The 137,548-nt window shown below is 48.0% G+C and overlaps 1 protein-coding gene across 8 annotated transcripts; it reads left to right on the plus strand.

Annotated features, from left to right (window-relative positions):
• Nucleotides 1-12,461: 12,461 nt before the first annotated feature.
• On the plus strand, nucleotides 12,462-121,385 carry Phc2 (polyhomeotic homolog 2). Of its 8 annotated transcripts, none has more exons than XM_028855851.2 (15): nucleotides 12,462-12,576; nucleotides 69,732-69,968; nucleotides 72,891-73,052; nucleotides 73,941-74,018; nucleotides 74,415-74,579; nucleotides 76,088-76,174; nucleotides 77,268-77,580; nucleotides 90,271-90,674; nucleotides 90,929-91,094; nucleotides 108,056-108,258; nucleotides 109,742-109,871; nucleotides 110,519-110,633; nucleotides 112,054-112,195; nucleotides 113,023-113,299; nucleotides 119,989-121,385. In XM_028855851.2, the coding sequence occupies exons 2-15, from the start codon at nucleotides 69,786-69,788 to the stop codon at nucleotides 120,141-120,143; spliced, it is 2,580 nt and encodes an 859-aa protein (XP_028711684.1). In that variant the 5' UTR covers nucleotides 12,462-12,576; nucleotides 69,732-69,785; the 3' UTR covers nucleotides 120,144-121,385. The 8 variants fall into 8 exon arrangements, with proteins under 8 accessions (XP_028711684.1, XP_028711681.1, XP_028711682.1 ...); XM_028855848.2 differs by having other exon boundaries at nucleotides 12,503-12,576; nucleotides 74,412-74,579; XM_028855849.2 differs by lacking the exon at nucleotides 12,462-12,576 and adding an exon at nucleotides 16,317-16,832 and having other exon boundaries at nucleotides 74,412-74,579.
• The last annotated feature ends 16,163 nt before the right edge of the window (nucleotides 121,386-137,548 follow it).

Raw genomic sequence — 137,548 nt, forward strand, 5'->3', positions numbered from 1 at the left:
CCTTGGATACAAAGATTCGGGTTTTCCTCGCACACTGTGACTGCTAGCTCCAGGGCGTTTTCCTCATCTCCACTGTGTGTGATACCCTTGTCAACTTCACTGGATTTGGAACCATCTAGAAAATGGGTATGTCTTTGAGGATGTTTCCATAGAGACTAAACTAAGGAGAAAGAATCACCCTGAATGTAGATGGTACCATCCAGTGGTCTGATATCCCTGACTCAATAAGAAAGAGAACAAAGGGAGGCATCTGAATCCTGGTGCTCATTTCTCTCTGTGTCCTGACTGTGGACATGGTGTGACCAGCCACTGACACATTTGCCTTCATACCTACATGACAGACTGCATCCCCTCAAACCACAAACCAAAGTCAGCTCTTCCTTCTCTGGGCTGTTTTTTATCAGCTGTTTTGTCCACAATAAGGACAATGAACCATGTTTGTAGTCTGGCCTTCAGGAAAGAGGGAAAGAGAAGGTAGGATTGATCAGGAGCTCTTTCAAAGCTGTGAGAAGGAAGTAACCCCATCAAGGCTGTCCACAGCCCACAGTCAGATTTTACTCAAACGGCCATACCTAAGAGGCAGAAAATGTCACTTATAACCAGGTGGCCACCTGCCCTGAGAAAGCTCAGAGCGGGTTCCTAAGGATGAAAACAAGGACGCAGTGACCCAGTGGTGTCCTGGAGCCAGCCCTCACAGGCTCTGGAGGGCCAACTGCAGGAATCCCTGCCTCCCATCCAGTGCTCCACTCACTGACATCAGGCCTGAAGTTGGCCCTGATGGGAAACTTTATACCACCCAAATCACCAAACATTCCCAACCTGGACTGGGACCCTTCCACACTTCCCAAGCAGCAAGAGATGCTAAATACTTGTCAGCAGAGAGAGCAAAGCACACTGGGAAGCACTTATACTCCCCAGTATAATACGTGCCATAGCCAGGCCGTGTGTTCTTGGAATCTCTGCGGCCTTTGCCTCTCCCTCCTCGGTGGTGGCTTCCTCAGTTTCTGCCCTGCAAGCCTCCTTCACTGTCTCACATTCACGAGGTTAGGTCCTCCAGTCTTTGCATCTCTTTTGCCTAATAGATTGCCTGAGGGCAGGTATCCATTCTTGAACTACTCAGCTTGGGCCACAGGTGGAGTAGCTGCATCGTGATCGTGCATGAAGTTGAGTTCAGAGGAGCTGAGTGCCAGACCGTGCAGCAGAGGGAAAGCTATTTCTCCCATCCCTGCCAAGGGCTTAGCTACTGGGATGCTCTTCTGGTGCACGTCTTAGTCGAAGACATACTTATACTGGTTGAGGAGACAGGGGGCCTCTGGCTATGTCTTATAGTGTGAGAATATTTGTTTATGGTCTGGACAGGCCAGCAGTGATTTGCAGGAGATCTGAGCCCATCCATAAGAATCTAGGTAAGGTGGCTGAATGAGATGGCAAGATAATCCAAAAGGGGAAAAATGAATCCACATTTCATAGTCGTACAGACCTTGGCCCCAAGCCCAGACTTGTTCCTTCTGAGCAAGATGACCTCAGCTGGTTTATTTGACACCAGGTTTTTCCTATGTGCCATGGGTCTGGGCCTAAAGATCTCTTCCCTAGAGTCCCCCAGAGGCCTCCCACCTAAAGCACACTGTCCAAGTTCCCTCACCTCTCCCTCCCTCCTCTTTCCCTTGGTTGCACTATCAGAGTTTGAGAGAGCAGTGAGTGTCCTTTAGTTGAAATGCTTAAGACTAAAAGTGTCACCAGGCAGTGGTGGTGCACGTCTTTAATCCCAGCACTCGGGAGGCAGAGGCAGGTGGATCTCTGTGAGTTTGAGGCCAGCCTGGTCTACAGAGCAAGACCTAGGACATCCAGGGCTATACAGAGAAACCCCTGTCTCAAAAAAACAAAACAAACCCAAGTGTTTCTGGTTTAGTATTTTTCCAGTTGGGGGAATATCTTAGCTAGGGTTTCTATTCCTGTGAATAGACACCATGACCATGGCAACTCTTATAAAGGAAACTGTTTAATTGGGGCTGGCTTACAGTTCAGATGTTTAGTCCATTACTATCATGGTGGGAAGCATGGCAGCATGCAGGCAGACATGGTGCTGGAGAAGGAGCTGAGAGTTCTTCATCCAATTGAGGCAGCAGGAAGAGAGAAAGAGCTGCTGGGCCTGACTTGAGTTTCTGAAATCTCAAAGCCTACCCCACAGTGACACACTTCCTCCTACAAGGCCTCATGTACTCCAACAAGGCCACACCTCCAATAATGCCACTCTCTGTGAATCTATGGGGGCCATTTTCATTTGAATCAACACAGTGAATATTTGCATACACAGGCTCTCTTGAGAATGGGACCCAAGTCCAAAGATAAGAATCATTTCTATTTTGTGTACAGTATATACAAATAAACTAAAGCTTATTTAGCCAATGTTTTTAGCGTAACTGGGCTTTAAAAAATACATTTATTTTTATTTTATTTTATGTGTATGAGTGCTTTGTCTTAATGTATGTCTATGTACCACTTGTATGCCAGCTCCCTGTGGAGACCAGAACAGAGTGTTAGACCACCTGGAACTGGAGTTACAGAGAGTTGTGAGGCACTATGTAGGTGATGGGAATCAGAGCTGGGTAGAATAGCCAATGCTCATGCTCTTAACCACTAAGTCATCTGTCCAGCCCCGAGAACTGATTTTGACTATATTCATCTTCATGAGACCCAATGTGATTTGTTTTCAACCTCTGTCATCATATCTACTCCATGTAGTAAGCTTTCTTGTGGGACTTTCTTTGGATTGCCAGCCCCCAGACAACAACAGAGAGACTTATTATTATTTATGGAAGCTTGACTTTAGCTTAGGATTTTTCCAACAATAATTAACTCATATTTTTTATCTACATTCTGCCACATGGCTGTTACCTCTCCTCAGTACACATTGAAGTCTGCTGGCAAAATCGGTGTACCTAGATTCCTCCTCCCCTTCCTCTCTCTCCCCGGAAATCCCACCTGTCCTCTCCTGCCTACCTATTGGCCAGTCAGCTCTTTATTAAACCAATCACAGCAATTCATCCTCACACAGTGTACAAATATCCCACAACAACTCGATGCTCCAGACCTTTTAGATCTTGGAGCATTTGAGGTTTGGGATTGAGGATATCCAAACTGTATATATTTATTTGCTTCCTTTTTAATTTTTTTCATCTGTCTCTGTACTATTATGTACTCTCCATATTGGTTTTCTTTAACATATATCCTCAACACTTAGCTCAGGGCTAGTCCAAAGCTACCATATAAAACCTTGTTAGAATGAGTGAAAGAAGGAATGAAGTTAATTAACTTCTCTAAACATTATCTGTAAATAAGAAAACACTTAAAATAAGCAGGGTCAGAAACAAATTGAAGCGCATGCCAGTGTCCAAGCTATTGAAGAGTATACTGGCTATTCCAGGTAGATTTTAATCCGTTAGTCACTGGAGAAACAGAGATCTGAGGGATTCTGGGGGGAAACTGAGGATGTCAGAAAAGGATGCATTAGGGCACCTAAGGAGACTAGAAGCAGCCTTCAATGGAAGTGTACTTCAATGGCTTCACAATTTGAGCTAAATGTCGGCCCCATCTGTATCGGGGCGCGGGGGGCGGAGGGCAGGGGGCGACAGATCTATGTAGCTGACTAAGAGAGATGCTGAAAGAGTTAACACACATCAGCTCCATGGCATGGGAGAGAAGCAGGTCTAAGGGAAGGGATGCTCTGGGAACATACTCCACATTGGTGCTTGTCACCCCCTCCCTAACCTCAAGAGGGACAGACCAATATTCACCATTGGGTTAGTGACTTTGGTCATTTCTGTGGCAAAACCTCATGGCAATAAGGGAGGGCGGGAGGGAGGGAGGGAGGGTTCACTTTAGCCTCCTGTCTAGAGGATACAGTCCGTCATGGGCAGTGGTAGAAAAGTGTGATGACAGATGCCAGAGGCTGTTGGTCACACGGCATCTGTAGTCAGGAAGCAGAGAGTGAACAGGAAGTGAGGCTGGACTACAAAGCCTCAAGACCTCAGCCCTCCACCTCCTCCAGTGAGGTCCCCCCTCCTAACAGTTCCACAACTTTCCAAACAGTACACCACCAAGTGTTCAAAAGCATAAGCCTGTGGGGGGTACAATCCACATTTAAGCCACAGACCAATCCAAGTGTGCAGAGAATGATGTCAGTGTGTGGAGAATGGTGAGCACCGGGGACAGACGGAGCAGCACCGAGCATGACATCGACGGGATCCGCTCTCTTGGAGATTTCTTTTTAACTAAAGAGCATTGTGTAGTAACAATCCCTCCCAGGAAACCCGGGCCAGCCATACAACTATCTCAAGACCCCAGGCCTTTCCTCCTCTCCATATTCTTGAAGCTCCTAGACTGCATTCTTTACTCTTTCTTCTTGTCCCTGCGACCAAATATCTGTCAGAAATAGCCTGAGGGAGGAAGTATTTATTTTGGCTCATGGTTTTGGTGAGTTTAGTTGGTCCAGGGTTACTTGGTCCCACGTAACACCGACTATTCTTCCCCTCTCCATAGACAGGAGACAGTGGATAAAACATAAGCTTCAAGCACATCCTCCATCTGTAACCCTCTTTCTCCAACAACTGTTACCTTTCCCCACCTTCCAGTAATGTTATCATGTTATAACTCTATCAAGGGACTGACATATTTGTTGTGTGAGAGCCCTAATAATCTAGTGATCGCTCTCTGTGTCTCTCTGTCTCTGTCTTTCACACACACACACACACACACACACACACACACACACACAAGTGTGGTCACTAATCTTCTGTGCAACTCTTCATACAGTCAACTTTACAGTGAGTATTAGTCATCACAGCAACACAAAAGCTCATTTAAAGTTGAGACAGGCTCTGAGCTGGGTAAGGACTTTTTGGTCTCAAGATTCCAGACCAAGACCCTTGAATATGCTTCTTTCTTGAACAATTCTTGGGACCCTGAGGGCCAGCTATGGGGCCAGGGAAGCCTACCTTTCAGGCACCAGGCAGATAAATAGTACCCTCTACATTCTCTTCCATGGGATTTACACAAAAGGAGGGATTACTATGAGGGTAAAATATCCACCCTAGGACTCATGGCTGAAGATGATGATGGGCCCCAGGATAGGTCATCTGGACCTTTAGTGCCCTGAGAGTCTGCACATTGGCTTTTCTTTATCCCTGACTGGCTCTTTCCTTTCTCTGATGTGCATTATGAGGAACCCAGTAGAAGCAGGAAGGCCAAGGCCACTTCTAGAGATAACAGGCAGGCAGTAGACAGAGGTACCTTCTCCATGTGTCTTGCCCAATGTCACACAACAAGAAAATGAACCACCGAGTGCAAATGACTCCATTTGTTTGATTTTCTTCATTTTAATATAATGACAGTTATGGAACGAAGGTCGTCATCATCGTCATGTCCCAGTGGCACCAGAGCTAAAGCCCAAGGACTCTGAATCCAATAAGGGTTCAGAGAGCTGAAGACCGAGAGAGAACAATGCCTCCAGCACCAGCTCCCTGCTGCAGTGTAAACTGGACAAATTAGTGAAGGAAGGATGATCAGATGGATGAGTAAACAAACAGCTGCGCTTCCAAACCTCTTCCAGAGCTTCATAAAAAGACCATGGTGAACATCATCATCGTCACTATTATTACTGATCTTGGATATCTGTATTAGTCAAGCACAGCACTGCTGTGACTTCACATAGGACTCAAACAACTTAAGGGAAGAAAGGCTCATTAGCCCATGGCTTTAATCTGTAGTTCTTGGCTCTACTGATCTGGGGCCTAATTGTGATACAGAACATCTTTATGGCAGCGAGGGGAAGAGACCAGTGACCAGGCATAACCATCCCCCAGGGACCTACTTCATCTACACCCCACTTCCTAACATTTCCCCTATCCCCCAAAATGATGTCACTATCCAACAGCCAAGTATTCTGTACCAAAGTTTATGTAATTATATGAACATAGAGCCTGGTGGATAACATTGACTGCCTGTGTCCCCTTTATAAGTAGGGGACTCGAATCCAGATCAATTACAAAGAACCTCTGGGGACCTGTGAGCCAAAGGCCTAACTCAGAGGACCTGATGATCAGTCTTCCCAAGGGGCTCCAGCTAACAAGCCGACATCCTCAGGAGAGTCACAGTGACCACACCTGCCCTCATTCCTGGGCTTTGATCTCACATCTGACCTCCCTCTCACCCCTGCTCTCAACTGACAACTCCTGCTGGTTGACCCCATCTCTGACCCCTGCCTGGCCTAGTTTTCAGCCTCACTGCTCCAAGCTGATCTCTCATCTCTTGACAGCTCTAGGCAGGACCAGATTCACACCAGCCACAAATATTAGTGTCAAAACATCATCCTTTCGTATGATGAAATGCCAAGGGGAATATTCAGATTAATAGAACCCTGGCAATGGGATTCAAGCAACTTAAGCCAACCTGAGTCTGCTTCTGTCTGTGGGATGTAGACCACTAACCTACAGAGAGCTTTTGGCACCATCTGGAGCCACATGAGCTCATTGACAGAACAAATAATTTGCATGTGTGTGTGGGAGGGTATGCATGTATATGTGCATGTGTGTACAGGTGCAGGTGCATGTGAAGGCCATAATTTGACATCAGTGTCTTCTTCAATCATGTTTCCACTTATCCTTTGAGACAGTGTCTCTTAGTGAACCTGGAACTCCCCATTAAAGCCAGGTTGGCTGGCCAGCAAGTCAATGGGGGTTCACCTGTCTCCATGTCCCTCCAGTGCTGGGTCACAAATGCATGGCCATGCTGGAGAGCCTTAGATCTTCATACTTACCCAGCAAGCACTTTAACCCCTGAGCTATCTCCCCAGCCCACTGAACAAATCGTTTTTCCAGGTACATTCCATGACAGTTTCTATATTAACACTGGGACCAAAAAACAAAACAAACAAAAACAAAAAACCCAACAGATAAACAAGTTATTGTCTCTACCCATAGAGAGTTCCCTTGTGCCCAATTTAGCCCTTGCGTACAGAGACAATGTTTTCAGGATTAGGTGATTAATTGGGTAAAAGCAAAGGCAGGATGGCAGATCACACTTAGAGCTGGGATGTTTCTAGCTTTGTGCATGTCTCCAAAGCCCTTCAGATAATGGATCAGCTGATGGAGCTTAGGGAACTTGGGGAACAACAGTTTTTAATAACTCCAATTTATCTAGAGCTAGATACTCGAGTCCAGGGTGATGGGTAGATTTCCTAGTAGGCATCAACAGGGCTTGGGATTAAGGTTTGGGATATTTTGTTCTGCTCCTAGCCAGACTTAATGGGTGATCCTAGACAATCCATACCCACTCCCTGGACCAAATTTTCCCCGGGTTAAGTTTCCTCTCTGACCATTCAGCTCCTTGGCAGAGTTTGATGAGCGTGTGGAGTAAATAAACAAATCTCAGCTGGGAGGTGGTGGTGGCGCACGCCTTTAACCCCAGCACTCGAAGGCAGAGGCAGGCAGTCTCTGAGTTCAAGGTCAGCCTGGTCTACTAAGTGAGTTCTAGGATGTCCAGGACTATACACAGAAACCCTATCTTGAAAAACCAAAACCAAAACCAAAACAAAGCAGAGAAAAAAAAAACAAAACTCTGCAATCCCTCCTGTGTCTGCTGTTTGGAGACTTTTATGGAGAAAGAATGGAATTGGCCAAGGAGGAAAAAGTTGGTCCCATTTCTGAGGGACCCTGGTAATACTCCTTATTGCTACCACCGTGAAGACAGACTACCATCACCCCTTTCTTTCTCTTCATTCCTTTCCTTTCTTAATTTTTTTTTTTTTTTTTTGATTTTCTCCAACTTATTCCAAACATACTATGGGGAGTTTTAACTGCATCTCCAAAACAAGACAATAGTTTCCCGGTGCCTGTGACCAAGACGGTGTCTGGTCATCTAGTTACAACAAAGCTGCACTGTGTTAAGGTGACTGGAGGAAAAATTGGGACACAAATACACAGAGAGAATGCCACAAGAAAACAGAAACAGAAATTGCAGCAAAGCATTCATAGACCAAGGAATGTCAGGAATTGCTGGCAGGCGCAGGAAACTAGAAGAGACGCAGGACAGATGTCCCACTGAGAATCCAGGTCTAAGACACTGTGATTTCAGATTGTAGGCTCCTGGATTGTCAGAAAACACACCTGTATCATTTAAACCACCCAATCTGTGGTATCTTATTACAGTTAGACGTTAAGGCTCCTGTGGAATCACCCTACTGATGTGTATTAACAGAGCCCCCAGAGGGCTCCAGGGGGGCCCCTGACATCTCTCAGAGTGTGTGCTGAAGATGAGTCATCTTTGGATCCATGGCAGACCTCTGAAACCTAGAAGCCAAGTCCCTCCATAAAGAAAGGGGGAACCTTTCCACAGGACTGATTAGCAGGCAGGGGTTCAGTAGGTGTGAAGTCTTCCTCCTGGGACAGCCCAAGGTAAGCAGTTTCCGTCACTATCCAAGAATGTAGGCTCCAAACCAGTTCTCATCTCAAAGGGAATAAGAGTTTATTCTGGAACCAAATACAAGTGATCACGGTCCATGCACATGGATTTGGGTTTCCCCAAATGCTAAGTTCTGGTGTGGAAGTGGCTACACGAAATTTTATAGCTGCAGAATGAAGACAGCCATAAATCAAAGCGTGTGCCAAATGCACTGGGGGTAGGCTTGGGTGAGGGTGGGAGGTTACAGCAAATGTGAGAAATTCTGCTGTGGTTTCAGATGCTGACGACATGCTTAGCATTTAGACTCATGAAAGCTAGTGGTCTGCAATGGATACATTGTAAGGTTTTGATCATTACACGGATATTAGGTTAGACACATGGCAATGGGTAGCTTTCAAAGAGACAATGTAACTAAAAATAGCTCAGGATAATTTGGCTCTCGTCCGTAACATGTTAACTTTCCATGACCTCAAAGTTTACTCATTTGACTTTGTAGACCCCTTAATACAAGTGAAGCGCTTCTCTTTTTCCTTCCTCTTCCCCATGGAACCTGAGTTCATAAGAATGTCACCCTCATTTCTTTATACCCACTCTGTAAACACCTATGTACATACAGAGTTTTTACTATGCTGAGCTCCTGTGGGACACTGGAGAGAGTGGACAGACAGACACACACACACACACACACACACACACACACACACACACACACACACGAGTTTTAACAGTCGGGCTGAAGTTGAAAGCCTGTGAGCAGCATGATGAGTTCTTAGCATGAACTTGGGAATCTGATCATCTCAGCAGGATTCTAGCTCTGCCACAGACTCTGGTGGAGATCTTGGACAAGCTACTGCCTCTCAGCCTAGTGTAAGGATTAAGAAGAATGATGTGCCGGGCGGTGGTGGCGCACGCCTTTAATCCCAGCACTCGGGAGGCAGAGCCAGGCAGATCTCTGTGAGTTTGAGGCCAGCCTGGTCTACAGAGCAAGATCCAGGACAGGCTCCAAAACTACACAGAGAAACCCTGTCTCAAAAAACAAACAAAGAAACAAAACCAAAAAAAAAAATAATAAATAAGAAAAGAATAAAGAAAAATAATGTATATAACAGAAGGCCAAGGTAAGTCTGCCATAGTCTTTAGTTATTTTCATGACTGGAGAGCTAAGTAAAAATGGAGGATGACTTTGATTAAACAGAACCTCTGTTCTATTCAGGCCTTTACTATCTCCTGCCAGACCCCCATCTGACTGAATGCTCAGAACTGAGTAGGGAATTAACCTCACTTCACAAATGAGGGCCCTGAGGCTTAGATATGTAAAAGCACTTGACTTCACACTTAGAGCAAGGAGTGTGGTGGATCCAGGGTACAAACTGAAGCTCTCTAGAATAGAGTCTTCCTTTCCTGGACAATCTATATACACAGCTTAGAAGGGGCTGGCAGGGAGGGGGCAGGGGGTTGTAACATGACTTGGAGAGAGGGTCGAAGGCACTCTGTTCAAGGCTGCAGGTACATCTACAGAATCTATTGGACTTAAGCGTTTTTACGCTCGATGATCTAATACATCAGCAATGTTTACCAGAGGGTGCCCTGCATGTTTCTACCTCTTAGTAACTCATTTAATCCCAGCAAGAACCTGTGACAGTGACCGATTTGTCCCATTTTACAGATAAGGAAGTTGAGGTGCAAGGGGGTTAAGGAATTTCCCCACTGACACTTGGGTGGAGGGAACAGGATTCATACCCAGTCCAGCTACTCCAGGAACTCGGCCATTCACCTCTGTTCTATGCTGTGGTGTCTTGGGCGGGAGGGTGTGTGTGTGTGGGGGTGCTGGGGAGTTAGGGGTGACAGCCTGTGCACATAGTAGGAGGCAGAGGAGGTTGACACCTACAGCCACACTCCACCCTTTGGTGCAATTGCTGCCATAAGAGCATGAGTAATTTGACCTTCTAGGGAGAATAGCAGGATGGAGGTTGTTTAGGCCTGGGGCTGTCTGAGTGAACAACATCTAGTCCCTAGCCCACTTCCTGAACACTCCTTGTGCCTGGGCTCTGAGACCCTTTGAGCACAAAGAGCTCATTTCCTGTGGCCAGGAAAGACGGCCCTGGTTCCTGAGGACAGCTCATCTCCCTCATTACGGCGCTCATAAAACTGCTTCGAGGAGCCTGACTTATGGCTGCCCGGCTTGCCAAGCTCCTCCTTGACAAGGAGCCACTTCGGTAATTTGGTGCTAGGAGATGTGCAAGAGAAACCAGGTCCTTTGAGTCCAGGAATTATTTATGGTCCCAAGAAGAGAGAATGTCATTCGGAGAGATAACAAGCCTCCACCAGCACAACAGGCTGTTTAATGTGCCACAGGGGATGACAGGCAGCTTCAGTGTCCCAGTGCCAGGAAGGGAGGAGAGATCTGAACACATGGGTTGTCTGTCCCATGGGAGATCCTGTGCCAGATGTAGAAATGACCGTAGCTATCAAGGATGGAGTCTTACCCACTGGACCAGGTCTGTATTACATGTCATTATACATTAATTCTTTAATGCTTCCAACATCCCCATCCTGTCTTGTTAGTGAGGAAACTGAGCCACAGATAGGTTATATAGCTTGCTGTAGAACACACAGCTGATGAGTGGCCAAGCAGGATGTTAATCCAAGTAGGTCTGCCTCTGTGTTTGGGCCCATAAGCACCACAGAGTCACAGTTTACAAGGAAATTGAACTTTAAGTCAGTTTGGTGAGATGAAATGTTCATATGTTTTAAATGACCTTGAATAAGCCCTTAAAGTGCCTAGACAGTTCATTTAAACCATAGGGTCTGATCTATTAATCCACACATGCTGCATTCACATCAGTGAGCCACCAGGCTAAACAAGTCCATATGGGAATGTTGGTGCTTTTAGGTGAATTATATGATCCACAGAGTTGAAGGCAGAGAGACAGGGTTCTAGAGTCCCCTACCAACTTGGTGACTCTAATATTTATCTTCTGTGACCTTAATACATGCCACTTGTCACAGAATATATTCCAATCTTGAGTGATTAGGGATGGCATTCTTATGCCTAAATCCAAATTCACTGAGCCTGGTACAACGAGATCCTATTAGAATATAGCTTTGGAGCCAGATAAGCCAGGATTAGAATCTATTGTCTGAGGTACTGGAGGTATAAATGTGGACAATTTGCTTGCCCTTTCAAAAGTTCAGTGTCTGGATTTCTAAAGTGGCTATAGCCATACCGCGATTTAGTCCATGTAAAATTTCCTACAGCTACACAGATCCGAGTAATTAACTGTCGCCTCCTAATAGCTCTTTGGCCCAAGCCAGGTCCCATCATCTCCAGGCTTCATTTCTGTCATCTGTAATATGGGTGTAAGGCTTCTGCCTCAGAATGTCATTGTACGGCAGTGCAAAGGCACTCTGCGGGTGATGTATGATGATTCTCTAACTGTTTGTATACAGTCTTTTTCTTGACTCTTTGGAATTGTGAGGGGAGAAAAACGCAGGAGGGCCCTAACCCTGAAGTTCTCATGTCTCCACTTTTTCTACGAAGTGTGGTTGTATGACTTTGGGTGAGTGACTGAGCCTCTGTGAGCATAATAAGCTTGCCCCACTATCAAGTTAAGTTTATGATATGTACTTCCTGAGGTTACCCGGAGAGTTTTCTGCAGAAAAGTGTTAGGCTCGTGGTTTAAGTGCTCAGAGCGTTTCCGGAATCTGAATTTCCCCAGCGAGGTCAATTTGAGGTGCTCTTCATACACAGAGTAGGAAAAGTACGCAGTGGTCGCGGTGCCGAGCTCAGGTAGCTGAGATGCTCCCAGGGGACCACAAGGCTCCAGCGCCTCCCCCCTCCTTCGCCCTCCCCTCCGTTGCCATGGCCACCGGTTCAGGCCCGGAGCAGGACCAAGGCGTGTTCAGTGCAATCTCCGCCTTTCCAGAGTGGCCATTGGCTGGGGCAGCCACGTGACCCGCTCCGGTATGCTAATACATGGTAATCGCCCCCAGGCCCCTCCTCCGCGGGCCGCGGCGGGGCAGCCAGCAGGGTGCGCGGCGGAGAGCCGAGGGGGCGGGCTGAGGGGCGGCCCCGGGAGAGCGCGGCCAGGTGGAGGAGGAGCGCGGAGGCCACCGCAGGTAACGGGCGGGCGCGTGCGCGCTGGGGCCGGCTGGCGGCGGCGGGGCGGCGCGCGGGGGACACCCGGCGCGGCGCGGCGGGCTTAACCCTTTGGGCACCCAGCTGTCACGGTGCGGCGAGCGGGCCGGGCCGCGTGAGGCTGGGCAGCGCGGTGGACACCGGCTCACCGCGGACCCGGACCCGGCCGCAGTGAGGACCGCGGCGATCCTGCGGGCCCGGGGCTCGCGGGCGACTGTGAGAGAGCCGCCGAAGTCCCCGCAGTCGCGCGATCTCGGGGGCGCGTGGCCTCCTTACGTGGAGAGGCCCGCCCCCTGTGGCCCGTGTCCTCGCGGGGACAGCGGGGGGGACACCAGGGTCTGGCCTGCCCACTGCGCTGCCTGCTCTGCAGCGGCCTGACAGCCCAGCTACTAGCACTTTTGATCCCTAGTTAAGCCTGGTTGGGGTTGCTGGAGGACGAAGGCGAGATCGAGCCAGTGTTGGGGGGGAGCAAACTGTGGCGGTGGTTGTTACTGGAAGGAGAAAACAAGAGCTATCTCGTTAAGCAAAAGCAGGTCCCAAGGTACGAGAAGGAGGGGTATCCAAGGCAGGCACTACCCCCAACCCCCCACCCCGTCCTGTTTTCTGACCTGACACCGGTAGGGAATGATTCTTGCAGGACACCAGGGTTTGTTGTCATGTCCAGAGGAAGCTCCTGCTTGGCTTGAGTTTCTAGCGAATTTCTTACAATGCTAGGTTTAAATCAACTTCCTCCTCCCTCTCCGCTCCTAGGTCTGCTACAGAAATGTTGTCTTCTAATTACCCCCTCCCCCAATTCACTAAGACGGGTGGCCTCTTTAGGCTCGTGGTGTAATTTAGCCTTGGCCACAATAGAAATGCTAGCGCGGAGATGTGCTGCTAAGATCAAGGCGGCCCCGAGAGGTTTAGCGTGGAGGGGAAATGCTCGCGTCTCCAGGGTATGAAGAACAGCCTAATGTGCCGTTGTGGATGGAGCTTACTTTATGAGTCTCGAATCGTTTGTTCCCAACAAGGGGAAACGTGCTTCCAAGTGAAGAGCCGCAGCAACCTAACCGAGTTCTGCAAATGATGTGCAAATTGTACTTGCAGGCTGCTCTTGGTGTGTTTATCCACGCAAGGAGGAACACTTGGTATATGCCAGGCACTCTGCTGTGTCTCGAGGAGGCAACACTGAGGTAGATAATTAGCCCTTGTCCTCAGAGAGGTGGTGGGAGAGACAAAATTGTTAGCCAAAGTGATAACAGAACACCAGATGGGGAAGCAAGAACGAATCTGTTAAATGTGCCTAAGGTCAGAGAAGGCTTCCCAGAGAGCCTACTTCAGCAAGGTGTTGAAGGGTGAATAGGAGTTTGTCACAAAGATTAGAAAGGACACCAAAACAAAGTTCAGTGAGGGCTCCCAATAAGGAAAATTGTATCTCACAGGAATAGCGCCCCCCCCTTTATATTTGGGAAGTGGCTTTATATTGCAATCATGTCTCCTTTCCTTTATCATGTAAGTTTTAAAAAGCTGGCTTATATATCTCATTGCTATCACAATTTTCCAGTGATATTTTCCCATGTATTCCCCCCATGGGCTATTTTGAGCCTCACTCCTGGCCTTTGTCACCCACGGCTTCTGAGGAAAGGTTCAACAAGTGGAAATGGAAAATGGTGGTCCTCCACAACCTCAGGGTAGAGAGCCTGAACCCTGGGCCCAATGCTCCGCACTCAAAGCAGCATCGTAGGAGGGCAAACGTAAACCACGTCCCAAAAAGCCACTGTCGGGGAAGCAATGGTGAGCCTCGAAACTGTGACTCCCAGAGAAGTAAGATCAAATGCTAGAGAGTGAGTCAAGGAAGGATGGTAGCCAGGATGGTTGTACACTCCTGTATTCCCAGCACTTAAGCAACCGAGTGAGGCAGGAAGATCTCAAGTTCCAAGCCGGCCTGGGCTACATACAGAGTTCTAGGTCAGTCTAAACAACATAGTGAGTTCCGGGCAGGTCGTAAATCGTGTAAATAGACCGGAACCTGCTGTTAATGCTGCCAGCCATGTACAACAGCGGTGAGTCTGACAGCTTGAAACAGCTGTGCAGAACGGGACCGGCCCATCCCCTGCATAGACTATTTCCTGTGCCACCTCCTTCCTGTTCTCTCTCCCTCCTTACTGCTATCCTTCCCTCCCCTTAGCGCCGTTTCCACCTACGATTCACCTCTGTAGTTTCTTAAACTGAGATTTTTAACTATTGGAGCCGATTTCCAGAACTGCAGTCAGCTGACCAGCCTGTTTTCACTTCCTGGTCATTTGGAAGCAGAGCAAGGACAGGCCCAGAATGTAAGATGGAGCTCATCCCCAGAATTCAATACATGTTTGAATCAGATAAAGACCCGTTAGCTTTACTTAACCCAAAATTTCTATGTGTGTGTGTGCGCGTGTGTGTGGCGGGGGAGGGTATGCATGTACAATGCCCATGTATATGTGATGTATGTGTGATGTGTGTGTATGTGTGTGCAGGCATGCACATGCCACAGCATATATGGAGGTCAGAGGACAACCTCAGCTGTCAGTCCTCACCTTCCACCTCTTTGAGGGTCTCTTTGCTGCTGCTGCTGCTGCTGCTGCTGCTGCTGCACCTGCACCGTGTGGGCCAGGCTAGCTGAATTGTGAGCTGCTCGGGGTTCTCCTGTCTCCATTTCCCACCCCGACACAAAAGTACTGAGATTATGACACTCAGGTCCGCACATTGCATGACAAATATTATACCCACTGAACCATCTCCACATACACACACCCAAATTTCTTTTGAGAATGAATCACACTAAGTCTTCGAAGCCAAAGGTTAAGCCAAGTAAAAGGAGGTGGCTCGGATGGTCCCAGCTGTGCTCTGGCCTAGCAAATTCTGTCAGTGAGCATGAGCTAGCCTTCCAGCAGCCTTCTCCATCAACCCAGTGACTGAACGCCTACTTGTGTGCAAACCCTGTGCAGCATTTGTGCCTTGGAGGAGACAGGAAATGAGGGAGGTGGCGTGGGTTGGGGTATTCACAGTTTAGACGGATCTGAATCCTATTTCTACTGTACTAGCCACATGGCTTAGGGTAAACTCCTTGACTTTGGTTTCTTCATCTGTAATAATGCCACTGGCTGTGTGTGTGTGTGTGTGTGTGTGTGTGTGTGTGTGTGTGTGTGTGAAGGAAACAGATCCCAAATGTAAGGCAGCAGTCAGCACCACTTTGAGCTGTAAAGTATTACACTGATTTAGAAAGGAAAATCATCCAGCACTGTGATTCCCAAGGAAGAGTTGTTCAGAGCCATGGGAGAGCCAGGTGTGCCAGCACGTGCCTATAATCTCAGCATGTGGGAGGTAGAGGGAGGAGGATTAGGAGTTCAAGGTCATCCTCAGCTACATAGTGACTTTGAAGCCAGTTTGGACTACAGGGACCCCTCTCTCAAAATGCAAATCAAGAGAGCTGGCTTAGTGGATCAAAGCTCTTGCCTTGCAAGCCTGACAGACGGTTCCCTGGAGCTCACTTAATAGCTGGATGTAAGCCAGGCATAGTGGCGCACACCTTTAATCCCAGCACTGGGGAGGCAGAGGCAGGCGGATCTCTGTGAGTTTGAGGCCAGCCTGGTCTACAAAGTGAGTTCCAGGACAGCCAGAGCTACACAGTGAGACCCTGTCCAAAAAAAAAAAAAAAAAAAAATGCTGGATGGGAAACATCGTGTTTGTAATCCCCTCTTTTCCTCAACTGGGAAGTGGGAGGTGGACTCTGGAGAATGACCTGGAAACCCATTGGGCCAACCGGAAGTATAGCACTGCAGGGGAAGTAAGAGCCCCTGCCCTGCTGAGATGGAAGATGAGAGCCAACTTCCTACAGTTGTCCTATGACGTCCACACGCAAGCCGCAGCATGTGCCTGCCCCACCCCTCCCTCTCACACACATGCACACACAAATAACAACAACAACAATAATAGTAATCGCATTAAACAATGAAAGCAGCAGAATGAACCCAGAGCCATGATGGATTCTTCTGGAAGGAAGATGGGAGGAATTCCTGGACAGAAAACACAGTGCTCATAAAATGTGAAGCCAGCATGTTTTGAGAGTTTCGGGGATCAGCTGACAGGGCTGACCAGTCCAGCAAGCTCAAGATCAAGTAGACAGATTGTAGGATCAGAGGAGCCGGTTGGAGGCATGGATCAGCAATCTGAAAAGTTGAGGTTCTATCCTACAGTTGGGAAGCGGAAGATTTGGGCTTGGGTAAGTGTGGTGTCGCGGAAATAATATTTGAGAAGATTCTCCACGGTAGGGTGGAGACCGGAGTTTGGAGAAAATGGACAGCAGAGTCAGCAAGTTCCTTACCCGGTGTGGCTGGGACAGGGTAAGGAACAGGGGTGCTGTGATGAAAAGAGGTGAGTCCAGCCAGCAATGGGCAAGACTGTGACTGGAGAGCAAAGACAAAATGACACCAGTGTAGTCTTGACCCTGGGTGGAGAGTTAGCAAAATGAGCCAGACCACACGGAAGACTGATTTAGGGAGAAGAAGAGGTAAGTGCTTAAGTATCTCGAAGCAATACTCAAACTTCTCAGGGGAAAAACCGTGTTCTTGGGAGCAGGAGATGACTGGTGTTCCAGAGAGAGAGAGAGGTCAGGGAGTCTAATACGGAGACAGTAACAGTGGAAGCCATGAGGTTAGCAGAGCTCACTGAGGTAACAACATAAAAATACTAGTGTCGAGATCTGAAGATGGAGCCCAGAGATTGCCTCCCTTAAGGAGCCAGAGAGAGGGGATAGAGTCCACATGGCAGAGAACAAGTAGCATCCGAGAAATAAAAGCACTGTTCGGCTTAGTTCTGTGACGCAGGCATCCCACCCATCATCATGTGTGGTGTCTCTGATGGACACATGCCCAGACAGACATGCTGGTGGCCAGGGGTGTGTAGTATCACATGAGTCGAGGGAAGGAAAGGGTTGAGGTGGAGAAATTAACTGCAGTGTGAAACTGCATGGAGCTGGTGAGGAATGTGTGTTTTATTTAATAACTAGGAGGCCATCTATAACTTTTTTAAATGATAACATCAGTTAGGTGGGGGATCAGGCATAGGAACACTAGGGAGCCGGAGAGGAGGAGGTGTGTAGCACGAGGCACAGATTAGAAATGGCAACAGTGTGTAGACTATCCTTGCACGTTTGCCACTGAAGGAAGGAAAGCGATTAGACTTAGCCTTTCCTATCTGCCTCATAATTTTGTTCTAAAACATTCTGTTTCTTTTGTACCTTTTCCTGGCGGTTTATTTCTGTGTGTGTGCGTGCATGTGGTGGCTAGAGGACAGCATTCCTTGTCATTCCGCAGCTGCTGCTGATTTTGAGGTTTTTATTGTTATTGTTTGTTGTTGTTGAGACAGAGTCTCTTGCTGGCCTGAAACTCACTGGCTTAGACGAGGCTGGCCGAATCCCAGCAAGCGAAGGGATCCACCTGTCTCCACCTCCCAGCTCTGGGATTACAACAGCACATGCTGACATTTCCAAAGCAAAACAAAAATATAAACAAACAAACAAACAAACAACCCGTGGGTTCTGTGATGACCCAGGGCTTCATGTCTGTATGGCAAGCATGTTACCAACTAGTCAGCTTCCCCCCGCCGGCAATTCACTTCTTGAACTTTAAAAATTGCTATCTGCACATTGCTTCAAACAATAACCATAGAGTTTCCATTTATTGAGTGCTTGCTGTGGACTGGGAATTTTGTTCTTCACCGCATTAAATTCCTCACAATCGTGGAAGAAATTGCTTTGAAATTCACTTAGCAAATGAGTGTCAGGATAGGGTCTGTGACTCAGGGATGGCCAGCTCTGACTCAGGCTTTACACATGACCGCACTGTACTGTTTTTGGAAGCAGGACTGGCTCTGTGAGGCTGCAGCCTACGTCTTGAGCTCAGAGGGCCGTATGCTTGCCTTAATGCCGTGTGGCCGCTGCCTTGTGATCTTGACTGTTAGGACAGGGAATGCTCACACCAGGCCTTATGTGTGGAGGCCAAAGGACAACCTTTGGTATTGGTTTTTGCTTTCTGCCTTGTCTATGTTTGAATAACTGGCACATGAGCTTCTGGGAATCCTCCTGTCTCCACGTCCCATGCTTACTAGTGCTGGGAAGACAGCCATGTACTAACACATCCAGCTTTATGTGGGGTGTAAGGATCTTAACTCGGGTCTTCATGCTTGCACAGCAAGCAGGCTGGCCTACTAAGCCACCTCCCCAACACTTGAAAACTTTATAATTTGTAACAAGAGGCCCAGAGTGTTCATCTTGTGATAGGCCTCATAGATTATGTAACCGGTTCTGGCTGAAGGCATCAGCAAGATGCCTCCTGAAGCTGGAAAAGCTTTCTCTTTCTTTTTTTCTTTTCTGTGGCCCTTATTTTGGGTAGGTGGTTTGGTGGCCCAAAGTCCTTACTGTGCTGTGGCAACCAATCATATTTCATTTGGTCCTCACATTTTGGAGACTCTTTGGGTCTAGAATGGTGGTGTAGAGGACAATAGGAAAGTATTTTGAACTTTAACTTGATACCAGCCAGTGTGAGAGAACAGAGAACTAGGAAAGCCTTACTGGATGGAACTGCAGCCCTGGGGATACCTTCTGCGCCCACATAAAACTACATGTGAGTTCACTTCTATTCGCCTTTGTGGTCCTTTGCAAGCCATTCATTTGCGGGAGGTCGAGGAGACTTTTTCATCCGCTGAGAGAGAAATGGGCTGGACAGGCGTGCTGTGATTGTCTGCCCCATCTGGAAGCCCTAGCCAGGCAGGGCTCCTCTTCCCCCTCAAGCCATGGACTTCCTGTAGGGTGGAACCACAGGCCAGTTCCCACAGCTGTCTGCACTGCTCATGGCACACTCTTGCCTTTGTTCCATCCATGCTCTTCTGGTCTACACACAGGGGCTCTTTCTCCTTTGTGCGTTCATTCATAGTCACCTGGTACTGACAAGTTAAGTTTCTGTGTTCATGGTTATTGCTGCCTCAAAACCATTTTTACTTCACCCTCTTGTTCCCCCACTCCTTCATGTAATAATTTAACCAAATCCTGATGTAGCTTGAGACTAACCAACCCATTGGTCGAGTCCTGTCAGCCTCGTGGAGGAAGCCAGACAGGGTTCAGCCTCCTTTCATTGTCTGCCTCTTTCCTATTAATCATATGTGTTCTTCTCTTCCACTTCCAACACAGGCCAAGTAAATCTAAGAATGTGTGAGAATGGGAACCTGAAAAGATTTTGGAGTACATCTATAGCACATGTCTTGAAACAAACCTTCAGTGGCTTTCTGCGGGCTCCTTCTGGGCAAATGGCGGTCTTGCTACAGTAGGTGAAGTGGTGGTCTGCTACAGTAGGTGAAGTGGTGGTCTCCTACAGTAGATGAAGTGGTGGTCTCCTACAGTAGATGAAGTGGTGGTCTCCTACAGTAGGTGAAGTGGTGGTCTGCTACAGTAGATGAAGTGGTGGTCTGCTACAGTAGGTGAAGTGGTTTACAGAGGTGAGTGTGGTCTCCTACAGTAGGTGAAGTGGTGGTCTCCTACAGTAGATGAAGTGGTGGTCTCCTACAGTAGATGAAGTGGTGGTCTGCTACAGTAGATGAAGTGGTGGTCTCCTACAGTAGATGAAGTGGTGGTCTGCTACAGTAGGTGAAGTGGTGGTCTCCTACAGTAGATGAAGTGGTGGTCTCTACAGTAGATGAAGTGGTGGTCTGCTACAGTAGATGAAGTGGTGGTCTCCTACAGTAGATGAAGTGTGGCTGAAGTGGTGGTGGTCTCCTACAGTAGATGAAGTGGTGGTCTCCTACAGTAGATGAAGTGGTGGTCTGCTACAGTAGATGAAGTGGTGGTCTCCTACAGTAGATGAAGTGGTGGTCTCCTACAGTAGATGAAGTGGTGGTCTCCTACAGTAGATGAAGTGGTGGTCTGCTACAGTAGATGAAGTGGTGGTCTGCTACAGTAGATGAAGTGGTGGTCTCCTACAGTAGATGAAGTGGTGGTCTCCTACAGTAGGTGAAGTGGTGGTCTCCTACAGTAGATGAAGTGGTGGTCTCCTACAGTAGGTGAAGTGGTGGTCTGCTACAGTAGATGAAGTGGTGGTCTCCTACAGTAGAGTGAAGTGGTTGGTCTCCTACAGTAGGTGAAGTGGTGGTCTGCTACAGTAGATGAAGTGGTGGTCTGCTACAGTAGATGAAGTGGTGGTCTGCTACAGTAGATGAAGTGGTGGTCTCCTACAGTAGGTGAAGTGGTGGTCTCCTACAGTAGGTGAAGTGGTGGTCTCCTACAGTAGATGAAGTGGTAGTCTCCTACAGTAGGTGAAGTGGTGGTCTGCTACAGTAGGTGAAGTGGTGGTCTGCTACAGTAGATGAAGTGGTGGTCTGCTACAGTAGATGAAGTGGTGGTCTGCTACAGTAGGTGAGTGTGGTGGTCTGCTACAGTAGATGAAGTGGTGGTCTCCTACAGTAGATGAAGTGGTGGTCTGCTACAGTAGAAGAAGTGGTGGTCTGCTACAGTAGGTGAAGTGGTGGTCTCCTACAGTAGGTGAAGTGGTCTGCTACAGTAGTAGGTCCTTAGTACCTGTTGTTATGGAACACCCCTCCCAAGCATATCTACTTCCAACCACCAGGCTCTCTTTTTCTGTGAAGATTCATCCCCAGTATCATTTCTCAGGGGCCTTTTCGAGCTCGCTTTCTCTCCCATCATCCTTTCTACCCTGCCACCTCATCATCGCACCCGCCACACTGTTGGAATTTCTAGGGACTGTATTTTCCACCCCTATGACTCTGTTCCTAATGCTGTTCTTTGAAAGTAATAGATGCTTCATAAATGGCTGTTGAATGAACTACATACTTTCGCTATCCTCTAGAAAATAGCAGTCTCCAGGCTTGTTCCCTGTGATAAAAACATTCTTCTTTGTTCCCCTTTCTGTAGACTCAAGTGTCATTGATATTAAAGGAAAAAACTGTAAAGAAACTTCTACATATGCAAAGAACGCTTGACCTGGCGACTCACCTGCTCTGGGGAGGACTGCTTAACCTTGTTGCGGTCTGTAGGCCCCTGTGCTATCCCAGCTCTGGAGCCAGCTCTGTCCCTCCTAAATAACCACGCATGCTGAAGTCAGCGTTGGTTCATTGTTAATGGCAGGGTCTGTTTGCAGCTTACTGCTGTATTCCCAACACCAAGCTGTCTGATAAATACTTGTCAAATGAATGAATGAAACTCCATGCTTGATAGCACATGCTCCCTTCCTGCCACCCAGGTCCTTAATCTCTGTCATCCAGAGCCTCCGGTTTGCTTCCTTATTCCATGGGACCTAGACTTGTCTGTCACCTAAGCTCTTGACTCTCCCCCTGCTTACTCAGAACTAAAGTTCCTATTTATCTCTTGATCATTGTAACCTATTACACCCCAGATGCCCATAGGAAAAGATCCCTCTTTCTACCTGCAACCAAAAATATCCAGAATTCATGTGTTGTTCATATCTAGAATTATGTTCAACTCTCTAAAGAAAGTGAGCAGGAAAATGCATTGGAGAGGGTAGGCAGATTCTGGCAATGCAGGGAATGCTCTGCTGCAGGTATCAGATGCTGTCTGATGGAGGCAGGATGGGAAGACACAGGAAAAGAGAAAATATAGGAAAGAGAAGCCCCTCACCCCAGAGTCTCCTTAAAGCCTCTCACCAGCTAGGAAAATCCCCACCTAGTTAACTTCTGCTGTGAGGAATGTGTTCTTTTCACATAGCGAGAGATAGCAATGACCCACGCTAAGGCCTGACTGTCTGTGTCCTCACATAGGGCCCCACTCCCCTTCCACACGTTTTCTAGGACTCAAAAACAAGACTACATTTACAGTGACGATACCGTGCTTCTTGTCTCTCGGTGACCTTACCATTAGTCCTGTCAGGTGCCCCCTCAGGAACCACCCTGAGGTCCCCTTCAAGTTCCTTGGCAACCAGTTGCCAATGATAGCTTTAAACCTAACAAAAGTAGTGTCTGTAACTACTGTAAAGGCAATGGATTGTGGGAGCTGGAGATGGCTCAGTGGGTAAGAGCGCTCGTCCCTCCAGCGACCATATCAGGCAGCTCACAGCCACCTCTAACAGTCAGTTTTTCTTCTGGCCACCACAGCACACATGTAGACACGCAAGCGCACACGAGCATTAAAAAAACGAAAAAGATGGTGATTCCTTAGAGAAACCCACATCCTTGCCTCTGAGTGTGACTTACTGTCTTTGGACTCTCTCTCTCTCTCTCTCTCTCTCTCTCTCTCTCTCTCTCTCTCTCTCTCTCTCTCTTCCTCTCCCTCTCCCTCTCCCTCTCTCCCTCTCTCCCTCTAGAGTCTCTCCCTCTCTCCCTCTCCCTCCCTCCCCCTCCCCTCCCCCTCTCTCTCCTCTCTCCTCTCTCTCAACACTCATATTTAACGTCCATACTAAAATGTCTTTAATAAATCTCAACTCTGCTTCAAAAAGAAAAAGTCGGCAAATCCTTTTTTGGGTAGAAACCGAGGTCTGCAATTTTGTGAGCTTCCTCAAGTCCCCAACATTCGTTTGTAAACTAATCAGTGAATCGAAGGGAAAGAGAAGCCAGTGTGTAAATACAGTTGCTGGCCAAGGGATTTCCCTGACAGATGTGTGAGTGTCACAAGGATGTACACAGGACAGATGACGCTGTGGGACCCAATAGTCCTGTCCTTTCTCATGGGATCAGTGAGGCTCCAGGCTTTTTCAGGGGCTCGAGGAGGAAGCTCTCCAGGGCAGGGCAGCTCTCCAGGACAGATGATGGCTGTCATGGGGCACCTGTTTCTTTGGGTTACTATCTGGAAGTGAAAAGTTCCTGTGAACTCATTTACGAAATAGGATTGTTTTATTTCACAATTGTTTATTCGGCACTTTTTCAAACGGTCCATTGCACGCAAGAGATGATGGTGGTAAAAGCGTGGCCGTAGTTTGAAGGCTGGAGTGTTCCCACTTAGATGCTTTGCAAACTTGACCCTAAGTTACTTTTTTAAGTATAAGAAGATCTGAGCATTTTAAAAATGTTTTGAAGCTTTCGTAGAAATGGTGTTAACACTGGGGGCATAATGGTGCATGCCTGTGATTCCAACACTTGGAAGTCTGAGGCAGGAGGATACGGAGTTCAAGGCCAATCTGGGCTACATAGTGAAAACCTATCTTCAAAGAAAATTTGGGAAAATGGATCAAGGAGATGGTTGGACGGGATAAGTAAAGGCACTCAATACCCAAGCCTGACAATCGTAGATGTCTGAAACTGACAAGGTGGAAGGAGAGAATTGACTCTCGCAAGCTGTCCTCTGACTCCATGTGTTCCGTGGCCTGTGTGGGTCTACATACATATGCACGCATACCCACACACACAAATAAATAATGTAAAAGAAAATAAGTGGAAAGAGTGTGAGCAGTTTATCTCCTGCTGCTTCTTTTGTTTGTTTGTTTGTTTTTTCGAGACAGGATTTCTCTGTGTAGCTTTGAAGCCTGTCCTGGAACTCACTCTGTAGACCAGGCTGGCCTTGAACTTACAGAGATCTGCCTGGCTCTGCCTTCCAAGTGCTGGGATTAAAGGCGTGCGGTACTCCTGCCTGGCTTCCTGCTGCTTCTTACCTTTGATTCTCAGTAAAATCCTCTTTCTGACTCATAAAGTAGAGTCTCGAGGTAGGTTTCTGTCTAGGGACGGAGTCATTTTTGCTGCAAATAAGGGACCGGGGAAGGACACATCTGTCTCCATTGTGGCTGAGATCACAAAAGCCCCATTTCTTACCCCTTTTCTCTTATGCTTTGTTTGAAAGTGTGATTTTCAAGCCTGTTGTGCTTTAATGCGTGGATGGTTTGCTCCGTGAGTGCCTGTCACTGTCACAGTGACTCCTGTCACCGGCCTGTGTGGAGCAGGAGATGGAGGCCAATCAGAGGGACACTTAGGTTCCAGCCTTGTCTCTGCCACTCAGCTATGACCGGCATTCTTCCTCCAGTCCCACTCTGCCCATGTCTTCTTCTGTTTGATGGGAATCCCCATAGCCAGTACCTTTAAGAATTAATGAAATGAACTAATGAGACGGTCTAAGGTATTTGCTGCACAGTGAGGCTGTGTTTGTTAGCTGTGACCTCCTATTTAATTCCATTTGAAATGGGGAAGCTGAGATGTGCAGAGGTACAGAGCCTTCCTGGAAGTTGTAGTAATGAATCTGGACTCCAAGAATTCTCCTCCTTAATTGAGCACTGATGTTCTTCCATGCCAGTTAGCAAGAGGGAGAAAGGCAGAATTCAGGTAAAAGGGAAGACTATTAAAATAGAAGCTATTTAATCCCAGCACTCAGGAGGCAGAGGCAGGCGGATCTCCGTGAGTTCAAGGCCAGCCTGGTCTACAGAGTGAGTTCCAGGACAGGCACCAAACCACACAGAGAAACCCTGTCTTGAAAAACAACAAAAATTAAAATTAAAATTAAAAAGTGAAATAGAAGTTCCTTACAGAAGATAAAGTATATGAACATGGTATCACGTTTGTCTCCAGTGCATGTAACCTGTGGCCTGTATATATCCAGGATGAATATTAATGGCTATGAATTTGACCCAACACATTTCTGTATTTGTAGATGTCAAGGTCATGTACACCCTTGCTAAGTGTTATTTCTTTCATATTTCTATTAATAACTCAAAGTGTTTGTTTGAGAAGTAGAGTTTTTGTTGATTGTATCATCCATACCCTGACTCTGTTACTTAGGAATAATGCAAGTATAAACTTTTTCATTACAACTTGGTCTGTGACAATGTGCTCCCATCCCCCAAGGAAAAAAGCAATTAGGCTTTTATTAAATTTTACAGCAAGGGCTTAATTTTTCACAGCATTGCTGGCTATGATTATTTGTCCCTTATAGAAAATACTTAGAATCAAACCATTTTTATGAACTGTTCTTGTTCTTTTTTAAAATAATTTTTTGAGAATTTCATACTTGAACACAGCTAGGTGTTCTTAATCCAATCCAGTTGAAAATCAGAATTAACTATTGGCAGAGAGTGGCTGCATTCACTCCCAGTTGGGGAGGCATGCCAGGCCCTGGCTGGAGGCTGGCTGTATTAACTGGTCTTGTGGGTCAACTTGATACCGGTAAAGTCATCAGAGAGGAAGGAGCCTCAGTTGAGGAAATACCTCCATGAGATCCAGCTATAAGACATTTTCTCAATTAGTGATCAACAGGAGAGAGAGCTCAGCCCATGGTGGTTGGTGCCATCTCTGGGCTGGTGGTCCTGGGTTCTGTAAGAAAACAGGCTGAGCAAGCCATGGGAAGCAAACCAGTAAGCAGCTCCCCTCCATGGCCTCTACATCAGCTCCTGCCTCTAGGATCCTGCCCTGTTTGAGTTCTTGTCCTGACTTCCTTCAGTGATCAGCAGCAAAGCCAAAGCATGTAGTTGTTTTTGTTTTTGTTTTTGTTTTTTTAACTCTTTGAGGGTCTACCAACCAGCTTCCAAATAAATACACGGAGACTTATTTTTACTTATAAATGTCCAGCCTTAGCTTGGCTTGTTTCTAGCCAACTTTTCTAACTTAAATTATCCTGTTATTCTTTAACTACATTTTGCCTCTGAGCTTTTTACCTTTCTTTATTTTATATATCTTTTTTTCCTTCTTACTCTGTGGCTGGCCCCTGACATCCTTCTCTCTCCTCCTTTTCTCACTCCTCTTCCTTAGATTTCTCCTCCTTTTTGTTCTTTCCGCATGCCAGCTCCACCTATTTCTCCTGCCTAGCTATTGGCTGTTCAGCTCTTTATTAGACCAATCAGGTGTTCTAGACAAAGTAATACAGCTTTACAGAGTTAAACAAATGCAGCATAAAAGAATGCAACACATCTTTACATCATTAAACAAACATTCCACAGCATAAACGAATGTAACACATCTTCAACTAATATTTCACAACAGAAGTGTAAGCCAAATAAACCCGTTTCTCCCCAACTTGTGCTTTGGTCATGGTGTTTGGTCGCAGCAATAGAAACCCTAAGACACTGGCCATTTCCAGAGGAGCAGCATCATGGCTTGGAGCTGTGAGGTCCTCTTTGCCCAGAGCAGGAGCTGCCTTGAGTTTCAGCCATACATGTCTCCCCCTTGCTTCCTGTCGCCATTCAGTATATTCGAACAGAGAATGAGTCTCTTGGCTCCCTTGAAACTTCACTGTTCCTCTTCTTCTTCTGAGCCTCCAGTACTGTCAGCCTCCTGAGATGGACATGAGACTCTCTGGACCCTGCTTGTCATCCCTCGTTCACTTAGGAAGTCCTGTCTCAACCCCTCCTTTCCTGTTTCTCAAGGACACACATCTCAGAATTGTAATTGCTCTTTCCACATTTTCAGCAGTGCCCTGCCTATGACATCACTGTCCCAAAGGAGTAACTTCCCTGCTCCTACATAGAAGGAAATCAAAGATGAGATGGTATTTCTACTTTATTAGAAGTTGGGGCGGTGTGCAGCATGGGCTTTATTACATACTGATGATTGAGAGTACCGTTGGTTGAGCATTTACACTGTAATTACGTAAAGTCCTTATTTCATGCTCTCAACAGTTCTACAAAGGGAGGCAGGCAAATTGCCGCCATTAAATATACTTTCTCCCAGTTTTCTTGACTCTTATTGGTGGTCTTAGAAAGAAAGCTGTTTTAGGGCCAGAGAGATGACTCTGTGTGTAAAAACTGTGCAAACGCCTGAGGACCAGAACTCAATCCCTGAAACCCATGGAAAGGGACGAGAAGAGATCTGACTCCACAAAACCGCCCTCTGACTCCACATGTGTGAATGAGTACACACGCGCATATTCTTATAATAGTAATGACAATAACATTATGTATTTTTTTAAATGTTTTATTTGAACCACAAGAAGGCCCAGTGTATTTCCAGGAACCCCCTGCTAAGTCTGTGATGAGTATCATAGGTGTATAGATTTGAGGCTGTGTGTTAACATCATTCAGCTGCTCAGTCCTTGGGGAGATTCTGCTGTAGTTTGGGACTAATCTCAGGCGACTATGACTGGAATATGGCTTCTGGGCACTGGTAATTTTATTGTAGAGAGAGCCAAATATCCTTTACAAATAAGTGGTAAGTTGTAATTGCCACACAACACAATTTATGATGTAGACTGGATAACAACTTCTCAAATCTGGATCCCAGATCTCTGGGATCTGCAAACATTGCCTCAAAAGGAAAAGGCTCTTTGATGATGTGATTAAGATAAAGATCTTGACCAGAGAGAGTGTCTTGAACTGTCCAATCACGGACATCCTGGTAAGAGGGAGGCACAGATAGGAGGCGGCAGCCTGGGCTTAGAGACAGAGATTGGACTGATAAGGCTGTGAGCCATAAGGAGTGCTGGAAGTTCCCGGAAGCTGGAAGACTCGGAACAGTCCCTCCTTGGTCATCACGGGGGTGCAGCCTCGCTGGCTGCTTTGGTTTTAGCCCAATGAAGCTAATATTGTACTTCTGGCCTCCAGAACGTTGAGGAGTTACATTTTGTTATTTCAAGGCACTGAATTTGTAGTAATTTGTTATGGCGGGAGCCTGGCTAACACAGTGAGGACAGTCACTTACTTGCTCCATCATTCGCCTTGAGGGCGGATATATGAAGACAGCCATCAACTGGCACATGGATAATTTCACCAGACATGTATGTAGTGTTTTCTGCATACTAGGCTGTGGATGAGCGTTGGCCATGTTTCTACTTTACTCTGTGTGTGTGTGTGTGTTTGTGATGTGTGTGTCTGTGGTGTGATGTGTTTGTAGTGTGTGTGTGCGATGGGAGATGGGGGATGAGGTGTGTGTGTATGGTACTGTGGTATATTCGTGGTATGTGTATGTGGTGTGTTTGTAGTGGGATGGTGTGAGGGATGTGTATATATGTGTGGTATGGTGTGTGTGTGTGTGTGTGTAGTGGTGTTTGTGTGTGCACACTTGCACACATAGCTGTGGAGACCAGAGATCAACCTCAGATGTCATTCTTCAAGAGGTACCATTTTGTTTTTGGAAGCAGGGTCTCACCTATCGGGCCCCAGCCATCTGCCTGTCTGTCTCTAGGATTACAAGCGCGTGCCACTGTGATCAGCTTTTTGCTTGGATACTTGGGTTCTGGGGATCAACCCAGGACCTCATGGTTGCATGGCAAGTACTTTACCCACTGATCTCCCCGACACCCTCGTGTGTGTGTGTGTGTGTGTGTGTGTGTGTGTGTGTGTGTGTACACCTTTAATCTTCATAACAGCTGTATAAAGGGTGTGCTGTTATCGTCTCCAGGTGTAGATGAGGAGGAGATTGAGGCACAGAAAAGTTGAGTAACTTGGCTGAAGTCAGGCAGCTGTGTGCAGTGAGATTTATACCCGCACCCGAGGGAGCCGGCCTGGGAGTCCATGCTGCTCAGCACAGGGTCCTCGTCCTTAGGGGACAGAGTGGGTGTGACAATGTCTGCAAGCTCCCTGTCCTCCAGCTCCGTGTTGTCTGTGGCTTGTCTGCACTTGTCCTCCTTGTTAAGGACCCTTCATCTTTGACACTTTCAGGATATTCCCTGTGGTGCTGGTTTCTGAGGGATTTGGGCATCATAGGGTGGATAGATGGCTTCCCTCTTCGGTTTTCTAGACATATTCATATAATATTGACATTATATCTTCCCTGAATATTTAGTGGAATTCACAAGTAAAGTCATCTTGTCTTTGTAGGAAGGTTTCAAACCATTTAATTATATTTATTTTTGTAGACAGGGTTTCTCAGTGTAGCCCAGACTGTCCTGCTGGAACTCACTTTGTAGACCAGGATGGCATGGAACTCACAGAGATCTGCCTGACTCTGCCTCCCATGTGCTGGAATTTAAGGTGTGCCCCACCACACAAGTTTTTTTTTTTTTTTTAAAGATTTACTTATTACATATACAGTGTTCTATCTGCATGTATGCCTGCAGACCAGAAGAGGGCACAGATCAGATCTCATTATAGATGGTTGTGAGCTATCATGTGGTTGCTAGGAATTGAACTCAGGACCTCAGTGCTCTTAACCTCTGAACCATCTCTCTAGCTCCACACAAATTATTTTTAATAGATACAGTGTAACACATACTTATATGTATATTATAAGTATGTGCTACCATATACTTATATGGTAGCACATACTTATAATCCCAGATACTTTGTAATAAATAAATAAATAAACAAACAAATAAATAAATAAGAGTGTGGGTGAGAGAACTCTTCAGCTTGTCTGTTCTTCATGTGTGGACTCTGATAGTTTGTGTCTTTCCAGGAAATGGTCCGTTTCACCTGAGCTATGTAATGTATTGGCATAAAGTAATTCCTAGTGCTGCTCCGTTGTCCTTTTAACGTCTGTGAGATTTCTGTCATCTCGGGTTTTCCCCTTCCCATCACCGGCTGGAAGTCTGCAGTTTTACTGCTAGTTACGAAGAACCAGCTTTTCGTTTGGACGATCTTCCCGCCGCTTTCCCACTCTGTCTGGTTGTTTTGCCCCCCTAGTTCATACTTCTTTACGCCTCGTATCTCATTTGCTCTTTTCTTACTTCTTAAGATAGAAGCTGAGGTTAAAATTCCAGAGCTTTCTCTTCTCAATGGGTAGTTTAAGGCTAGAAAACCCTGAGTACCACTTCTCTGTCTCTCATGAGGATTTTGTATGGAATGCTCTTTCATTTCATTACATTCAAAATATTTACTAATTTCCCCTGTGATTTATTCCTTGACTCATGAATTATTTTAAAGTACGTTCTTTCTCAAATATCTGGGACTTTCCTAATGGCTCTCTCTTACTGACTTCAAATGTCATTCCACTGTGTGCTCCTGTGGTCTCACTGTGTAGTCCTGGCTAGCTTTGAACTCACAGAAGTCTGAGTGCTGGGATTAAAGGCATACACCACCGAGCCCAGCCTTTAAAGTTTTCAATAGTACAGTTATTCTAGAGTTCATTTATTTAGTATTTATCTGTCTGAAAAGCTCAATTTTACCCTCATTTTGAGAGCTGTTTCCTGGGTGTGGAATTTGAGGCTGAGTGTTAATTTCTTTTTCATTTTTCTTCTTCAGTTTCTTTAAAGATGCCTGTCCACTGACTGCTGCGTACATCACATATGAAAAGTCCCGGATCCTCCCTTTGCTTCTACGTAATGTGTCCTTTTTTCCTGCGTGTTTTCAGGATCTTCCTGTCATCAGCTCAGCAGTTTGACTGTTCCTTGGAGTCATTTTCTTTCCATGGATTCTGCTTGGATGCGCTTCTTGGATCTGTGAATTCATGGCTTTCATTGAGTCTGGAAAACTTGACTGTTTCTGTTCCCTTCCGCCCAGGTCCCTCTCCTTCTGGAACTCTGGTCTCAAGAACATTAGATTGCTGATGAGGCCAATCATGACAGCTTGCTTCTCTTTACTTCTGTCTTTCTTTCCTGCTGGGTCGTTCCTGATGCGGTGTCTTCTAATCCGTTGTTACTCCGGTCTGGTCCGCTTTGTTCTCAGATGCTGTCTCTCCAGTGACTGGAAGCTGGATTTGGGGTTTCTTACATTCCCCTTAGCCTTGTCCTCATTCTCGCGTGTCTTCTGCCTCATGAGCATGTGGGGTGCAGTTACTAACGTCACGTTAATGCCGTGCCTGCCAGTCCTTCCACTCCTGCTGGGCTCTGGACTCTGTCTAGCTTCTCTGTCTGTCTTGTCGTTTTCACGGATACTAGTCATTGTGAATTTGATACTCCCATTGCTGAAGTTCATTCCATTCCTTTAATTCATTTTGAAATACAGCTGAATACCTGAATATAAATTACCCCTGTCCTGTGTGAGCATGGAACTGTTCCATCTACTCCTTTGAGGTGGTCTGGAGTAGTTCTCAGATATGTTGACATGTCCATCAGAACTAAGCCAAATGCTCCAGGGAGGTCTGTGTGGAGAACAGAATCCAGAGTTTTCCTCCTCTCCTCTCTCATCCCCTCCTCTTTCCTCTCTTTGCTCATCTCTCCTTGCAGGTAGTTCAGCCATCAGCCCTAGATCCCTCAGTCTTTTCCACCCAGGGAGCTCTCTACACAGGGCCCCCCCCCAGTGTTCCTGGAACTGCCCCAGGAAGCAGGCTGGAACTCTCTAGGGTTCACTTTGTATCTTTTTGTTCAGATATCACAGGCCTGTGTTTTCTGTCAGCTAATGTCTGAAAAACAGTGTTTTCTGTGTTTTGTCCAGTTTTTTAGTTGATTATGAAGGAAGGATAAATCATGTCCCCTCTATTCTACCCTCTTGGTAAATCTCTGATATTCCCAAGAGGCCTTATATTTAGATCTAGCATTCACAGGGCCCTGGATTTGATAGCCATTACCACACGAACACACATGTGCGCACACACACACATTTCCACTCAATACATGGTTTTTGGATAATTCATAACGTATATATTTATATAAATCTAAATTGAATATATTAGGTGAATTAAGATTTAGGAGATTTGTTGCCAGACAGTGGTCATGCATGCCTTTAACCCCAGCACTCAGGAGGCAGAGGCAGGCAGGTCTCTTTGAGTTCAAGGCCTGCCTGGTCTATAGAGTAAGTCCCAGGACAGCCAGGGCTACATACTGAGAAACCCTGTCTCAAAAAAAAAAAAAAAAAAAAAAAACTAAGACCAACCAACCAACCAACAAAACAAACAAAAATGTAGGAGATATGTGTGTGTGTGTGTGTTTCTTACACAGCTTCTATCATGCGATTAGAGACTAAATCATTGGTACAGATTTTCCCAGGTTTAAAGAGTGAGTTCAGACTAGGCTCAGGCAGATCTGGCTGTGCTTCGCTGTGTCCGTGATTGTCTATTTAAACTGTCAGTGTCTTGGGTGTTTTCAGTGTCTTATTTTAGGCATTTCATCCCAATACCGAACCAGGAATAAAGTGTTTCAGATCACAGAGATAAAGACCAAAAGCAGATGAGGAGGTCATGTTCAATGCTGACGCTCTTTTTGACTACGTCAGTTTCCCGTCTACCTACATGTGACGTCAGGATTCATGTTCTTCTCCATGTTCTTGCTGAGCAGGTTGAAAATAAATGAAACTAATTATTACAGTCTGCCTTTGGACGATGTTATGTAGGGCAATAAATCAACCTCAACTATTAACCTTTGGTGTGTATGACACACGATGGGGGGTGTACACATGTAAGTGTTTTAGTATCTCACATGTGTGAGGCATCTCAGTCTCCATCTCAGCCTAAATTCCGTTCTTAGGTACGCAATGAACTGAGATGTAGTGGCATTAATGATGCATTCATGAGTTCCTCTCCACCACGCTCCCTTTTCCATGGCAGCATAGCCCACAGGAGTCCCATAATTCAGCTGCCAACAGACCACAAATGCAACATTGGACTTTTGCACTCGGTCATGTACTCTGGAGCCACGGGAGGCCTAGTAAGACGAAGCTGGATGAATGGTGATTGTTTCTTTCATCAGGAAAATAATTAGAAGCTCATGATTTGCATACAGTGGGCCAAAACAATGAAAGAGCTGCAGGGACAGCACACTGTTATCTAGATATATAGCCGAATTTAACTCAACACTGTTAGTGGGATTTGCTCCGCCCATGACCTTGGGCTATACGCCTGAAGGAGGAGGTGCTTCTTGCCATGACCTCTTAAAAGGAAAGGGAGAGGGATCACGAGGTCCCTTCTCCCTGCTTCCTGCTTCCTGGTGGGATCGATCTGCCAGGTGGATTTGCTCTGGTCAGATCAGAGGATGGCTTCAGCTGTCTACTCAGTTCTGTATTCATGGGTGTATTTCCTCCATTTATACTCTAATAAATTCCCTAATACTCCTTAAGCAGACTCCCGTGGATTTCTCACTTTACCACACCACACCACATGTTAGGCCTTCGAGTATGTGGTTGTTGTGCTGTTGGCCAAGTCTGCTTGTCCTGAGAATTCTGTGTTTTATACCTAACAATTTTTTTTAAATCTCTATTTTTTTTAATTTATTTTACAACACCATTCAGTTCAACATAATAGCCACAGATTCCCCTGTTCTCCCCCTCTCTCCCCCCTCCCCCTAGCTCACCCCCATTCCCACCTCCTCCAGATCAAGGTCTCCCCCGAGGACCGGGATCGACCTGGTAGACTCAGTCCAGGCAGGTCCAGTCCCCCCCTCCCAGACCGAGCCAAGCGTCTCTGCATAAGTCCCAGGATTCAAACAGCCAACTCATGCAACGAGCCCAGGACCCGGCACCAACGCACAGCTGCCTCCCAAACAGATCAAGCCAAATGACTGTCGCACCCATTCAGGGGCCTGATCCAGTTGGGGCCCCTCAGCCTTTGGTTCATAGATCCTGTGCTTCCATTCATTTGGTTATTTGTCCCTGTGCTTTATCCAACCTTGGCTTCAACAATTCTCGCTCATATAAACCCTCTTCTTTCTCACTAATTAGACTCCAGTGCTCCACCAGGGGCCCAGCCGTGGATTTCTGCATCCAGATTCCTCAGTCCTTGGATGGGGTTTATGGCACAACTATCAGGGTGTCTGGCCATCCCATCACCAGAGTAGGTCAGTTCCTGCCGTCTCTCGACCATTGCCAGCAGTCTTTTGCGGGGTATCTTTGTGGATCTCCGTGGGCCTCCCTAGCTCTCTGCTTCCTCCCCTTCTCATGTGGTCTTCATTTACCATGGCCTCCTATTCCTTGTTCTCCCTCTCTTTTCTTGATCCAGCTAGGATCTCCCACTCTCTTTCCCTCGACCGTCGCCCTTCATTGTTCCCACTCATGACCAGGCTGTTCATGTAGATCTCATCCATTTCTCCGTGTCTTTTTTGGGGTGCCGTTTTCCAGGTAGCCTCACTGGTGATGTGAGTAGCAGTCCAGTCATCCTTGTTCCACATCTAGCATCTTCCTATGAGTGAGTACATACCATATTTGTCTTTCTGAGTCTGGGTTACCTCACTCAGGATGATTTTTTCTAGATCGATCCATTTGCCTGCAAACTGTATGATGTCATTGTTTTTCTCTGCTGAGTAGTATTCCATTGTGTATATGTGCCACAATTTATTTATCTATTCTTCAGTTGAAGGGCATCTAGGTTGTTTCCAGGTTTTGGCTATTACAAACAATGCTGATATGAACATAACTGAGCAAGTGCTCTTGTGGTATGATTGAGCATTTCTTGGGTATATGCCCAGGAGTGGTATAGCTGGATCTTGGGGAGATTGATTCCCAATTTTCTAAGAAAGCGCCATATTGATTTCCAAAGTGGTTGTACAAGCTTGCATTCCCACCAGCAGTGGAGGAGAGTTCCCCTAGTTCCACATCCTCTCCAGCATAAAGTGTCTTCAGTGTTTTTGATCTTAGCCACTCTGACAGGCATAAGGTGGTATCTCAGAGTTGTTTTGATTTGCATTTCCCTGATGATTAGGGATGTTGAGCAATTCCTTAAATGTCTTTCAGTCATTTGGGTTTCCTCTGTTGAGAATTCTCTGTTTAGTTCTAAAGCCCATTTCTCAATTGGACTGTTGGTCGTTTTGATGTCTAATTTCTTGAGTTCCTTATATATTCTGGATATCAGTCCTCTGTCACATGTGGGGTTGGTGAAGATCTTTTCCCATTCTGTAGGCTGTCGCTTTGCCTTGTTGACCGTATCCGTATACCTAACAATTTTTAAAGACAAACTTCACATTTGAGGTTGCTATCATGGGATTAAAAAAAAAAAAAAAAAAAAAACAAACAAAAAAACGTTCCTCAGTGCATTCATTTTCTACTAAAAGTTAAAAGAATGCAAGATTTCCTCTTATGAGATTCTGGAAAAAAATTCCAAACAGTCTAGTTATCTGCCCAAGTTATTACATTCTAACCAAAAAACCCAATATTCTTTTTGTACCTTTCAAGCTATTGTATTTTTGCCTAGACTTGAGGCTCCTAATAACACAGGACTACCCGAAACTCATTGGTTCTTCTTTAGGTCAAATCAAAGCCTGAAAGCATAAGGAAGTTCTTCGTATGTCTTTACACTGGTGACAGGTTTGGAAGAGGTCCCAGCACTGGACCTTTCAAGCAGAGAACTGCATGGCAGAGGCTACATGACCACATATAGTCTGTCCCCGCAGAGTGGCGCTCTCTTCCGCTCTGTGATGAGCAAGCAGGAAGGAACAGTGTAAGAGTTGAGCCTCACGCACTCTTGGGTGCCATCATTCCCTATTCTGACATTCTCAGGATCCCATCTGTGATCTCCACAGACACTGCAGGGCATGATTGGCTCCTTTTTGCTAGTCTCTGATCTCCCTTAACACGAGGTCTCTTAGTTCTCTTGCAAGCCAAGAACATCTTCTTTATCTGTCTATTTTTCTGCTTTTCTCTCTACATGGCTAATAATGTCTGGATCCCTTTCCAGTTGGCAGGAAAGCCACTCTAATCTCCCACAAGATATTTTTGCTTCTGGCCTGGGCCTGGAGTGGACTTTGTGGCAGAGGGAAGAGAGTCTGCTGGGGTTGCTGGTCAAGCGCTGGAGGACCTTTACTAACATTGCTGGCTGAGCCCAGGGAATCTTCAAGGGAATTTTCTTCATAGAACATGTGAAACGACCCAAGAGTCGCAGCTGTGGAAAGCATTTGTGATGTCACCATTGGCAACAGGCCAAAGCCTCAAAGCCTAGCTCCCAAACAGCTTGGGAAGCACTGTTTAGTCCCGGAAGGGACTGAAACCCCGAACCTGAACAGGCAGTGTGAAATAAGCCAGGCTCTTCCTACAGTTAATCTCTAGCTGGACCCACAACAACCACAAGGTAAGCATCCCTTTCCTGAAAGGCTGGGATTAGAAACATTTTAGAGTACAGCTTTTTAAAATTTTGAAATATTTGCTTCTAAATAATGAGATATTTTGGAGATGGGACCCAACTCTAAACATAAAGTTTGTGTTTTGTGTATACGTTATGTACAGAGGCTGACTGTTAACTATATTGCTTTTGAAATAACTTTTTCATGAAGCAATGAATTTCATGATAGAATTTTCCACAGAGGTATCTTGTCAATGCTTGAAAGGTCTCAGATTCAGGAGGATTGGGGATTTTTGGATGGAAGATGCTTAGCCTGTACTTTGCAACTGCCCTGACGCTGCTCTCGAGGTGAAGCGCTTAGGCTGTAGTTTCTCTCAGCCTCTTCTTGGTGTCTGGTGTTGATTGACAGCTCCAGTATTAGACAGTGGGTTCACTCAATGCTTGTTAATTTAGCAATGGTCATTACCTCCTGGGTCCCCCATGAGTCTTGAGTGTAGCTACTTTAAAAGCCCATATCTAAAGTCCTTGATGACAGCCCCTAAAAAGATGTAAGTGCCAGCAGCCTTTACTTTGGTTTGTGGCTAATTGGGCATTTAGCACCTTGCTTTCAAACACCATGCCAGGCTTTCAAATTCTGCCCTCCTTCAGACCTGAGGGTGATGTCCCAAATGCACCTTCAGCGCCCAGATTTTGTCTTTTATAATTAGAAACATGTCTTACCAAATTCAAATGTTTACCATTTGGGGATAAGGGCTAAGTGGGGTACATATATATGGTACTGTATTGGGGAGGGCATTTTTAGTGTGGCATATGCAGGCCTGTGTGATGATCATATCTATAAGTTCTGTTATTAGCCAGTCAGCTGAGTAGTGATGCTTCTCATATACAGAATAAGGATTCAGGATTTATGTCTTGTTTTTCTTATTCATCTCCAACAAAATCTGAGTGAAGCTCAGAGACATTGGTGAGGAGGCATGATGTTTAGTATTTGCATTTAGCATTTAGGTTTTATTTCTTTTGTCTTTTTTTCTGCATATACTGAGAATTGAACCTAGAACCTCACACACACAAGGCAATCACTATACCACTGAGCTACACTCCCTACCCTTCTTTTTACTCTTTATTTTGAGGCAGAGCTTCACTCTCTTTCTAATAAAAAAATTATACATATTCATAATTCAATACATGTATACAATGGGTAATGATCAGATTGAGTTAGTAGCATTCCATCTTATGTCTTTGTGTTTGGGGCCTGTGGTAGTTTTAATGAGAATGTCCCCACGGGCTCACACATTTGAGTACTTAGTCCCCAGTTGATGGAACTGTTTGGGAAGAATTAGGAGGTGTGGCCTTCTTGGATAAGGTGTGTCTCTTGCAGGGAGGGCTTTGCAGTTTCAAAACACTCCCACCATTCCCAGTGTTCCTCTCTCTCTGCCTCCTGCTTGTGGATCAAGATGTGAGCTCTCAGCTGTTCCTGCCACCATGCCTTTGCTCCGCCATCATGGACACTAATCCTTTGAAACTCTATGCCCAATTAAATACTTTCTTTTATAAGTTTTCTTGGTCGTGGTGTTTTGTCACAGCAATAAAAAAGTAATTTAGACAGAGCCACCAAACTCCCCTTCTCTAATTCTTCGTAAAATACATCATAAGTTGTTGTAAAATGTAGTCATGCAACTGTGTGTAGAACACTATAACTTAGTGCCTCCTACTTGTGTTTTAGAATCATGATCCCAATTCTATGTCTCCTACTACAACCCTTCCCAGCCTCAGGTAATCTGTTCTACCTTCTTACTTGACATTAAGTTTTAGCTTTTCATAAGGGTGAAAATGTAGCATTCATCTTTCTGGCTTATTTCACTTAACACAATGACCTGTGGTTTTTGTCTATTTTTCAGTGAGTGACAAGATTTCATCTACTGTGAATAATAGCATCTTGGTCTTTGAGTTACATATATGTGTTGGTTAAGAGGTGGTATCTAGGCCAGGTTTCTTTAGACACTTCCTGGACGTGAACTCTGACTTTTCCAATTACTAATTGTAAATGGAACTTTGGTCAAGTTATTTGACTTCTCCATGTTAATGAATTCACTGTGGCTGTAATAAGGGTTGGCAGGTTTCTTGTGCTTTTCTGTAAATATGATGATGTTTGCATGCAAAGACAGTTTCATGTCTTCCTTTCCAATCTTTACACCTTTCTTAAAACCTGCCTTATTGCATTGGCTAGCATTGCCAGTGAAATGTTGAACTACATTGTTATTCCCAGTCTCAGGGGAAAGCATTTAGTCTTTCACTGAATAAACACGTTAGCTGTAGGTTTTATCACATGGCCTTTTAAAGTTGAGAACATTTTTTGTTGTTGTTTCTACTTTGCTTAGAGTTGTTATGAGACTGGGTATTAAATTTTACAAATAACTTTCCTTGAGCTATAGCAGTGGTTCTCAACCTGTGGGTCACTACCCCTTTGGCTGTTGAATGACCTTTTCACAGGGGTTGCCTATGACCATCCTGCATATCAGATATTTACATTATGATTCATACAGAAGCAAAATTACAGTTATTAAGTAGCAATGAAAATAATTTATGTTTGGGGGTCACCACACATGAGGAACTATATTAAAAGGTCACAGCATTAGGAAAGTTGAGAACCACTAAGCTATAGGGATAATAATGTGTTCATCTTTATTAGTATGACATATAATGAATAATTTTTCCAATGTTAAGCCACTTCCTGAATATAACAAAAAAATATTTTTTATAGATTTGTTGGGAAGTAGTAGTTTTCTAGGCTTCCTCTCTAGTCATCTTAACTATAAAGATACTATGTTAAAGATATAATAATTAACAATCATGCATGTTGGGAGTAAGAAACAAATGATTATATTCAGACATCCTAGCTAGTAATTTAAATGCATTTTAGTGATATATAAACCAATACCACAAGAATAAAATATCATGCTAATCCCCTGTTCATTTGCTTATCCCATAATTCCCAGTTTAAAAAAAATCTAAATTCTTTCTAAATCTTCCTTTTTAAAGTACTGGGACCTGGAGAGATGGTTCAGTCATTAAGTGTTTGCCACATACTCACAAGGACCTGAGTTCAGATCCCCAGCACCCAAGTGAAAAAGCCAAGCACCACAATAGAAGGCATCTGTAGGAAGAGACAGGAGTATCCTGAGAGCTCACTGGTCAGCCAGCCAACCAGCCAGACAATATGCGAGCTCCAGGTTCAGTGAGAGACCCTGCCTCAAAAAGTCAGGTGGAGAGCAGCAGAAAGGTCTTTGATCTACACACACATACACCTGCGCACACACACACACACACACACACACACACACACACACACACACACACACACACGCTCACACACACCCCTGAGGGATTATGCATACACTACACACACAAAAGAATTTAATAAAAGAAAGAAATGAGCATACTGAGCCGTGGTGCTGGCTATTGAAATCTAATTCATTCCGCACCTAGAGGTCTTTTAGAATAGTGATAAGAACCATGAGTGCCCGGATGAGGAAAGGACCCCATGCTTGGTGCCCTAGTTTACTGTACTTTCTTTTCCACGGTGACCGTGACTCTTCTCTTTATAGGGGTATTTTTGTTGTTTGTCCCTAGGTGTCAACCGGCCTCTTTTATTGTTGTGACTGCTATTTTTGCAAAGAGGCATTTTAAAGTTAGTGTGAATGTGGTAAGAAGTATCCAGTCCCCCTGGTTTACACCTGCAGTCCTACAAATGGAGAGAGCCAAAGGGGCCATCGGCTGAGGGAGCCTCCATTAGGTTTGTGTGCAGAGCCTGGGTCCCCGACGGCACAGTCTGCACACCACCTTTCGTACAGAGTGAATCAGGCAGAAGAGTAGGTACATGTGACTGGAGCCGCCCTGGAATCTCACTGCTCTCTCCTGTGAAGCTGCCTTGCACACCCTTCTCTGGGCGCCTGCAGCCTGCAGGATCACCCCAAGAAGGCACCCTCAACTCTTACTGCACATGGCAGCTTCCAGAAGCAGCATGACCCTGCCCCATCCCACTGCTGCTCTCAGCCCATTCCTGACTCCGTTTCTTGTGGTCCCATGGAGTGACACTCTGGACCCACTGCACATGCTCCCTGAGAGTCATTCCCAAAGATGCCTGCTCTGGGGGAAGCAGCTAAGTCAGCCGAGGAAGATGAGGAATCACACCAGTCAGAGGGGAAGAGTCGGACATATTGAAAATGACATCAGTGCAGTGATCCCATGGGGATTAATACAAATTAAGCCCATATGTTTTTCCTGGAAATTCCACTCATTGCAGGCATCCATTTTTCTCTGTAATGGAGTGGGGGCAGGTGTTTCTCAGTCCATTCAGCAGCAGAGACAATTAAGCCTGGTTGGTCAGAGTGTCACAAAACCACCAAGTAGGCAGCAGACCTTCCAGGATATCCCCCACGTATGAAGGGATTATCGTGAGTTTTCCCTTTGAGCAGTCTTTCAAAATATTTTCATTTAGTTTGGGGGTGAGGTAATATAAAGATATGAGGACAGTGTGAAAATGGAGATTATTTCGTAGAAAACTGTCACTTGTTACGTATTCTACCGTTTCTGTTTCCTAGCAATCAGTTCAGCTCATTTACTGTGTGCCACGTATGTGTTCATGGGCGGACGCTCCTCTTCGTTCTGGGTGGTCAGAAGTTATGTACAAACCGAGTAGGACTGAGGGTGAGATCACAAGCATATAAACATGCCTGGTAACCAGTGAGGGTGGGGGAAGGGCGATCATAGCTAGTAGATAGAAAATTACTCTAGACTATTATTTTAATAACTTACGTTGGGTTTTTTCTTATTATAAAAACATGTTTTCAATTACAGAAGATTCAAAGGTTTAAAAAAGGCAAAGAAAACTTATCTCAGGACCCCTAGCATAGTGATATTAATTTTTATATCCTTCCAAACTTTTATCAGTACAAAATAAAAATCTTGTTTTATACTCCTTTATAGGCTGCATTTGTAACTTTCTGTGAACATTTTTGTGTCACTAACTGTCATAATACTCTATTTTGTAAAAGTACAGTCATGAATTTCCTAATGGTTAAGATGTAAACTTTAACATTTCTTCTCTTACAATAACTGTAAGGTACCTAATGTTTGTGAAAATCATGACTTTTTTTTTAAAGACAGAGTTTCTCTGTAGTCCTGGCTGTCCTGGAACTTGCTTTGTAGACCAGGCTGGCCTTGCCTCTGCCTCCCGAGTGCTGGGATTAAAGGCGTGCGCCACCACTGCCTGTCTTGATTTTTTTGGAGGGGGAGGCCTTCTCATCACCCAGTCTGAACTGGCCGCCCTGCTGCAGTGCCCTACGTAGTGATTGGTACTGTCTGACTTTTTCACTGCTCCCTGTCAGATGTAAAACACGCAGGAGCCTCCTCCTGCTCACCACTCTGTCCTGAAGTGCGCACAGTACGTTCTCAGTAAGTATCCAGGACTGAGATGCCCAGTCCTGCTTCAGTTACGGAGAGAAGGGCCCCAGAAATAGAGGAAAAAGTCAAAACAAAGTGAAGAAAAGCCAGGAACTACTTAAGGATCTATTATATTAAAATAGGAAGTGAAAAGAAGAGACAAGAAATGTGTGGAAATGGGCTCAAAAAGAGAAGGAAATACTTCAGTTATAAGTACTACTGTTATTTTGGGAAAACTCTTAATTAAAGGGAAGGAACTAATTGTATTGCTCCTTCTCTGTAGGGTACCTGAATTGCCAGATGTGAGTTTTTTTTCTAGTTTTTAGTTTTGTTGTTATGGTGGTTCTGGGTGTTTTGTTGTTTGTTGTTGTTGTTGTTGTTGTTGTTTTTGAGACAGGGTCTCACTTTGTAGCCCTGCCTAGCCTGGCTGGTCTTGAACTCACAGACATCCACGTGCTTTTCCCTTCCAAATGCTGAGAGCAAAGGCATGCTATTTTTTTTTTCCTTTTTTGAAACAAGAACGTTTTACATTTGCTTCTTCCTGTTTTTAAGTTTAAAGTTTATTTGCTCTCATTGTGTGTGAGTGGGGATGTCAGGGAACTGCTGACTCCATTCTGAGTCCTGCGGCCTTGGCTCTGCATTTTCTACATCTGCGCTGGTGAGTGAGGTTACAGGCCACCTGTCCTCCCTGCCCCCGCCCTGCCCCCACCCTGCCCCCACCCTGCCCTGCTCTACTTTTCTCTAAACTTTAGTGTCTAAAGCATGTGCTCTCACCTGATGTTCCTTTTCCATCTCCCCAACTAGAAATACAAGCTGCATAGGAAGGACCCCCGTTTTGTTCACCACCTCACCCCTCAGGACCTTGATGGATGAATGAACAGCAGGGTAGAGGGTTGTGACTGTCACCCCAAGGTGCGGGGACCCTCACGGTCTGTAGAGGAATGAGGTGTTCTGGAAAGAGTGATGTAGGGCTAACTGGGCATGGTGAGCTGGGGAAGTGGCTAGGACGGGAGCCTTGTGCAGTCCGTGTAGATCCTTGTGGTGAGGCCTGGAATAGTACAGCAGCAGAAGGAAGATGGATGGTGCCGTGGCGGGCCTTAAATCCTTCAGATGGGCTGCACTCAGTTGCTCCACACCCCCAATCCTCAACCTGCCACCCTGCCAGGCTGTGACATCGGACTCACATTAGTGGATCTTCCCCTCAGCCCCGTCTGTTTCTGCATTCTTGTTCTTCCCATGCGTGCTCTTGACCAGCATCTTTCTCATAACAAAATGCCATGTCCGCTCCTCACTTCTCAAGTAAACCACCAGTGGCCCATGGTGTTGTTTTCCCTTATTTGGTTTGGTATTTGAGACAAGATCTTGTAGTCTACCTGGCTTAGTATTCTCTATGCCCAGGTCAGCTCTGAACTCACAATAATACTCTTGCCTCAGCTTCCTAAGGGCAGGGATTACAGGCATGTACCATGCACCCAGCCCAGCCCTGGGTTATACTTTAAATCCAGACTTTGGTTTGTCGTTTAAATCTGGGCATGGTGCTACCTGCCTGTAACCCTACAACCAGGAAGCAGAGGCCGGAGGTCTGCCTGAAGTCTGAGGCCAGCCTGTGCTACACAGCAAGGTCCTGTCTCCAGAGAATCCTCAACCCTCCCCCACCAAAAAAGTAAAAATGAAAAAGATGTGATGCCAGTTCTCTTCTCATCCTCCCTCTTCTCCCACTCCCATTCCCCCCATGCTGAGGGAAAGTTCAGAAAAACCCACTTTTCAAATGTATACACCACTCTAACCAACACACAACTAAAATTGTTATTTTTACACTATAAAATGATTAATATTTGGACTTGAGTCTTTAGACAGTTTCCCTAAGAATATTACTTATCTACTATTTTTTTTTTTGTTTTTTAACTTTTTTTTTTTTTTTTTTTTTTTTTTTTTTTTTTTTGGTTTTTGTTTTCTAACTCACTTGTACCAGCTGCCTCCTGAACTCACAGAGATCATGTTGCTGTTGATTAAGCGTGCACACCGCTTTTTAACCACTTTTTTAATATAGAGAACAATGGAGTGATAATTCATTGAATCTTCTAATATCAGCAAGGATAGGCATCCTGAAGCACATTATTGTAGTGGATAGCTGTTTGAGCCATGCCCTGAAGCACCACCCCTAGTGAGGTAGCAGGTGGTTGTTATACCTGCCTATGACCTTGAGGTACATGGCCCTGGGGCATGGCCACTGGGGACCCTTGAGACCTGGGATGCATGTACACACACACTCTCTCTCTTTGCTACCTTATGGTGGGGCAAACTCCAAAGGCCCTGGTGGCCTCCACCCTCAGCCTCCATGGCTGCTGTAGCACACTTCCCATGCTTCCCTGCCTCTTTTATTTATTTATTTTTTTTTCGTTTTTTTGAGACAGGTTTTCTCTGTGTAGCTTTGTGCCTTTCCTGGATCTTGCTCTGTAGACCAGGCTGACCTCGAACTCACAAAGATCCACCTGGCTCTGCTTCCCGAGTGCTGGGATTAAAGGCGTGCACCACCACCATCCCGCTGTTCTTTTAAAATTCTCACCCTGCTCTCAGAGCCTGCTCCCTGCCACCCCACAGCTTTTTCCCCTCCAGACCTGCTAGCTCAGTCAGGAGAGCATGTGACTCTTAATCTCAGGGTTGTGCGTTTGTGCCCCATATTGGGTGCCAAGTTTTGGGATAAAATTGCTAGCTATCCATGGAGCCTGCTTAATGAGCAAAGGAATTTATTTGGGGGTTAACTCACAAGACAGAATAAAGGAATTTGTTGCAGGATCGTGGAAGAGTGAGGCATGTTCCAACACGGTTCTCTGGCAAGTTCTGCCCTGGTCCGTACCAGCATCCAAAACCACAAGGTAGCAGAGAGAGTGTGTGTACATGCATCCAAGGTGTTAAGGGTCCCCCAGTGGCCATGCCCCAGGAGCATGTACCTCGAGGTCATAGGCAGGTGTAACAGCTACCTGCTACCTTTCTAGGAGCAGTGCTTTAGGACATGGCTCAAACAGCCATCCCCTACACATTATTCCAGCTTAAATCCTACCAGCCAACAGTATATCTTCCCATGTCAACATGTAGGATTCTAATTAGCACTGGTACAGAATAACCCATTATGTATGTGCATGTGTATGTGTGTATATATGTGTGTACAGTTGTATGTGTGCAGATATGTGTTGCATGTGTGTATGTGTGCAGGTGTGTATATGTGCATGTGTGTGTGCATGTGTGTGTGTGCACAGATGTGTGTACGTGGATGTGTGTATGCAGATATTTATGTGCAGTTGTGTCGTGTGTGTGTGTGTGTGTGTGTGTGTGTGTATGACATAACAGCAGCATGAGCTCTGCCTGTCTTGGGATGATGCTTCACCACCTGCTGAGAGACTTTAGGCCGGTTTCTTAATCTCAGTGATCTCATTTTCTTCATTCACAACATAGACAGAGTAACAGAATTGGCTTGAAGATGAGATGATCTGTGGGAGCCTCGGAGCCTCCCTGCTGCCCAGTGAGTGCTCAGTCATGCTACTACACGCTGTTCTCCTCCTCTCACATTGCTGTTAGTGTTTGGACTGGCTCCAAGTGTCTGCTGTGACAGTGTTGCGATGAGCGCCCCTGTATATTTGTGGGGCCGGGGAAGGGCTCCGCAGGGAAGCCCTCACTGCTCACGCATGCGTTCCACCCACACCCTGTGTGGAGCTGTGAGCAGTAACATTCATCTTTGCTCCCAGCTCCTACAGTGAGGCAGGAGGCGGAGTCAGGGACACCCCAGCAGCTCGTGGCCCAGCTAGCCTGGTGTACACAACAATAAACAACAAAAATACCTTGTTTCAAACAAGGTGGAAACCAAGGAACGGCTCCCAAGATGTACTGTGACCTCCATACATGGACCACGACATATCCATGTCCCCCAACATAGACACACATGCATATCATATATAGACACATATTCTGCACATACACATATGTGCGTGCATGCCTGTGTGTGTGTTAGTGTGTGCACACACAGTTTCGTGTGCTCTGTATCCTTTAATGTAAATTCTTGAAGAGGAGGTTCTTAGGTCAAAGGACATATATGTAGCAGGAATCTTAAAAGTTCTTATTAATAAAATCAAACCCAAGGCGAGTTATTGGGGTCCATGCTGGTAGATCAGAGAGACAGAACAAGCCACGGCTATCTCACCTCGCCGGATCCTCAGCTGGTCTTGTCTCCTCAGACTGGAGGCCTCTGAGTCCTCATCCGGAATGGGTCTCAGCTGAATTACTGCTCCAAAGCCTGAATGCTTAACCAACCCAAATCTTAACCAGCCAAATGCTCTACCAGCCAAATGCCTCTAGTTTCTGGTCCTCACGCCTTATATATCTTTTTGCTTTCTACCACCACTCCCTGGGATTAAAGGCTGGCTTTCTGGGATTAAAGGCGTGTCACCATGCTTGACTGTTTCCAATGTGGCCTTGAACTCACAGAGATCCAGAGGGATTTCTATCTCTGGAATGCTAGGATTAAAGGTGTGAGTGCCACCATTTTCTAGCCTTTGTATCTAGTGGCTGTCTGTTCTCTGACCCCAGATAAATTTATTAGAGTACACAATATTTTGGGGAACACAATACCACCACACATATACCTACAAATATTTATTGCCAAATTTCTCTTTAAAACTGGTATTCCGCCGGGCGTTGGTGGCGCACGCCTTTAATCCCAGCACTCGGGAGGCAGAGCCAGGCGGATCTCTGTGAGTTCGAGGCCAGCCTGAGCTACCAAGTGAGTTCCAGGAAAGGCGCAAAGCTACATAGAGAAACCCTGTCTCGAAAAACCAAAAACAAACAAACAAACAAAAAAAAACAAAACAAAACAAAAAAAAAAACTGGTATTCCGAATCAAACTTCTTACCAGTAGTTTAGGGAGCATTTTACCCACCTCACCTCAACCCTGGCTACTAACACATTTCTAAACTGTTTCCATGCTCAGTTATTTTGTTTTGCTTCTCTTTAAATATGAGTAAAGCTAATACTTCCACAGAGGAAATATCTGTCTTTCTTCACAGTGATAAGCTCCTGCTCCTATCCCTTGACTGTTTTCCTGCTAAATCATCTTTTCATTGCTTTTTCCTGAGCTCTCAACGCCTTAAAGATAAGAAGGCTGTCAACCGTTTTCAGAAACTTGGTGACTGTGAAGTCGGATATAACTCAGTTACACATGTTATTTTGTAAACAGTGTAGAGCTTCCGCTTGCTTTTCTGTCTCAGTTTGTCCGGGCTATTCCCACCAAGCCTTTCTCTGGGTCACAGTCTGTGCCTCTGTTGTGTATTCCCCTACTCCCCGCCCCCCCTAAAACCTCCCCCTCATTCCATCGGGCCAGCTTCTCTGCCAGACTCAGTGACTGGTGTGACAGCCTCACTGTAGCAGTTTCCAGGGGAGACTGAGTCACAGCCCTAAGACATAAACCACACACTGGATCTTTACACCTAGAAAGTAAGACTGCTTGAGCAGATCTAAGCAGGCTCTGTGCATATGTCCAAACCAAGATGCTCAGGTCCGGTACAGAGGCCACATGGCTCCCTGCTTGTGTGGCTGCTGTCGGGAACACTTAAAACTGGGCACGGGGCTGTCTGGTGCCCACTCACCTGCTCCTGGGAATTGTCCCAAATGGGAAGGGCAATGATGAGAATGTGACTGGAATACTGTGCTTGTGAGCTCACTGTCTGAAATAACTCACATGCCTTTGGGGGAGGGTCTGCTGTGGTCCGGTTAGTCCACACACATCTGCTTCAAATCCCATGCTTCTTCAAGGGATGCGGGTTCCTCTGGGGTTGAGAAGATTCAGGTGGTACAGTGTCTCACCCCAGGTACCCACACTGCTCTGCTGCACTGTTCACATGATCCGACTGTGATAGGACCAATGATACATTCGTTCTTACAGTTTTGTTATGATCACTGAAGGCAGACTGGCTTTTTCCCCTAACACCTGAGCATCTCCAAGTGAGGCTGTCAAGATAACTGAATTTGCCCCCAAAACACTTCCTAGTCAATGTCTGGGGACAGAGCTCCTCCAGCCAGCTGTATGCACTATTCAGAGGCAGTCCTGGGAATCTGGTGTCTATCTTCGTGTGTTTTCTAGTTCTGAAAATGTCACATAGTCCTGGAAGCCCCTGGAAAAGGGACTCAGAGGAGACCAGGCCCCTGGGGCAACAGGTGTCCAGAAACCATGGGCCATCAGACAGATGTGTGCCTGTCATCTGAGTGAGCCATTGCCCAGCTGAAGAGGGAGTGCCCTTTGCTCAAGTTGTATCTGTTACTTGTGTTCTAGGCAGAGGATACTGTGGTGTATAAGCCCAAACACTTTCTTAAAACATAGGCAACTTAGAAAATAAAGAAAAGCATGAGAAAATAAAAATTCTGAAGTAACTCTGTTGCCCAAAGCAGCTTTTCTTAACATTTAGAATGGATGCCCTCAGCTGAGCTGTGTATTAAGTAATGCATGCTTAGCAAAGTGGGGCAGTGTTATACACACTGTTTGTAGCCACCTTGATGCTCTTCTATTTTTACTGGTTATTTCAACTTCTTGGTGGGGGGAAGGTCGGGACGGGGAGCTCTGTGTGTGTGTGTGTGTGTGTGTGTGTGTGTGTGTGTGTGTGTTTCTTCCTATGGGGTGGGGTGCACACGAGTGTGAGGGTAAGTGTACTTAGGTCTACGCACTTATGGTGACAGAGGTCAGCCTCACGTGTTGTTCCTCAGGCGCCACCCACCTTCTTGTTTGTTTTTAAGAGCACTGGTGTTTTGTCATGGGTGTTGTGTCCTCTGGAACTGGAAGTTACAGACAGTTGTGAGCTGCCATGTGGGTGCTGGGAATTGAACCCAGGTCCTCTGGAAGAGCATTGACTGCTCTTAACCGCTGAGCCATCTCTCCAGCCCCCGACTTTGTTTTTTGAGGCAGAGTCGATCACCTGGACCTGGTGCTCACCGCTTAGACTAGGGCTAGTTGGCCAGTGAGCTCCGGGGACCCACACCCATCTCTGCCTCCCCGCTGGTGCACCGACGTGCCCTGCATTTTTGTGCAAGGTGCTGGGGATCGAACTTGGTCCTCACCCTTGCACAGTGAGCACTTCGCCCACGGAGTGACCGCCCCAGCCCTGGACAGTTCCAACTCTGTAAAGCCCGCCCCTCCCTTTCAGTGTGACCTCGTGGTGGAGAGGTGGGACATAAATCATGCTTACACTTTATGTTACTGAACACTTTGCCAAGCATCCCCACCCCAGTGAGGAAGCCACCTACCCCTGCTTCCCCGATGAGCAGAGCCAGGGTTTTATCTCTGCACCCAGCACCAGGTGTCCCCAGGTTCCTGTGTGGCCTCGAGGTCCCTGGTAGTGGTTACTGCGGACTTAATGCCTTGATGAGCTCTGCCGAGTGGCAGGGCCCCAGGATAAGTGCCCTAAATACATTCACGCTCCATCTTTGCCATGACCCAGGGAGCTGGGTGCTTGTACCCCTGTTCCCCAAACCAAGAAACCGAAGCTCAGAGAGGCTCAGTGCTTGAGAGGACCCAGCTGGTAAGAGGCCAGGCAGATGTCCCAGGGCTGGCCTCCTGACCCCGCACTTCTCGGAACACGAGAGCAGAGTGGTGCCCTCCACCCCAGCCTTGGAGGCCAGTTCCGTGGGGTTGCCTCATGTGGGGCCCGTGGGAGGGAAGCTGCCTCTGTCAGCAGGCAGAGCTTGCCTGCTCCAAAGCTGACTGGCTCTGAAGGAGTTCCCCCTGCAGCTACATGGGGAGGTGGAAGGCTTCTTCTATGAGTCTCCTCCCTCCCTCCATGGAGGCTTCCTGGCTGGAACAGCACTTGGTGTCAGAAAGAGGCCACCGGCCTTAACAGGCCACATCTATTTTCATTTACCTTCTGAAAGAAGATTAAGGAGAAAATTCAATTTTGCCTAATGCCTCCCCCCAAATGGCTAATTTATATGCTAATTAGCGAGATAGGGATCGATGAAACTGGTAATCAATATGATATCCCGGGCACCAGTAATGAAACTCATTTGAGGATGCACCACTAGTGGAAATGAAGCAATTACAACGGAATAAATGGGGCAGCTCGGGGAGCAGGGGCCCCACAGTGCACTTGACTGTGTTAGCCCCCCCCCCTTAGGCCGCCCCGACTCTTCCGCCCCGTGAGAATCACTATCCATTCAGACCCTTCATGGCGCCACACATGGGTTTCTTCTTCTCTGAGGGTCAGACCCTGTACTGCTCTGTGGCTACTGGTGGGGAGTGTGTGTGGGTTGTGGGGGGGGGTGCATAAAATGGCAGTGTCTGAAAGACCAGTGGCGGGGCCGTGGAGCTAGATGGAGCTCCCTAAGCCGTACTGACGTCAGGGCTGCCATGCCTGCTCAGTTTGGCATAAGGAGTTTTATTCAGAGAGAAGTATATTAAGCACATTACTCAGATGCTTCAAAAAACTGTCTCAATTTCAAATGTGTCACCTCACGAGGCCACATGTTAAATGACATGCAGAAGTCCAGAGCAAAACAGGCCGTAGTTTCCACATGGCATAGCCTGACTCCAGGAAGTTTTATTTCAGCCCGAGCATTGGTTGCCGGCTTCTGTGTAGGTCCTGGGGGCTGAGGGGTGACTGCTGTCACCTCTGGAGGTAGACGAGCTTAATGTTACTCAGTTCACACTCATCAACACACATTGCCCAAAAATGTTCTTTACCCGGTGACCGTAAATTCACTGGATCACCTTGGAGATTTCCTTATGAAAATGTTTAGATGCATTGGAAAGTCTCAAAGCTTGTACAGTGGATATTAGATGTGTTATTAGACGTGTCCTATCTAAATTCTACAACTAACATTTACCAGATTAGCACCATTACTTAACTATCAAATTACCCATCCTTCTATCCATTCATTGATATCCCTTTTAAGGACATATTTCAGCCAGGCTAGTGGCGCATGCCTTTAATACCAGCACTAGGAAGACAGGCAGGTGGGTCTCTGTGAATTCAAGGCCAGGCGGGTCTACAAAGTGAGTTCCAGGACAGCATTTCAGGATGTGCGAGGGGGGGGGGGAGCATTATTTTTTTTTTTTTTTTTTTTTTTTTTCTAGAGTTTTTGTTAGTTTCCTGGATCATGCCAGGGTTACTCAGAGAAACCCTGTGCCAAAAGAGAGAAAGGGGGGGGGACATTATTTCAAATAAGTTGCAGAACTCTGAGCACTTCATCCCTGAACAGTTCGGCAGAGTTCAGGTTTTGTGGGTTCTTTTCTTTTGAGGTGAAATTTACATACAATTAAATACTCCAATCTGAAGAGCTTCGTTCTCTAAGCCTGACAGGCGCCTACACTGAGTGATAGAACCCCGGTCAGCACCACCGCAGACACTCCCTGCACCTCAAACGCTTTGCAGGAGCCACCACGGTCTGATTTTTTTTTTTTCTGCCACAGAGACTCATATAAATGGAACATCTCTTCTTTTCTTCATGTTGGCATCTTCGAGCTCCCCTCAAAACTAAAGTTTCCAGTGGTCACCCTAGTTGCTGTAGAGCATTAGAAGTTAACCCTCCTGGGAATTGTATTTTTGTGCCCATTTAATGATCCTTACTAAACAAACCCTTAACATCTGTGTGTCCTTTCATTTGTGACAGTAGTTTTAGATAATTACTTTATTATCTCTGTGTATGCATGGGAGCCAGCAGTGTGTGGGTGTCCAAGGAGGACAAAGGTCGATCACCTGGAGTTAGATCACTTAACATGAGTTCTGGAACTGATCTTGGGTCTTCTGGAAGAGCGGTGTGGTGTGTGCGTGCGCTTAACCTCTGAGCCATCTCTCCAGCCCCCATTCTAGGATTCTTGGTCTTCTCCCATGTTGTGCTGATCAATGGTTTGTTCATTGATGTGTAGTGTTCCCTTGCATAAGTATACAAGATTGTGGTTGATGTCGAGGAGGCTACTATGAACACAATTGGCCAAGACTTCTTATGAAAATCTGTTTTCATTTGCTTAAGTCAATTTCTAGGATGGAATTTCTGGCTTATGGGGTCATTCTGAGTGTTTCATTTTTGTAGGAAATTGAGCACTTTATGGAGAGTAGAACCATGATTATGGAGGCTGGCAAGGGCCTGGGAGGGGGGGCGAGTCGTGGTTTAATGAGTATGAGAGAACAGGTAGAAGAAGGGGTTAAGTTCTTGTGCCCCACAGCTTGGTTGGGTGACCGTAGTTAACAGTGGTTTATTCTCTGTTCCAAAAGACCTCAGAGAGAGAATTTTGAATGTAAGAAACAGTACATATTTGAGGTGACAGTTCTACCAGTCACCTTGATTTGATGTGAACAGAACTTACACTGTACCCCATAAATATGTATAATTATTACATGTCAACTACAAACTTTTAAAATTGAAAGAAATTGCCAGTCTTTTTTCCAAAGTGAGCTGTGCTATTCCCAAGAGGCTTTTTAAGAAGTAATGCCCCTGAGGGCTGGAGAGACAGCTCAGAGGATAAAGTGCCTGCACCCACATAACCCCTGCTGTGGTATGCATCTGTAAGCCGGCTTGGGAGGTCAGATGGCAGAGGCAGTCCATTGGCTAGCCAGCCTGGTCACATCGATGTGTTCTGGGCTCATCGCGAAACCCTGCCTGAGAAGACACAGGGTGAGGAGCAGTGGAGGAAGACATTCAACTCCACCACTAGCCTCCACATGCAGGACCACACACAACTATGGAAACCCACATGTACATACACCACACAGCTCCTACACACAACACGCTCACACACAATGGGGATTGCTGCCCCCCCCAAAAAATTTATTTTTTAAAAGGCTTATTTTGTTTTTGTGAATGTTTTACCTGAATGTGTGTGTGTGTGTGTGTGTGTGTGTGTGTGTGTGTGTGTGCACTATGTGTGTGTGTGTGTCTGGTGCTGCCAGAAGAGGGCACCAGATCCCCTGGAACTAGAGTTAAAGAGGACTGTGAGCTGCCATGTAGGTGCTGGGAATCAAACCTGGGTCCTCTGTAAGAACAGCCAGTGCTCTTAGCCGCTGAGCCATGGATGAATGAGTGAATGAATAAGTGACCGAATGAATGAATTGGTGTCCAGGCCCAGGCATTTCTGCTGTGGTCACCTGCAGGTTTAATGGACAGTGGTGCTGGGAGGCACTGAAGGGTCAGCATTGATTCAAGCGACAGCCTTTCATATGTCATCACAGTTTGCTTTTTTTATGACTTTTTTTCACTTTGAAAAATAGCCTTCTGTGGCTGTTTCCCTTTATTCTCTTTTACTTTTATTAGATCTTGGGAGTATTCTAGACTTACTGAGGATCACAGCACAGACCTGCCTGTCGGTCCCCTGATTTGACACTTGACCTGTGTAATTTGGGGCAAGTTACAAATTGAATTCCAGGGTTATAAGGATAAAAATACCTGACTCAGAATTTTCTGGAATTTGAGAACTAGGGTAAGAAAAGACTTTTCCAACAGCAAACGAAGGAGATTCTTAGGTTCCAAAATCTGGCTGTGGATGGTGAGGCTGTGGACATGCAGACCCTGGGGAATTGTCACCGCCCTTTGGAGTACAGCAGTCTCTTGGACTGTGAACGGGTGAACATTCATCCCTCCATAGACAAACCCACTGCATGAGACTGCTCTGCCTTGCTGGGAAGCAAGCAAGGGGTCTCTGGGGTCAGTGGGCTCTGGACCAGATCATCAGCTTTGCTGCTCAGCCACTCTCCCAAGTTTTGGGCCCCAGGATTTTCTCTGGAGAACTATGCTTTCTGCACCAGGCAGAAGGGTAAGTGTGGAGATCAGATGGCCTGCACTCTCACACACGTGCCTGGCTCCAGTAGTCCCCCCTTTGGGTTGGTTGTGTTCTGTAATGTGTCCCCTGAGAAGACAGACTAAGCAGCCTGTGTTACCCTGCAATTTCTCCAAACTATTTGCATGAAATACTGCAGACAAAAAGCAAGGCCCCTGATTGGCTGTTGCTAGGTAACAACATAATCATCAGGAAATTAGGCTGTCCTCCCCCCCCCCAACCCAGAGTATGTGTGTGATTGCAGCGTTGTGCAGGAGGAGAGAGGGAGTGGAACAAAGAGAGATAAATGGGATGGTCTTGAAGGCGGGGACACCACAGCCACAAACCTGCACCCCACGGTAGGACAATCTGCTTTGGGTTGGGCCCTTTATGCAGTCAAGCCAATATTGGTCCATTTTCCTTTTTTTTCCTCTCTCTCTCTCTCTTGAATTTTTTTTTTTCTAATTTTTCCGTAAGAACAGCAAAGCTGGCAGGGCCCTGCAGACAGCGCAGACAGAAGCTATGGGAGCAACTTTGACATTTGGAGTGATTTATAGGTGCAGAAGGTGGTGTCTCGTGTGCGGATGACTGAGGGTGAACAAGGAATGTGTCTAGAAAGGAAGAATCCGTTCGCATGGCTTCTAGAGTGTCTGCAAAAACCAGAACGTGGGAAAGTGCATGTGGATGAGGCATGTGGCAGAGAAAACAAGCATGCTGTGGAATGTGGAGGGGAGGTCTTCAAGCTGAAGTTTGGAGCTGGCTCTTTAACTCCACCAGTGTCCTGCTCAGCCAGGCAGTCCTCAGCCTGTCCCTCTGCCGGGTTAGACTTTCAGGTGGATGAGGGGTGTGTGTGTGTGTGTGTGTGTGTGTGTGTGTACATGCACGCACGCACATGTGTATGTGTGCACACAACTGAAGCACCTAGTTCATTTTTAAGATTGTGTCCAAGCATAACAGTGGGTAGAGCCTGGCAAGGACCATTCTTGGATGAGTCTGAGGTCTGATGTTAGTGCAGAGCGCCTTCCTTTCATGGTAACCCCAGGTGGCTTCCCCACCCCCCTTGCCTCGTCCTCCTTTTCAGTTCCCCAGCAATGACCCTGCCCTTCCACTAGACCCTCCAAAGCCTTGCTGCATACCTCATTGGCTTGCTACGACCCTAGGCGAGCTAATTGCCTTTTGCCATTCATTGTCTATCAGATTAATGACTTCTTGTGTGTGTGGATGCCCACAGTCCTCGGAGATGCCTCTGTGTGCTCACTCTGACTCCTTTCTCCCCGACTCCTCTCTGAGCACCACATCTGGGTTTTGTTTGTGTGTTTGTTTGTTTGTAACCTAGAAGTGCTGCCCTTAGCTCTAACTGATCAAAGGCAGATCACATAGGAGCTGTTTTGTGGGCGTGGCTTAAAATATGCAAATATTTGAGGAACCAGACGGGATGAGTGTCAACATCCCAGATGCTGAAGGGAAGATCCTTCCAGACACGCCCCCCACAAAGCCTTGCCCAAGGAGACTCGGAGCCTTCCTGAGAGGGAGGAGCCTCCCTTAGCTGCAGGACTCAACATCCCTCTCTGGTGTCTCACAAAGCCTCTTGTCCCAGATGGTGGCTCCCCTTATCTCTTGGGTCTTGGTTCATCATCCCAGCTTGCTCACGCAGTCTCTCTCCGTCTTGGCCCCCGGACAGCCACATCTGAACTCTGGGGGTGGGACTAGGCAGTGGTTTGACTCTCCAGGTGATGCTGATGCACGCTGAAGTCTGAGAACCACTGTGGACCAGAAAGTTGGTGTTTTCTTTTAGCTCCTAGATGACAGTGACCACCCAGAAAACTTCTGCTCTGCTACTAGCCGGGTGATGTGTAACAACAGCATGACCTCCATCTAGAGTGAGCCATCCTTCATGGCTCCAGTGTCCCTGAAAAACCCTCCTGAAACAAAACTTGAGCCGATTGAACTAAAAGCTAGCTTACACACCTTGCGAAGAGCCTTTGGGCTGAATAATAGGACTCAGGCTTTTAAATGGAAGGCAGGCTGAAAGGGGATATTCAATAGAGACTGCTCATGGCCTATGAAGCTTAACTTACACACTACCTGGCCCTTTGTAGGAAAAACAGCCTCACTTCCTAACCCCTGTTAAGTTTATGGGTTCATCTTGTTTCATGTCTTCCATGTTAATCTCCTCAAGCGCAGAGTCAATCACTTTTTTCCATCCAGTACCAAGTACATGAAGAGTGTTTAATAAATAAGGAAGAAATGAATGAGTTAGTGGGAGAGTGAGCTGCTTGGATGGTCGATGAAAGAAATCAGCTCTCCTGCTGGGCTGCTTCTTGGCTGCCCCATCCATGAGATAGTAATGGTAATTGCCAACCCTGTAAGTGGATGGTGAGCATCAGGGAGTTCATACTAATAGACGTTTCCCTTTTCATTGTTAAGTAAAACCAGTTAGGTCTTGCCCTGCACCTTGAAAAACAAACACTGTATTAACCTTTAAAGCATTCCTATATGGCAGAGCTAGAAACCGTAGAGGCTCACAGCGTGTTCAGGTGCGTTCCTGGAGTCCGGCAAAGGAGTCATATAACACCAGTGTTGGAGGAGCTCCTGAGGACACTGCCCTGTAAACTACACCTCCCTGGAGTGCCCAGCTCTGCTCAGACATCTTCATGGGGAGAAACAGGGCCACGCAAGAAGATGCCCCCTTCTGCTTCCTAACCACCCCAGTCTCCCTTCATTTCCATCCTGGAGACCTCAGTCACATGACTGCTTACGATTTATAACTATGAAAAAAGAAGTAGGGTAGAGTCAGACTTGACAAGAAAGGGTGAAATGTTGGTTCTACCCATTTGGATCCATTCTCCTACTGAGAGTAGGGGGGTGCTCCAGAGTATAGGAAGCTGGACACAGTCTGGTGATCTCGGCAAAGCCAACAGATGTGCTAAGAGAGGAAAAGCTGGTGGTCTCAGTAGATCACAGGCTTACTGGACATGTAGGAATGTTAATTGCAATTAAAGGCCATTATTTGGGACAAATGAGGATGAAGAGTCCTAAGAGGTAGACCTAAGAATTCTGAAATATTAATTTATTTGCTTAATTTTTAAAGATTTGCTTTTCAAAAAAAGTATGTATATGTTTGTGTGTGTTGTTTTGTTTACATATGTGTTTGTGCACCATATATGTGTCTGGTCCCCACAGAGGCCAGAAGAAGATATCAAATCCCCTGGAACTGGAGTTGCGATGTGAGCTGCCATGTGGGTGCAGAACCCAGGTCCTCGGGAAGAACAGACAGTGCTCTTAATCACTGAGCCATCTCCCCAGCCCTAATTTTTTTTTTTTTTTTAATTTTTGAGACAGGATCTCATGTATCACAGGTTGGCAATGAACTCTCAGGAGCCAAGACAGTTGATGTGGTTCTGGGGTTCGAACCCTGGGCTTTCTGAATGTTAGGCAAGTGCTCTACCAACTGAGCCACACCCTCTGCCCCCTAGAGTTGCTTTGTGATTCCAGGGCTTGGTTGACTGGCATGAGTAGGACCAAGCAGAGCAGGAGAAAGCCCCTTCAGATGGATATCCGAGTCTTTACCAAGTGGGCTAAACCAAAGTAGGAAGAGGCTGCAAGGACCGTAGAGGAAGGAAGCCCTTATTTCAAGCTATCTGCCTGTTTGCAGTGTAATGTGCAGTAGCTTTTGTACAAACCCCTTGAGAGCTGACAACCCAGGCACTGTGTGAGAAGTTATCCTGAGAAGAGCGCTTACTGAGCACTCTCCACTCTGGAATCGGATGTACAGCAAGCACCAAGTGTGGAGTTAGAAGCATAAGTGACTAGCTTCCAATCTCTCTTTTCTCAGCGCACATATATATTCATGAGAGCATTGTGACACTGTGTATGAGCACATGCATATGTGTGTGTATGCTCACACACACTTTCAGTTTTACCTGGGACTGGAGGGATTGGGGGCAGGGTTGTTCATTTATTCTCTCTTTCTCTTTCTCTGTCTCTCTTCTTTTCTCTCCTTTATAAGAAAATGCCTAAAGCGGTGATGTGGTGGCGCACGCCTTTAATCCCAACACTCGGGAGGCAAAGACAGATGGATCTCTGTGAGTTTCAGGACACAAGACCGTTACACAGAAAACCCTGTCTTGGAGAGAAGAGAGAGAGGAGAGGGAGAGAAGGAAAGAAAAGAAGAGAGAGAGAGAGAGAGAGAAACACCTAGGCTTTGAGGATGGAGTCTTGGAGAGTCTGGTTGAAATCTGATGTCCAAGCCAGCCCTGAGAGTTTGCAGTCGCTCCCAAGGACCAGATGCCTTGTCTGGGTCCTCTCTTTGCCGCACTCGAGGCTCCGCTGCACAGATCCCCACTGGGGCTGTTCTGGAATGAGCTCTTAGTAGCTGGCTCATCTTAGGCTAGTGCCATCTCTCCGTCTCTAACCACTGCTCTACAGCAATGCTGAGGAGCTGAGGCAGGCAAAGGACACCAAGTGCCTATTGCGTGCTGCGCCTGGAGCTCTGTGTTTGGTTTGCCTTTCCTTCTGATTTTCCCAGTAACTCTTAGTAGTCGAAGTTATTAACATCACTTTACAGATAAGGAAGCAGCCAGTAGAGAGAGCGGTTAGGTGACCTGTCCAGGGTGTCCCTGCTGGGACGGCGGCAGGAGTCCAACAGCCTTTTCTGACTAAGCAGCTCCTCCTCTTCCTTATGTGGCATAGTGCCCCTCTGACGCGACACCCAGTGTGTGGGGACATTTGAGGAAGACAGGCTGCCTCTGTCCCTTCTCTCCAGAGCACTGCTGGGCGGTCATTCACTTTATATTGCTTTTGAGTTCAGTTACTGCGAGGGTCATGTGAACGATCCTGTGACCAGCTTTACCTGTATTATGTAAGGATGCTTAGGAACAGAAAGAGCCCACAGATACAAACTAGACACTCCCCCGTTGTTTCTCCAAGTGTGTCTGGGGGTAGGGGGTACAGCACCCCAGAGAGATGGCGTTGGCAGGTTTGCCCTGGCTGACCTCGCTGGGGTGACCCCCCCCCCCAGACTGCTGCTGCTGGACAGAAGTCCGGAGGAGCCAAGTTCCTAAGCACTGACTGGCCTATCCTGGAATAAGTGCAGGAGCTTGTGAGTCTGTATGTGAACTTGGTTCAAATCCCACAGCTGCCGTTTGCTGGCTCTGTGGCCTCTGGGAAAAGTGAAGAGATGGACCCTTCTGCTGGGAGCCATGAGGACTGAATGGGAACGTGCGTGTCTAAGCTCCTGTCTCTAAGCAAGCGGCAAGAGCTGTTCCCCTCACTGCCAGCCCCAGAACACTGGCCTTCCACCCAGGAGAAATACCTTGCACGCTGCATGCATGACTTCAGAGGGGCCCATTTATCCCAGCAGCCTGTCCGTTCAGAGTGTCTGTTTACAGCCCTGACATCTCCTCTAGCAGATAAGGACTCAAGCTTTGCTCTCTAGATCTGAGCGCACCCATGTCACAGAGCAGGGTGCTCCAGCATAGTCCCTGATGTTTGCCCTCCTAGAGTCAGCAAACTTGTCAGCCCCCAAGGGCTACGAAACCTCAGGTGACAGTACATGCCACTGGAGACGGAGTCATGGTCCAGGGGGTGGGTATGACAGGAAGAGAAGGGAGGGCTGCTCAAAAATGTGCACACTAATGTGCGGGTCCTGGAACTGTTGTCCTGAGAGCCCGGAAATGGCCTGCTCCCCACAATCCTTCTCCCACTTAGGCTTGTAGGAAGGCAGCAGAGGCAGACTAGCCTGCCCAGGCTACCCTACACCAGCTCAAGGCCAAGTTGGAATCGCAGATCATGCAAGTTCTAGAAATGCCAGGGGTATGTGTGTGAGTGTGTGTGTGTGGGTATGTGTGTGTGTATACATGTGTGTATGTTGTGTGCATGTGTGTGTGCATACATGTGTGCCCATGTGTGCATATGTACATGTATGTGTATGTGCACATGTGTGTACATACATCATAAGGAGATTCAATATGGAAAGATTCTTAGAGTGGTATTTTATAGCTTCAGCTACTAAGATTTCTATGTTCAAGTCCCAAAAATGTATAACTTGAATAAGATACTTAAAAAGAAATAACTGAGATCATAGCATAAAGAATTTCCTCTAGGGGGCTAGAGAGATGGTTCAGCAGTTAAGAACACTGGTTGCTCTTCCAGAGGAAGATTCCCAGCATCCACATGGTGGCCAACAACTGTCCAATTAGGAATCTGGCCCTCTTCTGGCCTCTGTGGGCACCAGGCACTCAAATGGTGCACAGACAATATGTAGGCAAAACACTCATACTCATAAATAAAAAACACAAAACAAACAAACAAGAAAACTTGACTCTAGCCAGACATGGTGGTGTGCAGATCTGTAAGTATTGCCACTCCAGGACTGGCTCAGGATAGTTGTAAGCTCGAAGCCTCCCTGAGCTAGAGTGAGCGCAAAGCCAGCTAGCTTGAGGAGATGATCTCAAAAAGCAAGCTGGGGACGGAGCTCAGGGTCTAGCACCGGCCTGGCACGTGCAAGGCTCGGGACTTAATACCCAGTTGTACTGGGTACTTTACTGCCCTCAAAACTTTATACTCTTGTGGGTGTGATGGTGCATGCCTTTGAGCTGAGGCAGGTGGATCAGTCTCTGAGTTCAAGGCCATCCTGATCTAAACAGCAAGTTCCAAGCCTACTGGGCTACATAGTGAGACCCTGTCTCAAAAAATGTGTACTCTTGCCCGGTGGTGGTGGTGGCGCACACACTCAGAAAGTAGAAGCATGTGGATCTCTGTGAGTTCAAGGCCAGCCTGGTCTACAGAGTGAGTTCTAGGAAAGGCTCCAAAGCTACACAGAGAAACCTTGTCTCAAAAAGAAGTGTACTCTTTAAAACAAGCATGAAGTCTATGCTACTACCCTGTCCATTTTGCAAAATCAGAAAATAAGGCAGAAAGAGGGCGCTTTGGCCAGGGTGCATTTACATGCACTGTGCCTGTTTGTGCTCATTTTCACTGTCTCGACTCTCCCTATTTCTGAACTCATAACATACTGAATTTGTGTAGTTTTTGTCTAAAAAGTATTTCCTGGGTCTGTGCATTTTGGCTCATTTTGGCAGTGTGTGTGAGGTAGGATGTTGTCTCTGCCTGTGCGATGCTTCAAGCTCAGCTAACAGATGGTGTGGCTGGGGCTCAAGCCCAGGCTGTCAGACAGGCTCTCCTGTGTGTGCCTCTCACAGTGACTGGGTCTCCACAACCATCACTTCAACAACTCTTTCCTGTTTCTCTTCTTACTCCTTTCCCAAGTTTACATGCAATGGCCCTGTTCATCGCGTCTGAATCAGAACCAACAATTTTGAGTAAATGTGTCCATGTTGACTCAGAGTTGCAAAGGTGTCAAGATCACAGAACAATGACAAGGGCACTTTGGTGTCTCACCTGGATGAGAGCTCTCATCAAGAGTAAGATGTGTCGGGGCTGCTCTTCCAGAGGAGCCAGGTTCAGTTCCCAGCACCCACATGGCAGCTCACAACTGTCTGTAACTCCTGTGCCAGGGGATCCAACACCCTCACACAGACATAGATGCAGGCAGAACACCAATGCACATAAAATACAAATAAATACATTTTTAAAAAGAGAGTAAGATGTATCAGCAGGACTTCAGGCCTGTTTCGTTTTCCCTCAGCAAGCATCCATGTTGCCAGCCAGCCATAGTGTAAATGGTAATTTCAGTATAAATGGAAATACCAGTCTCTGCTTGCTGGGAAAACCAGCTGGCCTGAAGGCAAATCGAAGATGATGGAGGACTAGTGAGATGCTCAACAGATAAAGGCACATGCCATCAAACCTGATGACCCGAGTTCAGTCCCCAAGACCCACAGTGTGCAGGTGAGCACAAACACACTAAATACATGTGACAGGGTTGGATGGAGACAAACCAAGGCTGGGCTCTAGGAAGAACAGACATTGTGTCTGGCTGGCACGGAGAGGCAGATTTGGACCAGGGAGGTGGGCATCGGGAGTGGCCTCAGTGGAGGGTAGTGGGAAATAGAGTGCTGGACCCTGCACCATGTGGGCACACGAGATGCCTCGGGAAGATCTCTGATGGCAGCCAGCCCTGTCCCCTTTCTTTACACAGGTGCTTTTTGATTTTCCTCAGGGTACACGCTGTGTGTTAAGTCTGCCTCCTCTCATTCTGTAACCCTTAGCCCTCTTTGAGGAACTTCATGTGGACCACCTTGTGCACACAGCCGTCCCTTCTTCCTCTCTTAGAGGTCTGAGAGTGGCTTCTTACAGTGGTCTTCAGACTTCCGGTGCCTCGGAAACCCTACGTGGATGGTGAGGACACAGGTCGCTGAACCCCAGTCTTGGAATTTCTGCTTCTCCAGGTCTGAAGTGAGGCCTGGAAGCTGACTTTTTTGGAGAGCTTGCCCAAGGCTGCATTTTGAGAGCCCCAGACGTGAAGCACACAGAGCCTTTAGATTGACAAGACTGTGGTTTGTGTCTTTGCAACTTCCACAGGCTTCCTTCGCCCGAGTCTGGTCATCAGGGTTAAAGTAGGCAGTATACATTAGCACTTTCCAGGACTGCCATGACCAGCAAGGGGTCTGAAAGGGGAGAACTGTGTCCTCTCCTCTCTGGGGACTGGGGGTCTGAGATGGCGTGGTCGTGAGCGCTGCTCCTCTGAGTCCTTCTGACCTGTCCCTGGTTTCCTGTGTGGCTTCCAGTAATGTACTCCGGTCTTGCCTCTTTTCACCACTCATGTCAACTAAAGGCCTGAGGGAGCCTGCCCCGCCTCAGAGCGGCGAGACCGGAGCTGCCTGAGCCAAGACAAACCCACCCTCTCCCCTCAGTCTCCAGCCTGGCCCGCTGGGGCCATAGCCAAGTATGTCTACAAATAAGATCAGATCTGGCTCTTTCTTCTTCTTCTCCATGTTCCTCAACAAATCAGCACCAGGTTGGAGTACAAATGCCTGACAGAATTTGCTTTTGTAAGGTACCAAGAAATGGTCAGACCTCATTCGGAAGACTGATTATATGAACTTATGCTGTTGTGTTTTCCTATGAAATCGTTGTTTGGATTTCTAGAATGGTGGTCTACTCCAGCTGAGCTTTCTTTACATCTGAATTTACTTGTTTTATTTTTGTTCATACCCATCCCCTGTATGTGCTCATGTATGTATGTGTGTTTGGGTGTGTGTGTATGGGCACATGCATGCATGTAGAGTCCAGATGTCCATGTCAGGGGTCTTCCTCAATTGCTTTTCCACTTTGTTTTTTAAGACAGGGTCTCTCACTGAACCTAAAACTTGCTCATTTGATTAGACTAGGTGGCCAGTAAGCCCGGGGATCCTGCTGTCTCTGTACCCCACCACCCATCTCTGGGGCGCCCAGTGCGTACTGATACGTCCACTTCTTAGGTCCTGGGGATCAGCTTCTGGTCTTTACGTTCATCCGGTGAGCCATCTCCTCCGTCCTCTTCACCTCACTTTCTGAGACCCAGGGCAGGTGGCCGAGGCCTGGGGATCAGGAGGGAGTCCTGAGGTTGGAGCTGTGCCCAGGCACACCGCTGCTGGAGCTCTGCACAGGGCGAGGGTGCAGATGTTCATGCTGCAATGTCAACGTGGAGGTGGAAGGAGGTCTTCCCTAGTTGCCCCAGTCTAGAGAGCTGAAATCTTAATGTCTCTCTCTCAGGGAGAGAGGCGCCCAAGATGAACCCTTCATGCTGCCTTTTCAGACTCAACGCACAAGCCAACGTGCTGACACCAGGAGCAGCCATTATGGGCTCACCAGACCGCTCACTTCCTGTCAAGCTCTAATTCCATTAGAAAGCCTCACCCCACTGGACCCAGGGGCTCTTCAGGTTTGAAGAGCTCTGTTTTCAGCATCCTTCCCCTCTGCTTCTCTGGGATGCTATCACAGCCACAGTCCACAGCAAATGGATTTCCCTGACCCTGGGGACAAAGGCCTAGTGTTTCCTAGACTTGGCGGTTCCTGAAAGGGCAGAACCATCAGCATCTCCAGCTGCTGGGTCTCAGCCCCGTGGGCGGCCAAGACCTGTAATAAGATCGCTACCCGAGCCAGTTCCAGTCAGCACATCATTCAAAGTGATCCCTTGCGGTTGGGGGGGGGGGTGGATTGACTGAAATGGGAATTGCAGCCTTTGGGGCTCTGGCTCACACAGAACCACACAGTGAGTTGGAACTAGAGAAAAACAGATTTCTAGTTCTGGCTGTCAGCCATCAGTGAGCCTGGCTGCGGTTCCCAGTGGGAGTCCACGAGGGTGGGTGGCCTCAGGAAATAAGGCAGTCGCTGGGAGGAAGAAAAGGGGATGAGAGTAGGAAGTAAAAGGATACCGAGTAGGAGTGAATAAATGTTAAAGCATGGATGCTGTGAAATTTGCGGATTCAGATTTCTCATGCGGCGGTTGGGCGGGCCTTCACGAGAGTCCACAGACAGACATGTCAGCACCTTGGCTAACACTCCGGGAAGCCTCCCGCTCTTCCCGCCTGCCCAGAGCGTCGAAGCAGAAAGGAGATGTGAGTGGGGAGATATGACAGCATTGTCCCACAGACTGCAGAAGTTGGAAAGCTGCTGTGGTCCTCCACACTTGATGAATTCTTTTCCAAATTCCAGATCCAAATTGTATGAGGAGACCAGATAGCTCGCTTCTGGTTTCCCGTCAGGGTGAGCTCCTGCCCTCTGGCTGGGTAGGTCCAGTTACCATGGCTGGCTGGGGATGCCTCCCCAGGTCCTGAAGCCATGTCACCTTGAGTAGGTCACTCTAGTCCTCAGAAACCAGGCCTCGGTTTTTGCTGAGGAAAGCCAGGGAATCTGGGTGCTCTCTGACGTCTTGGACTGGTTGATGTAGCAACTCTGTTACTTTTCTCTCAGATGTCCTGACGTGGACCTCCCGGTGTCACTGAGGTGACCTGGGTCAGATCCACCTGGAGTTGCAGGGCACTCACTGTTTTGACACCACACCTGCTTTCAGAATGCCAGTTTTGTGATGACCATAGATAAATTAGATATCCCCTCCCCATTTGTGTGTGGCTGTGTCTGAGAGAGAATCTTACTCTGTAGTCCGAGCTAACGTGAAACTCACCCTTTAACACAGACTAGCCGCAGACTCGGAGCAGACCTCGTCGTGCCTTAGCCTCCTGAGTGCGGGGATTCCAAGTGCGTGTCACCACGCCTGGCTTAAGTACCTTCCTTACTGACAAAACTGGGGTATTCCTAACTACCCCGTACGGTGGCCGTGAGTACCCTGAAGCATACACTGCAGAGGCGAAGAGGCAGTGGTGTTCAGTCATCCAGGGAGAGCATAGGTGCCGTTGGTAGAAGGAAGACGTATGGCTGCATATGACGTAAGACCCCCAAGCAAGTGACTTCCCTGCCGTAGTGTGGTGTGAGTGTGAGGCAGGCAAGCACCAAGTGTGCGAGCAGCCCTCCAGCTGGATGGCTGAAGAGAAATTTAGGTTGAAAATGAAGGGGGAGGAGGACTTAGAGGAAGCCACATTCCGTGCCGTCCCCCAGGACTCGCACCGTGCTGCTGGTCTGGATAGTAGGCTAATAAAACCCGGAAGGAAGGCATTTGGGGACAGGAACAGGATAAGCAGCCACCAAGGTAAGCCCAGAGCTGAAAAGTCGTGTCCAAGGCTTTCCAGGTCAGTCACGATAATCCTGAGCCCAGTGTGGGGTTGCAGCTTGATGGGAAGTCAAGTGAGGAGGAGGTGGGATCAGACGCGGGGGCTTGGCACACACCAGGTAGCGCAGAGGGGAACACCGTGAGCCCTAGAAACACGGTGGCAATTCCACAGATGGCGCAGGAACATCTGGATATCGCATGTCCTTCCCTCCACAGAGGTGTCCCGTGATTCAGTTACTTACACACTAGAGAATTAGAGCATTGTTCACAGTGGCCATTGTCAATGGTGGAAACGACCCCAGTGACCACCCCCAAAGAGGAATACAGTTGCGGCACATGCTACAATGTGAATGAACCTTCAAAACCTTGTGAAAAGGACCGATGGTGTGTGGTTCCACTCGTCTAAGGTATCGGAATAGGCAGATTTGTAGAAGCAGATCTGAGGCCCCCAGGGTCTACGCAGCTGGACAGTGGGGAATAAGTTGTTGCTTAACAGTTACAGAAGTAGATGGTGACGGTGGCTACATGTTGTGAGTGTGGTCAGGGCCTCTGCACACGTTGGAAGGCAGTGCTCAGAGCAGCCTGGCCTCCCTTTCCCTGTCCTGTGCATGAGTGGTCAGCAGAGACCAAGGAGAGCTAGCAGCCTGGGAAGACAGCTGTACCTACTAAAGCAGGAGCGAGGACCGAGGGAGCCAGAGAGACAGGGCAGCACCAGCGAGCATGCGCCGTCTAGGGAGTAAGCGAGTGTGTGTGAATGGGAGAAGTGTGTTTGATCCTGAGAGGGGAGAGGAGGTTAAGCAGTAACGGGTGCCTTCCCAGAGAACCAGAGGGAGGTCAGTCAGGGGGCAGAGGGGCTGGAGAAAGCGTGGAGATCAAGATTAGCGGGGAGGGCCCATTAGTGGGCTGAGAGCGGGGCAGTTGTCATCCACAGGGGAAAAGCAGGGATGAGGGAGCATGCTTTTTCCAGAGATCACAGGGAGGAGCAGGCAGAGGACACAGGGGGCAGGGGGCAGCCACAGAAACGTGGTAAGGAGGCGAGTGTGAGCACAGATGTAACCGAGGGTAGAGAGCAAAGCCAAGTGAGACAGGAGCCGGAGGTGAGAACCTACAAGCAAGGCAAACCGAGAAGGTATGGGCGCTGGCCAGCAGTGGAAGGAGACAGCTGTGTCCCTGGTAACTCAGGGAAGAGTTGGTCTGGCAGGGGAGCTGGGCTGTTCTTGCTGGCAGCATTTCCACAGAGGAACGCCGCTGGCCTTTGTCAACAAGGCTTGAGTACACACTCCACAGTACCTGCTCAACCAAAAGCAAAGGCTAGAAGCTAAACCAGGTCACCCAGAACCTGGACATCCTCTCCTCCTCAGTGGCTGCCTGTTTCCCATTTGACTTCTTCCAAATGCTTCAGCTGAGATGTCTCAAGAGTAGGAGCTGCATCTCAGTTTTGGTCAACGTTTAGGGAAAGAGAAAAGAGGACCCTGCTGGGCAGCCCGTGTTTAGAGCGATCTGCCATTTACTGGTTTAAGATCACAGCAGCGGCCTGGGGAGATGAGGGAGGTGGGGAGATGAGATGGTTCAGCAGGTGAGGCATGATGACCTGAACTCAGATCTTCAGGACCGGAAAAAAAAACTGTCTGTAACTTGGCCTGTGGGAGTGGGAGACAGGGAATTCCTGAGCAATCTGGCTAGCCAAACTAGCAAAAACAGTGAGAGCCCTTGCCTCAATATGTAAGGTGAAGAGAGATAAGGAAGGTACCCAACATCACCCTCAGGCCTCCACACTGGAACATGAACATGCATTTCGGCCCACCACACACATGCATTAATTAATTTTTAAAAATGTAAGTTACAGTTGACAGCTAGTTTTTCAGTTTCCACAAGGCCAGGAACGCTGATTTGCATGCTTTGCGTCAGCCTGGACTCCCGTTCTTGGAACACAGAGAGGGTAGATCTCTACAGAGCCAGGCACAGGAACTACACTGACTTAGCTATACCATTGACCCTTGCAGCTCCCTCATCATCCTCCACAAGCATTCCTAACGAGTGAGTCGTCATTGTGAGGCCTGGCTGCAGGGCAGGGCAGGGCAGAGGAAGGAATTCATGGGCAAGGGCCCCTCGGCAGTAAAAACAGACAAGCCTCGGGAAGAATCTGCTCGGTGACCCAGGTCACAGGCACAGTTTGCAGACAGGTACTTGGTCTTGGAAGACAGAACACCCACTTGCTATCTGGGGGTGGCTTTGGCTTCCCAACCCCCAACATTCCTGCCTTTTGACCTTCATATATACTGAAGGAGGGGGTTATCCATGTATGTGGGGTCCAGAGGTTGACATCAGGTGTCAATTACTCTATCTACCTTATGTACAGAGGCTGGTCTCTCACTGTACCCAGAGCTCAGATTTACCTAGTCTAGCTATCCAACTTGCTTTAGGGGTCTCCTGTCTCAGCCTCCCAACTCCAGGGTCACAGGCAGCCTGTCACACCCATCTGGCATTTATGTGGGTGCTGGATCCAAACTCTGATCTTCATGCTTGTCCGGCGAGCACTTAACCACTGAGCAATCTCTCCAGCTGTCTCCCCAGAGAAGGTTTTTGGGGTTTGTTTGGTTTGGTTTTTGCCCATGGTGAAACCACTCAGTCTGAAGAAGGTGACATGAGGAATGTCAACGTCAGACTGAGAGAAGACATTAACATCTGTTTGGATCCTTTACACAAATCAGTGTTTTCATTCATATGAAAAATCCTATTCTCTTTAAGTAATTTGGTGTCATCTACAAGGAGACAGTTGAATGTCTATGGTGGGTGATACACAAACAAGGTGTGTGTGTGTGTGTGTGTGTGTGTGTGTGTGTGTGTGTGTGTGTGTGTAAGGAAAGAACGGAAGGAAAGGGATTGGGAAGAGCATGAAAAATTAAAAGAAGAACTCGAACGCATATCTGATGTGCCTTTCCCACCATGCTTTACTTCTTTCTCAGGCTCTCTCCATCCAGGCACTGGGCCTGTGCGTGTGTGGGGAGAGCACACGTCTGGACACCGAATGGCCTCAATGGCATCTGACAGAGTGTCTAGTGCTCCCTCTTGGCTAGGACAACAGATTCCTAGAGTCTCCACCACTAACATCTTAAGAGAAACATAATCTGTTGGAGCCAGACAGTGGGAACCAGAAGGGGGACAGTATTAACAAACCGCCTCTGCCCCCAGCAGCAGCCAGGGGACACTTTTTTTGTTTTTTTGAGACAGGGTTTCTCTGTATAGCTTTGCTCCTTTTCTGGAATTCACTCTGTAGTCTAGGCTGGCCTTGAACTCACAGATCCGCCTGGCTCTGCCTCCCAAGTGCTGGGATTAAAGGCATGTGCCACCACCACCCTGCTTAGGGGACACTCAGTAGGTGACAGACAGCTCGCTGGGCACTTTGCATGGCATTTTACTTTGTGTTTCGTGGATTAACATTAACATTTGACAGGTTAAGAAACAGGCAGACAAGTGTACTGAGTATGTCCCCAGCTATAAAGTGGCCAAACCAAGCCTGAGACCGTAGTCCTTCACATCTTCAAACGCAGGGCTTTTTAGTCAGCTGTTCCAGGTGCACCTGCTCCACTTGGAGGCCCCAGAGCACTCTAGGGACACGAAGCAGAGACTGCGAAAACTGAGCTCTTTGGCCTGTGAAAAGACAAAGCAAAGGGACTATTTCCATTATTTCCTCGCCTCTTGTCCTGCTCCTCTCTCTCTCTGTTCTCTAGAGAGTTTTAAGCCTGTTTTCTTCATGACCTGGCCTATGCATATCTGGTGTAAGTTCTGGTATTCAGTTTATCCATCCCAAAGACAAAGAGGTTGGTGGGATGTAGGGTGGTCCCTGCCAGGAAGAACACACCAGAACTCCTCCTCCATTACTAGCTTCATCTCTTCTGGCAGAAGACACATACCTGGGCTTTAGACCCACCACACCCGATTTCAAAACCCCCTAAAGGACCCAACCTGGCTCTGTTCTTCTGGGGGCCAATGTGACTCAAAGGCTCAGTTCAGAGCTGGACATGGGGCTGCATGCCCATAATCCCAGCATTGAGATGGCGGAGACAGGAGGATTGCAAGTTTGAGGCCAGCAGGGGGCTACATAGCGAGATCCTGTCTCTAAAAGCCAAATCAAAATAAAACAAAACCCCTGAGTTCCTAAGTGGCCCCATGGCAGCCTGCTTGGAAAGCTGGTGCGTGTCTGTCCAGTCTCACCTGCTAATCCTCAGGAGAACAGTTCTCAGACTGCCTGCCCAGATGTTTAAGTCCCTTACAAAACTGCATGTAACCTGTGTACATCCCGTCATGTATTTTCAGTAAGCTCTAGATGTCTTCTACAACCTACCAAGATAGAAGTTCTGAGTAGGTTGTACTGTGTTATTTGGGGACTAACAAGAAAAGGATCCGTATGTTTCATGTAGACACAGTTTTTGCCAAGTGTTTTCCATCCTAGGTGACTGAATTCACAGATTCGGAAGCCGGGACACAGAGGGCCAAACGCTTGTGCGTGTGTGACAGACATTTGCTGACTCCCATCCCTTCCCCTTCCTCCCTAGCATCCCCCTGCTCTTCTGCTGCCTGAGCGCCCCGACTGTGTCACCTCGTAGGCCATGGAGAATGAGCTGCCAGTCCCCCACACATCCAGCCGTGCCGGCGTCACCAGCAACACCAGTGGCACCAGCAGCAGCAGTGGCTGCAGCATTAGCAGCAGCAGCGGTGGTGGTGGCGGCGGCCGGCCCACGGCACCCCAGATTTCTGTGTACAGTGGTATTCCTGACCGACAGACTGTGCAGGTAAAATCCTAATTAGCCCGGGGTTATATCCCTTCGTTGACAAGGCTGCCCACAGGAGAGCTGGCATGATCTGGTGGGGTAGCCGGGCAGAAAGGAGTGGGTCAGTGGGTACATGCTTGTGCATGACTGAACGAGGGGAAGTGATGTCAGATGGGTCCAACACAGGAAGCTGAGAGAGAGAACTTAGACCAGAAAAGCCCGTCTCCCCTGAGGGATGGTGAGGATGTTGTCTGTGGAGACCAGATGTGTCAAAGCAGAAAGGGCAGACAAGGGAAACCAGCAACATGACTGGGAGCCTCTCACTCCCAAGCCAGACTGCTCCTCCAAGTGGTCATTGCCACTTAAAGAACAAACCTGGGACGGGACAGTGCCGCAGTGAAGTGCCTGCCATGCGAGCATGAAGACCTGAGCTTGGATCCCCAGAGCCCACTTTAAGAGAACTCTGGAGCACCAGAGCGACTGGGGATGGAGACAGGGGAATTCTTGGAGCTCACTGGCCAGCCACCTAGCCTAACCAGTGAGCTCCAGAAGTGAGAGGCCCTGTCTCAGAAGGGGAGAAAATGGTTGAGAATGATCCAGGATGTGACCTGACGTTGACCCCTAGTCTACACACACACACACACACACACCACACCCATGCACGCACACACGCGCGCACACAAACACTACACATACACTACACATACACTCAAACATACACAATGCAGACATACAGAATACACACACACTCAAACATATATCTGCACACACACAATACACACACACTCACATATACACATGCACATACAATACACATATACTCACACACACAATACACACACTCAAACATACACATGCACACACACTCACATATACACATGTACACACAATACACACATACACATTCACATATACACAACACACATACACATGCACATACACACAAATATTTAAGATTTTCAAAGTCAGGTGGCCGCAGACAATTCTTAGTCTCTGAGGCTCTATCACTTTTTCCCTAGTTTGCCAAGTGCTGTATGTGAAACCCTTCAGGGACTAGACACAGTCCCCAAGTGTACCTGTGATCATGTCTGCCACATGTCATGTCACGTACCTGGCACTGTGCTTACTTATCAGTTTTTGTTGTTATTTTGAGACAGGGTCTCACTCTATCCCAGTCTCACCTGGAACTCACTGTTCAGCCCAGGCTGGTCTAGAATTCCTGGTGATCCTCCTGCCTCAGCTTCTCAAAGCTGGGATTACAGGAGCTGAACTACCTGGCTGACCACATATGTCTTCTTCAGTTGTAAGAATGGCCGTTTTTAGGCACAGGTCCACACTTGACAAAGTCTCAGAGGAGGTAATGACCTACCAACGTAACTCCCCAGAAACCTGAGGCAGAGATCATTTGCCATTTGTTGTTATTCACAGTGATATCTGTTTGAGCATCTTTGCAAACAGGGCGGGTTAGAGAAACCTCAACTGAGAAATATTTACTTGAAGTAACTCTGCTGGTTGGGTTTGGATAAACCAGACAAGTAGCCTCATGCTGCATTGGTCTCAGGTTCAGAAGAGAGAGTGGGGGAGAAGCCACAGCAGAAAGTGGGAAGCCTGGGAATTCGGTTGTGGACCAGGCCACACACTCTGGGCTGTCCCCTCTCCCAGTCCTCTGGGCGTCACACTTAATCAAGCTGCATTTCCTGTCCCGCCCCTGTTCCTGCCCAGCCTCTTCCCCTGCCCTTCCTTCAGAGGAGCCTTGGCTCTAGTTTTCCCGCACCTGAGTCAACTGTGTCCCTTCTGCCACTCACAGAAAGAACTCTGGCAAAGGCAGTTGGGGTTTCTGCACTCATGGGTCTCTGCATTCAGCACCCATGCAGAACCACAGGGGTTGCTCCTGACTCCAGTTCAAGCCCCCCTTGCTGAGGAGGGGCCAGAGTTTCAGGCACTGCTGGGGGAAGCAGGCCAGTGAGGGAGGAGGAACAAAATGACTCTGAGGACAGACGATGGGATCAAAAGGACGGTGTTCCTATGTGCAGGGTCTCGGGGTAAAGTGCACTGAAGCGGAGAGGGATCGGAGAAATGCGTGCTTTGGAGCACGGGGTTCTGGGAGACACCAGAGCCCATGGAGGATCTGTCACATCAGCCTGCTAGAGCAGAACCCACAAATCCAAGCCCAGAGCCCTGGAGCCACTTCGGAGAGATCCTCACCAGAGACTGCCAGTCAGCTGCTGGTCGGGGCAACCCTGGGACCAGAGACTGGGGGGGGGGGGGGGAGAGGGAATAGGATCAGTGCAGGGAAAAGGTGGCGACCAAGGGTGGGGGAATGTCTGAGTCTTTTTAGTCCTGGGGCTGAGCAAGGAACAAAGCCTTTTACAGACTGCTGCTCGGGAGGCAGCACCTACAAAAAAAAAAAAAAAAAACGAGAAAAGGAGCGAAGAGATGAGGGAGACAAGAGTCAAGGCCATGTCTCCTCTGTGGTGTGGGCACGCTCCCAGAGGCCATGAAAACTTTGCCAGGCACTGACAGGATTCTCAGGGAGGCTGAGGGCAGAACCTGGGAGGGGCTCCAGGTTGGTCTTCTCGGCAGGCAGTGGCCTTCCCGTTAGTAATTTCCCCGTTCCCAGTAACCCTTAGGGTCCACCTCTTCTTCCAGCCCCTTCTGCTTGGGATCTTGACTATGAGGCTTCAGAGTAAGGGAGGAGTGTCCACCAAGCCTGGCTGGCTCGGGAGCCTGTATTTCCGAGGAGCGGGCTGAGCAGTGGGGTGCTGGCAGCTAAGGCAGAGCACCCCTGTCAGGCAGGAGCTGGAGACACAGGTGTAAAGCTGAGATGGCTCTGTCCCGCCTGGGGAGTGATGTGGGGCCCTTCCCTGGACAGCTGGGACTGAGAAGGCAGGACACACTGTGTGGCCAGTTGATCCTCCTGTCCCCCGGTCCCACGCTTCTCAGGTGATCCAGCAGGCCCTGCACAGGCAGCCCAGCACGGCGGCGCAGTACCTGCAGCAGATGTATGCTGCCCAGCAGCAGCACCTCATGCTGCAGACGGCGGCCTTGCAGCAGCAGCACCACCTGAGCAGCGCACAGCTCCAGAGCCTGGCGGCGGTGCAGCAGGTGAGTTGAGTGGCGGGCTCGCCCCGGGCTCTTTTGGAATCACGGTTGTAATAGGGGAGTGATCGAGAGGAAACAAGTCGTATCACCTTGCCTCCCCAGTTCCTCTCAGAGTCCCCACAAAGCCCCCAAGAAGCAGGTGCTGTCGTCATGTGTGAGTGGGACATCTAGGGTTCTCACCTGCTGGCCCAGGAAGTGCGGCGGCGTGAGCCCATTCAGGGGCTTACCCAGCAAGCCTGCCTATCTGCTGATGCTCTCTCCTTGTGCTGTGGGAGACAGACGCTCACTGGCGGATCCATCCCTTCACCTGACGCACTGTTTTATGCGCCTTCTGTGTTCGACGTTAATGTCAGGCACAGTGTGCGTGGACCCTGTCTCCTTGGTGCAAGAGAGTGAGCTCTTCGTTTATCTCTGCTGCAAGGAGAATGGGCTGCTGCCAGGCCAGGAGGCTGCCCCTACGTCAGCTGGTCAGGGAGGCTCTCTCTGCTACAGGAACACTGAGGCTGACACTTCAGTCCTAGAGGCATTTGGCCGGAGAAGAGGGACAGGTTGTACATTCCAGTGTGCAAAACTCTCACGTGGTGCCATGGTCCCCATGGATGGCATGGGTGGGGTGGAGGCTTCGGAGAGCTGGAATTGGTTGCTGAGCAGTGGTGATGGCCAACTGTCAGGGTGCCGGTGATCTCAGTGGCTCCTCCAGGTAGATTTGGTTATTTCTGCTCCTGTATGAGAGAAGAGGCCAGGACCATGCTGAAGGCCCACGTGGATGAGGAAAATGGAGTTAGGCCCTAGGGGCTGCTCTCCTGACTGCTGTCCAGAGCACTTCCTGGAAATAAGGGCCCATGAATGACAGATGGAAGGCACTAGTGACCAGAGTTTGTTCTTTTCCAGGCAAGCCTGGTGGCCAACAGACAAGGAAGTACTTCCGGCAGCAATGTGTCCTCACAGGCTCCCGCCCAGTCTCCTTCAGTGAGTAGGGCATGGGAATGGCAGGCAGAGTCCACACCCATAGACCGGCTCCTGCCTAAGATGTTCCCTAGTTCCTGGATCTACTTGAGGGGAATCCCTAGCCATGTGGGGTCACAGCTGGAATCTGTTGCTCTTGTCAGGGGAAAAAAACACATGCTCTCTGTGGCTCTAATAGTAACACCCCATGATCCTCCTAATGCTAGGCTCTGTTGCTAACTCTTGGGTGTGTCCAAGCCAGCTAAGGGGCAGAGTTAGAGGAACCACCCAGAGCCAAGGGCAGGAGTTGGTCCTCAAGGATGCAGCATAGGCCATAGAACAGAAGAGGGAGGCAAGAAATGGAGGGGACACCGTTCACCCCAGGTCTCCCGTTTCCTAATGTGCACGTCTTCCCAGCAGCTCAATCTGGCAGCATCCCCTGCGACAGCCCAGCTCATCAACCGGGCACAGAGTGTCAATTCCGCCACAGCCTCGGGCCTTGCCCAGCAGGCCGTGCTCCTGGGCAACACGTCCTCTCCTGCCCTGACGGCCAGCCAGGCACAGATGTACCTCCGAGCACAGATGGTGAGTCGGCCCAGCCTGGGTGTGCTCCTGTGCCGGGGACACAGTCGGGAAAGGTGGAGGCTGGGAGACAGAGAAGGGAGCAGAGAATGCTGGGAACCAGGAGCACCAGGGAGGGGTCGAAGAAGCCCGAAGACTGAGTGGGAGGCCACAGGCTCAGGAAGGGTCAGGTCCGAGACGGAGCCAGGGAAAGTCACCCCCAGCGTCTCCCTTTCCCCCCCTTCTCAGAACTAAGTAGACAGTGCAGGATGTGTGCCCAGATGACACCTAGAACTCGAAGATGAGGAGAAGAGATGGGCTGGCTCCCATGACAGTCCTCTAGCCGGGGGTCTCTCAGCTTGCCCCATTCTAGTTAGGGCCTGGAGAGTTTATTTGTGCAGAACATCCCAGGGCTGGCGCGGGCATGCCTGGAATTGCTCCTTCGTATTTGCCCCTAAGGGGTCCTTAGATCTGACAACGGCAGACTGAGAAGCAACCACCTAACTGTGGTGGGCTCTAATTGACAAGTCTTAGCTTGTGCCTAAGAGCGAGTTCTCTCTTTCACCCCTGGGCACATCGTTCTGAAGACAGTGCAGGCCAGCCTGCCTTCGCTCTCAGGGCCTGAGCAGCACACTCGGAGTTTTTCCCGTCCGATTCCCACACATTTCTTCCGGGTCCCAAGCTTATCACTGCAGTTACTTTCCCCTCCCAGGCCGTGCCTCAGACAGCATTTGATGGACTTGCATGTCCCCAGCCAACTGGCAGCCACACTTCACCTCACTCAGTGTCCCATCGGGGTCCTGATGCCCATCTGCTGTCCCCTAAGAGCAGAATATACACAGAGGGAATGAGCCAGGAGGCATCACCATTGAGCTGAATGAAGGGAAAGCCGCTCCCCACCCCTCTACCCCACCCCCCACCCCACCACACCCCTGCCACACAGAGGTCAAGGTGCCAGCCAGTGGTGGCTCATCACCAGCCCCTCAAGCAGGAGCAGGAGCAGTCACCACAGAGCCAGGCCTTCTCCTTCCTCCGCTGTTGCTGCTTCTAGACTCCCCTAGAAAGTGGCTACTGCGCATCTCTCATTCGATCCTTTCTGAAAGAGAAGCTTTTCCTGGTGTAGCCCTGGGGTCAGAGGTAGCTTAGACCTGGGAAATGGGTCTGTGACAGTGCCAAGTTCCCTACCCACCAGGGTGTGGAGGAGACAGTGGCTTGAGGCGCCCTGGGAACACTCAGGTCCCTCCCCGTGAGGCCCTCACAGAGGGCTCCTGCACCCCCCCCCCCACACTGTCTGGCTGGTTCGTCCCACCCCAAGCCTTTAAGGTGTTCAGTTTCCCTGGGCTTCCTGCCTTCCCCTGGCTTGTGCCCTGCTTGCCTAGCTGCCTTCACATCTGTTCCCTGACTGAACTGCGCTACCCTGCGGCTGAGCCCACACAGGGCAGGCGCCTCACTTCCTGTGGTTTCAGGCTCAGCCAGGTAACTTGGTGCGGGGAGCTAAAAGCCCAGGCCGTACTGTTCCTTTGTCCCCTCAGCTCATCTTCACGCCCACGGCCACCGTCGCGACCGTACAGCCTGAGCTCAGCACTGGCTCCCCCGCTCGGCCCCCTACCCCAGCCCAGGTGAGGACCCCGGGCTTGTGGGAGGGCAGGGGGTGGGCAGCTCTTAGAGGGGCAGGAGGCGGGTTACAGGTAGCCCTGGGGATGCCGGCAGTGGTGGGGCTTTTCTAGGAAGTAGATTTAAAAAACAACAAACAAACGAAAAACCCTGGACTCACTCCTTCGTTCCTATCCAGCTGGCCTCGGCACCTCTGAATAAATTAGACAGCAGAGGGCAGTGTGCTGAGGCGTTCGGGAGCCAGCTCGGAGGGGTGGGGACGGGGGTAGGAGCACACTGAGAGAAGGAAGAGGACGGGTCCCGGCCTCCTGCCTTCTGCTGCAGCACATGGATGCTATTGTGTGTGAGAAGCCTGCAGGACGCTGAGAACGTACCTCTTACTCCGTCTCCCCACCCCATCTCCAGAATGGGGACCAGACCTCAAGGGTTGGAGAAGCTAGGTGAAGAGTCCTGCACTACCTCACTATGTCCAGCAGAGGGCACCAGGAGCTGGACTGAATAAATTGTCTTGGAAATGCCTGGCTTTAACCTGATTGTGAGGACAAGCCGATCCTTTGCTTGCCTGTCATTTTTGTCCTGTTTTTTTCCATGCCATGCCTCACCTTTGTGGTGTGCAGCCAATTCTGATAGTATCTGGAGAGGGGAAGTAACAGAGGAATGATGCTGGCCTCTGTGCCCCTATCCATCCCAGCTGGGCAGAGTTCAGTTCTGATCACCAGCCATATTTCCTGTGTTCTTTACAAACTCCACCTGCTCCTGGTTCCTCCTTTAGCCCCTAACTGCTCCCCACCCCGTGTGCTTCTCTGTTGCTATCTGTTTTTCAATCTCTCTCTCTCTCCTCTCTCCCTCTCTCCCTCTCTCCTCTCTCTCCCTCTCTCCCTCTCTCCTCTCTCCTTCCCTCCCTCCCTCCTCCCTCCCTCCCTCCCTCCCTCCCTCCCTCTCTCTCTCTCTCTCTCTCTCTCTCTCTCTCTCTCTCTCTCCTGTGCGCCCCTTTTGTGCTGGGCTAGTCCAGGATCCGCCCTAACCCCCTCTTGCTTGTGTGTTGGTATAGTTCCTACTTGCATTCTGTGCACACTCTCACAGGCCCCTCTTTTTCAGGTACAGAACCTGACCCTCCGAACACAGCAGACCCCAGCGGCGGCAGCCTCAGGCCCTACCCCCACCCAGCCTGTCCTGCCCAGCTTGGCCCTGAAACCCACAGCCAGCAGTAGCCAGCCTCTGCCTGCCCCACCACAGGGCAGGACCACGGCTCAGGGGTCCCCTGCAGGTGCCAAGCCTGGTATAGCTGACAGTGTGTCGGAGCCACTCAGGAAAGGAGACTGTGAGAGCAGCATGTCAGGGAACATGGAGGGCCGGCCTGGGCTTGGTCGGACAGTTCCTGCTGTGGCTGCTCACCCCCTCATAGCACCAGGTAAGGCCCCAGGAGGATGAAATCCGGGTTGTGGATCAAGAGGACCTTCCAGACCTTCCTTCTGTGTGTGCATTAGGACACCAGCCTCCCCCTGTCCTCTCCCAATCCCGGGGCGTTTGCCAACTCCAGGCTCCGTGTCATGCTTAGTCTGACTTTAAGGAAGGGAGCCACATCACTGAAGATAAGCCAGTCCTTCTCAGCGGCACATCTCAGCCCTGACTGGATGGGTTGGGGGTTGGGCTATTGAAATTCCCAAAGTTAGTGAAAGGGACATGGCTGGCCAGAGCTTGTGAGAGCCACATGGGCAGAGGGGAGACAGGAAGCTGACTTTCTCATCCTTCAGTGAACCTCAGCTAACTAATGTGTGCCAGGCACGCCCTCTTTCCCGAGTGTGCCGAGGCCAGGGAGGTCACGGAGGGTGGCATTGTGACCAGTTCTGTGTCTGAGCTCTGAGAGTGGAGGGACCACCTTGCTTGGAGAGGGGAGCTGGAAAAACTTGCCAGGGATCCCCACACTTGAGAGTAAATCTAGAAGACTGAAAAACAAATGAGCTAATTGTTTGTGGGGCACACTCTGCAAATGGGAATGAAACAGTGTTCTCAGGCTAGCCTTCTTCCCTGACCACTGAACCTCCCAGCACTGGCTGTAACAGCCAGTCTTTAATGAGAAGATCTGCCAAGAGCCTGGAAGCAGACTTCCCAGTCTAAGAAACAAGAGCAAACTATTCGACCACAGGAATACAGACAGCAGGGACCGTACTGTCTGGATTAAAGACGGTCCCTCTGGCCCACTCCTTGAGGAAGCCACTGTCCCTCATTCTTACCCACACCACTTAGAATCCAATAGAAGCCACGTGGTCTTTGAGTTTTTCATGAGAATATGTCACCAAGTTAAAACCAAGAGGGTCAGGACCGGGACGTCACTTGGTGGTACTTACCTAGAATATGTGAGGAGGCCCCCCCTGGCTTTGACCCCCACTGTCACCAAAGAGGAAAAACCATTAGGTCCAAGTATGCTTTCTTATGTAAGAGAGCATATAGTTAAAAAGAGGAGCCAGATAGATACACAGGCAGATCCATTCAGGTTTTTAATCCACTGTAGGTGCGGCAGTCACAGATGGCCACTCACTGCCATGTGGGATGGGTCTGAGGTGCTCTCTCTCAGGCGAGGCAGCACCTGGGTTTTTTTATGTAGCCCAGGCTAGCCTGGAACATTCTGTCTTCCTGTGTCAGCCTCATGAGTACTGGGTTACAGGTATGTGCCAGCACACGCCGCTGGCACCTGAGTGCCAACGCATGAATTGCAGTAACCCAGCAGACCAAGCAGGGATGAGCATCCCAGGCAGGCAGAAGGAAGCATGGGCCAAGCCCAGGACTGTGAGTCATTTCTTCACCTTTTGGAAACTTCAGAAATCCCCAGGACAAAGAACAGGTTAACTGCTTTGCCCAGATCCTGGCTGAGCTGAGGAGGGTACCCCCTGCAGAGGCCCACAGGTTCCCAGGCTCCCTCCGGCCTGGCACTGCTTTTTCCCAGACTGCCCCAGCCTTATTCTTTGATGAAAAAAGAGAGATTCTGGAGGGCCAGACCAGGGGGAGCCACATGTGCTGAGAATATTTGGATAGAACCAGGGCCCAAAGCTCCTCCTGAAAGGATTAAAAAAAAGAAAGGCAGGTGGGTACCTTTCGGTGGGCCCTGCCAACGTGTGCCACTAAACAAACATGCCTCGCACAACAGAGTTAATGCAAAGGGTTATGGGGGACAGGGGGGGCAAAAGTCCTCGTCAAAGTAAGGATGTGAGAAAGGCAGGCAGACAGACTGACAAACAGATCAGGGAAGAGGCAAGAGACAAGAAAGGCAAGAGAGAGCAAGCTGTGCCTGGGAGATGCTTTTAAGAGGTGCACCTGTCACACAGCCTCGGCAGCTGAGGCAGGCTGCTCCTGTGGAGGAACAGATGCCTGCTCCTCTTCTTTTGAACTTCAACTCTAGTTTAAATTTCTTTTTAATTTTTTATTGAAAATTTTTTATACAGTACATTGATCACCTTTTCCCCTCCCCCACTTCCTCTCAGATCCTCCCCCAACCCACTCAGCTTCTCTCTCCCTTCTTAAACAAAAACACAAGCAAACAAAACCAAACAAGAAACAAGAAACACACATCAAAAACAACTCAAAATATACAAGCCAAAGACCAATAAGACAAAATAATGCCCAAACAAAGCAAAATGAGATAAAAATTCTACAAAAATACCATTGACTTTGTTTTGTGTTGGCCAACTACCCTTGGGCATGGGACCTCTCCTAAACGTGGTTAGTATACCCAGTGAGACTCCACTGGAGAAAACTGATCCCTCCTTTGCCATTGGCTATCAGTTGCAGGTAGCTTCTTGGTTAGGGGCAGGAGCCCATGTCACTTCCCCTCTCATCACTAGGACCTGTCTGGCTGGAACCTGGGTCAGCTTTGTGCATGCTACCACAGCCTCTGTGAGTTCCTTCAGAGCATCAGCTCTGTTGTGTCTAGAAGATACTGTTTCCTTGGAGTTGGCCATCACCTCTGGCTCTAACCATCTTTCCGCCTCCTTTTCCATCCCTGAGCCATGAGGGGAGTGTCAAAGCCCCATTTCTAAGTTCCAGAGCTGAAGCAATCTCAGGACCCAGGACTTTGGGGACCCCATTCCTGCCCAGGCCAAAGTATAGCTTCTCTCTAAATTGAAACCAGCCCCACATTCTAAGGACTGTTCAAAACAAGGACGCTCTTGAGCATCTCCCAAGGCTGCTGTCATCTCTGGGATCTTCAGGAAGTTGGACAGAGAAGGGACAGGACTCAGGGACAGTCTCTCCTGGGTTGGACAGCATACTAGGCAGTCTGTACATGCCACTTTTCTCTACCGTTCAAAGAGCCCTTTCTCGGTATTGTATGTGGGAGAGCTGAGGTCCAGGGAGGTTGCCCCAAAAACTTACTACATACAGCCCACGACGTCCCTCGGGTGGTCAGTGCGGGACTGGATCCCACTCCACTTCCCTCCTGGCCCTCAGTCATCAAGTGCACTCTCGGTTCTTACAGTGATTCGGACCTCTTTGCCTTTCCTCTCCCCCACCCAAAGCTCAGAGAGCCTGGGGGTCCTAAGACTGTTTGGGTTTGCAGAGCCCAGTGGCCAGCTCTCTGTTCTTGAGCCCCGGAAAGGTAAGCGACAGGGAATGGCAGGCTTTGAGGGCCATTAGAGGCCTAGGTGTGGTCTGAGCCTGACAGTGTGGGTTAGGATGTAGAGCGGGGCCCAGGAGCCCCACCGGACTTTGTGGAGCAGCTGTGTGCTGAGGAATACAAAGACCCTCTCCCCAGAGACACGGCTCAGTGGGCCTTGTTCCTGCCTCCCACTGTCTGGCCCATTCTTCCTTTCTCCCCCACCCCCTCCCCTCCATAAGCCTCTCCACCCTCGACTCCCACCTCCCCAAAGGAAGGCAGCTGGGGGCGGCTTAGGAGCCACTGGGCCTCTCTGGGCTGTGGAACAAAAAGCCTGACATCATTCTTTCAACCTGACGGGGGGGGGGGGGGGGGGGGGGGGGAGGAACAGAGCAGAGCGGCACCTGTCAGACTACACAGTTCCTCAGGCAGAGGTGACTGCTGGCCTTGTGCCCAGCCAACCCACTGCGCCTCAATGAGGAAGGGGCAAATGAGGGAGCGCCAAGCAGACATGCTTGGGCTTGGGAGAGGGAGAGGGCTGCAAGGAGAGCCTATTTTGCTATGTGGGAGCATTTTTTATAGCTGACTGGCTGCCCCAGGAGGAAGGTAGGCAGTGGAGACTGGGGGGGGGGGGGGGGGGGGGGGGGAGACGGGGGCAGAGTAGCAAAGAGGAATGTGTCTTCCCTGGGGGTGTTTCCTCCAGAGAGGCAAGCCCTCCTGCCCCAGCTGGGACTGCTCCCACTGACAGCTGTTTGGGGGCAAAGCCCCTCCCCCATGGCAAGCTCCCCGCTGTTCCTGCTCCTGTCACCTTGGCAACCAGCTTCTTTAGGCTGTGCAAATAGAAAAGGTCCCTTATGCCCTGAAAGAGGGTGGATGGGGGAGGGGAGTCAGGGCAGGAGAGCAGAGCCTAAGATGTTGGGCCTTGGAAGGGAAGGCAAAGGGTCTGGCCTTGCCCTTCTCAGAGCTGGAGCATGGAGGGCAGAAGAGAACTGGCAGAGGGTCCCATGGGCCCAGCCTCTGGGGCAGCCGAGACCTAAAGGATCCTGGCCACTGCTCCAACTAGGAGCTTGGTCCTCGGAGTCATTATTCTAGATGCTAAATCCTGGGCTCTGGGTAACACTTAGGCCCAAAGGTGTGAAGAAAGTTTCTGACCAAAAGGGATGTGCTGTTATGAAAGGAGTTGCTGGGTCTCTGAAGATCCTGGGCCCCTTTCACTCAGTGGTAGCTCCAGATGCCAGGCCTTTGTTCAGTCTCCTCAACCCGCCTCGGGTCTTGGCTCAGAGAGGGAATCTTCTGATGGGCAGGCCTTCCACAGAGCTGTTTTGTTTTTATCACAGAGGGGATTTGTGTCAGGGCGCGGAGATTTCCATCTGTGATAGGCTGAGCATAGTGATGCTTGCTGGTTGGAGGATTCTTAGGTACTGCATTTCCCTCCCGAAGCAGCCGCCAGATGAGTGGGCCACACTGTCACTGAAAGGATGCTGTAAACAGCTAAGTGTGCAGGTGGACCTGTAATGCAGCTGCAGATGCAAAGGCCAGTGATTTTGATGTTAAAAATCATAGAACTGGCCTTGAAAGTTACAGCAACTGTCCACTGTAGGACCAAATTTAGATTGTGAAAACTCTTCTTAGGCTCAGAGGAAATCCAGAACACATCAGTTATCAGTGAAGGGGGTTGCATTTTGCTTAACATCCTTCACTGCATGGGTGGGCGTGAATGTGTACATACACAAGTGCCTGCATATGTGTGTACATACACAAGTGCCTGCATGTGTGTGTACATATGGGTGTTTGTGTGCCAAGAAAGAGAAGACCACCCGCAGTACCTATCTCCTTTAATCCCAGTGTTGAGTACCCCATTTCACAAATGAAGAGACCCCCAATGAATGATCAACTGCCATCCTCAGATCAGTTTTCTCTGTCTCTTCTACTGTTCAGTTCAGCTCAAGCAATGTTCATTTGACCCTTTGTTGTGTGCCTGCCTCTGTGCCAAAGCACGGGAGGTACAGAGCTGAGCAAGAGCTGACACTCTGTGGAGGCTGTAGAAATCTGAGCTATGTTTTGTCAGGCATGGAACAGGAGAGTTGTCTCAGCCAGCAATGAGGGACACCCCAGTCCAGAGTGACCCACACAGAGAAAGCTCACCACAGGCATCCGTTCTCTCACTCTGTGCGCTACCCAGCTTGACACCCTCCTTTTCTGGGCTGACTTTCTGCCTTGCCAATCCAGCTGAGGGGATGATGGTCTACAGGGCATGCTCTTCACAGCCTTTGCTTACACACTGTTGCTCCTTTCTCTTCAGATACCTTCACTTTGCTTTTCTTTCCTACCTGGCCATATACAACCCTCATTCCATAGTAGGACCTACTACTCTATAGTAAGACCTACTGTGTGACTTGTGGATGACTACTGATGGACTAACTCTAGCCATGGGACACTTTTTTTTTTTTTTTTTTTTTTTTTTTTTTTTTTTTTTTTTAAGAGACAGGATTTCTCTGTGTAGTTTTGGTGCTTGTCCTGGATCTTGCTCTGTAGCTCAGGCTGGCCTCGAACTCACAGAGATCGGCCTGGCTCTGCCTCCCAAGTGCTGGGGTTAAAGGCGAGTGCCACTGCCGCCCGGCTTAACCATGGGACCTTTGAGACCCTGCCACACTACTCACACACCAACTGCCATGCTTACACTGGATTTCTTCTACTGACTGGCTGCTGCAGCCAGGCAACTACACTCTTGTCTCTTCTCCCACCCCGCCCCTCTGTGACGGACTTGACCTGTCGTCCGTCTATCCGTCCGTCCATCTGTCCGTCGTGGACCTTTGCCACCTGCCCCCTCTATAGCACACCCTTTTGGTTGTCCCTCCAGGGTCACTCTCCAAGTTCCCAACAGCCCATGGAGAGCACTTGCAGGCTGGCTGTGTTCACTTCTGCTTGCTGACATCTTCTGTGCTCAGCCTTGGCATCTTGGGGCATCCTTTAGATGAAGAACCATGCCTCATCTGTCAGCTTCAGAAACCTCAGCCTTCTGCATGGGGGACATCACTGCAAACTCCTCTCAGTTCCTGCTTGTAAGACGAGAACGCTGCTCATGGGCTCATTGTTAGGAGTAAATGAAATTAGAATTATAAAAAGCATTTGAGACATTCAAAGCAATATACAGACAACAGAGAGTATTTAAGAACAGCTACCGTTTCTTAGCATCTACTATATACTGGGCATTGAGCAAAAAAAATGTGATTTTTTTAATGTGGTTTAAATAGAATACTCTATAAGATACTAATGCCTACCCTATATGATATGTATCAACACTGGCAGAATAGGAAATCAAGATCCAGAGAGGTTAAGCAATTTATCTAAAGTTGCAAAGCTTATAGGTAGCAGAGCCAAACTTCTATCCCGAATCTGACTCATGCTGGGAGCCACCCTGCAGTGCATCTTCTGCTGAGGGTGCCTGGGGCAAAAATACCACATTTTCTTCTAATGCCCCAAGCTGTTTAGCAAGGAGACTTGTATCCAGGGCATTTGGTGGTCTCACAATGTAGCTGCCAGAGAGGCCTGAGGACATGGGGCTCACCAAAAGTGTCCCCTGGCGGCAATCCTGTTTTTATACCTGGTTGCCTCTTATGGGGGATTTCTCCCCATTCTCCTTCCTTTGCGAACTGCTGCTGACCCAAGCCTGGAGGGAACGGAAAACGTCACTGGAAATTCATGTATTACTGAAGGTCCATCTAAAAAGAGTGTCCCTGTCCACTCATGCGGAGAGGAGCTTCGGGCCAGCCATTCCCTGAAAGCTGGGTCACACAGGCATCTGGGAGACGAGCACTCACCGGACGTGCTGGGCGGCCTCCTCTTCCGGGCTTCAGCGTTACAGAGCTGCGTGCAGGTCCTCCGGTGTGCCCGGTGTTGCCTGGCTAGGCCTCCCCAATGCTGAGCCTCTTGCCACAGTCTTCCAAAGGCTGAAGTGTACCAAACCCATCTTCTGGGAAGGCGCCTGTGTCCTTCCAGAGCTGAACTCTTGTGCTTGTGCTCCTTATATTCTGAACGTCTCTCCTGTCACAGCATTGGCCGAACCACAGGGAGCCTCTGTCTGACCTGGCTTCAGAGAGTGCCCTACACAAGGAGGTAGGGACTCTGCTTCCAGGCACACCTCAAGCAACACAAGAGTCAGTTTCCAGTGGTGCGTTCCCTCCAGGCTTGGGTCAGCAGCAGTTTGAGAAGGGAGGGGGAGGAGGGAAGGAGGGAAATGGCCTGTAAGAGGCACCCAGGTATAAGAACAGGCTTAGCACCTAAGGGTACTTTTTGGTGAGCCCCACGAGGCATAGTGTTTTGTGGGCTGCCTGGCAACCATCTCACAAGACTACCAACTGCTCTTTCCTGGACTTCCATTTTCCGGACCATGTGCCTGGTCTGTGGTACTTGCTTATTCAGTGGACAGATGTCGGAAGTTTATGTTAACTTTCTAAATCTTGAAATGTAGTGGTTACGAAAAAGATACGTCATTCCTCTCCCTTGAGCGTCCTACCTTGATCATGTGATTCTACTATCTTAAGTTCTGGACACTTAGAAAAGCAAGGGCAGATGCCAGTCTGCAGGCTGGAGTGGGAAACTTCTTGGATAGCGAACAGTCTCCTGCATACTTGGAGTCTTGAGATCAACAGAAGCCTGTTGTTAACAAATCTCGGCAGTAGATACAACCAGGGGTGAGGGGACATGCCAGTGACTCCTCACAGGCTCCCTTCTGCATAGGAGACTTATAAAAAACTGGCTTGGAAAGCCGGGCGGTGGTGGTGCACGCCTTTAATCCCAGCACTTGGGAGACAGAGCCAGGCAGATCTTTGTGAGTTCGAGGCCAGCCTGGTCTTCAGAGCAAGATCCAGGACAGGCACCAAAACTACATGGAGGAACCCTGTTTCGAAAAACAAAAACAAACAAACAAAAATGGCTTGGAAGCTATGAACTGGCCTGGTCGGATTCCAGGGAGGCAATGCAAGGTCAGGGGAGAAGCCAGGAAGCTGAGCGTTGCCAGGCGCCTCTCCTTTGACCTGGGACCTGTGATCATCAGAGGCCCTTGCTAGGCTTGCTGTTTGGTCTTGTGTGTCCACCTCCCCACCTCCAGTATCAGCACACCCCTATGTCATAGTAGAAAGGGCTGGTGAGACTCTCCAGAACTGGGATTGCCGTCTCATGGAACCAACCAGTTGGGTTTCTCAGAAGCAATGGACTTCCCAGCAGGTCCTTAGGAAGAAATTGTACAGGCTCGGAGATTTCTGTATGTTTATATTTCACAAATGCGCTGCATCCTGGCTGTAGGGAGTAGGGCATGGTTTCTTCTGGTACCATGGCTTCAGTGGTAAAAGCCTCCCTTCAGTGCCCCCATATTGAATTGGAATGGCCTTTAAAGAGGGCAGGAATGAACTGATCTTACTATGGTTGGTAGCAGATAGTCTCTGAGTATCTATAAAGGTCTAGAATATTCTGTTGGACTATGCAGAAGGTAAAAGAAACACATCTTTTAAATTAAATGAAAGTATGTCTTTTCAGCTAATAGTAAGGGATGTCTTCAATTCAAAAAGCATTCAGTCTGGCTGGAAAGATAGGGCATATGTATATAAAAGTATTCCCCAAGACTTCATTTCACCAAAGACCCGTGTGATTGAAAGTTGCTCCTCCGCTGACTCTTAGAAGGAAACATGCTGTCATTCAGCTGACATCTTCGCTCTGCATCCTCACTTGAAGATGCTAAAGTCAGGGAGGTGATGAATGTTGAAGAAACGACGAAATGCATATTTAAACAAGACTGTGCTACCTCACAATGGAGCTAACAGGAAGAGCGTCTAAGAAAACACCCATAACTAAGGATTCTGGCAAATGGAGAAAATGGGAGCCGAGCCTGATCCAAACCCCTAAAACCAGAGGTCCCTGAAGCAGAAGGAGCACATTCCAGCAAATGGAAGCATTGCCCCTGGGGCCGCAGAGGCACACAGCGGCATGCATGCCATTTATGGCACAAGTAGGTCATTTAGGGTTACTGACGGTTAGTCCAAGAAGCTGATGAGCAAGGATGGTACAGGTACGGGGTTCCCCGGGAGAGCACACTAGTCTGAAAGATTACACCAGTCACTCACAGTTGGGCCTGAAGGGCACCAGTTTTGTGGGAGAAACAGACCCCACAAATGGAGTCCTGCTCTGTAGTCGTTCACTCAGTGAGCATTACTGCTTGAGCAGCTGCTACATTCAAGTTCTCTTAGAGGAAAAAAGTAGGTTACAAAAATTCTGCCCACTGAGGAGATTAGTGATTTGCTAAAGTTACTATGATAGGCATCATGTTTTGCCCCATTTTAAAGATGACAGCGCAGAGATCTGGGGCTAACCAGTGGCACACACCTCGTGAGTGGCAGAGCTGGCACTCAAATCCAAGGATCTGGGTGCCAGATCTCCCCCTGACATTCAGCAGACAGCTCCTGCGAGTACAGTGCAGAATAGATGGCCTTGGTGGCAGTCTAGAGCTAGGAAGAAGCCTGGTGGTGGTACAGCTTGGAGGAGAATGCTAGGGTTCAGTCTGTGGCCCAGACCAAACGGTACCAATGCTGCACAGGAAAACAGCAAAAGTTGCTTGGTCGGATAAATAATTACAAATGAAAGATCGGTTTAGGCTACAAAGAGATACTGAATGCCAAGGCTTTGGACAACTGGACAAAGGGGAGCCCTTGCTGCTTTTGAGTCAGGGGTTGCATCTGTGTGCTGGAGAGATTCATTAGAACTCTGTCCATAAGATGGATTGCAGCAGGAAGAAACCAGAATCAGGAAGACTAAGTAGAAAGTCACTGCAATATGCTGAACAAAAGGATTTTTGACCCAGGATAATGCTTCAGTTAAACCATGGTCTTTGCTTCTTATTAACCCCAAAAGATTAATGATGCACACTTCCCCAAAATACTTTTCCTATTTGACATGTGAGCTCACTTACCCTTCTGAGCTTTCGTCCCAGCATGGGCAGATAGGGCATCATTTATCCTGTAACAATTATAGCTTATAGCTTCATCTGAGTGCCACAGTTTGGAGGAAGGGTATCGGAGGAGGATCACAGGATAGGGGCCAGGAGGCCAGCAGCTCCCTTTCCAAATCTCCTGCTGGGCTAGCTCTGTAACACATCGCTGCATTCACCAGCTCATCAAGAGAAAAGGTTCTCTTTGGCTCACATCTCTGTAGGTTCTAGTCCATGGTTGAACTTACTGCTTCAACCTGTGGTGAGGTAACAAATCATGATGGGAGCACATTGAAAAATCAAACCCACATCTCTCATGGCCGGGAACTAACTGTGTTCTCTGTGTCTCCAAACTGCACTCTTCATGTCTTTTAGCGTTATAACCTTTTTTTTCCTCTTCATCCTTGTTTTTACAACCTCATAAATTCTGAATTTTTTATTCATATGCATATTCATGTGTGTGTGTGTGTGTGTGTGTGTGTGTGTGTGTGTGTGTGTGTGTGTGTGTGTGTGCGCGCGCGCGCGCATGCTCGCATGAGCCAGAAGTTGGTATCAGGTGTCTTTCTCAGTCACTCTTCACCTTATGTACTGACAGACCTCTCATTTGAACCCCAAGTTTGCCAGTTTGACTAACCCTCTGGCCAGCTTGCTCCTGGAATCCCTTGTGTCCACCTCCCAAGTGCTGGGATTGCAGGTGAGCTGCCACACCCACCCTAGGCCTGGCGTTTATGTGGGCACAAGGGACCCAAACTCTTGATTCTCACATTGTGCAGCAAGGCAAGCAATTCCCCCATTGAGCCATCTTCCCAGCCACAATAAGTCCTGAATTTTAAAACCATTTTCTTAATGATTTCCACCAAGATGTAGAGCTGGAAGACCTGTGATTTCCCAGACCCGGCCTCTGCTGCACTGAAACACACTGAAAGGGAGAAGCCCTTGTCTTGGGTGTCACAGCAACAGGTGGCAGATCACCGTCCATCATGCCCTCAGCTCCCCGGGCCTGGCCCCTCTCCAGCCCTCCCTCAGATGGCAGCCTCTGGAGTAACTCTGGCCAGCATGTTAGCCACAGGCCATTCTAGCCATTGGAGCCTGGTGGCCCCTCAGCACCGTCCAGGCTTCTCACCAAGAGTTACCTTCATGCCTGATGAACAGTCCTTTTTGGTTGTTAAATGCTGGGCTATCCAATGAGAGATTAGGAGGCGGGGCTTAGACTGGAGTCGCGGACAGTTTATAATCCCCAAATGCCTGCTGGTAGTGTCTGTGCAGGTTCCTCCAGCCCCTGGAGCCCCTTAAGCCCAGTGCATCCCCCTCAAATCCACACTGATCTCCCAGTTTCTTGGTTCATCGCTCGCTGTCATCCACAAGAACCTGCTGTGCCGGCCCTGTCGCTCTGTCTCTGGCCACAGCGTCCAGCCCCTGAGCCCCTTCTGCTTCTGCTCCTGGTGTCTCTTGTTCCTGTTCTTTCTTTATTCCCGTTGGCAACCTGCTTGGAATTCCATATGGGGCCGTGATGACAGTTAGGCACTTGCATGTAAAGAGGCGAAGTGGAAGAAAGAGCATACCTCCCCTAACTCACTTTGAAACCCTTATGGTTTCAGAGTCTCAGGGTTAGCTGTGGCCCTGTATGTCTGCCTGGCATACCTACTCACTCAGCCCTCCAGCTGTGGGAGTCACTGTGGAAGGTGGCATCTAAGTAGGACAGACTCCACTGACGTGCTCATATTCTGAGCTGGCCGGGATGCTTGCCAGGCAGAGGATTTGCACTCTGAGCTGGATTTCCTGGGTCATTACTATCTATAAGGCAGAAGCTAAAAACACAACAGAAGCTACTAAAAAAAAAAAAAAAGTAAGACCCCTGGGGTAGGGTAGACGGCTCAGTCCATAAAGTGCCCTGCGAACATGAGGAGCTGATCCTGGATTCCCAGCATCCATTAAAAAGGGGAGCAAGTGCTGGGGTTTAGATCCATAACTCCAGCCCTGAGGGAGTGGAAACAGGCAGACCTCTGGAGCCCGCTGACCACCAGCCTAGCCAAACTGATGACCTCCATTTTCAGTGAGAGACCCTGTCTCAAAAAACAACAAGGTAGAGAGTGATCAAGGAAGACACCCAGCATGAATTCTGCCTCACCACACGTGCATACACACATGCACATGTACCCACATGTGCACATACTCACACCAACACACACCTACACCAACACATACCAGATGCTTGCCTCAAAGAGCCAGCCTGGTTACAATGGAAAGGAGAACTGGCAGCGTATGGGAACAGGTCAGGACAACAAACTGATGTGTTATGACATGTACTGTTAGGCACCATAGTGATTGCCAAGGTAAGTAAGGTTCCTCATCTGGAAAAGAAGATCAAAAGCAGGAAGAGAGAAGCTTCCAGGCTCTGGCCAGGCCAGTGTCCATGTGAAAGATAATAGGAAGAAAACAGGAGCCCCCTGGGTCTGGGAAACTGTGTTTGTGTGTGAAAGGGACATGGTAGATGAGGTTGGCCACGCTGTCTAACCTGGTCTTTCCCCCTGCAGCTTATGCTCAACTGCAGCCTCACCAGCTCCTCCCACCGTCGTCATCGAAGCACCCACAGCCTCAGTTTGTGATCCAGCAGCAGCCACAGTCACAGCAGCCACAGCCACTCCGGCCTGCACCCCAAGTCCAGTCCCAACCCCAGCTGGCCCCAGTCTCCCCAAGCCTGGCCCTACAGTCCAGCCCAGAAGACAACGCCATGCCTCTGGGCCCCGTGACACCTGCCCTGCCCCTGCAGTGCCCTACTGCCCATCTGCACAAGCCCGGAGGCGGTCAGCAATGCCACCTTCCCACACCAGACCCTGGGCCTCAGAATGGACATCCTGAGGGTGTGTCCCGTGCCCCTCAGCGAAGGTTCCAGCACACCTCCGCTGTGATTTTACAGTTGCAGCCTGCTTCTCCAGTGGTAAGTAGGCTGATATCAAGGCACAGGGAACAGTAGCTCAGGCAGTCCTGTGGTCCTGACTCTGGGGTCTTTCAGGGTAGGCTGACTGTTGAGATTGTCTCTGAACATCCCCAGGAAGAAGAGAGGGCTCTCCCTGACCTAGGGTGGCTGAATCTTTACATCTTTAGCCCATTGTCCAAGCTCCACAGGGACCAGGGTAGTGTCCAAGAATGCAGAGGCGATTCTTAGACTCGTGTCTGTCCTGCCCCCGACAGCCCCAGCAGTGTGCTTCTGGTGACTGGGAGGAAGCGGTGCCAGGGGAGAAGAGTGCGCCTGTGACTCAGCCGGGCCCATCCCCACACCAGCAAGCCATCATCACTGCCATGCCGGGTGGCCTGCCTGGACCCAAGACTCCCAACATCCAGCAGTGCCCAGCTCACGGTATGAAGTGTCGGAGGAAGGGGGGGAGCCAGCCTGCCCTGCCACTTCCTGGTTCCTTCTCCATGGCATCTAGGAGGGGAGGTAAACTACCAGGAACAGAAGGAACAGCACAGCAGCTGGGTAGCTGGAACAGAAGCGGGAGTGAGGGCCTGGGCTGGGGACAAAGAACCATAACCCAGAAGATAGAAAAGCAGGAGGGTCACAGGAGAGGAAGAGTCGGCCTGTGGCGCTCTTGCCATTGGCTTTGAATGTCGCATATATGGGGGCCACGCTGACAGCAGAGGTGTCAGAGGGAGTTCTTGAGGTTAATCACAGCCAGAGGACTGCAGAGTTCCAAGAGAAGGGACGTGCCTCCTCGGAGAGCCGGAAGTGGGCCTGGAATAGCTCAGTTTGCAGAGCTCATCTGACGGAACTGTGCTCATCTCTGGGGTCTCCATCTGTCTCTCTGAGACCTAGGCTTCAGGACACTCTGCTGGAGCACTCTGCCCTGGTGGGAGAGCCACAGTGGTACCTCCGCCCTCTGTGGTGATCCATTTGCTGGCCTTCTTCTCTGCCAGTCTGCACAGTGATCTTGGCCTAGATCTCAGCCGTTCTGAGCCAAGGGCTGCTGACAGTCCAGGGAGGCAGCTCCAGCCGGAATGCTAAGTGTGCTGAGAGGAGGGGCCAGAAGCACAAGGGAAACTGGGGGAGACTTGAAGGAGAAATGTCTGGGGGTACAGAAATATGCACGATAGAAGAAGTGAGTCTTATATGGAGTGAGGGTAGGGTGAAGGGAAAGAAAGCCACAGAACACCGGTGACGGACACTAGAAAACCAAGAGACAGGAGGAAGTCATCCATTCCCTTTCTGCAGGGCTGGCAAGGATGACAGACTCCTGAAAAGCAGTCCTGGGTCTGGGGTGTGGCTCTGTGGGAGAACACTTGCCTGGCGTGTGTGAGACCCTGGGTTCTATCCCCAACCCTGAAGAAAGGGAGGTGGGAAGCAGGAAATGGCCCCGTTCTCTTATAGAATCCACTCTAATTATCAGAAACTTCCTCTTCTAATTAAGCCAGAACCTACTGGAACTTACCATCATTGGTTGTGATCCTGTCTTACAAATTTGAGAGTCCATCTCACAGTGTTTCTAGGAACTTGTCCTGACTCGGTGGCGGGGGTGGGGGTGGGGGGGTGGATCTAAAGACCTGAGAGTTCTCTGATCCCCCCCCTTGCAACATGTCAAGACCCCCATTCCCATATTTCCCGTCATGCTTCTCTATGTCCTACCATTTCATTGATTCTCTTAAAATGTAACTCCCTAAATTAAACACATTAATTCCAAATATCAAAACCTACCATCTCAGCTGGGAGGTGGTGGCGCACGCCTTTAATCCCAGCACTCAGGAGGAAGAGGCAGGCGGATCTCTGTGAGTTCAAGGCCAGCCTGGTCTACAGAGTGAGATCCAGGACAGCCAGGGCTGTTACACAAAGAAACCCTGTCTCAAAAAAATCAAAACACACACACACACACACACACACACACACACACACACACACACACACACGAGTCCTTTACTCACTCTTGGTACCCTGAGAGATAAGCATCATCATCCTCTTCATTCTAGAAGTGGGGACAAAACCAAGAAGGAGCAGCTGCAGGCTGCAGGGCGGCAGTGAGAGGGCAGCACCCTGGCTCTAGCCCACGGCACAGCAGCTCCCTCCTCACCTTTGTCAGGCCATCCACACAGGAGGCCACACCTTCATCCCTCCATCAGCAGGGGAACAGCGGAAGCTGGGTTGTTTTGCTTTTGCTTTTGAGGTTTCTTTGACAGGAGCTGCTGTCTTAATAGGTCTCCTTGGTCTCCAATTTGCACTATTTCTATTTTGAACCAAAGTACAATGACTTACGTCTATTCGATGTTCTTGTGTGAAATTAGCCCATAGTGCCAGAGACCAACAAATCGTTCATAAAGCTATCCTTGAGCTTTCTCTGTCAACCTTTACATAGCTTTCCTCCCTGAATCCTGATAATTGCCCTTGGGGGTCGGAACTTCACCATCCTCATTTTAAAGATAGGAAACTAAAGTGCAGAGCAGGGATCTCTTGCGTCTGAATTCTGTTATTCATTATGCTACCTTCACTGCACAGCTTGGCTCCAGGTGAGTTCCAGGAATAAGCACTGCCCTGCTCTCTATTCTAGAAGAGTCAAGAAAACTCAGGAAGAAGCAGCCTAGGTCTTTCCAGAATATGTGTTCTTTTACCAACTTGCTGATGGAAGCGTCTCATAGGATCTCTCTGAGGAGCCATGCAGTGTTTCCAGAATGCTGGTTACCAACACTCTTTTCCAAGTACAGTTATCCAGCAACCCCTAAATCAGCCAGCATTTGCCTTCCTTTTCCTATTTGGTCCATAAGGCTCTCAAATTTTTTCTGAAATCCAAGCAAGAGCATAATCATAACACAAGCGTCCTGTTCTTGAGGTTCCCATCTTCCAAGAGAAATCATCTTTGTGTAATGGAGGCAATTGCTGGCCACTTGCCTTAGACAGCTGTATGTACTGTGAATGTCTGAATGTCTACTCGGGGACAAAGCCCTATAGGTTGTATGGTAAGGCCCAGAGAAATAAGGACTGCTCCCTACCATCAAGGAGCCTAGTGTCTGCTGGGAAAGATGAGCACACAGGAAATCACAATGAAAGCCCAATTTGATAAGTGCCACAAAAGGCTCTTAGGTAAATGCTTTCCAAGTTACAGAGGGAAATGGTACTGCCAAGTGGAGATTATCAGGCTAGATTTCAGAGCGGAAGTGGCATTGGTATAAAGCAGGGGTTGGCAAACTATAGCCCTCGGGCTACATCTATTACATTGCCAGTGTTGTACAACCCCGCAAGTTAATTAACAAAATAATACTATTTCACGACGTGAGAAAATACATGAATTCAGATGTCAGTGTTCTCAGTGCAGCTCTGTGGGAACACAGCTACCACACTCACATATTCACTTCAGCAGCTCTCAGATTCAGCAACAGTAGGTTGGAACAGCTGGGGCACAGGCCATATGGTCCACACGGGCTGAGGTATTTCCTCTGTGGCCCCTTTCAGAAGTTGGCCAACTGCTGGTCTTTTGACCTTGAAGGATGGGTAGGACTTGGCTTGTAATGTCAAGGACAGGGCCTTTCTGGCAGGACAGTGGAAGTTAAGGCGGAGGACAGAAGCGTGGCCAAGTGCCGGACAGAAATTGAGTGTTCAGTCCCTTGTCATCTTCCTTTTAAAAACCAAATGTGTGAGGGAGAGGGGGAATTGTGAATTCTAGGGCAAGGTTTGAAAGTTTGGAAAGTGAGGAGAAAGAGGAGGAATGGGGAGCAAGAAAGGGAGAGAGGCATGCAGGAGAGAAGACATGGACGAAGTGAAGCTGGAGCAGGGGAAAAGATGGTGTGGTGGAGGAGGTAGGACGGTGTGGTGGAGGAGGTATGAATGAAGAAAAGCAATGGCTGGGAATACCGAGACTAGAGAGAAGTCAGGAGTGGGAGTCATTGCGTCCATCCAGCAGTTACTCTACGGGATGGTGCCACTCTCGTGTCCGTGTACCGCCGGCGCTCCGAGCCTGCGTGCTGCATGAAGGTGCCCCGGCAGGACAGTTCAAGTGAAAACAATGTGTTTGGGAAAGAAAACTAACATTTATTGGGCTCCCACTGTGCACCAGGCACTGCAGGCAATTTGTAAATCAGTTAACCCTCACATTAAACCTGGCGGTAGGGATTACGCCTTTTATGGAGGTAGGACTGGGTCCCTTTGGTCATTACTTCACCTCTGATCCTCGCTCCCAGTGGGGAGGATAATGATCACTTGGAGGGTTATTGTGGACAATAAGGGAGAGGGTGCGTGCACTTCGCCCTGACACGCACTAACCCTCAATCATTAAGACTCGCTTCCGAGACCCCACAGTGAGCCACCGGGGCGGGGATCACAGGCCACTGGTCCCCAGGGGCCCCGCGCCGGACGCCTCCGAGCCTTCCGGAGGACGCGGGGCGGGGCTCGGGCGCACAAAGGAAGCGCGCGGGCCGCGTCGGCCGCCGCCCCGCCCCGCGCCGCCTCGCCCCGCCCCCGCCCCGCCCGGCGGAGGCGGCCCGGGAGCCGGCCCGGACGCGCCGCATTGTCTCCGCGGCGTCGCAGCCCTCGAGCGCTCGCCGCAACCCGGTCGCCACTCGCCCGCCCGCCCGGCCGGCCCCGCGCCCCGCGCCCTTTGTCCAGGCCGCCGGGCCCTGCGGTCGGATGCGCCGCGGCAGCCCCGGGCCCCGGCTCGGAGGCTCCCGGCGCAGAGGACGCGGCCCGCCCGGGCCCCGCTCCAGGCGGCGCCGGGCCGAGAGGCTGCGTAGGCCCCGCCCGGTCAGGCCCGGCCGGGCCCCGGACAGGTCAGTGCTGCCGCGGGGAGGGATCGTGCCGTGCCAGGAACGGGCGCCGCCCTGGGCCTCGCGGAGGCCTGTGGGCCGCGCCGCCTCGCTCGGCCTCCGGGGAGGGCCCGAGCCGCCTCCGCGCCCGGTCCCGCCGGCCTCTGCTCCCGCTCTGGGCCTCCCGTTCCCCGGGTTCCGTGGGGACTTGTATTGATGGGAAAGGACAAGTTGTTTTGTAGCTGTCCTCTTCCATTTTTAGAAGAGCGTTTTCTCGCCTTCCCATGCCAAACGAAGGTATGCTGCATCTGCGCGCTCCTTACGTTAAATCCGGAATCTGTGAGCGTCTGTTTAAATTGACGTCCAGAGAGAGGGAGGTAATGTGCACGGCCAGGATGCGAACCGGTGAAGTTGCCGCCAGAACGCCTAAGCCCCGACTCCTTGTCAGGTGCCAGTTTGTGCCAGTGAGACCCTCCTGCCCCTTAGCAGCCGAAGGTTTCTAGCTTAATACTAACAGTTCCCATCAACTTTCCTTCCCACGCCAGACCTTGTCAGCCTACCTTCGGCGCCGTCTGCTGAGCTCTTCTTATTCCTGCTTTACAAATCAATGACAGCTTTCCCCCTCCGACTTTTCCCATCCTTGATCCTTAATCCCTCCATTAGCATAGTTGACCCTGAGGATCTCTTGTGAAGCACCGACCCATATCTTCCCTGTGTCCGCAGTTTTCCTGGGATGGCCCCAATTTAAACTATCCCATCCCATTGCCAGCCTGAGCTCTCAGTTTCGGAAATTTGGAAAGTAATGTCACTTTCACTGTACCAGACCCCACTGTCCTGGCCTTTTCCAGCCATTTGGCCCTGGGGCATTACTGGATAATCCAATTATCATTCACCTGGGATTTTTCTAACCCCTCCTGAGTCAACCCAAATGTTAGAACTGCTAGGATTTCTAGGTCAGTGTGAACATTACGAGCTAATGAAGCAAGGGAATTGTTCCTTGTTCTTGTATTTCTGCACACACACACACACACACACACTCACTCACACACACTCCCCATTTTCCCCAGCTTTTATTCCCACAGAGAGCTGCGGACCTGTGGCACTACCTGTTGGCTAGTGTTTCGATTTGGGTCACCAGGAGTGTAGGGAGTCCCACCATTTTGCCTGGAAAATAGAAAGTAGTTTATTAGCATCCTAGTCATCAGGGCAAGAGATTTTGTCTTAAATCTTCTGACAGCCCCACAGCTGAGCAGCTCTGGTCTTGTTCAGTTCAATTTAGTACATTTACCAGGCCCCTGCTTTATGTAAAAGACTGTGTTGGGCCCCACATCCAGATAGCCCCCGGCATCCAGGTTGTTTTGGAATCTTCACACTTTTGTCCCCTGTTCATTTCTGCTCCTAAGTGCCAGCCTCGGTGAGGAGGGATGGCTTGGCGTCGTCCCAGGGAGGCTTGTTTCACCCAGGGTCCAGCAGATGGGAGTGGTGCTCTTTTGGCACCTGCTCTTTCCTGGCTCTGCAGTGTGAATTCTACTTCCCTGCTCACCCAAGACGTTTCCAGGCTTGCCTTTATATACCACAGAGAACAGATGTCTTTTTTCCCCTGAAGCCTTAGCTTGACAAAGTGGGTAGTTTCTCAGTCCACTGTGCTGTGGTTCTTGAGGGGCTTAGGAGCACCTCTCGCCTGCCCCCCTCCTCCCCTCAAGTGGCCGTGGGCATTTAATGTTGGTATTTTATCCTGTAGCTGCTTCTAGCCCTTGGCGCTTTCCTGGGCATTAGTTTATGGCATTGGTACAGGAACCCATGGCCGTAGGCCCTTTCCACTTTCCCCTATGCCCTGATTTAGTTTTTAATTTACCTCTGCCAAGTGGGCTTTGTACATGCCGTTTCCTTTCCTAGCAGTGAAGAGGAAAATGCCAGCCTCTTCTTCTGTGGCAGAAACAGTTTTCTGGCTGCAGGTCTCCAGACAGTTCTCTGGGTGCTCTGCACCCCCCGGGGGAGGAGACAACCTCTTGGGAAGGTGTTTTCTTCTAAGTGTGCCATTGACTGAATCTAAGCTGACATGGCCTTTTCTGCCAGGAGACCCCTTCCCCCAGCTCTGACCTGTACTGCCTGTTTGCTCTGGCTCGGCCCCAGAATCCACTCTTTTTCAGACCACATCCTCTTTCCTGCCTTACTCATTTCCTGTCTCGCAAGCTTTGGATCTTTTAGTTCTGATTTTTTGGAGGCAGAGGGAATAAATTTAGAGAGGGATAGAGGGGAGAGATGAGCTTAAATTTTGAAGTGTTCTTGTCTCTAGCCTTACATGCTCGCTCTTGTTCATCTGCCTCCCTGAGGTTGTCTATTTTAGGGAAGCACAGAGAAAACAATTACTAAGAATTGGGAGTTTTTACCTGTGTCACAGGGGAATCACTTTTCTGTCTTTTCCTGTTGTGAATGTGTATAAAGAGGTGGCCTGGCTGCATGTGCCTTCTAGGTCTGCTTCCTTGCCCAGCAGAGCTCACCTGTCTCCTGTCAGTCCTTCCAGCCAAAATGAAGTTACAAACCAGGGAACAGGGTGAGGATTCTGGACCTGTTCCACGTGAATATGAAAGCAGCACATGCTTTTCTCTTCTTGAGTGAGTCCAGTTTGTACTGAAGTTCTTCCAGCTGTCCAGTATTTAATCTCCCGGCATTTGGTCCCACATAGAAAGAGAATTCTTTCATGAATGAGAGTAGGGAGTCATCTTAAATGGCGGTCTCTTCCTTTGTCTTATGCCTCTTGGCAATGGGATGACGGAGGTGATAGTCCTCAGTAGTTGGGAAAAATCTCAAAAAAGCGATGTTCTTTGGTACTCCTTAGGAGACTGTCTTGAGCGAGGACCAGTGTGAGCCTTCCCTCCTGTGGGATAGCGAGGTGCTCTGAGTACTCTGGTCATGCCTTTGTATTAACAACAGAAACCTCTCACCATGATTGAGTGCTCAGAGCTGGCCTCCCCTCAAGGTAGAAGCCTGGAAGCACACAGATTTATGCTGTAACTGTTGGTGTGGAATGGTACAAACGACAGTGTGAGTCACCATTTGAAAAGGCTGGTCACATGCTTTCTGTTAAAACAAAGGTGGCACTTCGGATAAATTTAATCTACGCATTAAATAGATGTAGGTTTCATTTTAAGAATTGACATTTAAATTTTTCATTTTGAGTTCCTAGCTACATCAGAATACTGGTTTGGTATTTGTAAAGATATTCAGAGGCAAACTATCTTTAATTCTACTTCATATCATAGATACTTGAGGAATTGGTAGGCAAATAGCCTTTTGCCTAAGACAATATTTTTAATTTTAGACTTTCCTCTCATATTAGTAATAAAATGGAATATAACTGACATGATCAAGAAATGAGCTACTTTTTAGAAATTTTTAGATTTTAATTTTCTCTGTATGAGTGTTGTGCCTGTGTGTATATATAACCACATACATGCCTGGTGCTCATAGGGGCCCCTAAAAGGACATCAGATCCCCTGGAACTAGAGTTAGACCGTTGTGAGTTGCCATGTGGGTTCTGAGAGCCAAACCTGGGTCCTCTGCAGGAACAAGTGCTCTTAACCAGTGACCCATCTCTCCAGCTCCTCCAGTGTGCTGTTCTTACAGTTGGCTAAGAATCACGTAATATGAAATTATTAGGGGAGGTATGTGTGTATACATGTTCGTGTGTATGTGTGTGTTTATCGTCCTTTATCGTGCTCCTCCTTATTTTTTGACACAGATTCTCTCACTGAACCTGAAGGTCACTGATAGGCTGGATTAGTTGGCAAGGAAGCCCTAAAGATTCTCCTCCTGTCTCTACCCCTTAGCACTGGGGATATGGGCATGTACTGCCATGCCTGGCCGTTTACATGGGTGCTGGGAATCTGAATCATTGAGCAAGAACTTCTCAGACTGAGCCGTCTCCTCAGAATTATTAGTTTTAGGAAATAGGAGTGTAGCCAGAAACAACGTAATTTAAATAATTCTCGCTCCAGGATTCATTATAACACTACATAGGCCCCTTCATAAACTGTGTAACCCACCCTCCCAGATTATGGTAGTTAGTGAAAGGGCTGTCTTTCAATTGCCAAGTATTTGAGTTCAAATGAGCCCAAAGACGACATTGTTTCTACATCTGCTAAAGAAGTAGTTGATGCTAAATGCAGTTTGCCAGTGTTTGAGATGAATCCAGGTATCAGGGAGGCCGGGTTTCCTATTTCAACATTCTTTAAACCATACCTATGGTCAAATGTTAGGAAAAGATGGCTTCAGTGCCATATTATAACGAAATCCTCCTCAGTAGGTTGGGGAACCAGGCCTGCTGCCATGTTGGAACCCTCAGCAAGAAAACCAAGATTCATGACCGCTGAGAATCATGTTCAGAGCACTGGCTGCACAGCTCTCGTGCCTCACACCCTGCATATTATCACTGATGTCTTGAGGATATCTTAACCATCTGTGTGTGGCCCAGAGCTATACAGCTGTATTAACATTTGGAACAACCAAAGCAAGTGGCGGTCTGAAATAATGTGAAGCAAAGGAATTTTTTAAAAGTGGATTTGCCCCATTTTTTCAGACGTGCAGTTGTCAGTACTTAGCTGTTAATGATTGGTAGCAAGTAAGATGATTGGCAAGTAAGACGAGTGGAAGCTTAGGCAGCAGCAGAAATAAATAACTAAACAGATACAAATTTAAAAACGTGAGAGGCTCTGCCGAGCCTGACCACCAGAGTCCCGTCCCAGCATCCACATGGACAGAAAGAGAGACCTGACTCGCGTGTCCGTATGCACACCGCTCTGTCATCTGATTAGCTAAACACTAGAGAGAGGAGTGCTTCCCGAGGGAGGACACCATCAGTGTTGATGTAGAAGGGCTAACATCTGGACCACTACATGGGCAGGCCAGCTGAGGCTGCTGCCTCCGCTTCCCACCTTGGCTCCACTTATGTCACCTCCGATGGTCCTACAGTTAGTAGCCAAAAATAACAAAGTTGGCGTATTAGGGGGCATGATTGTCTTTCCTTATTACCAGCCTGAAGATAATTAGAACATTTACTAATATTTCAAGATTTCTTTTGTAAGTGGAATTTTAGAAATCTATCTTCCATGAGTTTATTTTTAGCATTTTAAACTGATTTCACCTCACAGGCGAAACCACTTCCTGGCCTTGTTAAGTTTCACGTTTATATCCCTAGGTAGGGGTTCTTCCTTTGATGACTCAGAAAACCTTCCCTTGGTTTCCGGGGTTCTGTGCTGTCTGCTGATGATCCTCAGCCTCTCTAGGAAAGATGCCATAGAGGGGGATCCGGTGTTCGGCTCCTGGGCTTTGGGTTATGGTCGTGGTGACGTGAATCACTTGGCTTGCCCTGAGGAGCAGGCATGTCTGCTGTGTTGCAGTCACATCAAAGCAGAGGGAACTAACGACTCTTCTGAAGACTGACCTCAGGTGTGCAAAGACAAGGACAGGGCACACCCTCCGTAGACACAGCATGGGGGGCAGGAACAAGGTCTCAGTCTGGCCTCTGGGACTGGATGAGGTCAGGCTTAGTGAGAGTGAGGCCAGGCCACTTCTGAGAGTTGTGCTTCGTGATGTTACCACAGTTGAGGAGGCCGAGGCCTGGTGTAGCCTCTGGTACCACAGGCTAGGATTTAAGCCCAGTATCTTTCTGCTTCTCCATTTACTCAAAACCAGCATTTCCCACAAACTTAAACTTACTGTAATTTAAAGACAGAGAAACTGAGACTCAGTGAACACCTTGTGCCTGAGGTTATCACAGGCTAAGGCTGAATGAGCTCAGGCTTGACCCAGAACTGACATTTGTTCTGCCCAACCACCCTTGATCTCTTCCTCCTGGGACTTGGGATATCTCTATAGAGCTTTTCCCTTGGTGTCTTAGTATCTGCCGGAGCACTGTGATGGAGACAAGCTGGGAGTCCTCGAACTGGGCATTGTTCACCATCCTGTGACAGACCTCCATCGTCAGTGTTAAGCAGAACAGACAAGACTATGCCTTGACCCCTGCAGCCAGGACTAACTAGCATCCCTGGTGTTCTGGCCTGCTGGAAGTCACTTTGCGGTCCCACAGAAGCTGATGGACCACCGCAGCAGCCTCTTACATCTGACCTCAGTCCATTCTGGCACTCAGCCTGCGGCCTAGGAAGCAGTTCAGGGCTCTGGGTAGCAATCCCCACCGCTTCCTTGTCCTTGGCTGCATAGGGAGGTAGCTGTTGCCTGCACTGATTGCTTCCCTCCAAACTCTGGGTGACAGCTTAGAAGACAGCCAGCTGTGTACAGGTCCACCCTGCGCACTCTAGCCTGTGATTTGGGGTGAATCAGACAGTCCCTCTCTGCCTGTCCTGAGAGATGATGGCCTGAAAGTCGGCTGTTGAACAGCGGCTGCCAGGAGGGAGGGTTTGGCCCTCCAGCTAAGGCTGTAGACAGAGAGACTCAGCTCTTACCCGGAATACTGAGATGCTCATCTGCCCTCCTGGCCTGCTAACCTCACCTCAATGAGGTCATCCTGAAGTGGCACTCAGGCTGGCTTGAGGTCACCTGACTCAGCTACTTTCCCATTCTGCTGGCCAGCTCCCTCCTCCAAGAGAACCTGGATGTGGCTCCAGAGTCTTGCCTGTGTGCCTATAAAGCTCCCTGCTGTGCAGGCTGAGTGGCCAAGTCGTCCTCTGTCACCGCTGTTCCTTCCCAGGTGCCTGAGAACAGCTGCAGCTGGCCCGGCTGAGGAAGGTGCTCTGAGGGGCAGGCTAGTGCCAGAGCCATAGCTTGTGGCCTCCAGGCAACAGGTCTCTGTCTCACAGCTCTGCCCTTAGAGAACTGAAAAGCTTACAGGTAGTGGTTCGTCCAGGACTCAGGGCCCTGTGTGGGAAGGAGCCTGCAATTTACTCCCCACTAAGAGCTCCTTTGGTATATGTTCTAGAAGATACCATCTTCCAAATAGCATTCACTCTTACTTGAATTCTAGAAAGCACACCTGTAATGTGTGCAGTCTGCATGGGAGATGCATGTGTGGTCATTGTCTAAATTTAGTGTAAAAATTTGTGGGAGAAATGGCTCATCCTGAATTGTAAGTGTGGGAAACGTGGTATTGAATAATGGTGTGCTAGGCCTATTCAAAGAGCATGCACTACTTCCCTTCTGGCATCTTGGAATATTGACTGTAGCTCCTGGATCCTGTAACCACGTTCCTTTTCTTATTAGTTCAAGACTCCCATCTGGGAATCACTCACCTAGATGATTGCCAGTTCCCAAACCTCATGTCCCAGACCACACATGCTGCCTCTGCTTCCATGTCCTGGAATGGAGGACACATTTCCTGCCACCTCCCTCAACTGCCCTCATGCTGTTGTTCCCAGCCAGTCAGGGCACAGCCCTCCCCACCCTGTCTGTTCCACTGAGACAGCCCACTCCAGGGAAACTGAAACCACTGTGTTCTGCCCAAGTTTCTTTCATGACCTGGGATGTATTTGCTACTCATCTTGGTGCTGTGGCAGAGTACATGACAGAAGCAGACTAAGGGAAGAAGGATGCGGTCCACCGTGGTGGAGAGGCACAGTGGTAGAAGCTTGAAGCCTCTGGTCACATTGTGTCCATAGTCAGGAAGCAGAGAGCAGAATTCAGTGTTAAACTCACTTTCTCCTTTTTAATTTAGTTTGGGCCCCTAGCTCATGGAATGGTGCCAACCCACATTCAGGGTGTGTCTTCCCACCGCCATCAAACCTCTCTGGAAACATGTTCACAGATGAGACCACCTAGGAGACATGCCTCATAGGTGACTCTAAATTCTCTCATGTTGACAAGATTAGCCATCAAGTAGACCAAGTCCCTCAATCCTGAAGACAAGTTGCCTCATGCCTTAGGCTCAAGGTCCCTTCAGCTGGATCTGGTCCCCTCCCACCCACCATACCTGGTCCCTAAGCAGTGTCGAAAGGGTCTGCTTACCTGAGCCTAGCGACTGGCTCACAGCCAAGTCTAAATGGATGTGGCCACACTTGCATCCTAAAGAACATTCTCCCCATGAATCTCTTTGTGAAGAGTGCCTGGACAGAGCTCCAGCCCACCCCCTCCACCATGCCCTTCTTAGGCTCTTTCCTGGAAAGGGACATCTCCCTCACTTTCTCAGTACCACTAATTTCTTTGGGGGTCCAGATATAACTAAAGAGATTAGGAAGGGCGGCCCCATACCTCTCCACAGGCCTAGCCATTCTGCCTTTCCTCTCTGTAAGGTGACCTGCTGCTGGGACCAGGTGTGGCCTCCCGCTGTCTCCTGGATGCAGGTTCAGAGGCCTTGGCAGGAGCTCCAATCCACTCTCAAACAGGCTGAGCTGAAGCCCAGAGCTTGAGTGCAGTGCTGAGCCTGAGCCGGTGCTGTTACAGGTGATCTCGTGTTGATACTGGCTGAGCCATGTTACCAGTTGCTGTTTCCTTAAGCTCTCTGTTCATTTCATTAGCTTATTCTCATACTGTAGCCAGCCAGAGCACCCAGTGTCAACCTCTGGTTTACACACATGCACGCATGCACATGCACGCACGCACAATCACAAACCTCCCACGTTCCCGAATAACAGATGGTTTATTTGTCATCTCTACGTAGGAAGAACTTGGTTCTGAACTGGCCAGGCTTATCAAGACAGGGTGAGCCTGGTCTCCAGCTGACTGGAAAGTGTCTTTCTAGGAGCCTCCCTGCCTTTCTCTGCCTCTAGAGGTCATCCTGCCTTGCCAAGTTTCTGGATCCAGCTTGGTGCACTAACTCTTCTCCGCTGAGGAAATCCTCCACAGTGACAGTGAAATTGGGCTAAGAATGGCAGCTGTCATTTAAGGGCAGGTCCACGGAAATGCCACTTCCACAGTAGACCCAGCTGCGCTGCTCCTTGTCACAGCCCCAGGAAGTTTTGAATCTCACCTGTGGCAAATCTCTTTGTAGTTCCAAGGAGACCTATATTGTTTATGGTGATGACAAAGACTTGAGTTTATCATTTGTTTTTATTATTTTATGGTTATAATTCGTTACAGTTTTATAGGCCTTAAGCGTGTGTCATATTTTGGATGGTGGGTTAGCCCCTATGGGCAGAGAGGTGACTGGGTCACAGCCCTGCCTCGGTTAGCACAAGTGACCAGTCCCAAAGAGGGTGATTACAAAACAGTAGCATAAACGGTCCCACTGGGCGGGCCTTCCCTTCTGTGGGAGCCAGTGAATGAGATCAGCAGTGAGAAGCAGCCTGGTGACTGATCATATGCTTAGTAAGACTCGGGCACTAGATTCTAGTGGTCCATCTGTGGTCCACTTAGAGGAGTTCCAGCCGGCCTCTTCCCAGCACAGCTTGGTCCCTTTCCTCCTCCAGCCCCTGGAGCTAGATGACACCGATGGGCACCCACCATTCTGTTGAGGTGCTCACTGTAGGAGGGCATCTGAGACCTGTGGGAACCCCGCCGCCAGCTGGGGAGCACTGAGGAACTGAATTCCAAAGACAGGGTTTCTTTGTCTCTTTTCTTTGCCTCAGGCCAGCAGGGCGGGTTCCTGCAAGTTTCACTGTCAAAGCGGCTTTCCCCCAAACAGGCCGCAAAGCAGTCTGGGAGAGTGGAAAGCAGATTAAATTAATCTCCGTGTGCTGAGCGTGGCAGGGGGTGAGACCGGTTGGTCCTTCCAGAAATAGCCCGAACTCTTTTCTAAAGCAGGCGATGAACTCTAGGGCTTGGTGACGGTGGCAGAGGCAGCCAGACAGCTGTGAGCGCCGTCCTCCGCCCGGGGATTCTGTCTCCTCCTGTCATCTGTCCCAGGGTGACGATGGAGACTAGACTAGAACTGCTGGTGTCAGTGTGAAGGAGATGATTTGTCTGTCTTCTCATCATACGATCTTAAAAAAAAGAAAAGAGAAAAGGGCTGACGATATCAGAGTCCTTGCTTCCCATCGGTGAGCACTGATTTGTAACCTCTGCTGAAAGCCTGAAGACTGCCACCTCTACCCGACAGCGTCCATCCACAGCACAGGCCAACAACAGGAAGGAAGGGGTTGGAGCCAGGGACATTGCAGTTGAGCAGGGCTAGAAAGAGCCCACAGAAGGGGATGGTGTCAGGAGCAGTGTGGAGATGAGTGTCAGTGACCGATGCTTCTTCAGCCTGCGCTCAGACAGGACGAGGGCTGTTCAGAAGCAAACAGGAGCCAAGTGTGGTGGTGCACAGCTGTGAGCCCGGCACTAGGAGGCTGGAAGAGCCACGTAGGGCCAAGACAGGAGGGTCTCAAGTGTGAGGCTGGCCATGGCAACTGGTGAGACCCTTGTCCCTAGATGGAGAGACAGAGAGGAACCAAAACTCTCTCTCTGAGATGCACATGTGATAGTTACATTAAGGTAGGTCCCTTAGAACAGGCTTAGAGGCCCAGGATTGGCGTGGCCCACTCGCTAATGGAGTCAGTCCCTAGCCTTGCTAAGCCTGTGTTTGCTTAGTGTACATATCCGATTAGACTCAGCCTCCAATCTTAAGGAACATAGCCAGGATTAATGGCAAAATTAGCAGGAAGACAGACTTGGGGCTCATTCTAAGGAAGAACTTTGTGATTATACTCCCCAAGGTAGCAGTAGGTACCTCAGAATTAGTTCCTCTGTTTCTAGAAGCATTCAGACAACCATGCTAGAAGTCACTGGGCGGGGGTACTGTAGAGGCTGTGGGAGCGTTGGTAGAGACTGGAGCCGATCTTGTGCTGTGACCCACAGTGTGTTCAGATCCTCAGGGACTGTCTCACTGGGCTTTAGTTAGGAGGCATCAGCCATCTAAACGTAGCGCTCAGCTTTCATTGTAAGCTTTATATTTGAACAATATTTATCCACCATTTTAAATAAAATCTATATTTATTTCTGTGTGTATTCAAAATATTAGAAAATAAAAGCAAGGAAAATGGAATAAACAGACTTGAAAATTTAAAAGAGAAACTTGGTTTGATCGCTTGTGCCATTAGCTCGATCATGACTATGCTAGATTTAAAAAAAAAAAAATTCAGTTTCTAAACACTTTTACTGAAAAAAAGACGCATTCCAAAGGGAGGATTTCCAGCCAGGGTGGTGACGCACACCATTAATCCCAGCACTTGGGAGGCAGAGGCTGGCGGATCTCTGTGAGTTCGAGGCCAGCCTGCTCTACAGAGTGAGTTCCAGGACAGCTAGGTCTGTTACACAGAGAAACCCTGTCTTGGTGCGCAGAGGGTGGAGTGGGGGGGTGAGGGAGAAAATGGGGCTATCTCTGGTTTTCTACAGAAAAGTCAAAGCTGTTAAAATTTATTTCACATTAGCACAGACATATAAAGGGTGTTTTTTTTTTAACTTGCTGGTATGAGTTTGGGTCAAATACAGATGACTTTTTAATAGTTTTAAAAATGATTGCGTGTGTTTCTGTGCAAGCATGCAGGCAGGCTGCATACTGAAGTGCAGGCCTGCCCTTGTCCCATGGCACAGCTGTGGTGCTCAGAGGACACTCAGTGCGTTCTCTCTTTACACCGCAGGTTCGAGGCACCAGACTCAGGTCAGAGCTTGTCGTCACTCACTGAGCCCTCTCACCAGCCCCACACCAGTCACATCTCCTGGTGGCCTCTGCACAGCTCTGGGGTCTGTTCCTAGTGGGTTCTTTCTCTAGAACGAGGACCGAAGGCATGTCATAGCCTGTGCTTTCTCATTAGGAAGGGTTGCTCCTGGTTTTCTGAATCAGGACTGCTAGTAAGAAAAGGAACCAAGTTGGAAATACACTGGAGCCCAGTTAGAAATTGTTGCTAAAATGTTTCTGTTTTTATTTCCTTGTGTGCATGATTAGACACCATGAATTCCCATTTCCTGGGAATATTTTGGGTCCTTAACATGAAATAACATCTTCATAGAAGATGATGTACAGAAATTACCTAAGTAACAATGTACTGCAGTTATTTTTTATTTTATTATTTTAGTACTGTTTCTGTTTATCATATACCACTGACTTATTCTTAATATTTTAATAGGCATGTTGCAATAAAGAAATGGATTTTCCATTTTTCTCTTTTAGGAAGTTCCAGGTTAAAGGCACCTCAGCTTACCAAGCACTTGGTGGTGACAGAGAGCAACCTTGGGAAGGGGACTGGGGAGAGGGCTCTTAAAATGAGGTGGTGAAGCCTCACGCCTCTGCAGCAGTGAGGCACATCACTCAGGAGATGAGGCAGAAGGGGGCGGGGGGGGCCCACCCTGACAGGCTGAGGAAGCACCCACCCTACTCTTTGGAGCATTGTGTTGAGTTTTCCAAAGGAGCCGTTAAGAAGGTTGTCCACAGAGAGGTGAGGGTGGGTCTGTGGTTTGCTGAGGCGACTGGAGTGTGTACTGGCTTGAATAGCTGTTTAAGAAAACCTACTAGCTGCCGAGGCCGATGGTTACGAAACTGATCACACTTACACTGGGTGGTGTGCCCACTGAAGCTGGACCTCTTGTAACTAGGTCTTGGAGGGTAGGGAGCACTGGTTGGCACTGTGGCTTGTGTATACTGTGGGTGCTGGTTGTCCATCTCCAAGCTGGCCTCTGTACTCATCTCTGCCACGTTGTCTCCTCTCTCTCCCTCCCTCTCTTTCTCTCCTGCAGAGACAGGGCAGGGCATTGTTCATGCACTGACCGACCTCAGCAGCCCCGGCATGACCTCAGGGAACGGAAACTCTGCCTCCAGCATCGCCGGCACTGCCCCCCAGAATGGTGAGAATAAACCACCACAGGCCATTGTGAAACCCCAAATCCTGACGCATGTTATCGAAGGGTTTGTGATCCAGGAGGGGGCGGAGCCTTTCCCGGTACGGACTACTTCTTTTCCCTCTTTTTTTTTTTTTTTTTTTAATATATTTTGGATGTGTACTAGAATATTTCTACAATTCCATGTAAAATTTCTGAAAATGTGAACAGTTTGCTCTTACCTTGCTGATTTCCCCCATCCTTCACAATGTCAGAATAATTTCTCTCTAGGATCAAGTTTCTCCAGAGTCTAAAATGACTTGGTGATCAAGAATAATTGTCAAGACCCCCTTGGTTAGGAGTTTATGCACACAGGCTCAGCAGTATCGCTGGCTGGTGACCTGTGTGTGACCCCTGAAGTAGAGGGACCTAGTTCACCTTTGGGGTATTTGATGAAGGACAGTCGACTTTGGAAAATTATTCTTTGTTAAGTTTTCAATGCCAAAACCTGAACAGCAAAACTTTGGCCAGTTAGCAAAAGGAGCCTGCCTATTAGTACAGAGTTCTCGAGCTGTGTTGGAAATCAAGATGGTGGCATGGAGTGCAGCCTGAGATGTGCTTCTGGGAGCCTTGAAAAGGGAGTGAGTGAGATCCAGGGGCCTTCAGAAAGGGCACATGTGGCTCAGGAGGACTGTGTGTATTAGAAACCCCGTCCCCTGAGGTACCGTCTGCCTGTGGCTCATGCTTTGGATCTGTGGAAAGTCTTATAAGTCACCAGAGGATTGAGCTTATTTTTTTCAGTGGGTGAACCACTTTCTGAACCATCAACAGACAAGCTAATTTGTGCCCTCTCCTGGAGGTTGGCTGCGGCCAGTGGCAGATCTCCCAGGAGTGGCTTACCTTATAAGGACCTAGCTCTGCTCCACACACACCCCTCCACCCCAATCTGGTGCTCCTCCCACCTCTGGAGAAACCCTGAGCCTGCAGAATGAAGGCAGATAGAACAGCAGCTCACATCCTCCTTGAGCCACATTCCATGTGAGCTGGCTACCAGGTTACCCAAACAAAACAAGGCCCCAAAGAGGTAAAGCCATCCTTGGGTGCTGCCAGCCATAGGGCATGTCCTCTGTGGCAGGGGTCAGTTGTGTCCTGCTCACCCCTGTGGCTGCCTGTCCCTCTGGCTTGGCTGTGGTCAGGTAGAGAACAGTACAAAATCAAAACAGGGATGCTGAGTCTTATAAAAACACTCTCGAACTCAGCCCTGCCAGTCCTGGTGCTCTCTGAACATACAGCCTGGCACCAGATCAGTGAGTGGTAAGGGAAATAGGATCTCTGCCCTTGGACACACCTGGCAGATAGAATACCCCTGACTTCTGGAGCTGGCCCGTACTGTCCCCTTACTGAGATGCCCACTGTTTTCTTGCTTTGGGAGCCAGGCAGCAGATGAGTGCCCCTTGAGTGGGCACCCTTGGATGATGGCATGTGGGAGGCTTTGGGAGGACTGAGGGGTCTGCCTGGCTACTTTGTACCTGTAATTATAATAAGGCTGCGGAGCAAGGAGTCTAGGATCTAACGCTTGTGGCCTCCATGTCACCTGTCCTCTAGGTGGGACGCTCGTCCCTGCTGGTGGGGAATCTCAAGAAGAAGTATGCACAGGGGTTCTTGCCTGAGAAGCTTCCACAGCAGGACCACACCACCACCACTGACTCAGAGATGGAGGAGCCCTACCTGCAAGGTATGCACACAGCTGTGGGACTCAGGTCTTCTGCTGTAGGCAGAGGGGCAGGCCTCACACTTCCCTTTTCTTAGTGTCTATGGAGGAACCCTGAGCAGGGACCAAGTACCATTCCTTCCCACTGAACCATCACCAGCACCTCCTCCACCTCTGTCCCTCTAGAACAGACAGGAGAAGGGAGAGCCTCTCCAGCAACCACATGGTTTCAGAACTTTACTTCCTATAGGACCATTGCCAGGTTCTAGAAGTGTGAGGGTAAGGATGGCACCAGGCAGGTGTGCCCCCCCCCCATGCCTCAAGAGCCTGAATTTGAGGTAGGGAGGTCTGAGACACAGCCATGGCCAGGCTTGTGTGAGCCTCCTGCTTCTTTCCTGGTCATGGAGAAGGTGCTGACTCTGCCCACCTCTGCTGTGCCCTGGCTCACAGTTTGCAAGAGGCGTCACCAGACACTCTTGGGAACTCTCCAGTGGGGGGGACCTAGCCCGTGCCAAAGGAGTGGCAAAGTCTGTCATTTTCTAAATGGATGCCACTGGGTGTCATAGCCACAGAGACATGGAAGAGGCAGGATATGAATGAGCTCCTGTGGTAGAACTGTCTACAGCCTGTCACAGTCTCTCCCCACACTCAGCCATTTCCATACTTTACAGAATCCAAAGAGGAAGGTACCCCCCTCAAACTCAAGTGTGAGCTCTGTGGACGGGTGGACTTTGCCTACAAGTTCAAGCGTTCCAAGCGCTTCTGTTCCATGGCTTGTGCAAAGAGGTGAGTGGCCTGCCCCACTGCCATGCCCAGCCCGTTCCTGTCCCCAGGATTGTACCTAGTGTCCTCCTTCTAGTAATCATCTACCTTGGGTGCTGTAGGTGAGGCTCGTCCGTCCTCCAAGCTCCTTGGCCTGCCTAGTTAAGGCGCTGTATGCCAAGCACACCAGGGGAGTGCAGTAGGCCTAAGAGACAGGAGACCCTCCCTCCCTCCCTCCCTCCCTCCCTCGAGTATGTGAGAGGAAGCATCCCTGTCCAAGCAACACAAAGCAGCCCATTAGCTGGGCCCCAAGGGCAGCTGCCACGCTCTTAGGGGTAAAGCCCTCCACAGAAATAAAACGTAGCCCAGAACCATGGCAAGCTTTTATCCAGCCTGGGGAAAAAAAAATGGATGATGATAAAAACCACTGTCATTTATTAAAAAGCTACTTCAGCCAGACGGTGGTGGCGCACACCTTTAATCCCAGCACTCGGGAGGCAGAGGCAGGCGAATCTCTGTGAGTTCGAGGCCAGTCTGGTCTACAGAGTGAGTTCCAGGAAAGGCACAAGGCTTCACAGGGAAACCCTGTCTCGAAAAACCAAAAAAAAAAAAAGCTACTTCAAAGTAGGCGTGGTGCTGCAGATCTGTAATCCCAACACTCACGGACTGAGCAGGATTGAGTCAAGAATGAAGTCACTATATAGTAGGGTCTGCCTGAGGAGACCTTGTTTCAACTCAAAGCAAAAGGAGATAGGCAGACAGACAGACAGACACACACACACATACACACACACATACACACACACAGACAGACTTGGTGCTGGGGCGCTGCTGGTCGGTTGTCCGTGTTCAGAACATCTCCACTAGGCAGCTCTTACGCTGTCACCACCGTACTTACTGCCCTGCCCTTTATACCGGTGGGGAAACTAAGGCATAGAGTGGTTGTGCCTAAAGTGACAGCGGATGGGTGAGTCACAGTGGACTGAGGATCTAATGGGCCCTGTGCTCTGTAGGAGCAGCTTAGCCTTGACGGCCCAAACCCCAGCAAGGAACCCTCGGGGTTCCGGGTAGAGGTGTTGTGAGCAGAGGTGTTATGAGCGATGCCCCGGAGTTCCTGTCCTCAACCTTGTGGCCCAGGCTGTGCTGAAGGAGCCAGGCCACACTCCAGTGGGACAGTGGACAGAGTCGTGTGGGGCAGCCACGAGGCAGCCATACTCCGAGTGGTTGAATTAAACATGTCACCAGCGTTCCCTCACGTCATGAGACCGGTTTTAGAAGGGCCACTGGTATGACACCTGCCTCCCAGGAAGGGCTCAGAGCTCAAGTGCCTGCCCAGGGTCTGTCATCAGCAGTGTCCCGAGTCAGTTTGTACCCATAGACAGGCTCAGATTGCTGCCAGTGCTGCCTAAGGCCCCCGCTCTGACCTGCTTGCTCCTCTCCACAGGTATAACGTGGGATGCACCAAACGAGTGGGGCTCTTTCACTCAGACCGGAGCAAGCTGCAGAAAGCAGGGACCACAACTCACAACCGCCGACGGGCCAGCAAGGCTAGTCTGCCCACACTTACTAAGGACACCAAGAAGCAGGTGAGAGGTCACAGAGCCCTGTTGAACTTCACAAGGCCTGCTGTCCCCTTCCAGCATGGTGCTCTCACCTTTACAGGCCTCACATCCAACTTTCCCTGGGTCCCCAATAGGGCCCTTCCCTTAGACCTAGGGGCCCTTTCCCTTTCCAGTAGTCTTAGCTTACAATGACCCCCCTTGGGTCACCATCCATTCTTGATTTCTTGGGTCTCACCCTGCTGGCTCTGTGAAGACAGGCTATTCAGGTTACCTCCACATAAGGCTGGGAGAGATGGCAGCCTCCATGCTTCCCCTACTCCCTTTTTGCCCCCTTGAAAACTGGAGCACTGAGTTTGTGAAGGTCTCCATCAGGAACATGGATATTCATCCATTAAATATTTTTCCCAACGGTTCCATGCCAGGAATTCTGTTAGACACTAAAGATCCAAGGACGAGTCTTAAAGGAACTCACAGCCTAGTGTGGGTGGCAATCTTCATCCTTAAGTCAGTGGTGGTGGTGGCAATGGTGGTGGCAGTGGTGACTTTTGTCTTGTTAAGAATCTGCTAAACGCTGCAGTCCACGATGTGCATACGCATGAAGCCCCTCTTGGTAGTCCAAGTCACGTAAAACACGCATGCAGAACAGACGTCAGAGCAGATCACTGCAGTGCAGTGCACACGTGGGGCAGTGCCGCGCCGCGGGCCTGGCCGTCCGCGTTAAAGAGCAGGAACACAGAGGACGTGACTCCAGGGTGGGAGCCGGGCAGAGAAGGGAGCAGCACCTGCCCCGCCCCTTGATGTGGAGTGGTCAGTTCCGGATCCTGAAGAACACTGTTTCTCTCTGCTCCCAGCCCTCAGGCACTGTACCTCTTTCAGTTACTGCTGCCTTGCAGCTGACACACAGCCAGGAAGACTCCAGCCGGTGCTCAGATAACTCAAGCTATGAGGAACCCTTGTCGCCCATCTCAGCCAGCTCCTCCACCTCCCGACGGCGACAAGGCCAGAGGGATCTAGAGCTCCCTGACATGCACATGCGGGACCTGGTGGGCATGGGACACCACTTCCTACCAAGTGAGCCCACAAAGTGGAACGTAGAAGATGTCTATGAATTCATCCGCTCTCTGCCAGGTAAGTTCCATGGAAACTCTTCACGTACTGGAATAGCTTGAGTGAGAGGGAGTGGGTGAGCTCACCTCCCTCCAGGAGGAAGCAGGACCCTCGTGCAGAGGGAGGAACTCAAGGCTCCTGCTCTGAGAGCTTACGTTCTAGTACAGCAGACCGATGGAACACTCTAGACACGCTCTGAAACAGCGGCAGTCCAGGGAGTAGTCTGTGAAGTGCTTGAGCTTGGAGTTGGCTCTGTCTCTTCCCAGGCAGGGTGGGAAGGAAGCCAAGAGAACATAAATGTAAACAGAGTGGAGAAGTGGCTTTTGCAGGTTGAGAGACTGCCCATGAGAGCAGCTTAAGAGCAAGGACAGAAATGTAAGGTATGGTGGGCGCTATGTGTAGCCCTTGGCGTGGAGGGCAAGTGGATATGAAGTTGGCATCAAGACTTGCACTTGGAGAGGCAGATTTTCTAGCATTCCAGATTCTTCTAGGAGAACCCTGAAACGTCTTACCTCTCAGCCAGCCTCATACATCTGCTCCCAAGTCAGTAGTGATGGTGGCCACAAGCCTGTTGCCAGGTGGAGTGTGGTATAGAAATTGATAACATAGAATTGGAATTCAGACAGAACCAGGTCCAATTCTAGCACTCTCGATTAACCTAGTATATTTGTTGTCTGTCACATACCCTTAAGTTTGTTGTAGCATGGTTACTTTTAGGAAGCCTCTACTTATCCCAGGGTCCCTTATGAGTATACAGTTTTGTGTCAGCCAAGGCCAAAGCCACCTGCAGGCTCCTGTGGAGTAATGGGATCCTCATTCCCATGGCTTGCAGGAAGGGGCTGGCTGTTGGCAGGAGGCCCTATGTGGACCTCTTATGGCGGGCATGGCAGCAGGTTTTCCCCACAACTAGTAAATCCTAGAGAGCAATCAGAAGAAACCATCGTGCCCTCTTGGATCTATCCTCAGAAATCACACTCTGCCATTCCTACAGTATCTCGGTGGTCACACAGATAAGCTCTGTCCTTTGGGGAAACCCACAGGCTGGCTTAGTCAGGTTTCTATTGCTGTGATGAAACACCATGACCAAAAGCAAGTTGGGAAGAAAGAGGTTTATTTGGCTTATACTTGCATATCACTGCTCATCATTGGAGGAAGTCAGGACAGGAACTCAAACAGGGCCGGAACTTGGAAACAGGAGCTGATGCAGAGGCCATGGAGAGGTGATGCTTACTAGCTTGCTCCCCATGGCTTGCTTAGCCTACTTTCTTATAGAACTCAGAGCCACCAGCCCAGGGATGGCCTCACCCACAATGGGCTGGGCCCTCCCCCATCTGTCATTAATTAGTGACAGAAAATGCCTTACAGGCTTGTGTAGGCAGAGTTTCTCTGTGCCTTGGTAGTTGCTCCCAAATAACAACACAGAAATTTCTCATTAATTAAAAATGCTCGGCCAATAGCTCAGGCTTGTTACTAGCTAACTCCTACAACTTAAATTAATTCATTTATATTCATCTACATTTTGCCATGTGGTGTTAATTCTCTTTCTTCTTGTACATCCTGTTTCCTCTCTGTGTCTGGTTGGCAACTCCTCTCTCTCTGCCCTTCTTATTCCCAGTGTCCTTAGTCTGGTTCTCCTGCTTAACTTCATCCTGTCCAGCTATTGGCCAGTCAGCTTTTTTTATTAAACCAATCACAGCAACAGATATTCACACAGTATAAAGGAATATTCCACATTCCCCCTTTTTGTCTAATTCAAAAAGAAGGTTTTAACTTTAACACAATATAAAATTATATACAACAAAACAGTTATTAAGTAAGAATTACAGTTACAATATTCAGTCCATCTGTATTTGGCAAATTTAGAGAAAATACTCTTATTTATCTTTGTGAGTCTAAAGTTTTATACCCAATTTACCTTTTATCATAACTAAAGAAAACTTCAGCTATGACTATCTATTCTTCAGCTCCATCAAAGACCCCAGAAGGGATCAAATGTTACCTAACAACAGGGACATCTGGCTGCCTGGACAGTCACCCAAAGTTCTTTTGTAACATTAGGGCATCCAGCTTTGACCTACAGACCTAGTGTATCTGACAGACATTTCTGAGAAGCTGAGATTTTGAAGGACTGTCCTACTTTTGTCTTGGCAAAGTTTGGCAGTCACTTTTTGCTTCCTGCTGGTCCAGTTTGGACAGTATACTGTCAGCAATTGAGGCAAGGGCAGTTTCTTTGCCCAAATGGCTAGCTTTTGCCATCAAGAAAGTAAACTCCATTTGAGGTTCTTCTATGCCCATCATCTTCCTTTGAAGTAAATTGGTGCTATCAAGAGCAGATGTATCTCACTGTCTTGAAAAGCCTCAGGTTATTAAACATATTAAATGCCATATTCTGTAGGACTTTGAAGTGTTTGAAGACCACCTATCTAAATATATCTGTGTATGACCCTGAAAACATACCTAACATGACTATAAATTTAACTATTATAGATGACTATTAATCTGTATTTCTTAATTATACATTAATATAGATGACTGTACTACACATATTATAGATGACTATTAACCTGTATTTAATTATATGTTAAATTTTTAAATGAACTGCATACACACAGTACCCTAAACAAGAATTGTATACATACAGTATAACAAAATTAATTTTAAATTTATATCAATAAACCACAATTCAAACCAATGTAAAATATTTTGAGATTAATGGTTGATTTTGGATTAAAGTAGATTCAATGATCTACCCTTTTTTCCTGTTATTCCTGTATCATATTCCTCTTTTTTCCTTTAGAAAGAGATTTTTGAATTTAACTCTTTTGTTTAGCCTTTTTTTACTATGACCAATAACAACTTGTAACCAACACCCCTTAAATGATATTAAACATCCATAAGCCATCTTTTGGGCTATGGGTGTTGTTTTTTCGAGACTGTTTTCTGTTGTCTGGGGGCACTGGCATCTTTGAGGGACCCTGAGAAAATTTAGGATAATGGTTAAGTCTTGGCTGAAATAGTTTGTGAGGCTGGATCATCTCAGCCAGCAGCTTTGAAGCTGTTCTGGATGCAGAACTCCAAGGAAACTGCAACAGAGGCACTCTAAGATGCTAGATCACCTGGGCCACCCATTTTTATTGGTATCTGGTCCCCTTACTCTGAAAATACATAAACTTTTAAAGGTAACATATATATCTGCATTAATACAAGTATAGGCTGTGTGTTGTACACAAGTTAGTCAAAGATGATTTTTTTATGTTTGAGCAGGTAAAATATATGTTACTTGTTTTGTAGGTTTTTGTTTTTTGGGTTTTTTTTTAGGTTTATTTCTTTATGTTTGTAGTCAGGATTTTCATAGGTTGGTTTAATCTAGCAGTTTCCATAATCTAATGTTTCTTAACAGTTATCATTTGTTCATTAACAGTCAAAAAATTTAAAGACAGCACAGTAATATATACAGGATCCAGACTCTGTTTATTTCCCATCATTATGTGGCTTTTTTCTTTTATATTATTTTACTCCCTTTTTAAGGACTGTATTGTTTTAAAACTATATATATTTTTTGTGACTATCTATACCCTTTTTCTCTTCACTCTCAAGCCTTTATACATGTTAAACACACTGTAACCCATTTAGAGGTTTTTTTCCATCTGGATCTATCTCTATTGAGCATCTGTATTGTTTTTGTTCAATGAGACAAACCTTAAACTGCTGTATTAGTCGCCAGCCAGTGAGCTCAGCTTAGTGCATGGCATTGGTGGGTGGCTCTCCCTCCACCTTGGCTCCCTAAGAGCTTAGCTTCATGGCAGAGGTACCAGCAGGAGCCACATTTATCACTCCAGCTGTGGGAAGTTGTTGGGTCCACATTGCTACCAAGTAGCATGCCACCTGCTGCTCATGAACCCCATTTAAGTGTTCAGTAGCAGGACCTGTTAAAAGAGCCTTGCTGTGTTTGCTAGCACAAGCCACGAAGCCACCTCTTAAAGGAGCCATGCCTCTGTTTGCCACTAGCAAACAGCTACCTGAGAAAAGGCAGTTACCAAGAAGCCGTGTGTGACTCTACTCTTAGGTGTTTGAAACCCCCCCTCCCTTTTTTTTAAGCTTTCTCAGGTTTTATGCTAATCTTTGTTACTGGACTTTTGGGTACTGTTTGTAGGCAGAATTTCTCTGTGTCTCAGAAGTCACTCCCAAATAACCACATAGAAACTTCTTATTAATTATAAATGCTCGGCAAATAGCTCAAGCTTGTTACTAGCTAACTCTTAGAATTTAAATTAACCCATTTATATTAATCTACATTTGCCACATGGCATAAACTGTCTTTCATCTTGCACATCCTGCTTCCTCTCTGGCTGGCTGGCAACTCCTCTTCTTTCCACCTTTCTTCCCAGTGTCTAGTCTGGTTCTCCCCCCTAACCTCATCCTGTCAAGCTGTTGGCCAGTCAGCTTCTTTATTAAACCAATCACAGCAACATATATTCACACAGTGGAAAGGAATATTCCACACGCTTGCCTACAGCCTGATCTTCTGGAGGCATTTTCTTGAGTCAGGTCTGGGCATGGAGAGCGCTGGCCTGCTGTGCAGGTGTGGTCCCTAGTCTAGAGATCTGAGAACTAAGACAGGTTGTCTCCTGCCCACCACACCCTAAGTATCTAATAGGTAACTGAGGGAAGAAAGGAAACATGCAGGCAGCTCTGACCCACACCAGTCCTGGGCAGCCCTTGTCCATTTCCTCTGAGGATTCAAAGCCTGGAGTGACTCTTACCCATCCTTGCTTGGTCCCCCCTCAGATGAACCCTCCTGTTGGGAAAGGCAGCTAAGTGTTGAACAATTTAAATTACAGTGCTCACTGTAATTCCTGCTTTTTATTTTGTTAGTGCTGAGCTTTGCAGTCTCACCTAGCAATACTTCTGACAGTATCATTTTCTTAAAGTCTTTATAGTCCCTGAGTCTTGTTGGGGTTCATTCCATCAAACAAACAAAAACTCCCAAACCTCTTTCACATAAGCTGTTCTGTAATGGTGGGCTTCTTCTAGAGCCCTCAGGGTTCTTAGGAGTGCTTTGACTGATCAGAATCTCTGAAGCTGGCCTACAAACCCCACAGAGAGATCTTCTCCTCCCCAGTATCACGTCGTTAAGTCTTCAGGAGCCTGGGGTTTGGTTTGGTTTGGGGGTGTCTTTTGTTTTGATTTGATGGGTTTTTTGTTTTGTTTAGGTTTTGGGTTTTTTTTTTTTTTTTTGTGTTTGTGTGTGTGTGTGTGTGTGTGTGTGTGTGTGTGGTTTTTCTGTTTGTTTGTTTGTTTTGAGGCAGGGTTTCTCTGTGTAGCCCTGGCTGTCCTAAGAACTTGCTCTGTAGACCAGGCTGGTCTCCCAACTCAGAGATCTGCCTACTTGTGCCTCCTGAGTGCTGGGGTTAAAGGTGTGCACCACCACCACCTGGCTGGAAACTGTTTGGTTTTTTTTTTTCTTTTTCAAGACAGGGCTTCTCTATTAACAGTCCTAGCTGTCCTGGAACTCGCTTTGTAGACCAGGTTGGCCTCGAACTCACAAAGATCTGCCTGCCTCTGCCACCCAAATGCTGGAATTAAAGGCGTGCGCTGCTGCTGCTGCTGCCACCACCACCACCACCACCACCACCACCACCACCACCACCACCACCACCACCACCACCTGGCTCGAAGCTGTTTTCTAATCCCAATACCATTGGCCATCTGAAAGGCTTGGGGCTTCCTGAACCAGCAGATGCGGCCATGGTGCACAGAACCACTTTTTCTTTACCGTCCCTTCCTCTCCCTTCCAACAGGAAGCCAGGCAGCACCCCCGCCCTTCCGCCTGAAGATGTCTTCAGACCACGCAGCTCCCTGGGAACTTGACACTTCACGTCCCCAGCTGAGTGCTGTTAAACTTGCTGCCTCTTAGCAGGATGCAGTTGAATCCCAGCCCTTCCAGCCCCCTGTAGTAGTTCCATCTCTCTCTCATAAGTTTCCAGCAGTGTCCTCCTGGGCTGTGGGACTCTTTCTCAGGATCCCAGATCACCTTAGCAGTCACTGCTACTCTGTGTCCTCTATGCTGCTGGCTCCAGTACAAGGCCATCCCTGCATGTTCCAAGTTTTTCAATGTCTCACCTCTCTCTCAGGCACCAAAATCTATATCATCAATATATTGTTATAAGACAGGTCACTCCAGAACTTATTCTTAAACAGTAGTGACTCATTCATTTTCTCACAGTTGTGGAGTCAGGCATTTGCAGTTGCTCAGCTGTGGCTCCAGTTGAGGACTCGTGTAGAGTCTCTCTGAGGAAGTCAGCCAGAGCAGCTGGCTGTGTTCAGGGCTGGCGTCCACTTCCAAGGAGCTCAGTCCCATAACAACAGGCCTCTACTGTTGTCCCCCAGCATCTCTCCAGAGGTGGCTGATGGAGCGTTCTGACATGGAAGTCAGTTGGCTCCAAACTAACTAGCATGCAAGGGTAAGGGAAAAGCTGCTGTCCTTTTGTGAAGCCTCAGCGGCCACACGCTTGCCCTCTGTACCAACCCAACACCTAGGACAGTGGTTAGTGAAGGGAGGGGTGTGCCCAAGGAAGGCCACATCTTAACTTCCTGGCTCCATCAGGCTGAAAGCCAAGAACCGCAGTACTGCCCTTGAGGTACCATGTGAGGCTTCCCTGAGCCAGGGCTTGTCTCTAACTGCTGCTGTCGTCCATGCTCTTCCTCAGGGTGCCAGGAGATCGCAGAGGAGTTCCGTGCCCAGGAGATTGACGGACAAGCCCTGCTGCTGCTCAAGGAGGACCACCTGATGAGTGCCATGAACATCAAGCTGGGGCCTGCCCTCAAGATCTATGCACGCATCAGCATGCTCAAGGACTCCTAGAGTCTCTGCCGCCCGCCCGCCGCCGCCTGTGCACCACCAGGCAGCCAGGGTTCCAGCCCCAGGTGGGCGCCGCCTCCTGATGGAGCAGAGCCACACAGACATTCCTGAGGCGCCCGAGATAGGGCCAGTTGTAGGGAAGGGGCTCTCCCTAGGGGTGCAGCTGTGAGGAGGTCTGCGTGCCTCTTCAGTGGCTCTCAGGGGCCATTTCTGTGGGAAGGGGAGAGAGGTAGGTGGTACAGAAGATGGGGCTTTGCGCCTGTAAATACTTATAGCACTGGCTTCCTCCAAAGTCCCAATGTTCTAGCCCCCCTCTAATCCTTTCTCTGTCCCCCGTTTCCAGGGGGTTTATGGTCAGGGCTCCCCAACCTGAGTTGGGTTACTTCCAAGGGCAGCCAGCAGGCCTGGACAGAGGTCTTGAAAGCCCTTGCCTTCTCTCCCTTCCCCCTTCTTTCTCCAGGCCAGGTTAACCTTCCGTTGGCAGCTTCTCCCCCTTCAGCCTGTTTCCATAGCATCCAGGGGTTCTACCCCTGTACCCTCTGCAGGTGGAGAGAGAGAAGCTGGGCCCAGTGTGGCCATGCCTGCTGGCACAGACGCCTTAACGCTGTGTGTATGACTGTGTGACTGGGAGCCTGGAGTGACAGGCGTGAGCTGCCCTCTGGCATCTCCAGGTGTTTTGTAGCAAACAACCACTCAGTGCTTTGTCCTGGGCTCCACTCAGCCTGAGGCTGGGGGATGGAAGGAAAGGGCAGACCCCGAGAGTTGGAGATTAGAGGTCCCCTCCAGATGGCAGGAGATTCCTGGGAAGGTCTCCTCACACCAAACTGGCAGTGTGTCCTGCTGGCTGGCAGAAAAACATAGGAAGCTCCAGGGGCTAGAGTGTGGCCCAAAGCCTGGGCCTCCCGTGACTGAGCCGCCTGCCTACCCTTACACACACACACCCCCGCCTGGGAAGGAGTGTGTGTCTGAAGACCGGCTGGAGGCACTGTGGGAGCAGCCTTTGGCTTTCCACTTCCACACTTGCTTGTAAACTTGTACAGCAGTAACAGCTACCTAAGGAAGGGCCGGGGCCGCCTCTGACTTGCCCTGTCCTTACCAACTCTGGGAAGTCAGACTCTTCCCGGGAGGGGCAGGCACTTTCTCAGCTTGCTCTGCCCCCTTCCCCGTACCCCCAGGCAGGGTTGGAAATGAAGGACTTTTTTAACCTTTTTGTTTTGTTTTTAAAAAATAAATCTTTAAAATCTGTCTGTTCTGTGGCTTTCTCCCCGGGATGCTTGTGTGCCTGGATTTGTGTTCACGGTGAGGAAAAGAATGGGAGCTGGGTTGGGGAAGGACGGCTGCCTTAACTGGGCAGCACAGCCACTTACCTGGCTAGGACTGGATCATTTCATTGCCCTCACCCCAAACCAACACCCCTCAAAGGAAAAGTGCAGGGCCTCTTCAGCTCTGCGCCTCCTTCACTGGAAAGCCAACGTCGTCAGCAACACTTGAGCCAGAACCCAGGCTCTCCACCTCCAGCTGATGCATCTGATGAAGCTGCTCTGTGTTCATAAGATCTCGGGACTTGGGGCCAGCTTTGGTCACTCAGCACTTGCCAAGCATTGTATGCTAATCACACAATAGAGGGATAGGTAGGGAAGGGACATCTAAGTCTTTCAAAGGGGAAAGATAGCAAGTAGTATCTGAGTATAAAATAATAATGGTCCTTGCCAGGCGTTGGTGGCACACACCTTTAATCCCAGCACTCGGGAGGCAGAGCCAGGCGGATCTCTGTGAGTTCGAGGCTAGCCTGGGCTACCAAGTGAGCTCCAGGAAAGGCGCAAAGCTACACAGAGAAACCCTGTCTCGAAAAACCAAAATAATAATAATAATAATAATAATGGTAATATATGTAAGGGCACAGCAAGGGGGTGAATGGGATGAAGGCTGGCCAGACTGAGGGAAGTTACCCCCTCGTTACCCCCTGGAAGAGACACTGGTTAATCCTCCAGGGAGACCAAGTCCTGGAAAGTGAGTGTCCCAGGAGTGGGGCAGTTAGGGAAGCTGATGGGAATGTAGCCTGAGTGGAATGAGCCACAGGGAGGCCCCTACTCGAGAGAGCCTTCTGCCTGTCCATTTGCTTTCTGCAGGCTGTGTGCAGAGGCAGCCTGGATGGCCAGTCTTACCACTTGGACCCCATTTTCCTTGGAAAAAAAGTACCAGAATAAGCGGCGTTGGTGGCGCACGCCTTAATCCAGCATCAGGAGCAGAGGCAGGCGGATCTCTGTGAGTTCGAGCCAGCTGGGCTACCAAGTGATCCAGGAAAGGCGCAAAGCTTCACAGAGAAACCTGTCTCGAAAAACCAAAAAAAAAAAAAAAAAAAAAAGTACCAGAATACTGTGATAAAAATAGTGCTTTTGTACACTGGTTTAATAAAACAGATCGGCCAGTAACCAGGCAGGAAGTATAGGTGGGATAAGCAGACAAGGAGAATGCTGGGAAGAGGAAGGCTGGTGTTTTCCTAAGTGGTGGTTTATAGGTGGCCCCTAATAGTTCCGAGAATGACCTTTTGAAGGTAGTTCCAGTTAGGTGGCTCCCTCACAGCAGTAGGGTTTCCACCTTTGGAAGGTGCCAATTCTTAGAAGATTTTCTTGCTTAATAAGATGCATGTTTAGGAAGTGAACATTGAAGGCATCTGTTCTACACTAACAGAGTTGTCTGTTGGACAGACACTGGGACAGGTCTGGGGACTGTTGGCTGCAGTGTGTGCTGATAACAGGTAGCAGGATTTGACAGTGTCTGTCTGTCATTAGGTCCGGTGTTGCTGGGTCACCCAGGAGAGAAGCTCCCTTCCTGGTTAGGGCTGGCCTCGGGGGCAGGGCACTTTCCTAGCAGGCAGAAACCCCCGTGTTCAGTCCCCAACACTGCACAAAACCAAACCAAACAGCTCTCAGAATACATCTGTACTGTCAGTGAAGTGACCACTACAGCTGGATGGTATGCCAGAACTGAGGAAAGGAAGTTCATAGGGATCACGTTAACAAGTGAGAATACATGTTACAACTTTTTTTTTTTTTAAGGTTTATTTATTTATTATGTATACAGTGTTCTGCCTGCACATGTCCTTGCAGGCTAGAAGAGGCACCAGATCTAATTGCAAGTGGTTGTGAGCCACCATGTGGTTGCTGGGAATTGAACTCAGGACCTCTGGAAGAGTAGTCAGTGCTCTTAACCACTGAGCCATCTCTCCAGCCCCACATGTTACAACTTTTAGCTGGTGACAGTTGCTATTCAGTGATGACCTTGCAAACATCCAGTCCTAGAGCAGACTTTGTCCTCGAAGAGAGAGGAAGTTTATGTAGTCCTTGTCCAGGTAACAAACAGTTATCATTTAATGTTTGTGTGAAGTTGCTCTTTTTAAAAAGCTCTGAATTCATTCTGTATGCATGTAGGACAGCTGCCTGCCCCTGCCCGGCTTGGTCTGCTGCAGCTCAGAACCAAGTAAAGTTTTCCTTATATTAGTTATAGCTTTTTTATTAATTTTTATTTTTATTAGACAAAAAGGGAAATGCGGTGATAATTATATGTGTGCTGAAATATGGTGATATTTTATGTGTGTGTTAATAACGCATGCCTGGAGATCAAGGGGGAAAAGGCCAGCTATTTTAAAGTAAACATGGAAGTCAGGTAGTGGTAGCACACGCTGTTAATATGATCACTTGGTAGGCAAGGTCTCTGTGTGTTCAAGGATACACTAGGGAACAGAGCCAAGCGTGGTGACAAATGCCTTTAATGTACCAAACCATAGAGACCTGGAGGTCTGTACAGACAGGCAGTGACAAGGAAGTGAGGTAGCTGGGCTAAGAGCCAATGAGAGGAGAGGAGCAGCCAGCTGCTGCCATGAGAAGTAAGATGTAAAGATACCAGTAAGCCACAAGCCACATAGCAAAGTATGGATTTATAGAAATGGGTTAATTTAAGATGTAAGATCTAGCTAGCAAAAAGCCTGAGCCTATGGGCCATACAGTTAGTAATTAATATAAGCCTCTGTGTGTTCATTTGGGTCTGAGCAGCTGTGGGACCATGAGGACGTGGCAGGCCAGGACACAGGAAATATTCTGATTACACCAGGTCCCACTAAAGTTTGCTTTTAAGTACATGATGGAGAGGAAGCCAAGGCTACTCAGAAATTGGTGAATTTAAGTCGGCTGAGTTGTCCATCACTTCAGGTGAAAGGACCTAACATATCTCATGGTTGGTTTTTGTGTTTTGAGAGAAGGTTTCATGTAGTCTCAGGTGATCTGGACTTAGCCTCCTGAGTGTTAGGATCACAGGGGTGAGCAATACTCCTGGCTGCTGCTGTAAATTTGGAGGTTATGTTCTTAAATATGTAACTGTTCCTGGTATTGACGCTACATAGACTTTCACAAATGTTTGATCATGACCGACAGTTTAAAAAACTGTTTCTGCCAGGTGTGATGGTGCACACCTTTAATCCCAGCACTCAGTAGGCAGAGGCAGACAGATCTCTGAGTTAAAGGCCAGCCTGGTCTACAGAGTGAGTTCCTGGACAGCTAGGGCTACACAGAGAAACCTGGTCTTGGAGGGAAAAAAAAATACTGCCAGTGTAAACCACACAGCCATGATCTTCTGTGACTTAACCTAGGGACAGGCATGTTTCTGGGGAAGGAAAGGGATCTATGAGGAGTGAGGTTGCCCAAAGTCACAGTGCCCAGTGCTCTTTTGCTTTAACTGGTATTCAGTACCTTAAAGGACTTTTCCTGGGTGGGGATACAGTACCCTGATTCTAGACCCTCCCAGAAATAAAGGGAGGAAACAGAAGTCCATACATCTGCCTCAGGTCTTCCCATGGGTCAGTCTGATCTCACTCCTCCACTCTCTTCTAAATGATTGGTCCCAAAGGGCTTGCTAGCCCCACCCCACCCTCGGATCTGTGGTAACCCTCACCTCCAGGTTCCTGAGTTTATTGATATTCCAACCTAAATTGCTTCTGGGGGTGTGGCTTGGGAGGCAGGAAGAAACTGCTTTGTCCCCATACCTTGTACTTTTACTGCGGATGTCATTTCTTCCACCTCTCCGGTATGAAAAGATTTCACAACAACTGACTTCTCCCAATGGCTCTCAAGGGACTCAGGTGAGTGGGCTCAGGGCCTGCCAGGTGGGTTGTACAAGTATAAACCCCAGGCTGATTGACCCAAGAGGGGTTCAGCCAGGTGGTAGAATTGCTGAGGGAAAATGTGGCTCCAAGAACAAGAGGTGGCCTGGTGGTGTTGGCAGAGGTGGTGGCGCATGCCTTTAATCCCAGCACTCAGGAGGCAGAGGCAGGTGGGTCTCTGAGTTTGGGGTCAGCCTAGTCAACAGAGCGAGTTCCAGGATAGCCAGGGCTATGCACACAAAAAAACCGATGTCTCAAAAAGGGGGGGGGGGGTCAAACAGGGAGGGGGGGGAGGGGAGGGAGCAAAGAGAGGGACACTGTGGGGAGCTCCTCTTCCTTTGTCCCCTGGGTGAGGCAGAAAGCCAGGACTCAAGGCTGCACTCCCCCTGTATCTGAGAACTCTCTTGAAGGCAGGGAGAGGGGCGAAGGAACGGGGCTTAATGAGCTGGAGCCCACAGGTCCTTCAGCAAAACTGACCAAGAAATGTCAGGAACAGGTCACACAGGCACCCTAGAGTAAAGCTCTAAACTGGTGCCCAAGAGGGGAAGGATGGTCGGTCTCTAACAGTCATCCCACCCTATTCTGCGTCCCAGCACCCTCCCTCACCTAGCCGTGTGGTCCAACTTGAGCCACTCAGGGCCGGTTCTGCCTGGGTGCCCAGACTTAAGGTCCAGTGCCCAAGATAATCAGTGGTTTCCCTACTCTGGTTTGTGAGAATGACAGGGGAGGTGACTGGCTAAGAATGTGGGCCAGTCACTGGGGACAAGGAAGTCCGTGCCAGCCTTTCCTTGCTTCAGAGGGCTGCAGACAGAGCGGGAAGGGACAGGCTTCTCAGAAACCACACCAGCTGGAGACATGCCAGTCAGAGGATCCAGGGACCTTTGTGAGGGGAGCTGGGGGTCACACTGGGTAGGTCAAGGCTCAGCCCCAGCACTTACAGCCTCTTCCCCGAGTAAAATGGTTTCACCTGAAACCCAGTCTCCTCGCGGATGGAGTGGAAACAATCCAGATTCCTCTCCAGGCACTGTGGTCAGACTTCACCAAGACCTGGGGGTGTTCTCTGCAGAGTTTCTGGCCCCATCCGTGCCCAGGATTAGGAATAAGCACAGACTTGACTCCCGGAGCAAATGGAGTTTTAGGCAAAGGAGTAACCATGAGTCGGGGAAAGAGAGTGGAGTTAAAGTCACAATTTGTTACTTCATTCACCTCTAACAACTGATGTTAATGCCACCAATTATGAAGCAGGTTCTGGGACTTGTACCAAGACTTCTAAAGTCTGCTAGGGCAACGAAGAGTTCCTAAGGCAGACATTAAGCAAGAGGTAAAGGGGAGGTTTGGTGAAGGTAGAGCTGTAGGAAGGGGGACCAGATGTCAAGGAACTGGAAAACAAGTGACATTGGTGGGGGAAGTGGTCTGTCAAGGACAGGGGTGACAATCCCAGTGAGTCACCGAAACCCAGGAAACTCAATGGTGGGGCTCAAAGGTGGAACCCAGCAGCCTGACTGGGAAGCTGCTACACAAATCCAGATGTGAAACAGTGGGACAGAGAGGATGGAGCAGGTGGGTGCCTGTAAGCAGTAGAACCCGGAGACAGCCATTGTTAAGGAGAAAGGGGTTCTGGGGCCACAGGAGCACACGTGGAAGATGGGGTGGGATGGGCAGACACGGGCAAACTGCAGATGCGATGCTGTGAGTTTAAAGTATGTGGGGGACATCCGGGCAGACACAGCAGTCTAGGGGATACATGATACCTGTACCACTGCTCCACCAGCAGGCTGGAAATACAGCCTGTTCCGTTACAGAAGGTATGCACTAATCAACAGTGGGCCAAAGCCCTCGTGCAGGGTTGGACACAGTCGAAGGACACTGAGTCAAGAACAATTTTAGAAGGCCCCGCCTCTCTCCCTGGAACTTTTTGACCCCCATCACCAATCTGGTGTGTCCCCTAAATCCACCTATGTAATCCCTACATGACAGCCAGCAGCAGCCTGTGACTACTGACCCCCCCACACACACACACAAAGTATGCTGTGTTAAGTCGAAAACAGAAATTAGATTTAGTTAGTATTTAGTGTAGATGTAACCAACCGTCTTATTAAATAAGAAACACAGAAACAATGTAAAAGAGAAAGCCAAGAGGTCAGAGCTCAGAGCTAAAATCTCACCCTTCCTCCTGCTGTCCCAGCTTCACGAAAAGAGACCTACTTCCTGTCGGTTCGTTTTTTTAAAGTATGTTGTTCTGCCTTCTCATTGGTTGTAAACCCAAACACATGACTGCCTCGTCACTGTCTGAATGTACAGCCCCCTAGGTCTTAAAGGTATATGTCTCCAATGCTGACTGTATCCCTGAACACACAGAGATCTTATGGGATTAAAGGCGTGTGCCACCACCGCCACACTCTTGCTATGGCTCTAATAGCTCTGACCCCCAGACAACTTTATTTATTAACATACAATCAAAATAATATTTCAGTACAATTAGATTACCACCACATTTCCCCTTTTCTATTTTAATAAAAAGAAAAAAAGCAAAAGGTTATAACTAACAAAAGAAAAACTATATGCAAAAGTACAATAACTATATACAATATATACAAGTAATAAATACCTAAACAGGTATTTGACAAATCAGAGGAAATAATTCCATTATCTATCCTATTTTGGTAAATACAAGATGTATCTAATGCACTTTCTATCCTAATTAATTTTCAACTATAACTAACTAATCTTCAACCATAACTAACTAATCTTCAACTCCCTCAGAGACCCAAGAAGGGAATAATATTAGCTAACAAAAATAAAAACAGGAAGTGCATGCAAGCAACTTCCAAAAAATTTTGTGAGTTGACAGAAACAGCCAGCTGCCTGGGCAGTCACCTGAGGTTTCTCCGCAGTGTTGGGGCATCATCTTCAGCCTATAGGCTTAGTGTATCTGACAGACTCATTTGTGAAGTAGGATGTACACAAGGTCAACAGTTCAACCTCACATTGGGTGAGAGCAGTCCACGTACCAGAAACACCTGAATTCCACTAGTGTCCTGTCATGATTCAGGATTTTAAATTCTGGAAATTGTTGACAGTTTTTTAATTCAGCTGTCCATTCTTCTTGGCTGTGTATATATGGCTTCCTCTCAGCATCCCTTCTTCTCCACATCCCTCTATTAAATGCCAGTCTACTTTTGAGAGGCATGAGCCTTCAGCTGCTGTTCCATTGTACAACAGAATCCATCGGCCCTCTGCCTGTTAAGCTGCCTTCGAAGAAAAGGGCACTGTACCTTTTCCGGATGCGAAGGCCACTTCAGGGATGGGGCCATATTGTCCTGGCCTCAGAAGATGCCTTTTGATAAAGCCATAACCACACTTGTTTTGGCAAGAATCAGTAGTCCCTTGTTTCGTGATCTGTCTGTCCATTTTGTCCTGTTGATTCGAGGATACTTTGTTGTCCAGTGGCTAACTTTTGCCACAAGGAAAGTTGACTCCATATGCAGTTTCTTCAATGCCCATATTTTCTCTGAAGTAGATTAGTACTGCCAGGAGCTGACATGTCTCAAAAAAGAAAAATTTTCTAAGTTATTAAAACATTTTAAATGCCATATTCTATAGATCTCTGAAGGGTTTGAAGATGACCTGTCTAAAACATCTCTGCTCAATTTTAAAACATATCTAATATGACTACAAGTTCTATGATAATGTCTAACTACTAGCTTTCATTTCTTTATATCCTAATAGTTGATAATAATAACATTCAAGGATCAGAAATTTGCATTACATTGTTAAATGGATGGAATAAATACAATTAGAAATATACATATAGCATTTTCTAACAATATCAATTTCAAATTTGTATACAATATAAAACAATCCAATCCAATGTAAAGTATTTAAAATTAGTAATTGTCTTTTTCTTTTCTTTCTTTCTTTTTTTTTTTTTTTAAACAAGAACCTTAAATCTAATCTCCTTTGCTTAGCCTTTTTCCTAACCCTTGACAATAACTTGTAACCAACCCCACTAAATACTGAAAATTATCCCAGACCCAAAACCCATTAAAAAGACCAAAAAACCACCCGCCCCACACCACCTCTTTGGGAATGTGGGCGTCGTATTCTTAAAATTGCTTCCTGCTGGGTATGGGCGAAGTTTTCTTTATCCTGAAAGAAAAATTTTAGGTTAATTGTCAAATTCTAGGAGAGGTAACTATATCCTTCATTATCCAGTCTGTGTATAATGCCAAAGTTCAGGGTTTATCTCAAGTCCTTATTCAAGTAGTCTTTGAGACTGGATCATCTCAGCTAGTCATCTCAAATTTGCTCTGAGCACCTTGTAGTTCAAAGCTGATCTATGGATGATGTTTGTCAGCTTAATGATATTATTATTGTCCACGTGGAATTGTTGTTGTTGTGGGGCCCCATCTTCTTTCTGGAGACTTCAGTTGATGTTAGGCCTGGCCGTGATTTCCTGCAGAAAACTGATAAGAGACTCGAACACAAAAACATATATATGCAGCTAGCCTTTTTTCTAGAATTAGTTAGTACTCTATGTGACCATTCATATCTTAACAAAGTTTAAAATGTATATATATATTAATCTTGTAAATTTTGATGTAAAATTTATACTTTGAGAAAAGTTTAAAGAATCAGAATAGAATCAAAGAGTTGAGATTAGTAATAGAATAGTCCCTTAATTAATTTTGCTTTTGTCCTGTACCATAGCAGAAGATGGCTCTTATTCTGGCATGATACAGGGAGTTTGCATTTTCCTTTTAACAACATGCTTGATTTTAAAGAAGGAGAGAGCCATTCTCCAACTCCAAAGTCAGCTTTAAATTTTAATTGAACTGACTGTTAGAAGACCAATAGTGTTAAATCTTTAGAGAAAAGCAGAAACAAACATTTAGGAAGACATAAAATTTTTTTTAGATAATATATACCCATACACCGTTTCACTCTGTTTCTTGGGATAGATGATTTGTCCCTTTTCTTCAGTTGTCTCATTTGTCCAGTGTTCTTTAGATTCCTTAACCTTCATTCTCCTAAAAGACAAAAACAAAAACCTTTCCCCAAGACTAATTTTTGGGGATGTTCCTTTTTGGCAAGTTATTATCTGATTAAATGAAAAGGCATGTTTTATTGATACAAGTTAGTTTAAATTGGATGTTCATGCTGGTTGATGAACTATCACCTCCTCTAATTAAGAGGTCTCTCTTGTTCAAATCGAACCTTTATCAATTTTGATGGTACCCACAGCTTATCTTCTCCTGTAGAAACAAAAGCAAAACCACGTCCCCAATGTAATACATACCCTGGTTTCCATTCTGAGGTCAGCACATCCTTAAAGTATATAGGCTGATTTAATTCTGTAGTTTTTTCTATTATCCAATGTCTCTCTGCAGCTGTTGTTCCTTTCTCATTGGCATTCAGAAAATTCAAAGTTAGAAGAGCATTATGCAGTCTATTTCTGGGGGTTTTTGTTACCCATTTCTGTTTATTTAGCATATCCTTTAGAGTTCTGTTTGATCTTTCTATAACTGCTTGACCTGTAGGATTATGTGGTATGCCTGTAATATGCTTTATATTGTAATAAGCAAAAAACTGTTTCATTTTAACAGAGACATATGATGGAGCATTGTCAGTTTTGATTTGTGCAGGTATACCCATGATGGCCATAACTTCTAGCAAATGAGTGATTACAGAATCAGCTTTTTCAGAACTCAAAGCAGTTGCCCATTGAAATCCTGAATAAGTATCGATAGTGTGGTGTACATATTTCAATTTTCCAAATTCTGCAAAGTGAAACACGTCCATCTGCCAGATTTCATTTCTCTGAGTACCCTTTGGGTTACATCCTGCTGGTAATGGCGTTTGATTGTAGAAGGAACAAGTAGGACATTTCTTTACTATTTCTTTGGCTTGTTGCCAGGTTATGGAAAAATCCTTTTTTAAACCTTTACTATTAACGTGATGTTTTTTATGAAATTCTGAGGCCTCCAGCACATTTCCTATCAATAATTTATCAATCTCATCATTGCCTTGTGCTAGAGGGCCTGGCAGACCAGTATGGGATCGAATGTGAGTTATATATAAAGGATGATTCCTTTTCCTGATTGTATCTTGTAATTGAATAAATAGTGAAGTTAATTCTGAAGCATCAGGGATAAATTCTGCAGTCTCAATATGTAACACCACTCTTTCAGCATACTGAGAGTCAGTTACTATGTTGAGAGGTTCTGAAAAATCCATTAATACCAACAGAATAGCATACAATTCTGATTTTTGAACTGAATTATACGGACTTTGAACCACTTTACTTAAATTTTCTGATTTGTAACCTGCCTTTCCTTCTTTGTTGGCATCTGTATAAAATGTACGAACTCCAGATATGGGTTTTTGCCGTACAATTCGAGGCAAGATCCAATCAGCTCTCTTTATAAGATCAATTCTATTACTTTTGGGATATTTGCTGTTAATTTCTCCCAAAAAATTACTGCAAGCTCTTTGCCAAGGTTCACTTTCTGTCCATAATTTTTCAATGTCCTCCTTAGTTAATGGTACGACAATTTCTGCTGGGTCTATGCCTGCTAATTGACGAAGTCTCAGTTTTCCTTTGTAAATCAAGTCAGAGATTTTTTCCACATAAGTTTTTAATTTTTTATTTGGTTTATTTGGTAAAAATATCCATTCCAATATAATATCTTCCCTCTGCATTAATATTCCAGTAGGAGAACGCCTAGAAGGTAAAATAACCAAAATGCAATCCAGCTTTGGATCAATACGATCCACGTGTCCTTCATGCACTTTCTTTTCTACCAAGGCCAATTCTTTCTCAGCTTCAGGTGATAATTCTCTTGGACTATTTAAGTCCTTGTCACCTTCTAAGGTTCTGAACAGATTAGTCAGTTCATCATTTTTTACCCCAACAATAGTTCGTAGATGAGAAATATCTCCAAATAATCTTTGAAAGTCATTAAGAGTCTGTAGTCTATCTCTCCGAATTTGCACCTTTTGGGGTCTAATTTTTTGTAGCTCTATTTTATATCCTAAATAATTAATAGAATCTCCTCTTTGTATCTTTTCAGGAGCAATTTGTAATCCCCAGCAAGGCAAAATTTTCTTTACTTCTTCAAATATTATTTCTAAAGTATCTGCATTTGAGTCAGCTAGTAAAATATCATCCATATAATGATAAATTATAGATTTAGGAAATTTTTTACGTATCACTTCCAATGGCTGTTGTACAAAATATTGGCACAGAGTTGGGCTATTCAACATTCCTGTGGGAGGACCCTCCATTGAAATCTTTTAACCGTTGAGAATTATTATAAGTAGGCACTGTAAAAGCAAATCTTTCTTTGTCTTTTTCTTGTAAGGGTATTGAAAAGAAACAGTCTTTTAAATCAATAACTATGAGAGGCCATCCTTTTGGTAACAGAGTAGGCAAAGGCATCCCAGATTGTAGAGAGCCCATTGGCTGAATTACTTTGTTAATTGCTCTAAGGTCTGTTACCATTCTCCATTTACCAGATTTCTTTTTAATAACAAATACAGGAGAATTCCAAGGGCTGGTTGATTCTTCAATATGCTGAGCATTTAACTGTTCTTCTACCAGCTCTTCTAAAGCCTGGAGTTTCTCTGTTGTTAAAGGCCATTGCTGGACCCATACAGGCTTGTCTGTTAACCATTTTAAAGGTAGAGCTGTTGGTGTCTTTGGAAGATCATCAGTTATTGTGCCCTGTTCTTGTATAATATGGATGGCTGGTGACCACTCATTAGAACAATATCTTCTAATATTTCTCTCAGTAACATGTGCTAGTTTATGATTTGTTTCTGAGATTGGAGGGATGTTAATCTGAGTATTCCATTGTTGCAACAAGTCTCGACCCCACAGGTTCATAGTTATGTTAGCCACATATGGTTTTAATTTTCCTCTCTGTCCTTCTGGACCTATACATTCGAGCCATCTTGCACTCTGTTTCACCTGAGATAATGTCCCAATTCCTAACAGTTGAACGTTTACCTCCTGAAGAGGCCAAGTTGGATGCCAAAATTCTGGTGCAATTATGGTAACGTCTGCACCTGTGTCTACCAGACCAGACAACAAAACACCATTTATTTTTATTGTTAATTTTGGTCTTTGTTCATTAATAGAAGTTTGCCAAAAAATTTTCTTTATGTTTTCTCCTGAATTTTTTATTCTCTCTGTTTCATCATCCTGACCAGTATGATTTATTCCAATAGGCATTTGGTTATTTAATCGCTCTCCAGAGCAGGCATTTCCTCTATGGCTGCAGGAAAGGTTTGAACTGGATTTGCACTGGGGGCCTGCGCGAGGCCCCTCTGGGAGTTTCCCGAAGACTGAGGCAAAGGATTACCCTGTCTGTCCTTTGTTGATCTACATTCGTTGGTCCAGTGTTTTCCCTTACCACACCTTCTGCATACTCCAGAAGGAAGGGGCCTTCTGTTGCCATTGTTCCTTGAAGAAACATTGTTTCTGGGAATGACCTGTCTACAGTCCCTTTTCAAATGTCCTTGCTTTCCACATCCAAAACATCTAACACTCCTCAAACCTTTTGAAATTACTTCTCCTACCCATGTATCATCATGCTCATCAGCTTCAACATTAATTGTTTCTCTAATCCAATCTTCCATAGGTGCAGATCTTGCCCTTAATGGCCTGATTATTGTTTTGCATGCTGCATTCGCATTCTCAAATGCCAAAGCTTCAATTATTGCCTTACTAGCTTCTGAATCCGAGACTATTCTCTTTACTGCTGAAGCCAGTCTTTGTAAAAAATCTGTAAAAGACTCTTTTGGGCCTTGCTTCACCTTTGTAAATGACTCAGATTTTTTTCCTGGTTCCTCAACTTTGTCCCATGCATTCAAGGCTGCCGTTCGACATAAAATTAGGGTTTGGACATCATATAAACATTGTGTTTGTGCTGAAGCATATTGGCCTTCGCCCATAAGTTGATCCTGGCAAACTTGTATTCCTTTATCCCTCCATTGTTTTTCTATGTTTTTAGCCTCCTCCTTAAACCAAGTCAGAAATTGAAGTCTCTGGCTGGGTTCCAGAACACCTTGTGCGAGGTCCCGCCAGTCCTGTGGTACTATCCTATTATATGTTGACCAAGAGTTTAACATTTGCTTTACATATGGGGAATGCATGCCATAAGATACTATTGCCTCCTTAAACCTTTTTAAATCCAACATTTCAATTGGAGCCCAAGTATTTTGTGTAGCCATTTGATCAGGCATCTGCTGTACGGTTACAGGATAAATTAAGGGTGACTGTGTGAAAACAGGCTTTCTTTCTGCAACCTTATGATCCCGATTTGAAACAACTTCACTGTTAATTTCTTCTGTCTGAATTTTTACAGGTTTAACAAGTTCTTCTAAAGCTGTTATCCTGGCACTTAAATTGACTATCTTTTTAAATATTAAAATGTGGATTATTATAGTGATAAGGTGCATAATTCCACAAATACTAATATTATATAGTTGCTCCATTGCCAGACTGCCTACAATTTCGAACAAAAACCAATTTTCTTCCAATGTACACATAAAACCCATTTTTTTTTTAAACGTGGAAAAAAATTCTCTTTTAGATAGTTTCCTTTAAAATATCTGATATATTATGACTTACCAAATCTGCGTAGAACAGTAGAAATCCGAGGGGATTTTCAAAACAGCCACCTAGTGTCCCAGGTGTAAATCCAAAGAGAAAGAGAGAGAGAGAGAGAGAGAGAGAGAGAGAGAGAGAGCGAGAGAGAGAGCGAGAGAGCAAGAAAGCGTAGCTGGCTAAAGTTTAAATGCAGCCACGTGTTCCCTCTTGTGCCGAATCAAGTCTTGGGTCTGGCTTCCTTAAGCTCCGACCACGTGCGTTGGCTTTACAGGCAGGGCCCTGTTCGGCAGGGCAGGTCTGAGTTGTTTGTAGCACCGGCTTTAAGCAAGCAGGATTTAAGCAAGCAGCTCACCGATAGTCCAGCTTGAGGTCAAGCAGAACTAGACCCAGGCTCGGACTAAGAAGCCGATCGCCGGCCGCCGCGGGCCGCCTGCCGCCCTTGCGGGAAAGCGGACCTGCCGCCAAGCCAAGCAGTTTTTAATGGATTCTTGTCACGTTGGGCGCCAGATGTAGATGTAACCAACCGTCTTATTAAATAAGAAACACAGAAACAATGTAAAAGAGAAAGCCAAGAGGTCAGAGCTCAGAGCTAAAATCTCACCCTTCCTCCTGCTGTCCCAGCTTCACGAAAAGAGACCTACTTCCTGTCGGTTCGTTTTTTTAAAGTATGTTGTTCTGCCTTCTCATTGGTTGTAAACCCAAACACATGACTGCCTCGTCACTGTCTGAATGTACAGCCCCCTAGGTCTTAAAGGTATATGTCTCCAATGCTGACTGTATCCCTGAACACACAGAGATCTTATGGGATTAAAGGCGTGTGCCACCACCGCCACACTCTTGCTATGGCTCTAATAGCTCTGACCCCCAGACAACTTTATTTATTAACATACAATCAAAATAATATTTCAGTACAATTAGATTACCACCATAATTTAGACTTAGAAAAAACAGGCAAGGAAATGTGTCGATTTTCATACTGGTCACATATTAAAAGGACATTTTGGATATGTTGGCATAGATCAAAATATTGTTAAAAAAATTGATTTCATCTGCTTTGCTTTTTTTTTTTAACATGGCTACTATAAAATGTAAAATCTCCGGTGGGTAACACATTTGATCCTAGGGAGTTTTGCTGTCCTAGCATTCCCCAGTAAATACTAATGCAGCTCTTATGGATGCCATGCCTGTCGGCACATGGACACACTGGAAGAGAGGCTCCCCCCACAGAAGTGAGACCTGTGTGGTTGATAAATTGTGCACCCCAATAAACTTATCTGGGGGTCAGAGAACAGAACAGCCACTAGATTACACATAGAGGTTAGGCAGTGGTAGCACATGCCTTTCATCCTAGCATTCAGGAGGCAGACATCTATCTGGATCTCTGTGAATTCAAGGCCACACTGGGAATAGCCAGGCATGGTGGCACACACCTTTGATTCCAGCACTTGAGATCTCATGTCTTTGCTTGGGAAGGACACATACACCTTTAATCCCAGGAAGTAATATGGCAGGACACAGAAAGGTATATAAGGCGTAAGGACCAGGAACTAGAGGCTTTTAAGCATTTCAATTGAGACCCTCGGGGGTGAGGACTCAGAGGCTTTCAGACTGAGGATTCGTGGAAACAGGATCGGCTGAGGAGTTGGCGAGGTGAGGTTGGCTGTGGCTCACTCTGTTTCTCTGATCTTTTAGCTTCCACCCCAATACCTGGCTTGAGGTTTTTTTGTTTATAAGACTGTTTAGCAATTCATCTTACAGACCTGCCTCTCCATGGAGTTCTGGTCTGCTCTCTGTTCCAGTGTGTAAGCATCACTTAAGCTTCTCACCGGCCACACTGACCTCTGCTGTGAGACACACAGAGTGCGTCCCCCCAGTCCATGCTGGGCCCCTTATATCCATGTCTTCTTTTTGTCCTATAGTTTCCTATTAGTCTTTTAGTTTTTTTAGCTAGCATACAGCACATCAGGTTTCACAATGGCGCTCTCGGACGGACCTGTCATCATATTTCACATCTGTCTTCTCTCCTCTCTTAGTCCCCTTCCTCCCTACAAATACACATTTCCTTTTGCTTTTCTTTTTGTTTAAAGACTTATTCTTTTTATTAAAAAAATTATTACGTGTGTGTGTGTGTGTGTATGTGTGTGTGTCTGCATGAGTGTGCTATAGTGCATATGTGGACGTCAGAGGACAGACGTAGGGAGTCAGTTCTCTCAACTCCTTCTCCAGGGGTCCAGGACACTGAAAGCGACATCAGTCAGGCTCCCCAGCCAGCGCTGCTGCCCTTCTGCCAGGCACCACGTGCTTTTTCAAGTCCTGCTAGAACATTCTCGGACTGCCTGTTGTGTGGACTGGAGAGCCAGGGACAGGAAGGGAGCGAGGGTGATGCTGGTGGGCACCACAGTGCACAGGCCATGTTTTGAAGGCTCCTTCAGCCCTGCTAAGAGATGTGGGCTTTATCTTGCAGTTAGCCAGAGGTGTTCTATCTCTTCATTTAAAAATCAATGCAGTTTTATAAAGACCTGAATTTGATTCCAGAACCCACTTAAAAAAAAAAAAGCCAGGTGTTAGCCAGGTGTTAGCCAGGTGTTAGCCAGGTGTTAGCCAGGTGTTAGCCAGGTGTTAGCCAGGTGTGGCAGC

Source organism: Peromyscus leucopus, chromosome 2 (assembly GCF_004664715.2).
Source record: "Peromyscus leucopus breed LL Stock chromosome 2, UCI_PerLeu_2.1, whole genome shotgun sequence".
Classification (NCBI taxonomy): Eukaryota; Metazoa; Chordata; class Mammalia; order Rodentia; family Cricetidae; genus Peromyscus; species Peromyscus leucopus.

What these genes read in the sequence shown, in the direction of transcription:
- Phc2 (XM_028855848.2), top strand. Translation starts at nt 69,786, where the DNA reads ATGGAGAATGAGCTGCCAGTCCCCCACACATCCAGCCGTGCCGGCGTC. An exon ending in CCAGCAGTGCCCAGCTCACG is followed by an intron (nt 91,095 to 108,055) that starts GTATGAAGTGTC and finishes TCTCTCCTGCAG; the next exon opens with AGACAGGGCAGGGCATTGTT. An exon ending in AGGGGGCGGAGCCTTTCCCG is followed by an intron (nt 108,259 to 109,741) that starts GTACGGACTACT and finishes CCTGTCCTCTAG; the next exon opens with GTGGGACGCTCGTCCCTGCT.